Source organism: Saccoglossus kowalevskii, chromosome 6 (genome assembly GCF_978046115.1).
Source record: "Saccoglossus kowalevskii chromosome 6, keSacKowa6.1, whole genome shotgun sequence".
NCBI lineage: Eukaryota > Metazoa > Hemichordata > Enteropneusta > Harrimaniidae > Saccoglossus > Saccoglossus kowalevskii.
The window spans coordinates 7,047,759-7,168,289 of record NC_140646.1 but is presented as its reverse complement, the minus strand read 5'-3'; the positions used below and the strand labels follow the sequence as shown (position 1 = coordinate 7,168,289).

General features: G+C 39.3%; 2 protein-coding genes across 2 annotated transcripts; one reads left to right on the top strand and one right to left on the bottom strand.

Annotated features, from left to right (window-relative positions):
• Positions 1-6,031: 6,031 nt before the first annotated feature.
• LOC102803002 (conserved oligomeric Golgi complex subunit 7-like) lies at positions 6,032-79,225 on the top strand (the record flags this gene model as incomplete). The annotated part of the gene is made up of 24 exons (XM_085499993.1): positions 6,032-6,076; positions 9,587-9,679; positions 11,035-11,079; positions 14,108-14,248; positions 22,453-22,542; positions 22,643-22,711; positions 23,344-23,379; positions 23,740-23,860; positions 30,729-30,811; positions 33,491-33,601; positions 33,991-34,143; positions 45,775-45,826; positions 45,923-46,059; positions 46,199-46,273; positions 46,556-46,621; positions 48,974-49,133; positions 59,728-59,848; positions 66,019-66,125; positions 66,755-66,885; positions 70,952-71,035; positions 72,987-73,101; positions 74,874-75,011; positions 75,123-75,213; positions 76,671-79,225. Coding segments are annotated over 24 exons (2,337 nt in total), but the record flags the coding sequence as incomplete, so codon positions are not given.
• Positions 79,226-85,825: 6,600 nt separating this feature from the next.
• On the bottom strand, positions 85,826-87,698 carry LOC144353337 (uncharacterized). The gene is made up of 3 exons (XM_085499907.1): positions 87,266-87,698; positions 86,683-86,826; positions 85,826-86,232 (listed from the first exon to the last, which is right to left on the bottom strand). Exons 1-3 carry the CDS (start codon positions 87,696-87,698, stop codon positions 85,826-85,828), a joined length of 984 nt encoding a protein of 327 aa, XP_085356033.1.
• Between the last annotated feature and the right edge of the window lie 32,833 nt (positions 87,699-120,531).

Genomic DNA, 120,531 nt, shown 5'->3' with positions numbered 1-120,531 from the left:
TTTTTTTCGTGTGTGTGTTAAAAAATCGTGTGCATTAGCCTATTCACGCCTGTGGAGGCGTTGTCTCAAGTGGTAGCCATTTTCGTTTGTAGATTTCTATAACATCAATGAGGTATGTAGAAAGAAACGTGTCCAGCTATAAATTTACCGACACTGTCAGAGGCCTGTCAATTTATTACTGATAGACCAGTATTCGGCTCCGTACTCCACGTATTGTCTTCTGCAACCAACCACATGAATAAATCGACAGGCCTCTGACAATGTTGGTAAATTTATAGGACCGAATGAATAAAACGTTCGTGCTGGACACGCTCCTTTATACCACAGTCGGCTGGCGCACACGTGATAATAAAATAAATACGATATTTACTATATGGGGGCCGCCATCTTGAATGCAGCATAAAACTAAATAAGAGACAAGTTGTGAAATGCGTTTTTCAGACTCTCACAAATCAGGACAAAAATACCAATCTTTCACAGAAATACGTTCCATTGGGATAATATTAACCCAGCCGATAACAAAATTCGGTCGAATTTGTCGTTATTCTGTGGAAAAATCCCTTAAATATAAACACCTAATTACACGAAGAAAATTTTTGGGGTATTTGAAACCAAAAATTGTCATTCCAGCTCAGCAGCCAATCAGCGACGACCTTATAGTCGGGTGACAATTTTTGTTTCAAATACCCCAAAAATGTTCTTCGTGTAATTAGGTGTGTGTTTGTCTATATGCAAGGGAATTTCCCACACAAAATTCGGCCGAATTTTGTTATCGCCTGGCTTAATATAACCCCAACGGATCGCATTTTTGTGAAAGATTGGTATTTTTGTCCTGATTTGTAAGAATCTGAAGAACGCGTTTCTCAACTTGTCTCTTATTTAGTTTTATGTTGCATTCAAAATGGCGGCCCCCATATAGTAAATATCGTATTTATTTTATTATCACGTGTGCGCCAGCTGACTGTGGTATAAAGGAGCGCGTCCAGCTCGAACGTTTTATTCATTCGGTCCTATAAATTTACCAACATGTCGAAAATGCAGCGTTATTGCAAAGTAAAGCGAATTGTACATGTTAGAGCATTCACAGCTGTAGAATTGAGATGATTTATTGGTTATTTTGGCATAAAAATGGATCGATCATGTACAGAGATTTCAAATTTTCCAGGCAGCTCCCAGTTATGTTTTCCATGCATACTTCTTTTCTAAATTGCCAAAAAAAGCTGTATATTATGTTAATAATATGCATGACCTCATTGTTTGGGACTATGCATGCGTTGAGTGGTTATGATGTTTTCCCCCTGCTGGAGGCGGCCATATTGTTTTAGTTAACGGAAACGTGAGTAGACACTTCTAGTTACGGATCAGTAAATTCACATGGTAGCAGAGCAATGGCTTCAAATACTAATTATAAAAATCCCCCGGTGTTGAGAAAGGATACGGTCTATGAAGACTGGAAAGCGGAACTTGAGATGTGGCGTTTGATGACGGACATAAAGAAATAAAAACAGGCACTTGCAGTGGCGCTAACTTTGAACGGGCAAGCAAAGGCGAAAGCCCTAGAGATTTCCAGCACACTACATGACGAAAACGGCATGACTATATTGATTAATGCATTGGATGAGGTATTTTCGAAGAGCAATATGGATCTAACATATGAAGCACATCTTAACTTTGAAGGATTTATTAAATCGCCAGACATGTCCATCTCGGACTTTGTCGCAGAATTTGAACGGAGATATCAAGTTTGCAAGAAATACAATATGACTTATCCAGATACCGTATTATCACTCAAATTAATGGGAGCAGCAGACTTGGAACGAAGAGAAAGACAGATGGTGATGACAGCAGCCGGTGAGCTGACTTATGCCAACATGAAAAAGGCACTGAAACGTATATGTGGTGACGATGTAGGGAGTCAACTTGGCAAGATGGAGGAAGGCATCAAAATCAAACAAGAATCAGCATTTATGACCCAAAACTATCAGAGATCCACAACAAGAAAAGGACATGTACAAGATTTTCAAGGTCAGAAATTTAAAAACAATCCCCAGAGAGGCACTAATCCTCTAGATAAATTTGGAAGACGTAGCAGATGTGTTATATGTCAATCAACATACCACTGGGCAAGGGACTGTCAACACAAAGATCATGTAGCTAAAGTTAATTACACTCAAGCTGAGGGAAGTGACAAATACACAAGAGAACCGGAGAATACAGAGACATGTGATCTGACCTATTTAACCAAAGAAAATGTGACAACGAGTGATATACTGATAACTGAAGCTTATGGGTGCGCAGTTATCAATACTGCATGCACTCGTACAGTTTGTGGTAGGAAGTGGTTTGAAAATTACTTAGAAAAATTGGATGAAACGCAAATAAATTCAGTTGAGCAACGAAAGAGTGAAAAATCTTTCAAATTTGGAGATGGGGTTTGCATAAGTGCCATAATGAATGCAAAGATACCAGCAAAAATTTGCAACACAGCATGTAATATTAATACCGAAGTGGTAGGAGTAGACATTCCATTATTACTAAGTAAGTCGTCATTAAAAAAAGCAGAAACAAAGTTAGATATGATGAATGATAAAGCAGAGATGTTAGGTAAACCAGTGGAATTACAGTTAACAACCAGCGGACATTACTGCATCAGTTTACAACCCAATAATACATGTACCAGTAATAATCAAGAGAGTCATACACTGATTACAGAAGAAGAGAGGTGTAATAACAGACATACTGATAACACAGTAGAGGAAGATGAAGCATTAATAATAGATGTGAATACAAGTAAAGAAGACAGAGAAAAGATATTGATAAAATTACACAGACAATTTGGCCATGCTTCGGCTAGTTGTTTATACAAATTAATTGAAAGTGCTGAAACACAAGACCCTGATATTAAGAAATCATTGGAACGTATAATTGATAGTTGTGAGACTTGCTTCAAGTATTCCAAGCAGACACCAAGACCAGTTGTGGGGTTTCCACTAGCGTCAGATTTCAATGAAACTGTTGCTGTTGATTTACATGAAATAGAGAAATCCCTATGGTACTTACACATAATTGACGAGTTTACCAGGTTTAGTGCTGGAGTAATCATCACCAGTAAGAAGCCAGAAGTGTTTGTTCAGAAATTTATTCAGGTATGGATTGGATTATATGGAGCACCTAAGAGACTCTTTAGCGATAATGGTGGGGAGTTCAATAATGGAGAAGTGAGAGACATGTGCGAAAACTTTAACATTGAGTTTAAAACCACACCGGCATATAGTCCTTGGAGTAACGGGTTGTTAGAAAGACACAACCAGTCCCTTACAGACATCCTAACAAAACTGAAGGGTGACAGAAACCAAGACTGGAACACAACACTTAGCTGGGCACTGATGGCGAAAAACAGCCTATGTAATATACATGGGTACAGTGCGTATCAATTAGTTTACGGGAAAAACCCAAATCTGCCCTCAATATTAGTGGATGAACCACCAGCACTAGAAGGCACAACATCCAGTAAAACAGTTGCTAAACATATACTGTCAATGTATGCAGCTAGGAGGGCTTTTACCGAGTCGGAATGTTCGGAAAGATTACGAAGAGCCTTGAGGAAAAATATCAGGCCTACAACAGAAGACTGCACAATAGGGGACAAAGTGTACTACAAGAGACCCGACAGTAAAGAATTGAAGGGACCCGCCACAGTAATTGGCCAAGATGGTAAGGTTATATTTGTACGACATGGAGGAATTGTAATAAGAGTACACCAATGTAGACTGAAGAAAGGAAAACACATGATATTACAATGTGTTGCACAATCAGACAAATCTAAACAGAAGTTCTCTGACATACATGAAGAACAGAAGAGACATGAAGAAAATACAAAACAGATAGAGTCTAGCACTCATGAAGATACCAGTTATGAACATATAGACAGTGGCATGCATGAAGAACAGAAGAAACATGAAGAAAATACAAATCAGATAGAAAATAGCACTCATGAAGATACCAGTGAACATGCTAGTGACATACAGGCTGAAAAGAAACGAGAAATAAACTACTGTGAATCAGCTAACAGTCATGGTATGATTAATCTAAGACCTGGAAACAGAATAAGTTACAAGCATAAGGACACCAGTGAACAGATTTATGCAAAAATAATAAGTAGAGCTGGTAAAGCTACAGGCGGTAATAAGAATTGGTATAATTTAGAATATACAGAGCCTACACAGTTGCAAGGGATACAACAGTCAGTAGATTTGAGTAAAACAGAAAACTTGCAGCTGCTTGAAGATGATATTATTCCACAACAGGGTATTGACAATGGGGACGAAGTACTGGTGATGGATAATATTTCATTTGAATCAGCCAAAATTGTAGAATTGGATAACTGGAGAGATAATGGAGTATATAAGGAAGTACCTAACATGGGTCAGAAGTGTGTGTCAACTAGATGGGTGTGTACTGTCAAGGAGACAGAAAATGGTTTAAAGACCAAAGCAAGATTGGTTGCACGAGGATTTGAAGAAGCACAAGTCAATGAGATACAAAAAGATTCTCCTACTTGTGCAAAGGAATCTCTGAGATTAATACTAGCTATTTCTGCACAAAAGGGATGGAAGCCAAGATCCATGGACATCAAAACTGCCTTTTTGCAAGGCCAGAAGATAGAAAGGGATGTTTTTATAAAACCTCCCAAAGAAGCTAACTGTGAAGGGACAGTGTGGCACTTACAGAAGTGTGTATATGGTCTCAGTGACGCATCACTTCACTGGTACTACAAAGTTAAGGAGGTGATGATGGAAACTGGTGCTATGTTGTCCAAGGTTGATCCTGCAGTATTTTTCTGGAATGACAATGAAGGCACATTAATTGGAGTTCTAGCTTGCCACGTAGATGACTTTATATGGAGTGGTACAGACAAGTTGGAAACTGATGTTATTGACATAATTAGGGCCAAATTTAACATTGGAACAGAAAATTCTGATGCTTTCCAATACCTGGGAATAGGACTTAGAACAGATGAAAATCATATTTACCTGCAACAAGCAGAATATGTTAATAGCTTGATGTCAATAGAGATCTCCAAAATGCGATCAAGTCAGAAAGAATCAGAATTAACTGACAATGAAAGAGATAGTCTTAGAACAAAGCTTGGTCAAATACAATGGGTGGCACATCAGAGTCGGCCAGATTTATTATTTGATGCCTGTAGATTGGCCAGCAACATGAAGAGGAGTACGGTGAGAAATCTTACAGAGATAAATAAACTGATACTGCGAGCAAAAAGTGACAACATCACATTGAAATTTCAGCCAATAGGAGAACAACTTAAGTTAGCGGTATTCAGCGATGCCTCCTTGGGAAATTTACCTGATGGAGGAAGTCAGGGTGGCCATATCATTTTCCTGGTAGGGGAAGATGGTATGTGTTCGCCAATAAGTTGGAGTTCAAAGAAGATAAGAAGGGTAGTGAGAAGCACATTAGCAGGAGAAACACTCTCGATGGCAGATGGCATAGACAATGCTATATATATTGCAACATTGTATGAAGAGATGGAGAGTACCAAATTACCCATCATATGTATAACTGATTGCAAATCATTGTTTGATGCTTTAAAATCAGTAAAACTAGTCAAGGAAAAACGACTGAGAATGGAAATAAGCAGTATCAAAGAATTGATCGAAAACAAACAGATTCAAGAAGTCATATGGCAAGATGGACAGAAACAACTAGCTGACTGCCTAACAAAGAAAGGTGCTTCGCCACAAATGCTATTGGAAACTCTAGAAAGGGGAGCCTTGCATCTATAACTTTAATTGTTGTTGCTGTTGATTAATAGACTCTTACAGTTATTTGGTGTTGTTGACTTTCGTGTTAAAGTTTTTGGTTGAACATTTTATTTGAACATTATTCCTGTATTAATATTTTACTGGACTCTTCCACACAAACTTTTATTTAGAGAAAAGGGGAGTTTGTTAATAATATGCATGACCTCATTGTTTGGGACTACGCATGCGTTGAGTGGTTATGATGTTTTCCCCCTGCTGGAGGCGGCCATATTGTTTTAGTTAACGGAAACGTGAGTAGACACTTCTAGTTACAGATCAGTAAATTCACAATTATGCTGTAATGTTATATCTTAGATTTGTTTATTCGTGTCAATGCTTTTTGTTTCATAAGTATTATTATAGCGTAAAAATAAGCAAAGCTTGGTAGAACGCATAGCCGGTCGATGAGGGCGTTTTCAATGCATTTGTATAGGAATAAAAACGAAGGCAACATAAACGAAAATAAAACTTGTTTATCTTTATTGACATTGACAGATGATTTAAAATGAAATTTGAATATGGCCTGTTTCCATGGTAACAAATGGTCTGTTGTTGCCCTCTAATGACATTAGATAAACATTGATATAAAGTTCATTTGTTAAAAATTTGGTGAACATTGGATAAAAAAGGGGAAAGATATGGCAGTTTAAGTTCAGCTCCAATTAAATAATTAGTGCTTATTCATCCAAAATGGTGCCGTTGTCTTTACTATTCAGTAGTGCTTTGTTGTGTCATCCTTTGTCCAAAATTAAGAGATGCTAATTGAAGCTACAAAGTACCTTATCTCGAGAACGGTTACCCTAATTTTCATCAAATAAAGTGCATTGTATTGCTCTAGTAGAGATCTGTCCAATGCCACCAAACTACTCTATGGTATGTGTATAATTTTCCCCTGAAATCCCTATTGATATGATAAAATTCTATGTCACAGAAAATGGATGAAAGGGACTTAAGAAAATAGCTTTAGCTAGTCTAGTCTGAGCCCAGCCTTTGTAAACCAAACTAAGTATGTTTGGTTTATGAGGGACTTGGAGTATTTTAGGTAGTAAGTGAATAAATGAATGAAGGAATGAAGGAATAAAATAAATAATTAAATAAATAATGGCTAAATAATTTCAATTATTTTCATGCAATAAATGTTTTCTAAATTTTGATACATTTGGTATTAATCGTATACTGTTCCAGATTTTTGCTCCTGTAAAGTAAGTACCGGTAGCAAACTGTCCCGAGTGTGCATTAGCTCTGTCAAGATAGAAATGTTGCTGACGTTGCTATCTGGTGTCAGGATGATGTTCAAGTGGTTTAAAGTTATCACACAATGAATGGGGTGAATCTTGATAAGTGAGATTATGAATGAATGTAGCGACTAAGAGTTTATAAAGTTCAAATATATCAAGAATATGTATTTGTGAAAAAAGATTAGCTGAATTTTCTTTGTGTGGCTTAAACAACATTGTACAGACTATATACTTGTGGGCACCCAATAAACAATTTCAATGCGTTGAATAGGTACTACCCCAAACCTCTATCCCTAGAATAATGTATTTACATGCAATCCTATGTTTTCTTGAAAATACATTTTTCTTTTTCCATGGAAACTTTAAATATGAATGACTTGCATGTATGTGACTCATCACATCATTTTTTGAACGACTTACTGTGATAAATTTGTTCTAGGTTTCAACACTGTTACTAGAAGAACGGTTAGGAAACTCTCTCAATTCTTTTGGGATGCGTGTCTTGGTAAACATTAAAAACAAAGGGAATTAGCATTCTGCCAACATTGCGGCAATTATAATTACATATTTATTCGAAGGCGATTCCATCGATTGGGGTTTTTTGTAATGTGTTTTTTATTCATAACCAATTTTTTTGATTTATACAGCATTTCCAAGATTTAGTATGAACACTGAAAAAAATATATATTCAGATTAAAACTACATCATAAAACCATACAACTTCCTGTGTCACTTACACTGCCACTGGCAGGGGTCAGGAAAAAAAACCCAAGTTGGCCGACATTTATATCTGGGAGTTAAATGTCTGCAAACTATGATAAAATAAACTATCATAGTGTTCTCTTAAAAGACTCAAACATTATAATTCAATGTACAAAATAAACTTATGAAACGTTCAGAGATGCATATTTCGGGTACAAATCTTCGTCGCGATGTTGGACATCACCAGACGCAGACTTACGATTGCCATATTCTTTGTTAACAGAGTGCATATGCTGCCATATTCTTTGTTAACAGAGTGGGTATTGTCCTACTTCTGCATATGCTGCCATATTCTTTGTTAACAGAGTGGGTATTGTTCTACTTCTGCATATGCTGCCATATTCTTTGTTAACAGAGTGGGTATTGTTCTACTTCTGCATATGCTGCCATATTCTTTGTTAACAGAGTGGGTATTGTCCTACTTCTGCATATGCTGCTGTTAACAGAGTGGGTATTGTTCTACTTCTGCATATGCTGCCATATTCTTTGTTAACAGAGTGGGTATTGTTCTACTTCTGCATATGCTGCCATATTCTTTGTTAACAGAGTGGGTATTGTTCTACTTCTGCATATGCTGCCATATTCTTTGTTAACAAAGTGGGTATTGTTCTACTTCTGCATATGCTGCCATATTCTTTGTTAACAGAGTGGGTATTGTTCTACTTCTGCATATGCTGCCATATTCTTTGTTAACAGAGTGGGTATTGTTCTACTTCTGCATATGCTGCCATATTCTTTGTTAACAGAGTGGGTATTGTCCTACTTCTGCATATGCTGCCATATTCTTTGTTAACAAAGTGGGTATTGTTCTACTTCTGCATATGCTGCCATATTCTTTGTTAACAGAGTGGGTATTGTTCTACTTCTGCATATGCTGCCATATTCTTTGTTAACAGAGTGGGTATTGTTCTACTTCTGCATATGCTGCCATATTCTTTGTTAACAGAGTGGGTATTGTTCTACTTCTGCATATGCTGCCATATTCTTTGTTAACAGAGTGGGTATTTTTCTACTTCTGCATATGCTGCCATATTCTTTGTTAACAAAGTGGGTATTGTTCTACTTCTGCATATGCTGCCATATTCTTTGTTAACAGAGTGGGTATTGTTCTACTTCTGCATATGCTGCCATATTCTTTGTTAACAGAGTGGGTATTGTTCTACTTCTGCATATGCTGCCATATTCTTTGTTAACAGAGTGGGTATTGTCCTACTTCTGCATATGCTGCCATATTCTTTGTTAACAGAGTGGGTATTGTTCTACTTCTGCATATGCTGCCATATTCTTTGTTAACAGAGTGGGTATTGTCCTACTTCTGCATATGCTGCCATATTCTTTGTTAACAGTGTGGGTATTGTCCTACTTCTGCATATGCTGCCATATTCTTTGTTAACAGAGTGGGTATTGTCCTACTTCTGCATATGCTGCCATATTCTTTGTTAACAGAGTGGGTATTGTCCTACTTCTGCATATGCTGCCATATTCATTGTTAACAGAGTGGGTATTGTCCTACTTCTGCATACATGTACATGTATGCTGCCATATTCATTGTTAACAGAGTGGGTATTGTCCTACTTCTGCATACATGTATGCTGCCATATTCTTTTTTATTTGTAAGATTTGTTTGCAAAATTTAATATTTACTTTTCCAAATGTAGCTTAACTTCTCTTATTTCCAGACATTTTGAAATTCTGATTATTGTATTGATGCAAATGCAATGATTAAATCACATTATGTACATTACATGTATCAATTCACAGGATTTTTCCAAGTTCCTTGATGACAATTTTGATGTCAAAGAGTGGGTGAATGCTGCATTTCGAACTCAAAGAGACACACCCCAACAGAAAGATGTAAGTAAGCAATGTTTCAGTGACATACTTACATTGTATGTGACCAGAGCAAATGTATTCTAGTTGTTTCTCCTTGTCTCCTGGACATAAACCATGAATAAGGAAATGATTTTGCATTGACTATCAAAATAATTTATATTATTGAAGCCTGATTCCAAAGCAATCACATGCAAATAAAATATAAAAACTTATGATTTGTCTTTAACTAACTTTGGTAATTCAGCTGGAATAGGTCAGTGATCTGGAATAGTGTGAAATGAAATCCTTGTGTTAGTTGACATGCTAGTATGAAACTGATCAGTGACATAATGAAGCTATTTCCTGCATACATTTTGTGTGTGTGAATGCATCTTAAAACCTGTTATGTATGAACTTTATAATGTGATTCATCAATTTGATTTTGTGTGTGAATGCATCCTAAAATCTGTTTTGCATGAAGTTAATGTGATGCATCCTAAAACATATTATGCATCAAGTTTGTGTGATGCATCAATGTGATTTTGTGTGAATGCATCCTAAAATCTGTTTCGCATGAAGTTAATGTGATGCATCTAAAACGTATTATGTATCAAGTTTGTGTGATGCATCAATGTGATTTTGTGTGTGAATGCACCCTAAAATCTGTTTTGCATGAAATTAATGTGATGCATCCTAAAACGTATTATGTATCAAGTTTGTGTGATGCATCAATGTGAATTTGTGTGTGAATGCATCCTAAAATCTGTTTTGAATGAAGTTAATGTGATGCATTCTAAAACGTGTTATGCATCAAGTTTGTGTGATGCATCAATGTGATTTTGTGTGTGAATGCATCCTAAAATCTCTTTTGCATGAAGTTAATGTGATGCATCGTGAAACATGTTATGCATCAAATTTGTGTGATGCATGAATGTGATTTTGTGTGTGAATGCATCCTAAAATCTGTTTTTCTTGAAGTTAATGTGATGCATTCTAAAACGTGTTATGCATCAAGTTTGTGTGATGCATCAATGTGATTTTGTGTGTGAATGCATCCTAAAATCTGTTTTTCTTGAAGTTAATGTGATGCATCCTAAAACATGTTATGCATGGAGATAGTGTGATGCATCAATTTGATTTTGTGTGTGAATGCATCCTAAAATCTGTTTTGCATGAAGTTAATGTGATGCATCCTAAAACATGTTATGCATGGAGATAGTGTGATGCATCAATATAAATTTGTCGAAGTTTTAAGAATGCAATGTAAAATTCATTTGCATAAATCCAATCGTTCTTACATCTAGAATGCTTAATGTGACACTAATTCCCAGACTTCATGGTTGTTATTTTAATACTGGACTATTGTCTGAAATAACTGTCTTATTTTCACCCTACAGGCGTTGGCATCAACTCTTGTCACAAAGCTACAACTATTCATACAGGTAAGGGCTATACTATATCTACACTATATCTACTGGTAGTATTTGCATCTAACAGTGTAGTAAAGTGTTTATTAATTCCACTTGCACGATTTGGTAATCATTGACCTACCTGTAGTAAACACAAATCGACTATATTAGTTACATTATACTAGCCTGACATATCAGTTACCATTATACTAGCCTGACATATCAATTACCATTATACTAGCATGACATATCAGTTACCATTATACTAGCCTGACATATCAGTTACCATTATACATGTACCAGCATGACATATCAGTTACCATTATACTAGCCTGACATATCAGTTACCATTATACTAGCATGACATATCAGTTACCATTATACATGTACCAGCATGACATATCAGTTACCATTATACTAGCCTGACATATCAGTTACCATTATACTAGCACGACATATCAGTTACCATTATACTAGCACGACATATCAGTTACTATTATACTAGCCTGACATATCAGTTACTATTATACTAGCATGACATATCAGTTACCATTATACTAGCCTGACATATCAGTTACCATTATACTAGCATGACATATCAGTTACTATTATACTAGCCTGACATATCAGTTACCATTATACTAGCCTGACATATCAATTACCATTATACCAGCATGACATATCAGTTACCATTATACTAGCACGACATATCAGTTACCATTATACTAGCCTGACATATCAGTTACCATTATACTAGCACAACATATCAGTTACTATTATACTAGCCTGACATATCAGTTACTATTATACTAGCATGACATATCAGTTACCATTATACTAGCCTGACATATCAGTTACCATTATACTAGCATGACATATCAGTTACCATTATACATGTACCAGCATGACATATCAGTTACCATTATACTAGCCTGACATATCAGTTACTATTATACTAGCCTGACATATCAGTTACCATTATACTAGCCTGACATATCAGTTACCATTATACTAGCCTGACATATCAGTTACTATTATACTAGCCTGACATATCAGTTACCATTATACTAGCCTGACATATCAGTTACTATTATACTAGCATGACATATCAGTTACCATTATACTAGCCTGACATATCAGTTACCATTATACTAGCCTGACATATCAGTTACCATTATACTAGCCTGACATATCAGTTACCATTATACTAGCATGACATATCAGTTACCATTATACTAGCACGACATATCAGTTACCATTATACTAGCACGACATATCAGTTACTATTATACTAGCCTGACATATCAGTTACCATTATACTAGCCTGACATATCAGTTACCATTATACTAGCATGACATATCAGTTACCATTATACTAGCCTGACATATCAGTTACCATTATACTAGCCTGACATATCAGTTACCATTATACTAGCATGACATATCAGTTACCATTATACATGTACCAGCATGACATATCAGTTACCATTATACTAGCATGACATATCAGTTACCATTATACTAGCCTGACATATCAGTTACCATTATACTAGCCTGACATATCAGTTACCATTATACTAGCATGACATATCAGTTACCATTATACATGTACCAGCATGACATATCAGTTACCATTATACTAGCCTGACATATCAGTTACCATTATACTAGCACGACATATCAGTTACCATTATACTAGCACGACATATCAGTTACTATTATACTAGCCTGACATATCAGTTACTATTATACTAGCATGACATATCAGTTACCATTATACTAGCATGACATATCAGTTACTATTATACTAGCCTGACATATCAGTTACCATTATACTAGCCTGACATATCAGTTACCATTATACTAGCCTGACATATCAGTTACCATTATACTAGCCTGACATATCAGTTACCATTATACTAGCACGACATATCAGTTACCATTATACTAGCCTGACATATCAGTTACCATTATACTAGCACGACATATCAGTTACCATTATACTAGCCTGACATATCAGTTACCATTATACTAGCCTGACATATCAGTTACCATTATACTAGCATGACATATCATTTACTATTATACTAGCCTGACATATCAGTTACCATTATACTAGCCTGACATATCAGTTACCATTATACTAGCCTGACATATCAGTTACCATTATACTAGCATGACATATCAGTTACCATTATACTAGCCTGACATATCAGTTACCATTATACTAGCCTGACATATCAGTTACCATTATACTAGCATGACATATCATTTACTATTATACCAGCCTGACATATCAGTTACCATTATACTAGCATGACATATCAGTTACCATTATACTAGCCTGACATATCAGTTACCATTATACTAGCCTGACATATCAGTTACCATTATACTAGTATGACATATCAGTAACCATTATACTAGCATGACATATCAGTTACCATTATACTAGCCTGACATATCAGTTACCATTATACTAGCCTGACATATCAGTTACCATTATACTAGCATGACATATCAGTAACCATTATACTAGCATGACATATCAGTTACCATTATACTAGCATGACATATCAGTTACTATTATACTAGCATGACATATCAGTTACTATTATACTAGCCTGACATATCAGTTACTATTATACTAGCCTGACATATCAGTTACCATTATACTAGCCTGACATATCAGTTACCATTATACTAGCATGACATATCAGTAACCATTATACTAGCATGACATATCAGTTACTATTATACTAGCATGACATATCAGTTACTATTATACTAGCCTGACATATCAGTTACCATTATACTAGCATGACATATCAGTTACTATTATACTAGCATGACATATCAGTTACTATTATACTAGCCTGACATATCAGTTACCATTATACTAGCCTGACACATCAGTTACCATTATACTAGCCTGACATATCAGTTACGCTACCATTACATTACAGTTTGTACAAAATAACTTATAATGTGGTAAATAATAGTATCAGAAAAATGTGATCTAATATATTACTAGGAATATATTTTGTTCACTGCTGTTTAGGAAGTCAATAATTCTCTTGAAGAAACCAGTCAGCAAGCGCTTCAGAACTTTCCACGTGTATTAAGAGATGTGGAAGCTGTCAGACAGGAAGCAGCTTTCCTCCAAGAACAGATGCAGATGGTGAAAGAAGATATTAAAAAGGTCAATATTACAGTTCTGTGGTCCTTGTTTATATCTATCAGCCCATAACAATCACATATATTTTGGTCACTGCATGAATTGAACGTAAAATCAGTCTTAGTGGCATCAAAACATTGCATGGTATTCAAAAAAGCAAAACTATTTTGTTGGTATTTCCACATTTAAAAATATAGACATTTAATGATGGTCTATTTTGATGAAGATGAAGTAACTCAATGCCATATTCCTTTCTGAAATGCACGTGTAGTCATTTCGACATATACTGTGGAATACTTTATTTAAGCTGGAATAAATTTTCGCTGAAAAGGCTTTTTGGGCGTTTTGTATGGAATTTATTTTCACTGACATTGATGAGTTTAATGTGAAATATAGAAAAAAAAGTATATTCGCTGGATTTTATTTTCACCGAAATAGCGAAAATAAATTCCAAGCGAAAATAAAGTATTCTACAGTACGTGTAGTCATTTCGACATACACAATGTATACGTGTATTCATTTCGACATATACATGTAGTCATTTCGACATATACGTGTAGTCATTTCGACATATACATGTAGTCAGTTCGACATACACAATGTATACGTGTAGTCATTTCGACATATACGTGTAGTCATTTCGACATATACATGTAGTCATTTCGACATATACGTGTAGTCATTTCGACATACACAATGTACAGTACTCATTCCGCCCAACCTCCCGCTTTTATTGGTTTTTTTACGACCGCTTATCGCTTAATTTCCGACCGCTCGCTGCTTTCCGACCGTTTTTTTTTCCGCTCACTTTTGTTCGCTCGCTCGCATTTGTTCGCTCGCTCTTGCTATGCTGGCTTGAGAAACATCATCCGCTTGCCAACTGACCACTGGAGTAACGATGATCGTACATTGTATCTATAAACTTGTGTTTTTATTCGTAATAAATTTAGGTTTTAATGACGATTCAAAATACAATGCGTATTGCTTCTCTGTATTGGGAAGGGGGACAAGGACTCTTTCAAATCACTTGACACATTGTAACATTTGCTACGCAAGTCGAACTGTGACCTGTATTTACATATTTACGTCTTTGTGTGTGTAGTTCAAGCAGCTATATAACTGGTCAATCAATCGTGATATGTATTGAGTACTAGTATTTGTGTGTTGTGTGTGTGTTTCTGCGTGTGATTTTGACTAAATTTATTCCGAACAGCGCTCAAAATAATTTGACACTTTGTTATTTGCGAACACAACTCACACTATGACCCTTACTCAATTTGCATAAGTAATACGAATGCTGTAGTTCAGAAAATCTATCGGGTTAACTTTTGCTTGTGTCTAGGTGCGCAAAACAAAACTGCACATATAATCATCGCATAGCTGAATTTCTGCAAATCAATTGGACTTAAACTACTAGTATAATGACTGTGACGATTAATCGCTTGTCTGAGTACATGCGGCAACGAATTATTGGATTGGCAGCAGCCGGACGAAAAATGAAAGAGAGGAAAACATAAAACAAAACAAACTCAGCCAGTGATACATTTCGCAAAAATAAAAATACAATCAGAGGAGCCGACCACGCGCGTTGGAAATAAATAAAACATGTTGTGACACACTGGCAGCTTCATCAGACTCTTCACTTTCACGCAATATAATTATGCTATTTCCCAAAGCACTTATATTTAATACATTGACGAAAAACACCACAAGAAAAAACGTAAATCAGGCTTGTACCGTATTACCCCAGGCACGCGCCCAGGGGCCTGAACATACAAAATCGGGAAAAATTGGGGGTGGGCGCTTACCCGAGGACCACCCCAAAAAAGATTTTAAAAAGTTGTTTTTGTGATCGTATGATAAGGTCAAATAAAGAAATGCTTTCGTACACTTTGTACACAAACTTATTTCTTGATTTATGCGAGGTTTCAATAAACGTGAGCACTCGGTCAAGAACTGTGGGAACACTAAGACAAGATTAAAACTTGTTTTATGTCAGCAAATGAAGTTGTATGGCTACAAAGTATGGTAAGTATTGTAATCAATGCACGATTACCTTTTTAGTAACCGTGAACAGTGCAAGTCGAAACGGCCAGGAAAAACTACCGCTTGTAATCCATGATGGCGATGACCTCATTAGCATAATTTTGTTCACGCACGTATTGATACATCGCATCGTAATTCCTGAAGAATAGCAGACAGGGTTATGAAACAAATAAACCTTTTATTACTGATGTGAAATGTTTATTGTGAATACATAAACATATCCAAATGGCGATACATAAAAAACAGACTGAAAATAAACTCTGGTTGACCTCATTAACATGATTTATTCACGCACCCACAATGATGCAACAAGTTCCCATCGTCGGCTATCCTCATTATGGTTATCGTAATGGACTTGAGGTCGGCAAAATGTTTTTTCTTCAATGACAGAAAAATAATCCACATGACCGTAATGCCATAGCTGTGATGAAGGATGGAAAGAAAGTAGCAAGTTTACGACGTGATGTCACAAAAGTGCTAGCTCCTGTTATGGATTCACAGTTAGCGAAATGCTACGTTTTGAAACCAAAGCTAATTGCTTCAAACCAATCACCAAGGTATGGATTATTGCGATATTGCAATATTGGATTCATCGTGAATGAAGAGAAGCAGAACATGTGCGCTGCATGGTTCGTCTTACGTTCCAATGAGTTTTTACGTAAAAACACAAACAAAACGGCCCTTTTCAGGGCCACCACACACACCAACAAGAGAACTACCGTAACAAACACACTATTTAAATAAATCAAGCGCGTTCGTTTTTGACAAAACTTTATTGTTGACCCCGTTCTTGGCTAAAAATCACCCTGGGCGTTTAACCGAGGATGTCCCCAACATGTAACTTTTGTGAAAACAGGGAGGGGGGCGTGCCCGGGGTTAATACGGTAATTACTCGAACGCAATATTGATCACTGTAAAAGTGGATAAATTCGATTCGTCATCAAATTCAAAATTCAAACGATCTCGTTGAATTCAATCAAAAATAAACTTGATGTTTAGAAAGACAAAAACAACAACATATTAGAGTGCAAAAAAAGTTAGCATCAAAGAACGAGAAATGCATGTGGGAAAGCAATGAGTGAACTCAAGGAAAATTATGCTGAGTGAGAACAAGCCATATACCCGCGGAGTACCCGCTAAAACATCAAGAAAATGTGCCATTTCAATGGGCACCCTTACAAATAATGTCTGCGATTGTGTGAACATGATAACGTGCAAACAAGGAACAGAGCTCGTGATCCACCCAGGAAACTTAGCGATGACACAGTTAGATGTATCCGGCTATTGAAAACAGAGACTCCTTCGACCTCATATGAGCAGGTTCATGTGGATGTTTCATTTTCAACTATTACCAACAACACTATGGTAATAAAGACTTTCCGTTTTCGACATTGTGAAATTCTTTTGTTTTTATGTAGAAAAATACAATATTTTTACCAAGTAAAATCATATTTATTAATGTTATTGTTCATACATGAGTTGTCGAACACACTACATAGTTTGTAATTTCATCCAGCTCTTTTCAGTAACAATTCAAAACAAATAAAAGACACAAATATATATAATATAGCAAATTATTTTTTTCTGTAATATTCGTGTGTAATCAGTAATTATGAAAATAATTTATGGGTACATATGTAATACAGTTCGTTATGAATTGTTCTTAATATAAATTTCTGATCAGTTTTTTTTTCAGGGTTTTCCTCCCAGAAAAGACAAAAGAATTTCATAATGTCGGGAACGGGAAGTCTTTTTTTTTATTATTATTTATTGGGAACGGAAAGTCTTTATCGTAGTGCTTCGCCTCGGTTGACAATGAGCTCTTCGGTCGATAAAACTGTATGTCCACCTCTGTTCGGTGAACATGTGTATTATTATACCGAATAAATCTTAAAACAGAAATTGTGGCACTCAATCATGGCAATCTTCCAGGTCATCGTTAGAAAGATTTTCGAAGGCAAATTCAATCTCCACTCAAGGCTATCCTGAAGGATTGCAGGAAATTGACCCTTACCGATTCATATTTATGAATTAATCGGGATTCAGGTACCATAGTGTTTGTAACAGGAAAAAAAACGCTTTCGCGTGGGTTTTTTCATGCAAACATTGTGAATGGTTCCCCGACACTGATTCCTTTTTAACTTTCAATTTTTCCTCCAAGACGTGCCAAACCCTGCTCAAGACCGGAGACGTCGTCGAGATGCAGGTGCGATTCCTCTTCGCAACGCGTTCTATTTATTTCCAACGCGTGTGGTCGGCGCCTTTGATTGCGTTTATTTTGTTCTTTTATTCACGTAATCTATCACTGGTAGCGTTTGTTTTGTCGTGTCTCACAATTTAATGTACAAGCTGACTTTGTTTTAGCTGTAAATGAACTACGTTTAGCTCATGGAAGTATTTCGCCCAGAGTTTCGCAAAACGGAATAGCCTGCAAAATTTGAATCCTTTATTATATAACGAGCCGCCTAGTTAAAAAACCCAATCTCCATTGACAGTGCCAACCAAAATGAGTACTGGTCTGTGCTGAAAAGCCTACGTAATCAAAAGACCAAAAATCAAGACACAACAATATCCGGAAAAAATTGGATTGATCATTTTTCAAAACTCTATAATAAAACAAACATTAAAAATCATGAGTTACAAAATAATCTTATAGAAAAAGAAATGCGACAAATTCCCAACCAATATCTAAACTCAAATATCACATACAAAGAAATTCTTAGCGCTGTTAGCAAACTAAAAAACAATAAATCAGCTGCTGATGACAGCATTGCCAATGAAATGTTGAAAACCAAAAATAAGTTAATGATAAGATGTTTACAGAAACTTTTCAACTGTATTCTAGATAGTGGAAAATTTCCTGCAACCTGGAAATCTACGATTCTTGTTCCACTACACAAATCAGGCGACAAATTAAATCTTGGTAATTATAGAGCTATTGCATTAACAAGTTGTCTCTCAAAACTATTTACTGGCATAATGAATCAAAGATTGACCACATACTTGGAAGAAAATAAATTATTTACCGACATGCAGTTTGGCTTTAGGAAAGACAGGAGAACGACAGACGCAATTTTCCTGTTAAAAACAGCAGTTGAAAAAACAATTTATAATAAAAATAAAAGCAGCAGTTCTGGAAGACGGTTATACACATGTTTTGTTGACTTTAGAAAGGCTTTCGACAGCATCTGGAGGGATGCACTCTTTCTGAAGTTACAAAACAGTGGTATCACGGGGAACTTTTATGAAATAATAAAATCTATGTATAAGGATATTAAATATAAAATTAAATTGTCAGAGGGTATAACTGATGGATTTCAGTCTACCTGTGGAGTTAAGCAAGGCTGCAATTTATCACCAACTTTATTTAACATTTTTCTGAACGATCTGCCAGAATTATTTGGGGATCAAATTGATAAACCAGTTCTAATGGGCGAGAAACCTATAAATTGCATCCAATATGCAGATGACCTTGCACTTATTTCAGAAACGGAAGACGGCCTACAAAGCTGTCTGAACAAATTAAATGACTATTGTATAAATTGGAATTTAGAAGTAAACGTAAAGAAAACTAAAGTCATGGTATTTAATTGCAGCAACAGACTGATTAAAAACATGAATTTTAAAATCAACAACCAAGACATAACAGCTGTTAGCGAGTTATGCTATTTAGGGGCAATATTTACTTCAAATGGAAAATTTAAAACAAACTTATCTATGTTAAAAAATAAATCAATGAAGGCTCTTTTCAGCATCAGACAAACAGTCTTAAACCACAAAATAATCTCACCAGCACTTAGTTTGAAAATTTTCGACCAATTAATTTCACCTATACTCATGTATGGTGCAGAAATCTGGGCCAATGAAATCACAACTGACAGTAACAGTTTAGAGCAAGTTTGCAGTCATTTTTACAGGTTTATCCTAGGAGTGAGTAAAATGACGCCAATTAGTGGTTTGAAAGCAGAACTTGGTAGGTTACCAGTAAAATTAAAAATTAATTTGGCTCAAATTAAATACTGCCATAGACTATATAGTCTGCCAGATAATCACATTTTAAAATTAGCCCTGGATGAAATGATAAAAATTAATTCAAACTGGGTAAGGACTATTAATGCTACACTGGGACATGATCTAATTAAAATAAAAAATGATCACAATATAGAAAATTGGAATCAAATACTAAAAAAAGTAAAACTCAGACTATCTGAGTTTTATATTCAAAGATGGAGAGAAAAACTAAATTTCAGTGAAACCAATGAAAATAGGGGAACAAAACTGAGAACATACAAACTATTCAAAGTAAGCTATAATATGGAAAATTATTTGCAAAACATTTCAAATTTCAGCCTCAGGAAAATGCTTTCAAAATTCCGTCTGAGTGACCACAACTTAGAAATAGAATTAGGTAGAAGAACAAAGCCCAAAATAGAATTAGAAAATAGACACTGTAATAAATGTAACACTAAAGCATTAGGAGATGAAAAACATTTCCTGCTATTTTGTACTGGCTATATAGAACAAAGAAAAAAACTGTTTGATGAGTGTTCAATAAATATTTACACAATGGATGTGAATTCCATATTTAAAAAGATTATGGAGAATAATATAGCTTTAGCAAAATACTTAAAGAGCACAATTTTTAAAACCACAGAAAGTAATTAATTTATTTCTTTTATTTTATTTTACTAACATTTTATTTTTATCTCTTATGTATTGTATGTATTTATGTTCCTTACCATACAAAAACCCTCTGAAGGTTTTTTAGTAGTGTAATAAAGTTATTATTATTGATGTCGGCTTTGATAACTTCGGACAAGTAAGATGGGTGCCGGCCGACATTACATTAGCAATTATTGTATTTGTTTGACAAATTGTACAGTACGGCCATTCTATAACAATCAATTGGTCGTTTTTTTCACAGTCTTACTATTCCTGCAGATATTCTTCAATATTGTTATAAGTGCCATGGATTTACATAACTACAACTTGACCCACGTTAAACCCAAACCATGCGTGCAAGGCAACCGTCATTCTACACACGGTTACTCGACGAATACCGTACTCTACAGTAGACATTTTTCATTCTCCACCAAAAATAGATAGTTTTATTTTTTATATTAGTTGTGTCTGTGTCAGTGTCGTATTTGATTTCACATGTTTGTTATGTATGTTACCAATTTTATATGGCAGTGTGATCCACCGTATTTTTTCAACGGCCGTTCTATAAATTTCCGATTGTATTTATTCTTCTTTTAACATCATAAAAACAAAAATGACACACTTGTACATGAAACAATAGGTAATGAACTGTAAAAGCGGAAATTGTCCGGTCAAATTGAACAAAGCAAGCGAAAAAAAAGCAATCGAAACTCGGAAGCGGGCAGGAGGTTGGGCGAAATGAGTACTGTATACGTGTAGTCATTTCAACATACACAATGTATACGTGTAGTCATTTCGACATATTCATGTAGTCATTTCGACATATACATGTATTCATTTCGTCATATACGTGTAGTCATTTCGTCATATGCGTGTAGTCATTTCGACATATACATGTAGTCATTTCAACATACACAATGTATACGTGTAGTCATTTCAACATATACGTGTAGTCATTTCGACATATCCGGTAGTCATTTCGACATATACATGTTGTCATTTCGACATATACATGTAGTCATTTCGACATATACATGTAGTCATTTCGACATATACATGTAGTCATTTCAACATACACAATGTATATGTGTAGTCATTTCGTCATATACAGGTAGTCATTTTGACATATACGTGTAGTCAGTTCGACATATACGTGTAGTCAGTTCGACATTTATGTGTAGTCATTTTGTCATATACATGTATTCATTTTGTCATATACGTGTAGTCATTTCGACATATACGTGTAGTCATTTCGGCATATACGTGTAGTCATTTCGGCATATACATGTATGTGTAGTCATTTTGTCATATACGTGTAGTCATTTCGACATATACGTGTAGTCATTTCGACATATACGTGTAGTCATTTCGACATAACAAAAAAACTATAAAAACATTTTTTTTATCCCAGACTTTCGCGCATTACACGAGATCTTGCAGTCAACATGGTTAACTGAAACAATGATATGAAATAATTACTTAAAACATATCAAGACTTTGTTGAATAATTTTGTTATTAGGTTGAACAAGACACTGCTCAGTCTATGCAGATGTTATTAGAATTGGATGTAATCAAATCTAGAATGCAGTCAGCTTCAAGTGCACTCAAGGTATGTATAGTATATAGTATTCCAATTTATATAATTTACAAAGTTATTATTTTGAACCTACAGTAATTTATAATTTTCTATGATTTTTGTTTTTCTGCAGGAAGCAGATAACTGGACTACATTGATGGCTGATATTGATGACTTGTTCCAATCACAGGATGTCCATGCTGTGAGTTATTATCTGATGTCACATAATATGCACTATAGTTAGCTTTTAACAAAACGATAATACATTTAAATTTGGAACAGTTACAGCCATTTTAATGATGAGCATGAGCAAACTTCTTACTGAATGAATTGTTATGCAAATTAGCAATTATCTCAGCTTCTTTTCAGTGCACATCCCAGAACTTTGAAAAAAAATAGCTCCTAGACGCTTTGACCCTAAGCTAATTTTTTTTAAATCACTTTTGACCAAAAAAGCACATTTTTGTGCATATTTCAAACTACAGTGTGTCCATAAAAGAAAAATAATAACAACATTTTAAAATTCATACAATAAGCTTTCCGAAAATATATAGTTTTGTGGACAATGGAGGTCATCTTGGTTTCCTAATCAACTAATTAAAATACCTGTCAGGTAAACTGCATCTCTACCTTAAGTTGTGAAAGTGTTTTCTCTATGTATTAACACATGTCATTTGATAAAGTCCTGAAGTCATGTTGTGATGACCATAACACATACTGTTCTAGTATAGTACAGTGATAGACATCATTCACTTTGTCATTTTGCAAATAAATCTTCAAAACTCTTGTCATACATTACTTATTTTTTATTATCTGTTTGTATATTTTTTTTAGATTGCCAAAAAGTTACTAGCAATGCAGCACAGCCTGGTAAGAACTGAAGTATAACTTATGTTACTATTTGGTCGTCTTGGTTACTATGTTGAATTTGTTAATAACATATGTATACAGTGGGCTGGCTGTCATGTTTGACATTGACTATTCATGTCATATTCAACTGTGAAATGTTTCTCATGAATGTTGTTTGCATATTTGAAATACTTTTACTAGCTATTTTTTTATTTTCTCCTTCTCAAGCATACAACTACTTGTGTATATGCATATTAAATAAATAGATCTCAGATGATGTTTGTTTAAATAATCAGCTCACCTTTGTAATGCAATATTCAGCACATATGTTGATATAATTGATGTTTTTTCTGAAAATTAGTATATAATTGTGTTTATTAGAGTTTATTGGCTCACTGTGGGGACTATGAAGAGAGGGCTCAGTATCTTGAGACTTTAAAGAACCGACTTGAAACGCTTGTCAGCCCCCAGCTGATCACTGCGTTCAACAAACATTCACTAGGTAAGTAAACTTTATTCTTGTTTCTAACTTTTCAACTAAAATCTCCAAAAGTGACCAATTAACCTGTAATTCAAGTTAATGCAGTTACAGCCATCACACTACCATTATGATAGTATTCTAATTTTGGCGTCAGGCTAGAGTGAAAGATTTGGATCAAACAGAGACGTGTGATAACAAAATATACTCACTTGATGTGTACAGCCCATCATAGTGTGATATACAAGTAAATTCACTACGTTCAATTACCCACCATAGACTCCGGTCAGTCAAAATGACTATTTTGAACTGTAGGCATTAATCAGCGATTCTGCCAGTGACGGAGAGATAGAATCTAGGTCAGGGGAAGCCCCATAACCCCAAGATTCTTTTACCCCTTACATCACAAACCCACGTGACCGAGGCCACATGGCAGCGCCATAGGCAGCCGTACAATCACTCTTCTTTCGTCTCCGTCTCGTCGGGAATGATTCTGAGCGACTCTGCCTGGCTCTGTTGCTTTTTCCTGTCCGGGTTTCTAGCGTGGGTTGTTGCCGCTGCATGGCATCTGGCATTGTAGCTGGTAGGATATGTTTTTCTTGTCAATTTTACACTCATGTTGTTTTCCCCTTTGTGTGTAGTATTTTTCACAACAAAGAGATTAAAACCCGGCGCCACTATGTAACCACTTGCTGGTTTCGCGGCGGCACCTTTTACAACTGTATTTCGTTTTTCCCTCATGCATGTCGTCTTTTATTTACAATGTATTTAGCAATTTATAGATGTAATGACAGCACCAGGGCTCGCTGCCGTTTTCTTTTCGGTCTCCTCGTGTTTCGAGTCGATTGTGCAGTGGTTATATTCAGAATTTACCTGCATAGAACCCGTATCCGAGATACTTTGTCGTAGCTGCGCTCGGGGTTCGGGGTTTTTGCATAAAGGTGTGTGTTTTTTTCACTGGAGTTCTGAGGCCTGAGATTTTCTTTCAGAGCCATCAAAATCGCTGAGACTGATCGCGTCAAAGCAAGGTCGCGCGTCCAGTAAACAAATCGGTTAAAGTGAGTTGCGTGTTTTGCATGAGTGGAAAGTTCTCACACTCGACTACCGGTGCTTTGTGTACCGGGACGTCGAGTAGGAGGCCCAATGGTGGAGGTACCGATATTTTTCTCGGTCTTCCCCACTGATCGGAGGGCATCCTCACAGTCTGTTTTTTCAGGCGATGGTTTACCCCATTTTACTGGCTGCAGCGAGGCTGTGCCCTGGAGGCTTTCCTCCTATGGGGCCCGTTACTGGTCCCTCTGTGAACCCTTTCTAGCACGGCGCCGGGTTTGCCTCCAAGTTGAGGGCTTTGGTCGAAGGACTGTCGGGGCAATTGCGTCCCTGGCAGGCCAGGTAGATCAGACGCAGTCGGAGCAAGCTGTCTCCACTGTGTCCCTTCGGTGGGCAAACAGGAAGAAACACAAAAGCATGTTTGCATTACTCTTCCGGGGAACCCCCTTTCACAGCCGCGGCTCTCCCATTATTTTTGGGGGAGACTGAGGCTCAGGCTAATTGCACCGGGCCTCCTCTGGAGCCTCGGGCACTGAATGCCAAAGGGGTGCTGGCAGCCAAGCCTCCGATCTCGTTCCCATAGGGAACCGATCCTGTCATGAGACGCACAGTCAAACACGGTCCCTCTCACATATTTAAAGTGAAGGAGAACGCAGTTCGCTCGCGTCAGATACAGCCGGTATTCCGGGCGGTACCTCAGAGTCTTCCATTCGTATGACTTGGTGAGCCACGCTTTTGGGGTGATGCGGAGTATCATCAATTCCAGTGATACGATGTAGATATCCCACCCTTGATCCTAAGGCGACTACCTAAGGTTGCTTCAACGCTTATGGGGTCACGGGCGTCGGGATCCAAAGCAACCCCGTCAGCACGTCTCTCTCTGTCCGTCCGAGTGCGGAGTGGGGCGCAGAGCACGCAAACGGTGTTGATGGGCGACATTGGTCAGCCACGAAGGATATAACGCTTAAGCTCCCCCAAGTGGGGATAAGATTAGGCAACACTTCCAAACCAACCAAACGCTACCCGGTCGGTGTGGTTTCGGGATCAGACCCCATAGCGTGGGATGAGACCAAAACGCCCCCAACCGGATTCCAAGGCTCCTTCCCCAGACCCCGGTACCACGAATTTGGCAAACCGGGCAAAGGGGGACAGCCACATTCCATGGGCGTCCTTGCCAATCGAGTACGACCCATCCAGCCCTGAGGGCAGAGTTGCTTGAGCACATTGTGCGTGCCCAGGACTCTGGAGACCTTTGAGGCAGAACGCGCCAGCCTCCTAGACCAGGCGACATTTTTACTGGTGGGCCACCGCACATCTACCTGCGACACCCCCTAGTGTCACCTGCCTCTCTTGGCCGGGGCCACTACTGTGCTACGAGACGCGGCCTTAGACGCACATGTTTTCGCCGACAAGCTGAGTCGGGGTACGTCCCCACCTCAGTGATGCAGACTGGACATCCTCCATCCTCTTTGTGCAGGGAATGGTGGGTACAGTCTCGGAGCTTCGGAGTGCAATTAACCAGAGGGTTCAGATCGAATCCGCTAGTCAGTTGGCCCTGCCAAGGGCACCCCAAGCACAGAAAACACAATGCCCTCGGGCGTCGTCCGCTAGCCAGAGTCAGCCAGGAGGTAAGCGCTCATACCCTTCCATGGGAAGGAAGAGTAGTGGCGCGCCCCCAGGGAGGAAAGAGCCAGGTGGTGGCTTCTCGCCCTCCCTGGGCGGACATCTACCCGGCAGCAGGGGAAGCGTGTTTGATGCTCATCTCTGCAACCAGGGGAACAGACTTGTGCTCGGCGAGTGGCCAGGTCACAACTTAGCGACTACTTCAGGCCTTGGGGAACTCACCTCATGGGAGAAGGGAGCAAACCCCCCTCCCTCCTCGCAACTGCCGAACCCATGGCCACATATTCCTGATGTACACAGATTGCGCCGGTGTAGTCCAGTTTGGAGACAGCGAGTGACCGATCCCTGGACCTTTCCAGGTGGTGACACCCTGTTACGGGATACTGCTGAAATCTCCAGGAGCCTGGGCCAGGGTCGCTTTGCTAACCCCGTGGATCCACTTAGTTGTGTACGCATTTCCTCCCTTCCCGCTAGTTCACCGGGCAACGGAGAAAACTTCGACAGGTGCACACCCGCATATTATCATGGGTCGCACCCATTTGGCCAAGCAAGGCCTAGTTTCCACTTCTGTTGGAAATGCCAGTCGAAACACCAGCAGTGCTTCCGGACTTACCGGACCTGTCATCCCAACCAGACGGCGCACTACCAACGAGCCCAGCAGGTATGCATAGCATGCATAGAGGGTCTCAGTAGACCCGCACATACGAAAGCCTTATCTGACCAGGCTGCCAACATCCTGGCCAGGGTGAACAGGGATTCCACCAATGCTGCCTACATTTCTAGGCTGCAAGCATACACTGATAGGTGTAGCGGAAGGGAGACTAATCCATACCATTCCTCTATTGGCCAGGTAGCAGGCTCCTTCGTCCACCTGTTTGATGAAGTGGGTTTGACCTACTCAGCGATCCTTGGCTACAGGTCGGTCTTGTCCCCCACCACTTAAAACGTACAGGAACAAGACTAGCCGATTGTCCTATTATTAGGAGACTATTTACTGTTTCCCAGACGCCAAGACCCCATACAAGGGAGCCACCCACCTGGGAGTCGTCGGCTGTGTTGTCTGCTCTAAGCAGACCACCCTTTGAGCCTCTCCAATCAGCACCACTCAAATTTTTGACGTGGAAAATAGTCTTCCTACTGGCCCTCGCCTCAGGTAGGCGTTGACCAGAGCTGGGGGCATTGTCCTTCTCGGATGATGTACTGTCGTTATAGACAATCAAGTTGTGCTAAACACATGAATCGGGTTTCTCGCCTTGAACCAAATCCTAGGACACGATCCTCACCCGATCGTCATCCCCCGGCTGTCAAATTTTGTCTGCCCGGAGGGTCAGGAGGAATTGCTTCTCTACCTGGTTCGAGCACGGAGTTACAACCAAATTGTACTAAGGATTTGGAACGGGGTGCCAGGCACATATCTTTGTGTTATGGCCCAGGCAGGCAGGATACTGCAACTTTTATAATACTTTAACTTCCTCGGCACAGAGCTTGCAGAGACACCAAGTACGAGCGCATGAGGTCTGTGCGATAGCTAACTCGCTAGTGCTAGCGTCAGCCCCCCCCCCCTCGAGCACACATGGAGGGCAGGCTTCTGGAGAACGCAGAACGTCTTCATCAACTACCACCTAAAAGACACCAAATCCATTGAAAGAGGTCTCTCTAGGTTGGGTCCCGTCGTAGCGCATCAGTCTTGGTTTGCTGACCCAGCCCGAGGCAAGGTAAGACACCACCCTTTTTTAGCTCTGCTGTCGACTTTGTCGAGCGGAGCTTATCATATGAGTGATTGTCTGTCGTCGTCGTCCGTGTCAATGTTTTACTTTTTAGCTCCGCTGTCGACTTTGTCGAGCGGAGCTTATCATATGATTGATTGTCTGTCGTCGTCGTCCGTGTCAATGTTTTACTTTTTCGACTTCTTCTTGAAAACTACAAGCCTGAATGCTTTGATACTTGGTGAATATGTACCTTGGGTAGACCTCTCTTAGGTTTGTTCATTTCATGTTGATATCTTCAATTCTCTAATTTTGGTGAATATTTTTGTAATTTTTGGTAAAAAGTGATATTTTCGACTTCTTGTAAAAAACCAATAGTCTGATTGCTTTGATATTACATATATAGATACTACATGTAGACCTTTCTCAGATTTGTTCATTTTGTGATGATATCTTCAATTCTCTAATTTTGGTGAATATTTTTGTCATTTTTGGTAAAAAGTGATATTTTCGATTTCTTGTTAAAAACCGCAATTGCTTTGATATTACATATATAGGTACTACATGTGTATCTCTCTCAGATTTGTTCATTTTGTAATGATATCTTCAATTCTCTAATTTTGGTGAATATTTTTGTCATTTTTGGTAAAAAGTGATATTTTCTTCTTGTTAAAAACCACAATCATTTATGGTGAAAAATTATATTTTTGAATTCTTGTTGAAAACAACAAGTCCAATTGCATTGATACTATACGTATTGTTCATTTTCTAATGATATCTTCTGTTCTATAATTGAAATGTGCATTGCTAACAGCGGAGCTATCTCAGCTGAGAGGCTGCTTGTTGGTAAAAAGTGATATTTTCGACTTCTTGTTAAAAACCAAAACTTCAATTGCTTTGATATTACATATATAGATACTACATTTAGACCTTTCTCAGTTTTGTTCATTTCGTGATGATATCTTCAATTCTCTAATTTTGGTGAATATTTTTGTCATTTTTGGTAAAAAGTGATATTTTCGACTTCTTGTTAAAAACTGTAAGTCCGATTGCTTTGATATTACATATATAGGTACTACATGTGGACCTCTCTCAGATTTGTTCATTTCGTGATGATATCTTCAATTCTCTAATTTTGGTGAATATTTTTGTCATTTTTGGTAAAAAGTGATATTTTCTTCTTGTTAAAAACCGCAATTGCTTTGATATTACATATATAGGTACTACATGTGTATCTCTCTCAGATTTGTTCATTTTGTAATGATATCTTCAATTCTCTAATTTTGGTGAATATTTTTGTCATTTTTGGTAAAAAGTGATATTTTCGACTTCTCGTTAAAAACCAAAACTTCAATTGCTTTGATATTACATATATAGATACTACATTTAGACCTTTCTCAGTTTTGTTCATTTCGTGATGATATCTTCAATTCTCTAATTTTGGTGAATATTTTTGTCATTTTTGGTAAAAAGTGATATTTTCGACTTCTCGTTAAAAACCAAAACTTCAATTGCTTTGATATTACATAATTATATAGATACTACATTTAGACCTTTCTCAGTTTTGTTCATTTCGTGATGATATCTTCAATTCTCTAATTTTGGTGAATATTTTTGTCATTTTTGGTAAAAAGTGATATTTTTGACTTCTTGTTGAAAACTGTAAGTCCGATTGCTTTGATATTACATATATAGGTACTACATGTGGACCTCTCTCAGATTTGTTCATTTTGTAATGATATCTTTAATTCTCTAATTTTGGTGAAGATTTTTGTCGTTTTTGGTAAAAAGTGATATTTTCGACTTCTTGTTAAAAACGACAAGTCCAATTGCTTTGATATTATTACATATATAGGCACTACATGTGGACCTCTCTCATATTTGTTCATTTTGTAATGATATCTTCTGTTCTTTAATTGCCATGTGCATTGCTAACAGCGGAGCTATCTCAGCCGACAGGCTGCTTGTTGGGTCTTAACTAGGGTGTTGAGTTTGTTTTCATCCCGGACTGGGAAAAGACTTTCATCATTTTTTCTGTTTGCTCGGAAAAACTTGCCACCTATCAGTGTCTGACTCTGCCTACAGTTCAAAATAGTCATTTTGACTGACCGGAGTCTATGGTGGTTAATTGAACGTAGTGAATTTAGGCGAACCCGCCTATTCACATAGTTCATACCCACCATAGACTCTGCCCCCCCCACAACCACCTACTCTTTCCATAGCGTTGGTCTAAGTCCTCGAGGCAGAGAGAAAAGAACCAGAGTGATTGTACGGCTGCCTATAGCGCTGCCATGTGGCCTCGGTCACTTGGGTTCGTGAATCGTGACGTAAGGGGTAATAGAATCTCGGGGTCATGGGGCTTCCCCTGACCTAGATTCTATCTCTCCGTCACCGTCAGAATCGCTAATTAATGCCTACAGTTCAAAATAGTCTATGGTTGGTATGAACTATGTGAATAGGCGGGTTTGGAGAACCCTCGCCTAAATTATGGATATTATTTGTTTACAATGCAGAGTCTGCCAAGGAGTATGTGAAGATATTCAGTGCAATAAACAGATTACCACAACTTAATAATTATTACTATAAATGTCATAAGGTAGGAAGTATTCTTTTATCTAACATTGGACTTGTTTTCTGCAATCTTATCCTATACACAATGAGGATGATGGCACAATGACAATGTGATTATGACAATGATAATGATGACAGAATGATAACACAATGATGTGATGATGACATGATGACACAATGATAGCACAATGACACAATGATAACATAATGACAGAATGATAACATAACGATTTGATGACACAATGATAACATAATGACACAATGATAACTCAATGACATGACACAATGATAACACAATGATGACATGATGACAGAATGATAACATGACTTGATGACACAATGACAATGTGATTATGACAATGATAATGATGACAGAATGATAACACAATTACGTGATGATGACACAATGACATAACACAATGAGACAATGATAATATAATGACTTGATGACATAATGATAACATAATGACTTGATGACATGACAACATAATGACATGACACATTGATAACATAATGACATGATGACAATGATAACATAATGATAACATAATGACTTGATGACACAATGATAACATAATGACATGATGACACAATGATAACATAATGCCATGACACAATGATACCATAATGACTTGATGATGACACAATGATAACACCAATGACTTGATGACACAATGATAACATAATGACTTGATGACACAATGATAACATAATGCCATGGTGACACAATGATAACATAATGACTTGATGACACAATGATAATATAATGACTTGATGACATAATGATAACATAATGACATGATGACACATTGATAACATAATGACATGATGACAATGATAACATAATGACTTGATGGCACAATGATAACACAATGACATGATGACACAATGATAACACAATGACATGATGACACAATGATAACATAATGACATGATCACACAATGATAACATAATGACATGATGACAATGATAACATAATGACTTCATGACACAATGATAACATAATGACGTGATGATGACAATGATAACGACAATGATAACTTAATGACTTGATGACACAATGACAATGTGATTATGATAATGATGACAGAATGATAACACAATGACTTGATGACACAATGATAACCTAATGACTTGATGACACAATTATAACATAATGCCATGGTGACACAATGATAACATAATGACTTGATGACACAATGATAACATAATGACTTGATGACACAGTGATAATATAATGACTTGATGACACAATGATAACATAATGACTTGATGACACAATGATAACATAATGACACGATAATAACATAATGACTCAATGATGACACAATGATAACATAATGACTTGATGACACAATGATAACATAATGACTTGATGACACAATGATAATATAATGCCATGGTGACACAATGATAACATAATGACTTGATGACACAATGATAACATAATGACTTGATGACACAGTGATAATATAATGACTTGATGACACAATGATAACATAATGACTTGATGACACAATGATAACATAATGACTTGATGACACAATGATAACATAATGACTTGAATACACAATGATAACATAATGACACGATAATAACATAAGGACTCAATGATGACACAATGATAACATAATGACTTGATGACACAATGATAACATAATGACTTGATGACACAATGATAATATAATGCCATGGTGACACAATGATAACATAATGACTTGATGACACAATGATAATGTAATGACTTGATGACACAATGATAACATAATAACATAATGACACAATGATAACATAATGACTTGATGACACAATGATAATATAATGACTTGGTAACACAATGATAACATAATGACTTGATAACACAATGATAACATAATGACTCAATGATGACACAATGATAATATAATGACTTGATGACACGATAACATAATGACTTGATGACACAATGATAACATAATGACTTGATGACACAATGACATGATGACACATTGATAACATAATGACATGACACAATGATAACATAATGACACGATAATAACATAATGACTCAATGATGACACAATGATAACATAATGACTTGATGACACAATGATAACATAATGATTTGATGACACAATGATAACATAATGCCATGGTGATACAATGAAAACATAATGACTTGATAACACAATAATAACATAATGACTTGATGACACAATGATAATATAATGACTTGATAACACAATGATAACATAATGACTTGATAACACAATGATAACATAATGACATGACACATTGATAACATAATGACTTGATGACACAATAATAATATAATGACTTGATAACACAATGATAACATAATGACTCAATGATGACACAATAACATAATGACTTGATAACACAATGATAACATAATGACTTGATAACACAATAACATAATGACTTGATGACACAATGATAACATAATGACTTGATGACACAATGATACCATAATGCCATGGTGACACAATGATAACACAATGACATGATGACACAGTGATAATATAATGACTTGATGACACAATGATAACATAATAACATAATGACACAATGATAACATAATGACTTGACGGTAACAGAATGACATGACGATGACAATGATGATGACATACTATTTGATAATTTTCGATTGATGTTCCAAACAATGTATCCTCACAGAAAACTATTTTTTTTATTCATTGACAGGCATCTTTAGTTCACAATTGGAAATTACAATATGAAGCTAACTCTGAACAGTCTTTGGTGGACTGGTTACCAACATTCTATGATCAACTCATGTCAACTTTTCACATTGAGGTAATTATAAAACAATTGTCGGGGTCATTTTGCAAATGTGTTACTGTGTTTGTACTTTAAAACATTTATCATGCTTTTTAAAGCATGTCTATATATCTGGCATTATGCCTACTAAGTGACTTGTAATTCCTTGCCTACTAAGTGACTTGCAATCCCATTTTCTACTATGCCATTGATTCCTTTGCCTACTGAGTAATAAGTACTGTGCAAGGTTGAAATATTTTCATTTACTTCCTTATTTATCATATATCTTTTCACCATGCTAGATACAATGAATTGTTATCTTAATATGATACAAAAGAACAATAAATATACATGCATTGACTGTATACTAGAATGCTTTGATAGGAATTCTATATTATATCATCATATGTTGTTTGTTATTCTAGCTGCAATGGTGTGAACAGGTCTTTGACAAGGCCCTGAAAATAGTTTGTGATATGCTGTCCCAGACGTTGGTTGGATTAGACCCGCCATTACCGATGGTGATGTCAGAAGCTATGCAAGAAACACCACTTATTACATTAATTGATGTGAGACAGGTCAGTCAGCAAACACTGTCCAGTGAGACAGGTCAGTCAGCAAATACTGTTCAGTGAGACAGGTCAGTCAGCAAACACTGTCCAGTGAGACAGGTTAGTCAGAATAGTGTCCAGTGAAACAGGTCAGTCAGCAAACACTGTCCAGTGAGACAGGTTAGTCAGCAAACACTGTCCAGTGAGACAGGTCAGTCAGCAAACACTGTCCAGTGAGACAGGTCAGTCAGCAAACACTGTCCAGTGAGACAGGTCAGTCAGCAAACACTGTCCAGTGAGACAAGTCAGTCAGCAAACACTGTCCAGTGAGACAGATCAGTCAGCAAACACTAACCAGTGAGACAGGTCAGTCAGCAAACACTGTCCAGTGAGACAGATCAGTCAGCAAACACTGTCCAGTGAGACAGGTCAGTCAGCAAACACTGTCCAGTGAGACAGGTCAGTCAGAATAGTGTCCAGTGAGACAGGTCAGTCAGCAAACACTGTCCAGTGAGACAGGTCAGTCAGCAAACACTGTCCAGTGAGACAGGTCAGTCAGCAAACACTGTTCAGTGAGACAGGTTAGTCAGCAAACACTGTCCAGTGAGACAGGTTAGTCAGCAAACACTGTCCAGTGAGACAGGTCAGTCAGCAAGCACTGTCCAGTGAGACAGGTCAGTCAGCAAACACTGTCCAGTGAGACAGGTCAGTCAGCAAACACTGTCCAGTGAAACCGTTCAGTCAGCAAACACTGTCCAGTGAGACAGGTCAGTCAGAATAGTGTCCAGTGAGACAGGTCAGTCAGCAAACACTGTCCAGTGAGACAGATCAGTCAGCAAACACTGTCCAGTGAGACAGGTCAGTCAGCAAACACTGTCCAGTGAGACAGGTCAGTCAGCAAGCACTGTCCAGTGAGACAGGTTAGTCAGCAAACACTGTCCAGTGAGACAGGTCAGTCAGCAAACACTGTCCAGTGAAACCGTTCAGTCAGCAAACACTGTCCAGTGAGACAGGTCAGTCAGCAAACACTGTCCAGTGAGACAGGTCAGTCAGCAAACACTGTCCAGTGAGACAGGTCAGTCAGCAAACACTGTCCAGTGAGACAAGTCAGTCAGCAAACACTGTCCAGTGAGACAGATCAGTCAGCAAACACTAACCAGTGAGACAGGTCAGTCAGCAAACACTGTCCAGTGAGACAGATCAGTCAGCAAACACTGTCCAGTGAGACAGGTCAGTCAGCAAACACTGTCCAGTGAGACAGGTCAGTCAGCAAACACTGTCCAGTGAGACAGGTCAGTCAGCAAACACTGTCCAGTGAGACAGGTCAGTCAGCAAACACTGTCCAGTGAGACAGGTCAGTCAGCAAACACTGTCCAGTGAGACAGGTCAGTCAGCAAACACTGTCCAGTGAGACAGGTCAGTCAGCAAACACTGTTCAGTGAGACAGGTTAGTCAGCAAACACTGTCCAGTGAGACAGGTCAGTCATCAAACACTGTCCAGTGAGACAGGTCAGTCAGAATAGTGTCCAGTGAGACAGGTCAGTCAGCAAACACTGTCCAGTGAGACAGATCAGTCAGCAAACACTGTCCAGTGAGACAGATCAGTCAGCAAACACTGTCCAGTGAGACAGGTCAGTCAGCAAAGACTGTCCAGTGAGACAGGTCAGTCAGCAAGCACTGTCCAGTGAGACAGGTTAGTCAGCAAACACTGTCCAGTGAGACAGGTCAGTCAGCAAACACTGTCCAGTGAAACCGTTCAGTCAGCAAACACTGTCCAGTGAGACAGGTCAGTCAGAATAGTGTCCAGTGAGACAGGTCAGTCAGCAAACACTGTCCAGTGAGACAGGTTAGTCAGCAAACACTGTCCAGTGAGACAGATCAGTCAGCAAACACTGTCCAGTGAGACAGGTCAGTCAGCAAACACTGTCCAGTGAGACAGGTCAGTCAGCAAACACTGTCCAGTGAGACAGGTCAGTCAGCAAACACTGTCCAGTGAGACAGGTCAGTCAGAATAGTGTCCAGTGAGACAGGTCAGTCAGCAAACACTGTCCAGTGAGACAGGTCAGTCAACAAACACTGTCCAGTGAGACAGATCAGTCAGCAAACACTGTCCAGTGAGACAGGTCAGTCAGAATAGTGTCCAGTGAGACAGGTCAGTCAGCAAACACTGTCCAGTGAGACAGATCAGTCAGCAAACACTGTCCAGTGAGACAGGTCAGTCAGCAAACACTGTCCAGTGAGACAGGTCAGTCAGCAAACACTGTCCAGTGAGACAGGTCAGTCAGCAAACACTGTCCAGTGAGACAGGTCAGTCAGAAAACACTGTCCATGGAGACAGGTCAGTCAGCAAACACTGTCCAGTGAGACAGGTCAGTCAGCAAACACTGTCCAGTGAGACAGGTCAGTCAGCAAACACTGTCCAGTGAGACAGGTCAGTCAGCAAACATTGTCCAGTGAGACAGGTTAGTCAGCAAACACTGTCCAGTGAGACAGGTCAGTCAGCAAACAGTGTCCTGTGAGACAGGTCGCTCAGCAAACACTGTCCAGTGAGACAGGTCAGTCAGAATAGTGTCCAGTGAGACAGGTCAGTCAGCAAACACTGTCCAGTGAGACAGATCAGTCAGCAAACACTGTCCAGTGAGACAGGTTAGTCAGCAAACACTGTCCAGTGAGACAGGTCAGTCAGCAAACACTGTCCAGTGAGACAGGTTAGTCAGCAAACACTGTCCAGTGAGACAGGTCAGTCAGCAAACACTGTCCAGTGAAACAGGTCAGTCAGCAAACACTGTCCAGTGAAACAGGTCAGTCAGCAAACACTGTCCAGTGAGACAGGTTAGTCAGCAAACACTGTCCAGTGAGACAGATCAGTCAGCAAACACTGTCCATGGAGTCAGGTCAGTCAGCAAACACTGTCCAGTGAGACAGGTCAGTCAGAATAGTGTCTAGTGAGACAGGTCAGTCAGCAAACACTGTCCAGTGAGACAGATCAGTCAGCAAACACTGTCCAGTGAGACAGGTCAGTCAGCAAACACTGTCCAGTGAGACAGGTCAGTCAGCAAACACTGTCCAGTGAGACAGGTCAGTCAGCAAACACTGTCCAGTGAGACAGGTCAGTCAGCAAACACTGTCCAGTGAGACAGGTCAGTCAGCAAACACTGTCCAGTGAGACAGGTCAGTCAGCAAACACTGTCCAGTGAGACAGGTCAGTCAGCAAACACTGTCCAGTGAGACAGGTCAGTCAGCAAACACTGTCCAGTGAGACAGGTCAGTCAGCAAACACTGTCCGTGGAGACAGGTCAGTAAGCAAACACTGTCCAGTGAGACAGGTCAGTCAGCAAACACTGTCCAGTGAGACAGGTCAGTCAGCAAACACTGTCCGTGGAGACAGGTCAGTAAGCAAACACTGTCCAGTGAGACAGGTCAGTCAGCAAGCACTGTCCAGTGAGACAGGTTAGTCAGCAAACACTGTCCAGTGAGACAGGTCAGTCAGCAAACACTGTCCAGTGAAACCGTTCAGTCAGCAAACACTGTCCAGTGAGACAGGTCAGTCAGAATAGTGTCCAGTGAGACAGGTCAGTCAGCAAACACTGTCCAGTGAGACAGGTTAGTCAGCAAACACTGTCCAGTGAGACAGGTCAGTCAGCAAACACTGTCCATGGAGACAGGTCAGTCAGCAAACACTGTCCAGTGAAACAGGTCAGTCAGCAAACACTGTCCAGTGAGACAGGCTAGTCAGCAAACACTGTCCAGTGAGACAGATCAGTCAGCAAACACTGTCCATGGAGACAGGTCAGTCAGCAAACACTGTCCAGTGAGACAGGTCAGTCAGAATAGTGTCCAGTGAGACAGGTCAGTCAGCAAACACTGTCCAGTGAGACAGGTCAGTCAGCAAACACTGTCCAGTGAGACAGATCAGTCAGCAAACACTGTCCATGGAGACAGGTCAGTCAGCAAACACTGTCCAGTGAGACAGATCAGTCAGCAAACACTGTCCAGTGAGACAGGTCAGTCAGCAAACACTGTCCAGTGAGACAGGTCAGTCAGCAAACACTGTCCAGTGAGACAGGTCAGTCAGCAAACACTGTCCAGTGAGACAGGTCAGTCAGCAAACACTGTCCAGTGAGACAGATCAGTCAGCAAACACTGTCCAGTGAGACAGGTCAGTCAGCAAACACTGTCCATGGAGACAGGTCAGTCAGCAAACACTGTCCAGTGAGACAGGTCAGTCAGCAAACACTGTCCAGTGAGACAAGTCAGTCAGCAAACACTGTCCAGTGAGACAGATCAGTCAGCAAACACTGTCCAGTGAGACAGGTCAGTCAGCAAACACTGTCCATGGAGACAGGTCAGTCAGCAAACACTGTCCAGTGAGACAGGTCAGTCAGCAAACACTGTCCAGTGAGACAGGTCAGTCAGAATAGTGTCCAGTGAGACAGGTCAGTCAGCAAACACTGTCCAGTGAGACAGGTCAGTCAGCAAACAGTGTCCTGTGAGACAGGTCACTCAGCAAACACTGTCCAGTGAGACAGGTCAGTCAGAATAGTGTCCAGTGAGACAGGTCAGTCAGCAAACACTGTCCAGTGAGACAGATCAGTCAGCAAACACTGTCCAGTGAGACAGATCAGTCAGCAAACACTGTCCAGTGAGACAGGTTAGTCAGCAAACACTGTCCAGTGAGACAGGTCAGTCAGCAAACACTGTCCAGTGAGACAGGTTAGTCAGCAAACACTGTCCAGTGAGACAGGTCAGTCAGCAAACACTGTCCAGTGAAACAGGTCAGTCAGCAAACACTGTCCAGTGAGACAGGTCAGTCAGCAAACACTGTCCAGTGAGACAGGTTAGTCAGCAAACACTGTCCAGTGAGACAGATCAGTCAGCAAACACTGTCCAGTGAGACAGAACAGTCAGCAAACACTGTCCAGTGAGACAGGTCAGTCAGCAAACACTGTCCAGTGAGACAGGTCAGTCAGCAAACACTGTCCAGTGAGACAGGTCAGTCATCAAACACTGTCCAGTGAGACAGGTCAGTCAGCAAACAATGTCCAGTGAGACAGGTCAGTCAGCAAACACTGTCCAGTGAGACAGGTCAGTCAGCAAACACTGTCCAGTGAGACAGGTCAGTCAGCAAACACTGTCCAGTGAGACAGGTCAGTCAGCAAACACTGTCCGTGGAGACAGGTCAGTAAGCAAACACTGTCCAGTGAGACAGGTCAGTCAGCAAGCACTGTCCAGTGAGACAGGTTAGTCAGCAAACACTGTCCAGTGAGACAGGTCAGTCAGCAAACACTGTCCAGTGAAACTGTTCAGTCAGCAAACACTGTCCAGTGAGACAGGTCAGTCAGAATAGTGTCCAGTGAGACAGGTCAGTCAGCAAACACTGTCCAGTGAGACAGGTTAGTCAGCAAACACTGTCCATGGAGACAGGTCAGTCAGCAAACACTGTGCAGTGAGACAGGTCAGTCAGCAAACACTGTCCAGTGAGACAGGTCAGTAAGCAAACACTGTCCGTGGAGACAGGTCAGTAAGCAAACACTGTCCAGTGAGACAGGTCAGTCAGCAAGCACTGTCCAGTGAGACAGGTCAGTCAGCAAACACTGTCCAGTGAGACAGGTCAGTCAGCAAACACTGTCCGTGGAGACAGGTCAGTAAACAAACACTGTCCAGTGAGACAGGTCAGTCAGCAAGCACTGTCCAGTGAGACAGGTTAGTCAGCAAACACTGTCCAGTGAGACAGGTCAGTCAGCAAACACTGTCCAGTGAAACCGTTCAGTCAGCAAACACTGTCCAGTGAGACAGGTCAGTCAGAATAGTGTCCAGTGAGACAGATCAGTCAGCAAACACTGTCCAGTGAGACAGGTTAGTCAGCAAACACTGTCCATGGAGACAGGTCAGTCAGCAAACACTGTTCATGGAGACAGGTCAGTCAGCAAACACTGTCCAGTGAAACAGGTCAGTCAGCAAACACTGTCCAGTGAGACAGGTTAGTCAGCAAACACTGTCCAGTGAGACAGATCAGTCAGCAAACACTGTCCAGTGAGACAGGTTAGTCAGCAAACACTGTCCAGTGAGACAGGTCAGTCAGCAAACACTGTGCAGTGAGACAGGTCAGTCAGCAAACACTGTCCAGTGAGACAGGTCAGTCAGCAAACACTGTCCAGTGAGACAGTTCAGTCACCAAACACTGTCCAGTGAGACAGGTCAGTCAGCAAACACTGTCCAGTGAGACAGGTCAGTCAGCAAACACTGTCCAGTGAGACAAGTCAGTCAGAAAACACTGTCCATGGAGACAGGTCAGTCAGCAAACACTGTCCAGTGAGACAGGTCAGTCAGCAAACACTGTCCAGTGAGACAGGTCAGTCAGCAAACACTGTCCAGTGAGACAGGTCAGTCAGCAAACACTGTCCAGTGAGACAGGTCAGTCAGCAAACACTGTCCAGTGAGACAGGTCAGTCAGAATAGTGTCCAGTGAGACAGGTCAGTCAGCAAACACTGTCCAGTGAGACAGGTCAGTCAGCAAACAGTGTCCTGTGAGACAGGTCACTCAGCAAACACTGTCCAGTGAGACAGGTCAGTCAGAATAGTGTCCAGTGAGACAGGTCAGTCAGCAAACACTGTCCAGTGAGACAGATCAGTCAGCAAACACTGTCCAGTGAGACAGATCAGTCAGCAAACACTGTCCAGTGAGACAGGTTAGTCAGCAAACACTGTCCAGTGAGACAGGTCAGTCAGCAAACACTGTCCAGTGAGACAGGTTAGTCAGCAAACACTGTCCAGTGAGACAGGTCAGTCAGCAAACACTGTCCAGTGAAACAGGTCAGTCAGCAAACACTGTCCAGTGAGACAGGTCAGTCAGCAAACACTGTCCAGTGAGACAGGTTAGTCAGCAAACACTGTCCAGTGAGACAGATCAGTCAGCAAACACTGTCCAGTGAGACAGATCAGTCAGCAAACACTGTCCAGTGAGACAGGTCAGTCAGCAAACACTGTCCAGTGAGACAGGTCAGTCAGCAAACACTGTCCAGTGAGACAGGTCAGTCATCAAACACTGTCCAGTGAGACAGGTCAGTCAGCAAACAATGTCCAGTGAGACAGGTCAGTCAGCAAACACTGTCCAGTGAGACAGGTCAGTCAGCAAACACTGTCCAGTGAGACAGGTCAGTCAGCAAACACTGTCCGTGGAGACAGGTCAGTAAGCAAACACTGTCCAGTGAGACAGGTCAGTCAGCAAGCACTGTCCAGTGAGACAGGTTAGTCAGCAAACACTGTCTAGTGAGACAGGTCAGTCAGCAAACACTGTCCAGTGAAACTGTTCAGTCAGCAAACACTGTCCAGTGAGACAGGTCAGTCAGAATAGTGTCCAGTGAGACAGGTCAGTCAGCAAACACTGTCCAGTGAGACAGGTTAGTCAGCAAACACTGTCCATGGAGACAGGTCAGTCAGCAAACACTGTGCAGTGAGACAGGTCAGTCAGCAAACACTGTCCAGTGAGACAGGTCAGTCAGCAAACACTGTCCGTGGAGACAGGTCAGTAAGCAAACACTGTCCAGTGAGACAGGTCAGTCAGCAAGCACTGTCCAGTGAGACAGGTCAGTCATCAAACACTGTCCAGTGAGACAGGTCAGTCAGCAAACAATGTCCAGTGAGACAGGTCAGTCAGCAAACACTGTCCAGTGAGACAGGTCAGTCAGCAAACACTGTCCAGTGAGACAGGTCAGTCAGCAAACACTGTCCAGTGAGACAGGTCAGTCAGCAAACACTGTCCGTGGAGACAGGTCAGTAAGCAAACACTGTCCAGTGAGACAGGTCAGTCAGCAAGCACTGTCCAGTGAGACAGGTTAGTCAGCAAACACTGTCCAGTGAGACAGGTCAGTCAGCAAACACTGTCCAGTGAAACTGTTCAGTCAGCAAACACTGTCCAGTGAGACAGGTCAGTCAGAATAGTGTCCAGTGAGACAGGTCAGTCAGCAAACACTGTCCAGTGAGACAGGTTAGTCAGCAAACACTGTCCATGGAGACAGGTCAGTCAGCAAACACTGTGCAGTGAGACAGGTCAGTCAGCAAACACTGTCCAGTGAGACAGGTCAGTAAGCAAACACTGTCCGTGGAGACAGGTCAGTAAGCAAACACTGTCCAGTGAGACAGGTCAGTCAGCAAGCACTGTCCAGTGAGACAGGTCAGTCAGCAAACACTGTCCAGTGAGACAGGTCAGTCAGCAAACACTGTCCGTGGAGACAGGTCAGTAAACAAACACTGTCCAGTGAGACAGGTCAGTCAGCAAGCACTGTCCAGTGAGACAGGTTAGTCAGCAAACACTGTCCAGTGAGACAGGTCAGTCAGCAAACACTGTCCAGTGAAACCGTTCAGTCAGCAAACACTGTCCAGTGAGACAGGTCAGTCAGAATAGTGTCCAGTGAGACAGATCAGTCAGCAAACACTGTCCAGTGAGACAGGTTAGTCAGCAAACACTGTCCATGGAGACAGGTCAGTCAGCAAACACTGTTCATGGAGACAGGTCAGTCAGCAAACACTGTCCAGTGAAACAGGTCAGTCAGCAAACACTGTCCAGTGAGACAGGTTAGTCAGCAAACACTGTCCAGTGAGACAGATCAGTCAGCAAACACTGTCCAGTGAGACAGGTTAGTCAGCAAACACTGTCCAGTGAGACAGGTCAGTCAGCAAACACTGTCCAGTGAGACAGGTCAGTCAGCAAACACTGTCCAGTGAGACAGGTCAGTCAGCAAACACTGTCCAGTGAGACAGTTCAGTCACCAAACACTGTCCAGTGAGACAGGTCAGTCAGCAAACACTGTCCAGTGAGACAGGTCAGTCAGCAAACACTGTCCAGTGAGACAGGTCAGTCAGAATAGTGTCCAGTGAGACAGGTCAGTCAGCAAACACTGTCCAGTGAGACAGGTCAGTCAGCAAACAGTGTCCTGTGAGACAGGTCACTCAGCAAACACTGTCCAGTGAGACAGGTCAGTCAGAATAGTGTCCAGTGAGACAGGTCAGTCAGCAAACACTGTCCAGTGAGACAGATCAGTCAGCAAACACTGTCCAGTGAGACAGATCAGTCAGCAAACACTGTCCAGTGAGACAGGTTAGTCAGCAAACACTGTCCAGTGAGACAGGTCAGTCAGCAAACACTGTCCAGTGAGACAGGTTAGTCAGCAAACACTGTCCAGTGAGACAGGTCAGTCAGCAAACACTGTCCAGTGAAACAGGTCAGTCAGCAAACACTGTCCAGTGAGACAGGTCAGTCAGCAAACACTGTCCAGTGAGACAGGTTAGTCAGCAAACACTGTCCAGTGAGACAGATCAGTCAGCAAACACTGTCCAGTGAGACAGATCAGTCAGCAAACACTGTCCAGTGAGACAGGTCAGTCAGCAAACACTGTCCAGTGAGACAGGTCAGTCAGCAAACACTGTCCAGTGAGACAGGTCAGTCATCAAACACTGTCCAGTGAGACAGGTCAGTCAGCAAACAATGTCCAGTGAGACAGGTCAGTCAGCAAACACTGTCCAGTGAGACAGGTCAGTCAGCAAACACTGTCCAGTGAGACAGGTCAGTCAGCAAACACTGTCCGTGGAGACAGGTCAGTAAGCAAACACTGTCCAGTGAGACAGGTCAGTCAGCAAGCACTGTCCAGTGAGACAGGTTAGTCAGCAAACACTGTCCAGTGAGACAGGTCAGTCAGCAAACACTGTCCAGTGAAACTGTTCAGTCAGCAAACACTGTCCAGTGAGACAGGTCAGTCAGAATAGTGTCCAGTGAGACAGGTCAGTCAGCAAACACTGTCCAGTGAGACAGGTTAGTCAGCAAACACTGTCCATGGAGACAGGTCAGTCAGCAAACACTGTGCAGTGAGACAGGTCAGTCAGCAAACACTGTCCAGTGAGACAGGTCAGTCAGCAAACACTGTCCGTGGAGACAGGTCAGTAAGCAAACACTGTCCAGTGAGACAGGTCAGTCAGCAAGCACTGTCCAGTGAGACAGGTCAGTCAGCAAACACTGTCCAGTGAGACAGGTCAGTCAGCAAACACTGTCCGTGGAGACAGGTCAGTAAACAAACACTGTCCAGTGAGACAGGTCAGTCAGCAAGCACTGTCCAGTGAGACAGGTTAGTCAGCAAACACTGTCCAGTGAGACAGGTCAGTCAGCAAACACTGTCCAGTGAAACCGTTCAGTCAGCAAACACTGTCCAGTGAGACAGGTCAGTCAGAATAGTGTCCAGTGAGACAGATCAGTCAGCAAACACTGTCCAGTGAGACAGGTTAGTCAGCAAACACTGTCCATGGAGACAGGTCAGTCAGCAAACACTGTTCATGGAGACAGGTCAGTCAGCAAACACTGTCCAGTGAAACAGGTCAGTCAGCAAACACTGTCCAGTGAGACAGGTTAGTCAGCAAACACTGTCCAGTGAGACAGATCAGTCAGCAAACACTGTCCATGGAGACAGGTCAGTCAGCAAACACTGTCCAGTGAGACAGGTCAGTCAGAATAGTGTCCAGTGAGACAGGTCAGTCAGCAAACACTGTCCAGTGAGACAGGTCAGTCAGCAAACACTGTCCACTGAGACAGATCAGTCAGCAAACACTGTCCAGTGAGACAGGTCAGTCAGCAAACACTGTCCAGTGAGACAGGTCAGTCAGCAAACACTGTCCAGTGAGACAGGTCAGTCATCAAACACTGTCCAGTGAGACAGGTCAGTCAGCAAACACTGTCCAGTGAGACAGTTCAGTCACCAAACACTGTCCAGTGAGACAGGTCAGTCAGCAAACACTGTCCAGTGAGACAGGTCAGTCATCAAACACTGTCCAGTGAGACAGGTCAGTCAGCAAACACTGTCCAGTGAGACAGTTCAGTCACCAAACACTGTCCAGTGAGACAGGTCAGTCAGCAAACACTGTCCAGTGAGACAGGTCAGTCAGCAAACACTGTCCAGTGAGACAGGTCAGTCAGCAAACACTGTCCGTGGAGACAGGTCAGTAAGCAAACACTGTCCAGTGAGACAGGTCAGTCAGCAAACACTGTCCAGTGAGACAGGTCAGTCAGCAAACACTGTCCAGTGAGACAGGTAAGTCAGCAAACACTGTCCAGTGAGACAGATCAGTCAGCAAACACTGTCCAGTGAGACAGGTCAGTCAGACTGTCCAGTGAGACAGGTCAGTCAGCAAACACTGTCCAGTGAGACAGGTCAGTCAGCAAACACTGTCCAGTGAGACTGGTCAGTCAGCAAACACTGTCCATGGAGACAGGTCAGTCAGCAAACACTGTCCAGTGAGACAGGTCAGTCAGAATAGTGTCCAGTGAGACAGGTTAGTCAGCAAACACTGTCCAGTGAGACAGGTTAGTCAGCAAACACTGTCCAGTGAGACAGGTCAGTCAGAATAGTGTCCAGTGAGACAGGTCAGTCAGCAAACACTGTCCAGTGAGACAGGTTAGTCAGCAAACACTGTCCATGGAGACAGGTCAGTCAGCAAACACTGTCCATGGAGACAGGTCAGTCAGCAAACACTGTCAGTGAGACAGGTCAGTCAGCAAACACTGTCCAGTGAGACAGGTCAGTCAGAATAGTCTCCAGTTTAGATCAGATTCATATTACTATGAATTCTACAAACTTCGCTCTGAGTTCACATTTAGTGTTTATTTATTGACAGGTAACTCTAAGATTTGCCAAGAATTTACAAGGTGCATTACAGATGCAGTTAGGCAAGTATTATCCAGACATAAAGTAATTGAACCATGTATAAATTGTTCATGCAGAGATAAACAACTACTTTACTGACATTTTGTTTCCCTTTTCAGAAGGAGAAAATTATGATGATTGTGGTTATGTTTATGATTTAGTCAGTGCAATCCATTCTCCATATGTGCCATATTTACTGCAATACGGTGAACTAGAAGAACGTAACCTTCTGCTTTTGTTTGACGATATTCCAATGGTGAGTTGCAAGATAAATACATGTATTAGGACCAGATGGATTAATACAGTTGATATTTAAACCAATGATTGCTGTCATTTCTAATTAAAGTTAATCATCAGAGTAATATTGTTTAATTAATATGTATTTTTTTCTGCAGGATCGAGATGAACTGATTGATAATGCTGAAATTTTGTCAGATTCTGTCACTAAAATTTTCAATCTTGTACAAGAAGTAAGTTTCCGTAAATAATTATTTTTGTCTCCTCACTTTTTGCAAATTAGCAAATTATGGTTCTGGTCATATTGTGTATAGTTGCCATTATGTTTCTGACATTGAACAAAAATATTAAAAAATTCAATTCTAGGGTCAGAAAGGATCAGAACACTAGATCAGAAGATTGAACCCTACATGTATTTAAAAAATTGCTGTGGAACTCAGAAATCATTAAATGTTCAGGTTTGTTAGATTTGTGTTAGATCACTAAAATATCCATTAACATATTTTATTTTGCAGGCAGTTGACAGGTGTATGAGTTTAACTGATGGATGTGGGTCATGTGGTCTAATAAAAGCCATCAAGGTATATTATATTTCTTTTTATGATTGTGATTGATTTAATTAATGTGGGTCATTATACACCTGCTGTTGTCTGATGTCTTCTAACTTTATACCTGTATTGACCCTTGCACTGTAATATAAACCCTCTATTCTATGCTGGACTTCCTTCAAGTATCAAGACCATCAATATTGAAGTTACTAATTCAAAGCTCTCTAGTTTCTCTCATATTCAGATACCGAAGCCCCCTAACTCCATTTAGATTCTGACACACACATACATACCCCACCCCAAAATCTTCAGAAGATGAATGCTCATGTATGACACCTCTTTTCCACCTCCACCACATACCCCACCTTTCCATACACCCCACCACATACCCCACCCTTCCATACACCCAACCAAATACCCCACCTCCACCACAAACCCACCCTTCCATACACCCCAACACAAACCCCACCCTTCCATACACCCCACCTCCACCACAAACCCCACCCTTCCATACACACCACAACAAACCCATCCTCACCACAAATCCCACCCTTCCATTCACCCCACCACAAACCCCACCCTTCCATACACCCCACCACATACCCCATCCCCACCACAAACCCCACCTTTCCATACACCCCACCACATACCCCATCCCCCACCACATACTACACCCCCACCACAAACTCCTTCCCCCACAAACCCCACCCTTCCATACACTTCCACAAAAACCCCACCCTTCCATATATCCCACTACATACCCCATCTCCACCACAAACCCCACCCTTCCATACACCCCACCACATACCAACCCTTCCCCACCACAAATCCCACCCTTCCATACAATTCACCACATACCTCATTCCCATCACAAACCCCACCCTTCCATACACCCCACCACATACCAACCCTTCCCCACCACAAACCCCACCCTTCCATACACCCCACCTCCACCACAAACCCCACCCTTCTATACACACCACAACAAACCCATCTTCACCACAAATCCCACCCTTCCATTCACCCCACCACAAACCCCACCCTTCCATACACCCCACCACATACCCCATCCCCACCACAAACCCCACCTTTCCATACACCCCACCACATACCCCATCCCCCACCACATACCACACCCCCACCACAAACTCCTTCCCCCACAAACCCCACCCTTCCATACACTTCCACAAAAACCCCACCCTTCCATACACCCCAACACAAACCCCACCCTTCCATATATCCCACTACATACCCCACCCCAACACAAACCCCACCCTTCCAAACACCCCACCACATACCCCATCCCCACCACAAACCCCACCCTTCCATACACCCCACCACATACCCCATCCCCACCATAAACCCCACCACACCCCCCACCACCAACCCCCACCCCCACCCCTTCCGTACTCCCCCCACAACCCTTCCCTTTTCATACTCCACCACATACCCCATCCCCACCACAAACCCCACCCTTCCATACACCCCACCACATACCCCACCCCTCCCATACACCCCACCACATACCCCATCCCTACCACACACCCCCACCACCAACCCCCACCCCCACCCCTTCCGTACTCCCCCCACAACCCTTCCCTTTTCATACTCCACCACATACCCCATCCCCACCACAAACCCCACCCCTCCCATACACCCCACCACATACCCCACCCCTCCCATACACCCCACCACATACCCCATCCCCACCACATACCCCACTCTCCCATACACCCCACCACATACCCATCCCCACCACATACCCCACCCCTCCCATACACCCCACCACATACCCATCCCCACCACATACCCCACCACATACCCATCCCCACCACATACCCCACCCCTCCCATACACCCCACCACATACCCCATCCCCACCACATACCCCACTCTCCCATACACCCCACCACATACCCATCCCCACCACATACCCCACCCCTCCCATACACCCCACCACATACCCATCCCCACCACATACCCCACCCCTCCCATACACCCCACCACATACCCATCCCCACCACATACCCCACCCCTCCCATACACCCCAGCACATACCCATCCCCACCACATACCCCACCACATACCCATCCCCACCACATACCCCACCCCTCCCATACACCCCACCACATACCCCACCCCTCCCATACACCCCACCACATACCCCATCCCCACCACATACCCCACTCTCCCATACACCCCACCACATACCCATCCCCACCACATACCCCACCCCTCCCATACACCCCACCACATACCCATCCCCACCACATACCCCACCTCTTCCATATACCCCACCACCAATTTCTAAATTCTCCAAATCACTGCTACTGGTAACTCGATAACATTGTGCTGACCTTTATTTATTATTCTTTCCATGATTCAGGCTTTTTTTGGTAGTTACTGTTTTGAGTTCAATCGAGTGCTTGGTAACCTGAGAGCCAAAGCAGGGTTAGATTCACCAGTACACCAATCACTTACTTATGATGAGATGTCTGAAGACTGGGCACAATTTCAACATGCACTCAGAATCATACAAACATGTGGTAAGAAACATTGTCTTATATTTGTTTGATGTTATTAGTTATTAATTATATTAATTAGCATGATTATGCTGGAAAACAACAACATGATGGTAAAGAGTCGAAACTACTGAAATACTCTTTATTAGCTCCGCTGTTGACTTCGTCGTGCGGAGCTTATCATATGTGTGATTGTATGCCGGAGTCCGTTGACATCATCCGTGTCAACTTTTCACATTTTCAACTTCTTGAAAACTACAAATTCACCACGTTCAATTACCCACCATAGACTCCGGTCAGTCAAAATGACTATTTTGAACTGTAGGCATTAATCAGCGATTCTGCCGGTGACGGAGAGATAGAATCCAGGTCAGGGGAAGCCCCATGACCTCAAGATTCTTTTACTCCTTACGTCACGAACCCACGTGACCGAGGCCACCTGGCAGCGCCACAGGTAGCCGTCCATCACTCTTAATTTTTCTCCGCCTCGACGGGGAATGATTCTGAGCGGCTCTGCCTGGCTCTGTTGCTTTTTCCTGTCTGGTTTTCTAGCGTGGGTCGTCGCCGCAGCCGCGGCATCCGACATTCTAGCTGGTAGGATAAGTTTTTCTTGTCTTTTTACCCTTGTGTCGTTTTCTCCTTTGTGTGTTATGCTTTCCACAACAAAGAAATTAAAACCCGGCGCCACTACGTAATCACATGTAATTCGTTTTTCCTTCATGCATGTCGTCTTTTATTTTTAATGTATTTAGAAATAGATAGATGCACTGGCAACGCCAGAGACTCGCCGCCGGTATTATCTCCTCAGTTTACGAGGTGGATTTGTACTCAGGAATGGAACCCGCATACAAAGTGCTATCGTTGTTTCACGTGCGTTCGGGGTTCGGGTGTCTGCCCAGAGAATATTTGTAATCGCTGGGGTTCGGAAGCCTGGGAGTCATTTCAGCAGTAGTATGTCAAAATAGCCGAGAGTGACCGCGTCGCTTGTTCGCGAAAAGGTCGCGCGGCAAGTGCTACCGACATGGGTGTGAGTGAGTTGTGCGTTGGCATGAATGGTAAGTCCTCGCGCTCGGCTACTGGTTCTCATACTGGAATACCAAGCAAAGGGCCCGATAGTGGGGGTGCCGATATTTTTCAGTTCCCCCGGCTGATCGGAGGGCATCTACACAGTCTGTTTTTTCAGGCAGTGGGTTACCCAACTTTACCGGCAACAGCGAGGCTGTGCCCCTAGAGGTCTTTCCTCTTATGGGGCCCGTGCTGGGTCCCGTTGTGGACCCATCCTCGCGCGGAGCCGGTTTTGCCGCTGAAATGAGGGCATTGGTCGAAGGACTGTCAGGGCAAATTTCGTCCCTGGCAGGCAGAGTAGATCACCTGCAGGCAGAGCGAGCTGTCTCCACTGTGGCCTTTCAGCCGACAAGTAGGAAGAAACACAGAAAGCACCGTTCGCATTCTAAACACGTCTCTTCCGGGGAACCCCCCGTTCCCAGCCGTGACCCCCCTGCTGATTCGGGGGAGGCCGAGGCTCAGGCTAGTGGCAACAGGTCTCGGGAACCTCAGACACGTAACACCAAGGGGTATGCTGGTAGCCAAGACTCCGTTTTCGGGGCAGGGCGTTCTGGTCAGGACATACATTGTGCCCCCCCGGGCTTTCAACTAGCCAGGGTTCACCGCGCGGTACCGGACTGATTAATTTACCCGTCCGAGCTCCGCTGTGGGTTTCGACTCCCTTCTCGCCGACCCACAGGCGTTCCCAGAGGGAACCGACCCTGTCATGAGACACACTCTCGAACATGCTCTCGCTCACATATTTAGGCTGAGAGCTGGCAGTTCATTCACGTCGAACACCTCGGGCGGTCCCTCAGAGTCCACATTGCGTAATTACTCTGTGAGCTGCGCCATTGGGGTGATGCGGAATATTATCAGTCCAGGTGACGCTATGTATATTCCCCCACCCTCGATCCTAAAGCAGCCGCTTTCGGTCACTTCGACACTGATGAGATCACAGGCGCCGGGATACAGATCGACCCCATTTGCACGTCTCCCCTGGTCCAGCCTAGCGCTGAGCGCGGGGGACGACACGCAGACGGTGTTGAAGGGCAGCCGTTGGTCAGCCGCGGAGGAGGTAACACCGAAAGCCCTGGGCTGGGGTAATTTTTTGCATAACCCCTTCCGCTGGACTAAACGCTACCCCATCGGGGCAATCTCGAATTCAGACCCCAATTCGTGGGACAAAGCCAGAAGACCCCGACTGGACCCCAAGGCTCCTTCCCCGGACCCCGGTACCACAAACTTCTGTTTCGCTAGTCAGGTGAAGGAAGACGGCCGGGTTCCATGGTCATTCTCATCGACCTATTCTGAGACTATCTAACATGCCCTGAGGGCAGAGTTACGACCCATCAATTTCCTTGAATTCGTGGGCGCCACACTGGAGCGCATTCTTGTGCGCGCCCAGGACTCTGAGACCTCAGATGCAGAACGCACTCGCCTCCTAGACCAGGCGACACAGCTAATGGTAGGCCACCGCACGACCATGTGCGATATCCTCCAGTGTCATATGGCTCTCTTGGCCGGGGCTACTACTGTGCAGCGGGACGCGATTTTAGACCGGCGAGTCATGGGGTACGCCACTGCCTCAGTTACGCAGACTGGAGATCCTCCACCCTCTTTGATGGGGAGATAGTGGGGGCAGTCGCAAAGCTTTGGGGTGTAACAAACCAAATGGTTCAAGTCAAATCCGCTAGCCGGTTGGCCGCTGCCAAGGGGAAGCGGAGGACGCCCCAAGCACAGAAAGCACAACGCCCTAGGACTAGCTCCGCAAAACAGAGTCAGCCAGGAGACAAGCGCTCACACCCATCCGTGGGAGGGAAGGGTAGCGGCATGCCCCGGGGAAAGGGAGGACCAGGTGGTGGCTTCTCCTCCTTCTCACGGCAGCGGGGTAAGCATGTTTGACGCTTACCTCTGTGACAGGGGAGATGGGCTTGCGTTTGGCAAGAGATCAGGCTACAGCTTAGTAACCTCAGTGATCTCCGGGGAGGCTCACCTCACGGTAGAGGAGAACCCCCTCCCTCTTGCAACTGGCGAACCCATGGCCACAGATCCCTGTCGCACACAGATTCCGCCGATGCATTCTGGCTCGGAGGCAGCGGGTAACCGTTCCCTGGACGCTTCATCTTCTCCGCCCCTGTCAGTGCCCCCCCGGCACTGCCAGGGGACCCCCCCCCCCGGCACTGCCAGGGGACCCCCACAAGGCAGAAGCAATCAGACAGGAAGTAGACAGTTCGCTAAGAAAGGGCGCCATACACAGAATATTTCAGCCGGCACTAAGTCCGGGCTTCTACTCAAATGTATTCGTAGTACCAAAATCTACAGGCAACTGGCATTCGGTTCTGGACCTAAGCCAACTAAACCAGTATGTGCTTCTCAATCGGTTCCGCATGGAGACACCATCCAGTGTCCTACTCTCCATCCACCGTCTCGACGGGCTATCTTTAGACTTATGCGACGCTTACCTGCACATACAGATGCACCCAGTGAGTTGCCCTCTCCTTTGATTCGCCCATCTGGGCCAAGTATTCAAATTTCGGGTGCTCCACTTCTGGTTATCCACAGCGCCTTACGTGTTCACCAGAGTGATGAATCAGGTAGTTCTGCTGCTCCACCAAATGTCGGTACACGTCAATCCGTACCTAGACGACTGGTTGCTACACAACCCAGACAAGGGGTTATTAGCCAGACATGTAAGGCTTACACAGGATTTACTTCACCAGTTAGGTTTCCTAGTAAATCACAAAAAGTCCCATCCCAACTCGATTCAACAGTTGGTGTTCCTGGGCATGGAGTTCAACACCGAAGTAGGCCTGGTTCGCCCATCTCAAGCGCGTTGCTTAGCACTAAGCAACCTAGCAGAACGCCTAGTCAGCGTTCCTTCAGTGTCTCTCCGTGAACTAATGCGGCTCATCGGAATGATGACCTCTGTTCGAAGGGTAGTTCCTCAGGCCGCACTACGCAGCCGCCCGGTCCAACGCTTGTTATTGGAACACTGAGCTCACTTACGGGAACTAAACAGGCAAGTATCAATCCCGGACCAAGTAAAGGAAACCCTGTACTGGTGGTCGTCACTGACCAACCTCAGACAAGGGTGGGGAGCGCATCTATTGAACTAACAAGCCCAAGGAATATGCCCCCGCAGTGGGTTCGGGACCACCATATCAACTGGCTCGAGCTGAAAGCAGTGCACCTGGCACTTTCACGCTTTCGACCCGAAGTTCAAGACCACAGAGTCCTGCTCCGCACAGACAACACAGCGGTGGTCTCCTACATCAACAAGGAGGGGGGGGCAAGTTCCCCATCGTTGTCGGTCCTAGTAGAGCAAATTCTCCTTTGGTGCCTGGAATACAATGTGGAGCTAACCGCACACCACCTTCCAGGGGTGAGAAACAGCCTGGCAGACACCCTTTCGAGGTGCCTTCGTCTCCAGAACATGGAGTGGCATATCCCCCAGTGGGTTGCCTCCAGGCTGTTTCGGCTGTGGGACGGTCCAAAGATAGACCTGTTTGCCGCACCCCGGAACGCCAAGCTTCCGACGTACGTAACACTCCTGTCGACACCAGGAGCCTGGGCCGTGGACGCCCAATCGATCCCCTGGTCCCACATGGATGCATACGCCTTTCCTCCCTTCCCGCTAATTCACCGGGTACTGGAGAAACTTCGACAGGAGCCCACCTGCATACTAACTCTGGTGGCGCCCAATTGGCCGACCAAGGCCTGGTTTCCACTCCTGCTGGAAATGATAGTTGAAACACCGGTAGTACTGCAGGACATACCGAACGTCCTGGCCAGGGCGAACAGGGATTCCACCAACGCTGCCTACGACTCGATATGGCGAGCATACACCAGTTGGTGTAGTGGAAGGAAGATTGATTCATGCCATCCCTCTATCGGCCAGGTAGCAGACTTCTTTGTCCACTTGTTTGACAAAGTGTGTCTGTCCCATACAGCGATCGTTGGCTACAGGTCAGCCTTGTCCCCCGCCATAGAAAACTCTTCGGGGTCAAGTCTAACCGATTGTCCCATTATTAGGAGACTGTTTACTGCTTTCCATAATCAGAGGCCCAGGGCCCGTTCAAAGGAACCCCCCAATTGGGACCTGTCAGTTGTTTTATCAAACCTAAGCAGACCTCCCTTTGAGCCCCTCGTTTCAGCACCACTCAAGTTTTTGATGTGGAAAACAGTCTTCCTACAGGCCCTCGCCTCAGGTAGGCGCCGGTCAGAGCTAGGCGCACTGTCCTACGTGGACAGTTGTGCCGCCTTTATGGACGATCAAGTTGTACTAAAGACACTAATCGGGTTTCTCGCCAAGAACCAAATCCCAGGACACGATCCTCATCCGATCGTCATCCCTCGGCTGTCAAATATTGTCGGCCCGGAGGATCAGGAGGGATTGCTTCTCTGCCCGGTCCGAGCGCTGAGTTGCTACAAGAACCATACCGGGTTTTCCAGACGGGGAACCAAACACATGTTTTTGTGTTACGGCCCTGGCAAACAGGATAAGCCGGCTTCCCTGACTTCCATCTCCAGGTGGATTACTGCGACTGTACTGGAGGTCTATAATACACTATCCTCCTCAACACAGTCCTTGCAGAGACACCAAGTATGAGTGCATGAGGTTCGTGCGATTGCTAACTCACTAGCGCTGGCGTCAGGCGCCCCCTTGAACACATCCTGAAGACAGGCTTCTGGAGAACGCAGAACGTCTTCATCAACTACTACCTAACAGACACCCAATCTATTGAGCAGGGTCTCTTCAGGTTAGTCCCCATCGTAGTGGGACAGGCTTTGTTTACTGACCCAGCCCGAACGACCGCAGGGGACCGAGCATGCACATAGGCGATAAGTCAGTCTCGGTATTCTTGCGGGCAGATTGTCTGTTCCACTAGCACTTCCTGGAAGCTCCCAGGTTTTGCTTCTTTCGACCTACGCCCTTATGCGAACTGTTTCGGTCCTACTTCACGCTTATCACCCCCGAATTTGGCTTGGGTCTAGCTTTCTCGGGCGCACCAAACTCTGTCACCACAGCAGCATTGGTTTCATGCTTCGGGGACAGCACAGGCAAGGTAAGACACCACCCTTCTTGGGTTTTAACTTAGGTTTTTGAGTTTTTCATCCCGGACTGGGAAAAGACTTTCATCATTCCTATTTTTCTGTTTGCTCAGAAAAACCCGCCACCTATCGGTGTCTGACTCTGCCTACAGTTCAAAATAGTCATTTTGACTGACCGGAGTCTATGGTGGGTAATTGAACGTAGTGAATTTAGGTGAGGGTTTTCCGAACCCGCTTATTCACATAGTTCATACCCACCATAGACTCCGGGTCCCCCCTCCCAACCTCCCCACTCTTTCCGTCGTGTTGGTCTAAGTCCTTGAGGCGGAGAGAAAGGAACCCAAGTGATGGACGGCTGCCTATGGTGCTGCCAGGTGGCCTCGGTCACGTGGGTTCGTGACGTAAGAGGTAAAAGAATCTTGAGGTCATGGGGCTTCCCCTGACCTGGATTCCATCTCTCCGTCACCCGCAGATACTGATTAATGCCTACAGTTCAAAATACTCATTTTGACTGACCGGAGTCTATGGTGGGTATGAACTATGTGAATAGGCGGGTTCGGAAAACCCTCGCCTAATTCTTATTGTTTTGATACTTGGTGTATACAGTACTCATTTCGCCCAACCTCCCGCCCGCTTCTGATCGCTTTTTTTTTCGCTCGCTTTGTTCAATTCGACCGGACAATTTCCACTTTTTTTTTTGACCGCGCAAATCCAGAAGTATCCGCTCGCTTGCCTGACAGCGGAATCGGCCGCATTTACAGTTCATTACCTATCTATTGTTTCATGTACAAGTGTATCATTTTCGTTTTTATGATGTTAAAAGAAGAATAAATACAATCAGAAATTTATAGAACGACCGTTGAAAAAATACGGTGGATCACACTGCCATATAAAAATGGTAATAATACATATGCGTAGAAATAATGTCCACCATAAACAAGATCGAACCAAACATGTGAAATCAAATACGACACTGACACGGACACAACTAATATGAAATAAAACTATTTATTTTTGGTGGAGAACGAAAAATGTTTACTGTAGAGTACGGTATTCGTCGAGTAACCGTGTGTAGAATGACGGTTGCCTTGCACACTTGGTTTGGGTTTAACACGGGTCAAGTTGTAGTTATGTAAACCCGTGGCACCTATAACAATTGAAGAATATCTGCAGGAATAGTAAGACTGAAAAAAAACGACCAATGGATTGTTATAGAATGACCGTACTGTACAATTTGTCAAATAAATACAATACTTGCAAATGTAATGTTGGCTGGCGCCCATCTTACTTGTCCGAAGTTATGGAAGCCGACATCAATGGAGATCGCGTTTTTTAACTAGGCGGCTGGCAAGCGGACTAACACGTTACATAAACTTGTTGAATTACAATTATGGTTTTTATTTTGTCTCGTTATAAAATAAAGGATTCAAATTTTGCAGGGTATTCCATTTCGCAAACTCTGGGCGAAATACTTCCATGAGCTGTACGTAGTTCACTTACAGCCAAAACAAAGTCAGTGATAGATTTTGTGAATAAAAGAACAAAATAAACTCAATCAAAGGCGCCGACCACACGCGTTAGAAATAAATAGAACGCGTTGCTAAGAGGAATCGCACCTGCATCTCAACGACGTCTTGGAAAAATTGAAAGACAAAAAGGAATCAGTGTCGGGGAACCATTGACAATGTTTGCATGAAAAATCCCACGCGAAAGTTCATGTTTTTTTGCGTATCTTTAGGAATACTCGGTTATAAACACTATGGTACCTGAATCCCGATTAATTCATAAATATGAATCGGTAAGGGTCAATTCCCTGCAATCCTTCAAGATAGCCTTGAGAGGAGATTGAATTTGCCTCCGAAAATCTTTCTAACGATGACCTGGAAAATTGCCATGATTGAGTGCCACAATTTCTGTTTTAAGATTTATTCGGTATAATAATACACATGTTCACCCAACAGAGGTGGACATACAGTTTTAGCGACCCGAAGAGCTCATTGTCAACCGAGGCGAAGCACAACGATAAAGACTTTCCGCCTGAAAAAAAAACTGATTAGAAATTTATATTAAGAACAATTCATAACGAACTGTATTACATATGTACCCATAAATTATTTTCATAATTACTGATTACACACTAATTTTACAGAAAAAAATAATTTGCTATATTATCTATATTTGTGCCTTTTATTTGTCTTGAATTGTGACTGAAAGGAGCTGGATGAAATTACAAACTATGTAGTGTGTTCAACAAATCATGTATGAACAATAACTTTAATAAATATGATTTTAATTGGTAAAAATATTGTATTTTTCTACATAAAAACAAAAGAATTTCACAATGTCAAAAACGGAAAGTCTTTAATATTACCATAGTGTTGTTGGTATTAATTGAAAATGAAACATCCACGTGAACCTGCTCATATGAGGTCGAAGGAGTCTCTGTTTTCAACAGCCGTATACATCTAACTGCGTCATCGCTAAGTTTCCTTGTGGACCACGAGCTCTGTTCCTTGTTTGCACGTTATCATGTTCACACAATCGCAGACATTATTTGTAAGGGTGCCCTTTGAAATGGCACATTTTCTCGATGTTTTAGTGAGTACTCCGCAGGTATATGGCTTGTTCTCACATTAGTATAATTTTCCTCAAGTTCACTCATTGCTTTCCCACATGCATTTCTCGTACTTTGCTGCTAACTTTTTTTCACTCTAATATGTTGTTGTTTTTGTCTTTCTAAACATCAAGTTTATTATTGATTGAAATTCAACGAGATCGTTTGAATTTTGAATTTGATGACGATTCGAATTTATCCACTTTTACAGTGATCAATATTGCGTTCGAGTTGAGTTACTAGTAATTACAAGCCTGATTTACATTTTTCTTGTGGTGTTTTTCCTCAATGTATTAAATATAAGTGCTTTGGGAAATAACATAATTATATTGCGTGAAGTGATGAAGCTGCCAGTGTGTCACAACACGTTTTATTTATTTCCAACGCGCGTGGTCGGTTCCTCTGATTGCGTTTATTTTGTATTTTTATTTTCGAAATGTATCACTGGCTGCGTTTGTTTTGTTTTTTGTTTTCCTCATTTTCATTTTTCGTCCGACTGCTGCCAATCCAATAATTCGTCGTCGCATGTACTCAGACAAGCGATTAATCGTCACAGTCATTATACTAGTAGTTTAAGTCCAATTGATTTGCAGAAATTCAGCTCTGCGATGATTATATGTGCAGTTTTGTTTTGCGCACCCAGACACTAGCAAGAGTTAACCCGATAGATTTTGGAACTACAGCATTCGTATTACTTATGCAAATTGAGTAAGGGTCATAGTGTGAGTTGCGTTCGCAAATAACAAAGTGTCAAATTATTTTGAGCGCCGTTCGGAATAAATTTAGTCAAAATCACACACAGAAACACACACACAAATACTAGTGCTCAATACATATCACGATTGATTGACCAGTTATATAGCTGCTTGAACTACGCACACAAGGACGTAAATATGTAAATACAGGTCACAGTTCGACTTGCGTAGCAAACGTTACAATGTGTCAAGTGATTTGAAGGCGTCTTTGTCCCCCTTCCCAATACAGAGAAGCAATATGCGTTGTATTTTGAATCGTCATTAAAACCTAAATTTATTACGAATAAAAACATAAGTTTATAGATACAATGTACGGCCATCGTTACTCCAGTGGTCAGTTGCCAAGCGGGCGGTGTTTCTGAAGCCAGCCATAGCAAGAGCGAGCGAACAAATGCGAGTGAGTGAGCAAACAAAAGCGAGCGAAAAAAAAGCGATCTGTTTCCGATCGGAAAGCAGCGAATGGTCAGAAACTAATCGATAAGCGGTCGGAAAAAAGCGATAAAAACAGGAATGTTGGGCGGAATGAGTACTGTATGTACCTTACCTTGGGCAGACCTCTCTTAGATTTGTTCATTTTATGATGATATTTTTTATTCTTTAATTTTGATTTCTATTTTTGTTAAAAAGTGATATTTTTGACTTCTTGTTGAAAACCGCAAGTCTGATTGCTTTGATACTATACATATTGTTCATTTACTAATGATATCTTTAGTTCTTTAACTGAAATGTGCATTGCTAACAGCGGAGCTATCTCAGCCAACAGACTGCTTGTTGTAATGTGCATTGCTAACAGTGGAGCTATCTCAGCCAACAGACTGCTTGTTGTAATGTGCATTGCTAACAGTGGAGCTATCTCAGCCAACAGACTGCTTGTTGTAATGTGCATTGCTAACAGCGGAGCTATCTCAGCCAACAGACTGCTTGTTGTAATGTGCATTGCTAACAGTGGAGCTATCTCAGCCAACAGACTGCTTGTTGTAATGTGCATTGCTAACAGTGGAGCTATCTCAGCCAACAGACTGCTTGTTGTAATGTGCATTGCTAACAGTGGAGCTATCTCGGCCAACAGACTGCTTGTTGATATTGTTGAGAAATATGACAACAGTGCAAGGTTTAATGAGATTAATGAAATGTATGTTTTGTATCCCAGGTGAGATTCTACTGCAGACTGATACATTTCAAAATGAATTATGTGATGATATAATGAAGCATGGTGGAAGGTTTTTAACAGAGGCATACTCACCAAGTAGTATCACAACTATGAGTGACAGGTATGTGTTCAGTTTATACAGAAGTCTATGGTGAAACAAATGAAAATTGGTGTCTGGTTTACAGGTTACACTGGTTTGGTTTGCATAGGTTTACAGATTACACTGATTTGGTTTGGTTTGCATAGGTTTACAGGTTACACAGATTTGGTTTACTTAAATAGGTTTACAGGTTACACTGATTTGGTTTGCATAGGTTTACAGGTTACATTGATTTGGTTTGCATAGGTTTACAGGTTACACTGATTTGGTTTACATAGGTTTTCAGGTTACACTGATTTGGTTTACATAGGTTTACAGGTTACACTGATTTGGTTTACATAGGTTTACAGGTTACACTGATTTGGTTTGCATGTACATAGGTTTACACGTTACACTGCTTTGGTTTGCATAGGTTTACAGGTTACACTGATTTAGTTTGCATAGGTTTACAGGTTACACTGATTTGGTTTGCATAGGTTTACAGGTTACACTGATTTGGTTTACATAGGTTTACAGGTTACACTGATTTGGTTTACATAGGTTTACAGGTTACACTGATTTGGTTTACATAGGTTTACAGGTTACACTGATTTGGTTTACATAGGTTTACAGGTTACATTGATTTGGTTTGCATAGGTTTACAGGTTACACTGATTTGGTTTACATAGGTTTTCAGGTTACACTGATTTGGTTTACATAGGTTTACAGGTTACACTGATTTGGTTTACATAGGTTTACAGGTTACACTGATTTGGTTTGCATGTACATAGGTTTACACGTTACACTGCTTTGGTTTGCATAGGTTTACAGGTTACACTGATTTAGTTTGCATAGGTTTACAGGTTACACTGATTTGGTTTGCATAGGTTTACAGGTTACACTGATTTGGTTTACATAGGTTTACAGGTTACACTGATTTGGTTTACATAGGTTTACAGGTTACACTGATTTGGTTTACATAGGTTTACAGGTTACACTGATTTGGTTTACATAGGTTTACAGGTTACACTGATTTGGTTTACATAGGTTTACAGGTTACACTGATTTGGTTTACATAGGTTTACAGGTTACACTGATTTGGTTTACATAGGTTTACAGGTTACATTGATTTGGTTTGCATGTACATAGGTTTACACGTTACACTGCTTTGGTTTGCATAGATTTACAGGTTACACTGATTTGGTTTACATGTACATAGGTTTACAGGTTACACTGCTTTGGTTTGCATAGGTTTACAGGTTACACTAATTTAGTTTGCATAGGTTTGCAGGTTACACTGATTTAGTTTGCATAGGTTTACAGGTTACACTGATTTGGTTTGCATAGGTTTACAGGTTACACTGATTTGGTTTACATAGGTTTTCAGGTTACACTGATTTGGTTAACTTAGGTTTACAGGTTACACTGCTTTGGTTTACATGGGTTTACAGGTTACACTGCGTTGGTTTACATAGGCTTACAGGTTACACTGCTTTGGTTTACATAGGTTTACAGGTTACACTGTTTTGGTTTACATAGGTTTACAGGTTACACTGCTTTGGTTTACATAGGTTTACAGGTTACACTAGTTTGGTTTACATAGGTTTACAGGTTACACTGATTTGGTTTGCATAGGTTTACAGGTTACACTGATTTGGTTAACATAGGTTTACAGGTTACACTGCTTTGGTTTACATAGGTTTACAGGTTACACTGTTTTGGTTTACATAGGTTTACAGGTTACACTGCTTTGGTTTACATAGGTTTACAGGTTACACTGTTTTGGTTTACATAGGTTTACAGGTTACACTGATTTGGTTTGCATAGGTTTACAGGTTACACTGATTTGGTTAACATAGGTTTACAGGTTACACTGCTTTGGTTTACATAGGTTTACAGGTTACACTGCTTTGGTTTACATAGGTTTACAGGTTACACTGCTTTGGTTTACATAGGTTTACAGGTTACACTGCCTTGGTTTACATAGGTTTACAGGTTACACTGCTTTGGTTTACATAGGTTTACAGGTTACACTGCTTTGGTTTACATAGGTTTTCAGGTTACAATGCTTTGGTTTACATACATGTAGGTTAACCATTTAAGCACTATTGGCACCATCTACAATTATTTTATACAGTCTGTTTCTCTTCACATGAAATGTTTATAAAAATTGTTAACCTTTTGATCAAAAATATGAAACAGTCTGTATGGTCCAAATGATGATGAAAAGATATTCATGCTTATTAGTCCCCGTTCGGATGAAGTCCAAAAACGGGGACTTGTAATTCGGTCTATGTCCATCTGTCCGCCGGAGTCATATCTCAGAATCCCTTGGACCGATTCCGTTCATTCTTTGCATGTGCCTAGTACTATATGTGGGACATATGCACATGCAGTGGTTTAGCGATTCGATTCAAAATGGCCGACTGGCAGCCATCATGTTTTTTTAAAAATGTTGTATTTTGGACATGTTTTGTCAGTTTTCATTCAAATTTAGTACATAGATTATACATGTTAGGATACATGTCCATGACAATTTCTTTTGCAATTGGATCAAAGATGGCCGACTGGCAGGCAGGCATCTTGTGTTTTTTTTTAAATGTGGTATCTTGGAAATGCTTTCATTCAAATTTGGCACATACTTTATACATGTTAGGATACATGTCCATGATAATTTGTTTCAAAATCGGATCAAGGATGGCCGATTGACAGCCATCTGACTTTTTGGCCTTACTACTACCGGCTGATACCCCGTCCATCCTAAACCCCGCCCATGGGCGATGTTTCAAATAGTGGGCGATGTTTTGGTCCCCATATTGCCTGACTGAACCAACAAACATTTTTACAGACCCCAATTTTCCCGTCCGACATCTTGCATCGAGCACGCTATTTCAAATATGACACTAAAAATAATTCACTGTGAAGTCGAAATGCGTAAAAACTCAATAAATCCAATGCTGTAGACGAATTGTTGTTACGTGAAATGGTATATGCAAGTATTTATCACCAATTTCAAGAATAAGAGTCGTAATTTTTCACTTACATTTATTACACTCGAATAAAGTCTACGCTTGAAAAGAATGATATTTACGAAGTTTAAAATAGCCAAGCCTTCCTGATTCAAGCCTCTTGGTTGATTTGACAATGGTAGGTATCATTAATGTTTAATTTTTGTATCACATTCCAGACAAAAAGTTCAATATCGGTAAACAAGAAATGGATGAAATAAATGTCTCCTGTGTTTCACATGCGACATGAGATTATTAAAACAACACAGAGTTAAGCGGTCGTGTACGTTCTTGCACACATAATCTGGTATTGACGTGTTTTTTGTCCAAAAAAGACAGGTTTCAGTTAAGGTCGCGGGACTATTATTTGCATACTTGTTTTCATCTTTTAATTGGGACCAAACGACTACAAATAGACCCAGGAAAGTATATATTTTGGAATCGTCAGACTTCAAGCTTTTCAAAGGTGTGTTTGTCATGCCCGCATTCTACGATGCGTTACTTAATCAAAAGTGAAAAATTACTTTTTTGGTAAAAAAAATAATTACGCATTTATGCTGGTGATAAGAAGTTTTGTTTTCACTTTTCCTAGTTCTTCAATAGTCTGGTAAATTGAATGTGTCTGATCAGTTTTATTTAAGCAATGCGTTTTGAAAAATAGTGTTCTGAATTTTAATTTCTGTTTTAGTCGCATTGATCCCAACTCAAACCACAACACATTGGTAAATAATCCATGAAATAGTTTGTCTGGACACGTTCAAGTTCCTCTCATTGTCACCTTAAAGCTGTGAAAATTTGGTGTTAATCCGACGACAATAAGTATACGTTATTTTTTGTTTAAAGACCTTGTATTTTGAAAAACATAAACTCCTAGAAAACGTTGAAGTCACAGCAAAGATTTTCAAGCTTGTTTTTCTGCACAAGCGATTTGTTTTCCGATCAAGGTCTGTTTTAACATGTGTAGGGGCATCCAAATGTGTAAGGCTATTGGAAACCAAAAAATAAAGGAATAGGATAGCTATAGTTCGATAAAAAATCGGCAGATGAAAATACTAAAATCAATGATTTTTTTCAGTGGCTGTGTGACCTTGTGTCTGACACATTTATATGCAAATGACTAATCTGTGAAATAAACAGGGGCGGAGACAACCCACTCAAATGTTTGGAAACACTCATTGTGTGTCAGATAGCTACTAATAACACATCCTAACATTGCTTTGTCTTGAGTTAATCTTTGAAACTTATAGGCACACAGATTAAACCTGTGTTGTTGATTTTAGAAAACACTACTGAAGCTGCCTTGCTTCCCTTCAGAAAATCTATATTTTAACCAACTTACATGACATTCTAGGTTACGTTGACTTTGTCAGATGAAAGTTTATAGTGCATTTCAACTATTAATAAATAAATGTTTAACACAAATAATAGTTTCGCTACCTTAACTCTTCGCTTTCATGGTATTTGTGAGAGTTAAACAATTTTTTGAACAAATGATAAGTAATTATATTGATTTGCGCCAAGCTGGGAGGCCCGAATTTAAATATCAGTGCGTGAACTCTGGAGGTCATTACTCAATGCCGCGCGTAATTCAAACACGTGGTTAGTAGAGTTCAGTCAAAATGTACGTGAATAATGCGATCGAAGTGCGCTGCCCAGAGTTTATTATATTATAGTAAAATTTAACATGACGCATGGTATGGTTTATATTACATATTCACTTCATTTTGAATAAAATAATTCACCATTGGAACCACGATGAATCACAAGTATAAACTATTTTCTCGACTTTCCGTAGACACTCGACTACTATTCTTTTCAGTGCCCTAACAATAGTAAAAAATAATTTGAATTTTTGTAGTTATCATGAAAGCAATACATTACAAAGTTTAAATATTCAGAGCTGGTACAATATTGTAAACAAATTTGCGTAATTAGAAAAAGCAGTGCACTAAGTAAACAACGTTGATATATTCAAAGTTAGTACTCAGTTGCATACAAGTTGTGTAATTACAGTACCCCTGGATATAATAACAATTTTAGTAGATTGACATGCAGAGCACAAAAGAAAAAGGTTGCTAAGTAATGCGCCAGTTCAGTGTGTGACTTGGGGTCAAACTTCGGCCAACACACACTTGATGTCAGCATCACCGCGCAGCAAGTTTCGCAAAGAAGTACTTGAAGTTCTCCAAAATGATGTCGCTGATCACTCAGTTGTCGCAGCATGTGCTGTGTCATGTCCATGATGCACCCCGTTTCGACTTTGGTTTGCTTTTCCATCTTAGTGTTCATGTTCTTGTTCACGTAAAATGCGACCTCTCACCAATGTATTAAAACACTTTTAATTTATACTTTGCGTGATTATATTTGATCAACACGAAACATTATTTTTTACTAAACATTTCCTGAGACCATTTGTATTAGCGCAAGGTTATTTTTTCAGACAAGATGGGCTTCATAATATCTGCCATAACATCGCTCGGGCGATCTTTTGGTCCACATTTTTCTAAAAAAAATCGAATCCTCCATAAGAATGCCCAGGGCGGGGTATCAGCCGAATCCGGTATATTTCCAAGATTTATGTACCATTTTCATTTGTATTTGGCACATACATCATACATGTCACTTTGTTTCATAATCAGATCAAAGATGGCAGAATAACGGCTGTTTTTATTTGTGGCCATATTACTATATCTCTGTCACCCATGTATCATTTTCATTGATATTTAGCATGTCATAAATGGATACATGTACATGTCAATTCAATTTGCAATTTGATCAAATTTGGCTGACTGGCGGCCATCTTGTTTGTTTAAAATGTGATAACTTTGACATGCTTTCACTTGTGATCTATGTTTTTCTTTGCTATGTCTCAAACCGGAGGGATCGTCACGCAACACATGTTCGAAATTGATGTAAATAAACAATCTGTTGTATACGCCACTTGGGACTCAAGTTTCAAGGACATGCTCGAGACAACCCCTCCACTTTAATATGATGAGCACAAAGAGAAATTTAACAGGGACTGTGTCATTTTCAATGACTTGTTATTTTGTTGTTTTAATTTAAAATGACCGACTGGCTACCATGCTAGTGCTAGCCTTGTTGGATTTCATTGAAAGTTGCTGAACAAAATATGTAATCTCAAATTCATTTCAATTACAAAATGATTGATAGTGACTTTTATTCACATTTTGTTTGCTATAGTTTATCACAACATGCCACCAATCCATTCAGAGACTACAATTATCTCGCTAAATCAGATCCTATCCAGCATGCTGAGTTTGTAGAACTACTCACTGTAATCAAACTAGGTATGTATAAGATTTGGCAAGAAATCACAGAATAAATTGCAGCTGTGGACAACTTTCATAGCTAATTTGAAACCAACAGAAGATAAATGGGTTCTTGCAAAAAATATTATTGTATTTATTCTGGATTCTTATTCTAAAATTCGAGATGCAAAAAAAGGTTTGTGCAGTATTAATTTGTCTGCATCCCTCCATTTGTTATTTAATCTAGATTCTCAATGGGCAAGGTTGAATATTTGTACTATGTTTTTTAATTATTAATTAGAGTTCATATTTTCCACAACATGTTCACAACTGTCAGTAGTGTGAAGTAAGTGTACACATAACAAAGTATTGTACAAATTGGTCATACACACAACTACTGGTATACTTGAGTTGTAGCTGAGTGTATGCATACATTGTAACTGCTACAGTAACACAAAGAGAGATGCTCAATTCTGTATGCACAACTACCACACACTAATTTATATACTTGATATTCTTCATTCTATGTATTAGCTTACATCACAGACAGATCAGATCAGATCAGATCAGATCAGATCAGATCAGATATTATTATATTCATTATGCATTCCGGTCTTTCAATTCAAGTTACATTTATAAATTCTGGTAATTCTATGTTATTTTTATAGATGGTAAAACAGACATACTGGTCGAGGTCACAAAGGAAGTTGAAAAAGTCAACGAAGAAGCTCACAAGTTTGCATTTGATATTGTCTTCTGTCCTCTCAAAGTGCAGTTAGCTGACCTTTCAACCATGGAGGTAAACATGAAAACCGCTTCATGCACACATGCACAACCATGCATCCTTTGGAAGAATGTTAGTTATTTGCCGGTCTCTATTTCTAAGCAGTCTGAGAACAGAGACTCATTTAAGATTAATTTCTATCCATCCACACTGATATCATTGACATGCCTTAGAATAAAACTTGACAAACACATTGTTTTGAAAAGAGGTATAAATGTATGTGTAACTGTACCTGCATATTGTCTGCTAAAGATCCTTGTGTACATACTTACAAACATTTCTGTCAAGGAAAGTGAATGTACTAATAAGAAGATTCTTATTTTGCTAATAACAGATTCTTCGTATAAATACTAACTCTAGTTACGAACAGCGCCCTCATATTATTATTTTTTCTGAATTATGTGCAGAGCTGTACACTGTATGTTCATCCATCATTGTGCACTCACTTGCTTAGTATTTGCTGCAAACACTGCTTCCTGCAATGACGTGAATGGATGAATAATGTTATCATACATTTGCTGCAAACACTGCTTCCTGCAATGACGTGAATGGATGAATAATGTTATCATACATTTGCTGCAAACACTGCTTCCTGCAATGACGTGAATGGATGAATAATGTTATCATACATTTGCTGCAAACACTGCTTCCTGCAATGACGTGAATGGATGAATAATGTTATCATACATTTGCTGCAAACACTGCTTCCTGCAATGACGTGAATGGATGAATAATGTTATCATACATTTGCTGCAAACACTGCTTCCTGCAATGACGTGAATGGATGAATAATGTTATCATACATTTGCTGCAAACACTGCTTCCTGCAATGACGTGAATGGATGAATAATGTTATCATACATTTGCTGCAAACACTGCTTCCTGCAATGACGTGAATGGATGAATAATGTTATCATACATTTGCTGCAAACACTGCTTCCTGCAATGACGTGAATGGATGAATAATGTTATCATACATTTGCTGCAAACACTGCTTCCTGCAATGACGTGAATGGATGAATAATGTTATCATACATTTGCTGCAAACACTGCTTCCTGCAATGACGTGAATGGATGAATAATGTTATCATACATTTGCTGCAAACACTGCTTCCTGCAATGACGTGAATGGATGAATAATGTTATCATACATTTGCTGCAAACACTGCTTCCTGCAATGACGTGAATGGATGAATAATGTTATCATACATTTGCTGCAAACACTGCTTCCTGCAATGACGTGAATGGATGAATAATGTTATCATACATTTGCTGCAAACACTGCTTCCTGCAATGACGTGAATGGATGAATAATGTTATCATACATTTGCTGCAAACACTGCTTCCTGCAATGACGTGAATGGATGAATAATGTTATCATACATTTGCTGCAAACACTGCTTCCTGCAATGACGTGAATGGATGAATAATGTTATCATACATTTGCTGCAAACACTGCTTCCTGCAATGACGTGAATGGATGAATAATGTTATCATACATTTGCTGCAAACACTGCTTCCTGCAATGACGTGAATGGATGAATAATGTTATCATACATTTGCTGCAAACACTGCTTCCTGCAATGACGTGAATGGATGAATAATGTTATCATACATTTGCTGCAAACACTGCTTCCTGCAATGACGTGAATGGATGAATAATGTTATCATACATTTGCTGCAAACACTGCTTCCTGCAATGACGTGAATGGATGAATAATGTTATCATACATTTGCTGCAAACACTGCTTCCTGCAATGACGTGAATGGATGAATAATGTTATCATACATTTGCTGCAAACACTGCTTCCTGCAATGACGTGAATGGATGAATAATGTTATCATACATTTGCTGCAAACACTGCTTCCTGCAATGACGTGAATGGATGAATAATGTTATCATACATTTGCTGCAAACACTGCTTCCTGCAATGACGTGAATGGATGAATAATGTTATCATACATTTGCTGCAAACACTGCTTCCTGCAATGACGTGAATGGATGAATAATGTTATCATACATTTGCTGCAAACACTGCTTCCTGCAATGACGTGAATGGATGAATAATGTTATCATACATTTGCTGCAAACACTGCTTCCTGCAATGACGTGAATGGATGAATAATGTTATCATACATTTGCTGCAAACACTGCTTCCTGCAATGACGTGAATGGATGAATAATGTTATCATACATTTGCTGCAAACACTGCTTCCTGCAATGACGTGAATGGATGAATAATGTTATCATACATTTGCTGCAAACACTGCTTCCTGCAATGACGTGAATGGATGAATAATGTTATCATACATTTGCTGCAAACACTGCTTCCTGCAATGACGTGAATGGATGAATAATGTTATCATACATTTGCTGCAAACACTGCTTCCTGCAATGACGTGAATGGATGAATAATGTTATCATACATTTGCTGCAAACACTGCTTCCTGCAATGACGTGAATGGATGAATAATGTTATCATACATTTGCTGCAAACACTGCTTCCTGCAATGACGTGAATGGATGAATAATGTTATCATACATTTGCTGCAAACACTGCTTCCTGCAATGACGTGAATGGATGAATAATGTTATCATACATTTGCTGCAAACACTGCTTCCTGCAATGACGTGAATGGATGAATAATGTTATCATACATTTGCTGCAAACACTGCTTCCTGCAATGACGTGAATGGATGAATAATGTTATCATACATTTGCTGCAAACACTGCTTCCTGCAATGACGTGAATGGATGAATAATGTTATCATACATTTGCTGCAAACACTGCTTCCTGCAATGACGTGAATGGATGAATAATGTTATCATACATTTGCTGCAAACACTGCTTCCTGCAATGACGTGAATGGACGAATAATGTTATCATACATTTGCTGCAAACACTGCTTCCTGCAATGACGTGAATGGATGAATAATGTTATCATACATTTGCTGCAAACACTGCTTCCTGCAATGACGTGAATGGATGAATAATGTTATCATACATTTGCTGCAAACACTGCTTCCTGCAATGACGTGAATGGATGAATAATGTTATCATACATTTGCTGCAAACACTGCTTCCTGCAATGACGTGAATGGATGAATAATGTTATCATACATTTGCTGCAAACACTGCTTCCTGCAATGACGTGAATGGATGAATAATGTTATCATACATTTGCTGCAAACACTGCTTCCTGCAATGACGTGAATGGATGAATAATGTTATCATACATTTGCTGCAAACACTGCTTCCTGCAATGACGTGAATGGATGAATAATGTTATCATACATTTGCTGCAAACACTGCTTCCTGCAATGACGTGAATGGATGAATAATGTTATCATACATTTGCTGCAAACACTGCTTCCTGCAATGACGTGAATGGATGAATAATGTTATCATACATTTGCTGCAAACACTGCTTCCTGCAATGACGTGAATGGATGAATAATGTTATCATACATTTGCTGCAAACACTGCTTCCTGCAATGACGTGAATGGATGAATAATGTTATCATACATTTGCTGCAAACACTGCTTCCTGCAATGACGTGAATGGATGAATAATGTTATCATACATTTGCTGCAAACACTGCTTCCTGCAATGACGTGAATGGATGAATAATGTTATCATACATTTGCTGCAAACACTGCTTCCTGCAATGACGTGAATGGATGAATAATGTTATCATACATTTGCTGCAAACACTGCTTCCTGCAATGACGTGAATGGATGAATAATGTTATCATACATTTGCTGCAAACACTGCTTCCTGCAATGACGTGAATGGATGAATAATGTTATCATACATTTGCTGCAAACACTGCTTCCTGCAATGACGTGAATGGATGAATAATGTTATCATACATTTGCTGCAAACACTGCTTCCTGCAATGACGTGAATGGATGAATAATGTTTCACCAATCTCAGAGAATTTTAAAGCACATTATTCTTTTTAAACAAAATAATGAATTATAAACTATTTATTTGGTCTGCAGGGTTTTGCCTTCTTCAATTTACTCCATATTAAGTATTCACACTGTTATGCATGTACTGAATATTTTCACTAGGTGTGGTCATCTGTGGGCAGTGGTGCAGTACTAAGTGTTGATTTGCCATCTTTCAGTCTGTCTCCAATGGAATATATTACTAAGGTAACAGTAATTTTGTTACTTTATTTTTGATTAATAACACAGTTATGAATGAACACATGCTCATAAAAAACTTGAAGTGTTGTAGACAGGTGCCACAACAGATTATTAAGTTTTCTCCTGAAAAAGAGTTCCGATAGAAAACAATGAAGCAATTTAAGGGGTTAGCATACGTTTAATGTGTTTTTTTTCAATATTTTTTTTTATTTGAAATTATCGATGGTTATGACAGTATCTATGACTGTGCTTTTATTCTAAACAAAAACTCCATTTTATATCGCTTATTTCGACGTTTTTTCTATTTCAAAACATTGCCACGTGTGATTGTTTATAAACACCACCAACACAAGCACAACACTCGCATGAAAGTAATCCTAATTGACACTTGATGAAAGATCCGATTTGCATATCAATACTACAAAGTTTATGTAATTATGGTACTCATTTCGCCCAGCCTTCCGCTTTTATACCCACAGCTTATTGCTTGATTTCCGACCGCGCGGTCTTGTCCGACCGGAAACCGACAGCATTTTAATCGCTCTTTTTTTCGCTCGCTCATTGAAAACATTGACTGCTCGCCAAAACACTGATCACACATGAGTAGTCGAAATGGTGGTTTTTCAAATCTAATAGTTGCATGACAACCAACTTAACTTTACAACTTAACCAACTTCGTGGTGCGAACGTTAGCGCGTAACAAAGTTGTGATAAAAGAAAGAGTGGTATAAACAAGAATCAGTGATAACTTGAAATCGATACCAGGAAGGGGGGGTAAAGAAAAGTTATATAACAATTTATTATTTAATAATTTATTAAAATACATAAGTTTGTCCAACTCCCTGTGGTTTTACAGTGAACAGTAATCAAAACAAACTTGAAGATATCTTGTGCACATGGCTTAAACCATTTTCTTTATTTGGAATAACTCCGCCGCCACACCATATTAGTAATATGCAAATCACTACGTCACTTTCGCAGGAAGTCATCTCGTTGTCGGTTGACACGACAGGGCCGTTCTGAGATTTCAAAACACATTTCATCCTGTCTTTAACGCGTATAACATTTAGCCCCGACATTAGAAGGCATTATTTAGTAGTTGGTCGCTAGGCAGACATGTTTCAATAATTATAACTTCATATTTTTCAAAATGTTTAGGCCTAGCTTGAGATTTATTGACCTTGGACGTTTTTTGCGTTTATCTTGAAATTGATTTCTATGTAGTTCTACAGATTCAGTACGCAATTTCTAACAAACGAAAGGTCAGATCGTCGAAATTTTTGGTCAACTTTACCGCTATATAAAGTACTGGAGGAATGTTCCTGGATTTTTTTCTGTCTTCCTTCGTTTAGATTTTTTGCTTATTTTTATATAGAGACATGTTGTTTTTACTCAGGTATTAACGTCCAAACATTTGAAATAAGGCTACATAAAAACAAATTATAGTTGCAAAAAAACGAAGAACATTGTACATGAAGCACCCCTCTATAATATTTACATAAAAAAATATATTCAGTCGTGCTGCAAATTAATTATTAATTGCGTCATTAACTGTTTTACTCCATTTTCGCGTATTCTTGTGATCATGTGACTTGGTATTTGCATAATTTAAAAAAAATTGCCATATTTTCAAAGTTTGAAACAAGATCTTTATTATGGTATATAACATGTATGGGTAAAATGTATGTTTCAATCTGTAAATTTAGGCCAAAAAATTGAACCAGCGAACGTATGCTAACCCCTTAAATATAGTTACATTGCCAATATGTTTATGAATATCAAGTTCACTTTGCTACAGTGCCATAAGTAACAAGAATTCTGGAAATCATGGAATAAATGCAAGCCTCACTAGAAGCTAATCTACAAGCAGATTACATGTACCTATGGAACAGTTAGGTGTTTAACGAACCCTTCAGTTTATAAGTTTTTAAATTCTCTTTATTCATATTTGACATAGATTGGACAGTACTTAATGACGTTACCACAGCAACTAGAATCTTTTACCACTCAAGATAATACAGCCCTAGAGAAGGCATTACAGATGGGAAAGTTGCCATTCCCTGATACTCAAGGTATGAATAAATGTCACAATATTCATGTGTTAAATGTCTTCATTGTATGCATGTTTGAGATGTACTCATCAAAAACAAATCGTGTCACGGTTCAGTTTTTATTGAAGTGATACAATCAATCTGGACTATATAACAATAACTACTCAAATAGTGCAATGACATTGACCTATCACATTCAAACTACGCTAAGATGGCTAATGAATGGTCCAATTTTAAAGATGAAATCAAGTATTTCTGCCATTCTAGACTGATTGGGTTCTTACTTGAGACATACATTGAATTAATATAGAACCTTGCACATCATTTAGTTTTTCAAAATGGCTGATGGTAGCCATTTTTTTAAGAATGCTGTTCTAAAGTTCTTTGATGCACCTGACTGACTGCAATAAGACTTTACACATATTTACATGTATTCATATCAAGTTGTGATTCAATGTGTATGAAACAACAAGTTTTCTATTGCACCTTCTTTCTATTATATAGGTCAATTTGATTATGGTATTTCAAACTGCTGAACTGCATGAGCTGACAGGATGCTAGTTGAAAACAAAAGTTGGCGTTCAAAGGGTTTAATAAAAATGAATTTAATATGAATAATTAGTCCCCGTTCGGACGCAGTCCGAAAACGGGGACTTATGTTTTGACCTTGGTGTGTCCGTGCGTACGTACATGTGTGTGTGTGTGTGCATGCGTGCATGCGTCTGTGCGTGCGTCTGGACCTGTATCTTAGAAATGCCTGGACCAATCACAATCAAACTTCACACATACATCATACATGATATTATACATATGCACGTCAATTTGTTTCACGATCTGATTCAAGATGGCCGAATGGCGGCCATTTTTGTGCTAAAAATCATCAAAGTCAAGCATTTCTCGGCTGTTTACAGATGGATTTTGTTCAAACTTGGTATATACATTAGACATTATAGGACCTTGATGCACATCATTTTGTTTTACGATCTGATTCAAGATGGCGGAATGGCGGCCATTTTTGTGCCAGAAAATCCTAAAAATCAAGTATTTCTCGGCTGTTTACAGATGGATTTTGTTCAAACTGGGTATATACATTAGATATTATGGGACCTTGATGCAATTAATTTTGTTTTTCAGATAAGATTCAAAATGGCTGACTGGCGGCCATTTTGTTTTAATGAATGTGGTTCTCGTGCCATATCTCTGACTTGCTTTCACTTATGTTCAAATTTTAAATATTCATTATACATCATGTCATAGATAAACAGATATATTGGTTTGACAATCCTATTCAAAATGGCCAAATGATAGCCATTATTGTGCTAAAAAATCATCAAATATCAAGCATTTCTGGCATTTATGGATGGATTTCGTTCAAACTTGGTACATACATTAGACATTACAGGTTCCTGATGCACGTCATTTTATTTTTCAGATTGGATTCAAAATGGCTGACTGGCGACCATTTTGTTTTAATGATTGGGCTTCTAGAGTCATATCTCTTAAATGCTTTGACTGATTATATTCAAATTTTAGATATTCATTGTACATCATGTTATAGATATACATGTATTCAAAATGGCTGATTTTGAATGCTGTTCCAGAGCAATATCTCTCAATATGGACAAGTACTTGTTTGATGATCAGATGCAAATGTCAATCATTTTAATGTTAAAAAATCATATTCCTGACATGGTTATATTCCAGCTATATTACTATAAACAAAACTATATATCTTAAATTTGATAACTAACGGGGACTGTGACATTCATGGCTTGTTTCTTTATCTATTGTAGGTGAACATGAAGAAGATACAGTAGTGGATCAGTGGATAGGATCTATCGCCAGGGCAACCATGCATCATTATGTAGAACAGATACTGATGGTACCACAGCTCACAACGCAGGGCACTAAGCAATTGTCAGCAGATATTGGTGACTAACAATTATAATTAAAGTGAGATCTATTGTTGGAACACCAACTGATAATACAGTTCTATAATGAGGAAACTAAGCTTTACTTGACTTGATTTCCTCTGTTTACAGATTACCTGTGTAATGTACTAGATGCACTTGGTATACCAGCTTCAACATCACTGTCTTCAGTTGATACCTTACTTAAAACACCCATAGCTCAGTGAGTATAGGTTTATTACATTAGTTATTTTGTCACATAGGGAAAAAAATGATTTTATCGATACATTTATTAGTCCCTGTTCGGACATAGTCTGAAAACAAGGACTTATAAATTGACCTTCATGGTGTGCATTCGTCCGTCCAGGCTTGCCCACCATTATCTCTGACATGTCTTGGCTGATCAAATTCAAACTTAATACATACATCATATACATTTATATATATATTTTATGCACGTCCATTTAACAATCTGATTTAAGATGGCTGAATGGCAACCATTTTTATGTTTAAATTTTATTTCTCCTCTTTTGGAGATTGATCTGGTCATGTATAGATGGATTTTGTTTAACCTTGATACATACCTTGGTCATACAAAGACTTTGATGTTCTTCATTTTGCTTTTCAGATCAGATTCATAATGGCAAACTGGCGGCCATTTTCGTCAAAAAATGCTGTTTCAGAGCCATATGACATACCTCATACATACAATCAAGTTAAAACTTTTTAGCTCCGCTGTCGATTTTGTCAAGCGGAGCTTATCATATGAGAGATTGACTGTTGGCATCCGGCATCCGTCGTTGTCCATGTCAATGTTTTACTTTTTCGACTTCTTCTTAAAAACTACAAGCCTGAATGCTTTGATACTTTGTGTGTATGTACCTGGGGTAGACCCCTCTTAGATTTGTTCATTTCATGATGATATCTTCAATTCTCTAATTTTGGTGAATATTTTTGTCATTTTTGGTAAATTGTGATAATTTTGACTTCTTGTTAAAAACCTCAAATCCAATTGCTTTGATATTACATTTATAGATACTACATGTGGACCTTTCCGAGATTTGTTCATTTTGTGATGATATCTTAAATTCCCTAATTTTGGTGAATATTTTTGTCATTTTTGGTAAAAAGTGATATTTTTGACTTCTTGTTAAAAACCGCAAATCCAATTGCTTTGATATTACATTTATAGATACTACATGTGGACCTTTCTGAGATTTGTTCATTTTGTGATGATATCTTAAATTCCCTAATTTTGGTGAATATTTTTGTCATTTTTGGTAAATAGTAATATTTTTGACTTGTTAAAAACCGCAAATCCAATTGCTTTGATATTACATTTATAGATACTACGTGTGGTCCTCTCTCAAATTTGTTCATTTCGTGATGATATCTTAAATTATCTAATTTTGATGAATATTTATGTCATTTTTGGTAAATACTTTTTGGTATACATGTACATACTATACATATTGTTCATTTTCTAATGATATCTTCTGATCTTTAATTGAAATGTGCATATATTTGTTTGATTATCACATTCAAGATGGCCAAATAGAGGCCATTCTAATGTTGAAATTCATCATAATCGAGCGCTTCTGTAATTACCTTAAATAGCCAATAAGTATGAGAATGTGGTTTTGATATCATATTCACATTTCTCTTATGTTTATCTCTTAGGTATGAAGAGATTGGTGATGACATTGAGGCTAGACTGATAAATGCTGTTGTTGGAATGCGATCCATAGAATAATCAGTGAATGTCATGGTTTTCAACGATGTCAGTTCTCTTTCTAAGATAACAAACTGTAGCTATTGTAACCACTAGACTGTGTGCAATGAATTGCATTGCTAGATGGTGATAGTGTCAAAAAAGACATGGACAGCATGAATAGGATATAATGTTATATAAACATGGTGAAGGTGTTGCATGAAGTGTGCATGCTGAAATAGACATGGCAATTCATGTCAGGGCAGGTTATGTTTTCATGGTAATTATCAACATTGGTCCTGGAACAGATCTGACAACATTGAAATGAACAACATATATATATATCAATGAATTCGTAATCACTGTAGAAACCTCCAAATACAAGCTGCATTAATCTAAGAGCTAACAAGTGTGTTTTGTCAATAATGACTTCGTTAGTATTTTCATATATTGCAGTATTTAAGAAAGTGTACATCAGGAAATTGATTGACAGCGTAAGTTGCTATTAGCATTACAGCTGGTATATTTATGGCATGTTATATCTGAGTGGGTGCATAACAACATTATCGACCAATAAGATTATGCTTATACACAATCTGATTAAAATCTGATGTAGTGTACGGGCTTTAATTATTTTGGCTATAAACTTGTTTTAATTTTATTTTTTTTACTTTTGTTATTAATGCCCTTTTATTTTATTATTTTACTTTGATTTTGATTTTTTTAATTCCGCCCTACCTACATCTGATCCGACGCCTATGTAAGTCCCGTTCAAATCTCGCGTAAGTAACAGCCAATCACAGTCCCCCTTTTATACAGGCTGTCGGTTGCTTACTTTTCAGTGTATACGGGCAATTCTTCTGTACATTTATATTTTGCCCACTTGAATAAACCATTAATAGAAAATTGCTAGTATATTTTTATTTGCAAAAGAAATTCCACAGCATTTTACAATTTTTGTCATTTCATTGAATATTTTTTTCACTTCCAACAAATGTGTACACTTCCAGATACATCTTCGCCAGCCAAGGTTCGTTCATTCAGTCATCGCTTCAATTTTACATCACTGAGCATAATTATCTAGAATGGAAGCAAAAAAAAAGTAAATCGTAATGATTAGAACACTGTAAACAGCTATAGTAAACAATGCAAACTGATTTTAAATTGTATAGCGGTCACCGGCCCACGGCATCGACGCAGAAAATTGGAGCAAAACAATATTTCCTGATCAATTGCGATGTGTTCCAAATAAAAAATATATTATTCCAGTCCAAATCAGCTCATTTACTTTAATAAAGTGTTATTGTATAATGTACAAAATGTTGATACAATTTGATGAATATTTACGGCTTCAATATCGTAGACGATTTTGGCCCGATCGTCAACAAAACATCACCCGTCTCCAGGGCAGGCGACTGGAAAAAGACACTGGTGTTCGGTCGAACCGGTGGAAACAAAATCGTCACTCCCAGAATAACTATGCAAAATAACGATCTAAAATCGAACCATTCGAGCCACAATATTAACATAAAAATGACTTTCGTTGCATTTGACAATGATAAACTTACCGAAAAGCCGTGTTTTTCTCGGTCGGTATAATCCGCCATTTTATTTGAGTGTGTTTGCCATCAGACTCTGCCCGGTGACGCCATCATGTGCGCTATAGAAGGAGGTCTGTGATTCGTTGACTAAAATCGTCGATAGTGGGTCTCGTTGAAATCTCGTTACATAGGCATCGGTTCAGATGTAGGTAGGGCGGAATTAAAAAAAATCACAAAATCAAAATCAAAGTAAAATAATAAAATAAAAGGGCATTAATAACAAAAGTAATAAAAAATAAAATTAAAATAAGTTTATAGCCAAAATAATTAAAGCCCGTACACTACATCAGATTTTAATCAGATTGGCTTATACATTATGCCTTGAAATTTCAAGGTGAGAAAAGAGGGGATAAAATATTTAAAGATGTCATTTTGGTAAAAATACTAGTAGTTTATTCATAAGGAAACAAATAAGTTTATTCCATCCACTAATGATGTTTTTATAGTGCATGTAGTTGTCTCCTAGCAACAACTGTGATTTAGCATAAAATGCTTACATTTTGTGCACATTTTCCCAAAAATACATCATTGACAAGCTGATATGGTGATTTGAAGCAAGTCATGGCTGAGGGCTAAGACAAAAAATATATTCATGAATAAATGTATAAATTAATATAAAAAGGGAAATAAAATAAACTGGAATGGGAACAATGGAGTTTTGTTTTATATGTTTCTTGATTTTTGAACCCGCACAGCAAATATGAAGACATACACTGGTCATTTTATAAATCTGATATTTCGGGTATAAGATTGCACTTCATGAAAAAAGATGCAATATACCAGTCTCTTCCCAGATCTAATATTACATTATATTATATTTGTTGACATGTACAATGGCACTTAAAATGGTGAAATCAGTTGAGTAAAAAAAAAAGAATATAAAGACAAATATTAGACATGAATAAAATGAGCCTATAACCAAATCTGAGTTTGTGATTGTTGTATTCCAAAGTAGTAAGGATGCATCTTGTCATAAATTCATTCATGTCTTGTTCACTGCTATATCACACTACAATTGTAGTTGCTGCTTAAATTATTTGTAAAACTGAGTAACATAATATTCATGTAATTATGTTAACCCGAAAAAGTGCATTATTATTTCAGCTTTTACTAATTAAATTAGTCATTTTTAATTCGGATAAAACAAGGCCATGTAAATTAGACAATCTCAGAAGTATGTAATTGAGAAAATCACAAAACATCAGTTTTAAAATGTGTCCAAGTCATATTTTTCACATTTTCTGTGGTACTGCATAGAACAGATATGCTATGAGTTGTAATACACATTACAGTGATTCTGTAGAAAAAGAAGTAATAAACAATTCATTCAATTGTATGCGCGACTATTTTGGTTTGAGTATCGTTGATGATTACATCATATCTTTGGCTAATCAGTCTTCTTGTACAGTGATCTCACTCATTGGATGTTAATTTCTAAACTAATTCATAAATTAATACTATACACTGTATTACAATACATGCTTTTTCCTTTCCTATTCAAGTTCAAAATGCTTACGTTTAGTCTTACGTAATACATAATAGGCACATAGTTTCATCAAATACATTAAAACACTGAACAGCAGCACCATACTGTGAAATACAAAACTATCTACAAGTATTTCTTATTTTATGAAAAAAAACAATCAGCCTATTGTTAATATATGGAGGTCACGAAGTCACCCTCTTGTGTACTACAACTAATCTAATCAAATTTACATCTCAAATCATCCCTGTGAGCGCCCTCAACACAAGGAATACAGTTATGTTTTGTATTTCGGTTTTTTTTTAGTTCTTCAGGTATTTTTTCCATTGTAACAAATTACCTCCATTGCCAGCCAAGCATTATATTGTTTGGCACTCACGAATACCCGTGTTATGTTCTAACATTATGTAATCTATACATTGCGTGTCAAAACACTCTGTCATTCCACTTCCAGCATTTTTCAGACCTAGTGGTCGGTCTGAAAAGAACAAAAACATTATGAGAAACAAACTAAAACAAACAATCGTGTCTTTTCTCAACATGCGATAATTCTCACTTTTATAGATTCATAGTATTATACCAATGGCCACACACTCTTACTCGTTATAGATTCATAGTATTATACCAATTACCACACACTCTTACTCGTTATAGATTCATAGTATTCTACCAATGACCACAAACTCTTACTCGTTATAGATTCATAGTATTATACCAATGGCCACACACTCTTACACGTTATAGATTCATACTATTATACCAATGACCACACACTCTTACTCGTTATAGATTCATAGTATTATACCAATTACCACACACTCTTACTCGTTATAGATTCATAGTATTATACCAATGGCCACACACTCTTACACGTTATAGATTCATACTATTATACCAATGACCACACACTCTTACTCGTTATAGATTCATAGTATTCTACCAATGACCACACACTCTTACACATTATAGATTCATAGTATTATACCAATGACCACACACTCTTACTCGTTATAGATTCATAGTATTCTACCAATGACCACACACTCTTACACGTTATAGATTCATACTATTATACCAATGACCACACACTCTTACTCGTTATAGATTCATAGTATTATACCAATTACCACACACTCTTACTCGTTATAGATTCATAGTATTATACCAATGGCCACACACTCTTACACGTTATAGATTCATACTATTATACCAATGACCACACACTCTTACTCGTTATAGATTCATAGTATTCTACCAATGACCACACACTCTTACACATTATAGATTCATAGTATTATACCAATGACCACACACTCTTACTCGTTATAGATTCATAGTATTCTACCAATGACCACACACTCTTACACGTTATAGATTCATAGTATTATACCAATGACCACACACTCTTACTCATTATATATTCATAGTATTCTACCAATGACCACACACTCTTACACGTTATAGATTCATAGTATTATACCAATGACCACACACTCTTACTCGTTATAGATTCATAGTATTCACCCAATGACCACACACTCTTACACGTTATAGATTCATAGTATTCTACCAATGACCACACACTCTTACTCATTATAGATTCATAGTATTATACCAATGACCACACACTCTTACTCGTTATAGATACATAGTATTATACCAATTACCACACACTCTTACACGTTATAGATTCATAGTATTATACCAATTACCACACACTCTTACTCGTTATAGATTCATAGTATTATACCAATTACCACACACTCTTACTCGTTATAGATTCATAGTATTATACCAATTACCACACACTCTTACTCGTTATAGATTCATAGTATTATACCAATGACCACACACTCTTACTCGTTATAGATACATAGTATTCTACCAATGACCACACACTCTTACTCGTTATAGATTCATTGTATTCTACCAATGACCACAGACTCTTACACGTTATAAATTCATTGTATTCTACCAATGACCACACACTCTTACTCGTTATAGATTCATAGAATTATACCAATTACCACACACTCTTACACGTTATAGATTCATAGTATTATACCAATGACCACACACTCTTACTCGTTATAGATTCATAGTATTATACCAATGACCACACACTCTTACTCGTTATAGATTCATAGTATTCTACCAATGACCACACACTCTTACACGTTATAGATTCATAGTATTATACCAATGACCACACACTCTTACTCGTTATAGATTCATAGTATTCTACCAATGACCACACACTCTTACACGTTATAGATTCATAGTATTATACCAATGACCACACACTCTTACTCGTTATAGATTCATAGTATTATACCAATGACCACACACTCTTACTCGTTATAGATTCATAGAATTATAGCAATTACCACACACTCTTACACGTTATAGATTCATAGTATTATACCAATGACCACACACTCTTACTCGTTATAGATTCATAGTATTATACCAATGACCACACACTCTTACTCGTTATAGATTCATAGTATTATACCAATTACCACACACTCTTACTCGTTATAGATTCATAGTATTATACCAATTACCACACACTCTTACTCGTTATAGATTCATAGTATTCTACCAATGACCACACACTCTTACTCGTTATAGATTCATAGTATTCTACCAATGACCACAGACTCTTACTCGTTATAGATACATAGTATTATACCAATTACCACACACTCTTACTCGTTATAGATTCATAGTATTATACCAATGACCACACACTCTTACTCGTTATAGATTCATAGTATTCTACCAATGACCACACACTCTTACTCGTTATAGATACGTCGTATTATACCAATTACCACACACTCTTACTCGTTATAGATTCATAGTATTATACCAATGACCACACACTCTTACTCGTTATAGATTCATAGTATTATACCAATTACCACACACTCTTACTCGTTATAGATTCATAGTATTATACCAATTACCACACACTCTTACTCGTTATAGATTCATAGTATTATACCAATGACCACACACTCTTACTCGTTATAGATTCATAGTATTATACCAATGACCACACACTCTTACTCGTTATAGATTCATAGTATTCTACCAATTACCACACACTCTTACTCATTATAGATTCATAGTATTCTACCAATTACCACACACTCTTACTCGTTATAGATTCATAGTATTATACCAATTACCACACACTCTTACTCGTAATAGATTCATAGTATTCTACCACTGACCACACACTCTTACTCATTATAGATTCATAGTATTCTACCAATGACCACACACTCTTACTCGTTATAGATTCATAGTATTCTACCAATGACCACACACTCTTACACGTTATAGATTCATAGTATTATACCAATGACCACACACTCTTACTCGTTATAGATTCATAGAATTATAGCAATTACCACACACTCTTACACGTTATAGATTCATAGTATTCTACCAATGACCACACACTCTTACTCGTTATAGATTCATAGTATTCTACCAATGACCACACACTCTTACACGTTATAGATTCATAGTATTATACCAATGACCACACACTCTTACTCGTTATAGATTCATAGTATTCTACCACTGACCACACACTCTTACTCATTATAGATTCATAGTATTCTACCAATGACCACACACTCTTACTCGTTATAGATTCATAGTATTCTACCAATGACCACACACTCTTACACGTTATAGATTCATAGTATTATACCAATGACCACACACTCTTACTCGTTATAGATTCATAGAATTATAGCAATTACCACACACTCTTACACGTTATAGATTCATAGTATTATACCAATGACCACACACTCTTACTCGTTATAGATTCATAGTATTATACCAATGACCACACACTCTTACTCGTTATAGATTCATAGAATTATAGCAATTACCACACACTCTTACACGTTATAGATTCATAGTATTATACCAATTACCACACACTCTTACTCGTTATAGATTCATAGTATTATACCAATGACCACACACTCTTACTCGTTATAGATTCATAGTATTATACCAATGACCACACACTCTTACTCGTTATAGATTCATAGTATTCTACCAATTACCACACACTCTTACTCGTTATAGATTCATAGTATTCTACCAATGACCACACACTCTTACTCGTTATAGATTCATAGTATTATACCAATTACCACACACTCTTACTCGTAATAGATTCATAGTATTCTACCACTGACCACACACTCTTACTCATTATAGATTCATAGTATTCTACCAATGACCACACACTCTTACTCGTTATAGATTCATAGTATTCTACCAATGACCACACACTCTTACACGTTATAGATTCATAGTATTATACCAATGACCACACACTCTTACTCGTTATAGATTCATAGAATTATAGCAATTACCACACACTCTTACACGTTATAGATTCATAGTATTATACCAATGACCACACACTCTTACTCGTTATAGATTCATAGTATTATACCAATGACCACACACTCTTACTCGTTAATGATTCATAGAATTATAGCAATTACCACACATTCTTACACGTTATAGATTCATAGTATTATACCAATGACCACACACTCTTACTCGTTATAGATTCATAGTATTATACCAATGACCACACACTCTTACTCGTTATAGATTCATAGTATTCTACCAATGACCACACACTCTTACTCGTTATAGATTCATAGTATTATACCAATGACCACACACTCTTACTCGTTATAGATTCATAGTATTCTACCAATGACCACACACTCTTACTCGTTATAGATACGTAGTATTATACCAATTACCACACACTCTTACTCGTTATAGATTCATAGTATTATACCAATGACCACACACTCTTACTCGTTATAGATTCATAGTATTATACCAATTACCACACACTCTTACTCGTTATAGATTCATAGTATTATACCAATTACCACACACTCTTACTCGTTATAGATTCATAGTATTATACCAATGACCACACACTCTTACTCGTTATAGATTCATAGTATTATACCAATTACCACACACTCTTACTCATTATAGATTCATAGTATTCTACCAATTACCACACACTCTTACTCGTTATAGATTCATAGTATTCTACCACTGACCACACACTCTTACTCATTATAGATTCATAGTATTATACCAATTACCACACACTCTTACTCGTTATAGATTCATAGTATTCTACCAATGACCACACACTCTTACTCGTTATAGATTCATAGTATTATACCAATGACCACACACTCTTACTCGTTATAGATTCATAGTATTATACCAATGACCACACACTCTTACTCGTTATAGATTCATAGTATTATACCAATTACCACACACTCTTACTCATTATAGATTCATAGTATTCTACCAATTACCACACACTCTTACTCGTTATAGATTCATAGTATTCTACCACTGACCACACACTCTTACTCATTATAGATTCATAGTATTATACCAATTACCACACACTCTTACTCGTTATAGATTCATAGTATTCTACCAATGACCACACACTCTTACTCGTTATAGATTCATAGTATTATACCAATGACCACACACTCTTACTCGTTATAGATTCATAGTATTATACCAATGACCACACACTCTTACTCGTTATAGATTCATAGTATTATACCAATGACCACACACTCTTACTCGTTATAGATTCATAGTATTCTACCAATTACCACACACTCTTACTCATTATAGATTCATAGTATTATACCAATTACCACACACTCTTACACGTTATAGATTCATAGTATTATACCAATTACCACACACTCTTACTCGTTATAGATTCATAGTATTATACCAATGACCACACACTCTTACTCGTTATAGATTCATAGTATTCTACCAATGACCACACACTCTTACTCGTTATAGATTCATAGTATTATACCAATTACCACACTCTTACTCATTATAGATTCATAGTATTATACCAATGACCACAATAGCTATAAACAATGAGGGAAAATATGTGCATATTGAAGTACTGTTTTACTCAACATGATTGCGTTCTATAATGGGGCGGCGATCGGCATATCCTTGCCTGTGATACAGTAGTGAGAGCTGGGTTGAAGGCGTGTCTATATTTCCGGTGTTCAAGAAGATAAGGTTTTGGTTGTTGATAAGTCCACACATTAGTATCCGGCGTGGCTGCCAATTGTGTTATTGACTGTGCAGTGGCGGACGTCGATGGACACTGTCTAGTAGGCACAGGTGTAGAGGATGTTGCTGATCTAGTGCCACACACCTGTGTTGGAAGCGGGGCATTGGTGTTGCTTGATGCATTGACTCGACAACAACACGTGACTATCATTATGAAGACAAGTAGAAATATTACGACTCCGACTGTGATGCCAATAATGTTAGCTATTCTCATGCCTAGTAAATAATTACTTGAATCTTCTGATGGCAAATCTGTGAACAAAATATGACATTACATATTATTTATACTTTTGCCACCCACTAATTCAACATTGATGAAATGCTATTCATCCTGATGTTGATGAGGTATAAGTACTCTGAAGTCGAAGCTATGAAAATGTATTCATTGAGATCGTTCTTTCTAGCTCGGTTTCCTGAAAATAGCCAACTGGTGTGCCACCTTTCACACCACATTTTACCAGTATATTTGTCTATAACATAACCTCTCGATGGTTATCATTTATAAATATATATAATTAAACATAAACATATTTCCAGAGGTATATTTTTACACTAGAGTGACCCAGTCTTTCTATATGTGTACATTAGTAGAAACAAACTCTCACATTGTATGGAAACGGTGTATTTATGTGTCTATTCCGTATATGGCGCGAAAATGTAACCTCTTCTGTAATGTAACAATTGTAATATTAGCGAATTCCTCACCAGTATATTTACATATCCGCAGATCTTCATCACTGCCATCAGGACAATGTTCTGTATTGTGATCACATAGCAACGACTCGTCTATACAAATGTCCACACTACTATCTTCGCATTTAAAGCAACTATCGTCTGGAAAACGAAATGGCAATATTCAAGAAATATAGGTGTACTGAGTCAATACGTGTATGCTAAGCAAAATGCACTGGGAGAAATATAGGTGTACTGGGTCAATAAGTGTATATTATAGAATAAATATATACCAACATGCACCTTGCTATGGCTATTTTATATTTTTTAATTCCCTCTTAGAATGAATTTATGGTTATGATAAAATTTGAATGATAATTTCGCCTAGAAACAATAAATGTCGCAGCTAATGTACTGCATTAATGATACAAATTTAGCGAAATACACCGGGAATAAACATTGGAAAATGCAGATGTGACTCGTCAGTCGATATCAAACATTAACCTTCGCCACAGATCAATTATCGATCCATTCCCATTGATCAACATGAGACTAAAGAACGTAGCACCTGTTTGCACATCGAATGAAATCATAGTCTTACCAGAATATGTTTTGAAGGCCATGAAGTAAATTCTGAAATCCATGGCGCTGCGACTCTGTTTTGTCGTTCTGCTCAACCATATAGTCAGAGAGTTCTCTGTTGTGTATATTTTGGTGGGTAGTCGCGATCCACCACTGTCATCTCCACACAATCCCGGTGCCAAAACCAATTCTCTCCCACCTTTAGCTTCGATTCCGTCGTACAACATTAGCCACGTGTCATCACAAATCGACGTATCCGTGGCGTCCAAGTAAAACTCTTCAAACTGCAATAAGACGTTCATTTTCGGTGGCACTTCAAGTGTAGCTACGCAGTGTATTCGCTCTCCTCTGTCCAGATGAAATCGTATTTCTCCTTCGACGCTGTTTAATAGTCTTGTAGAATAGTCACATTCTTCTTCTAAATTCACTGAAATAATATGAAATACAAACATTGTGGTACAATGCCACAAACTCTCCTTAACACATATAATGTCTATATTAGTTTATCGCACTGTTTTTTTCTAAAAAAAAACAGCTATCAAACGTGACACATTTTGCTTAATAAGGTATTTTAATTCAGCCCAACACAGCAAATATACTCGCCGTTTTCCGAGTTATAAATGTTCGCCGTATACGTGAATTTAAATTTAGAGTTATACCATGTGACCTGTCGGAAAATGAGTGTGCCTATGGCCATTCTTTACCCAAAACCGTTTTCTAAATAATTTGAATAATATTACTTGAAGTGCGATAGAATTTTGTTCAACGACAAACATACAAAGATAACGTGAATGCTGGTTGTAGTGCAATGCAGTGAATCTGCATTGCACATAAGAATATCACACATTGGATGAATTGTCAATAATATGACAGAATTATTTAATTATGCCTCACGTAAATTATGTCCGGATTTTTATTCACCTAATCGGTGACGCGTTCAAAACCGAGTGACAAGTGTACTGCACTGTGCCTCGATGAGATCAGGAAATTGCAACCATGTCCGAGTTCATCCTGTAATTCTCACGACATTTCTGTCGCAATGTATCTTTCCATATGTGCTCACGGCATATGCATGTCTTATAAGGAACTAGTAATTCGTTTTCGCGTAAGATTTAATCTCAATCATATATTTAGTACATACCACTATCTCAATCATATATTTAGTACGTACTACTATCTCAATCATATATTTAGTACGTACTACTATCTCAATCATATATTTAGTACGTACGACTATCTCAATCATATATTTAGTACGTACTACTATCTCAATCATATATTTAGTACGTACTACTATCTCAATCATATATTTAGTACGTATGACTATCTCAATCATATATTTAGTACGTACTACTATCTCAATCATATATTTAGTACGTACTGCAATCTCAATCATATATTTAGTACGTACTAATATCTTAATCATATATTTAGTACGTACTAATATCTCAATCATATAATTAGCATGTTCTACTACTATCTCTATCATATATTTAGTGCGTACTAATATCTCAATCATATATTTAGTATGTACTACTATCTCAATCATATATTTAGTGCGTACTACTATCTCTATCATATATTTAGTACGTACTAATATCTCAATCATATATTTATTACGTACTAATATCTCAATCATATATTTAGTACGTACTTCTATCTCAATCATATATTTAGTACGTACTACTATCTCAATCATATATTTTGTACACACTACTATCTCAATCATATATTTAGTACGTACTGCTATCTCAATCATATATTTAGTACGTACTGCTATCTCAATCATATATTTAGTACGTACTACTATCTCAATCATATATTTTGTACACACTACTATCTCAATCATATATTTATTACGTACTAATATCTCAATCATATATTTAGTATGTACTACTATCTCAATCAAATATTTAGTACGTACTACTATCTCAATCATATATTTAATATGTACTTCTATCTCAATCATATATTTAGTACGTACTACTATCTCAATAATATATTTAGTACGTACTGCTATCTCTATCATATATTTAGTACGTACTAATATCTCAATCATATATTTAGTACGTACTACTATCTCAATCATATATTTAGTACGTACGACTATCTCAATCATATATTTAGTACGTACTACTATCTCAATCATATATTTAGTACGTACTATAAAACACGGCAGGATAAATGCGTGTGTTAGACACATACAACCAACATAGTTTATTTCGGAATACAGTTGCAAACATCCACTGCACTAAATCGCGCTTTGAGCCTTTCTTACGATGACGTAGTCGTTGGTGGCCATATTGTGTCACGTGATGTTACAGGTTTCAGCAGTGGAATAATACTAACATTCAAAATTGCGGTTTGTCGATTCACAGATCTGGTGTCAATAAAAATAATACAGCTAAAATAAAAAAGCAATTTACGCTTAGAATGTGCTTGTTAACGACAACAATTGTATATTAGTAGCCGTTAAATACACAATATTTTTTCCTTAATTGCATTTTACGGGACATGAAAAATGGAGAATAGAATGCCATTAACCTTGCTCTTTGTACTGCATTTCCTTTTAGTGTCGTGAACTATTTATGAAAGCACTCAAGGGATATTTACATTCATTTCTTTAATTTGGCTTGCAGTATTCTCCGGGTTCTCAACAATTTGACTTGCTCATTTCGGTGCCAGGCGTACAGTACAAGTACAATTCCAGGTACAAATCTAGGTGTAACGTGTTTGTACTGATCATGACGGCAATACGTCGTGCATACTGCACACTACCCCAGGTCCATTCCATCTTAGTTATGCGTCAGTAGAAAGGTGGATGGATGGTGTGAGAAGAGGCACATCAAGCCAACGATGAAAGGAATCAATGACAAATACATGAAGAGAGGAAATAGTAATATTTCGGATATTACCAACTGAACCCAGTAATGTATGCCAAATTAATCATTGACGTAATAATTTGTTATTTTTATAGTATTTATTTATGACTTCATAAACGATGAAGGTTAACTGTCTGGGATTCGGTGTAGATGATCTACTGATAACAACATTTATTTCAAAAATGAAAATTGTGTTTCTATAATTGGCACTCAGACATATTACATTTGAATGATTCGTGGAAATTGAGTCATACTGGCAATATGCGCAGTTAGTCATTATTGGCAATATGCGCATGTAATTTTTAAACAATAACACATGCTTGTGAGGGTAATATCACGATTTGTTACCTGCCCAAGGGATGGTGGTCATGACCACAATATTGATGATGCCAGAGCCGAAGATGCCGAATGTAATATGCACTTGGCGGACAATATACCATGTCATGTGATCGAGCCTCAACCAATCACAGCGTGCGTAACAACAGTGAGATGTGATAAACAGCTATATCCCGTCGATGTTGTCATTTTGCCAGTTCGTTTGTCACGTTATACTATTGTGGGAGTACACGTAGAGAACTAAATCACATTTCAGGATAACCGTAACTACATATAGCTGAGAAAGAACCACTATAGGTTTATTTCGGGGTCTATTAAATCCACACGTTGATATCCCTGAGATCGGAAGTTTTCTGCGTATCCTCCATTTCAGGCTTTGATAACACGTACATGGGAATTTTGATTTGCAGACGGTGGTAAATCACATGGTATTGACCCTGCTAGTAGCCACTACGTTAACCAATCAACATTTGACTGATGTTTCAAGCCGCTGCCCACAAAGTCACACCAACGTTGCAAATCATTGGGTTATTTCATCCCAACACACAATGTACAACATGTGTTATTTGTAATACCGCATGTACGTACAAATGGTTACATTGTGCTTAATTGCTTCACTTCATTTCACTTCAGTTCACCTGGACACAATCTCACGTGTGTCCAGCTCGAAGCGGAATTGATACTACCTATTGTCAATAAAGTATTATTTATCAAACACCCACAAAATACTAATATTAGTAATTGGGCAATAGTGGCAATTTAACTCGGTTGCGACTATCTTGTGTATATGTCTCATTTTATGGTTGTTTGCAAAGAGATACGGCATAACAACATATATGTACCCAGGGCTAATTGGGCATACTCTAAGAACGAATTAGTATGCTTGGGAGCGTGCTACGTATGCATTATGAGTGTGTTCATCATGAATCTACAGCTGAACTGCCCGAGTAATCTTAGTATCCGTCATCATAAACTAAACCCAGGTAATTAGACTGACTCCGTCATTTGTTAAAATTATGCCCGTGTTCAATGAAATCGTTACCAATGTACCGAATACTAGTAGATGAATGTGGAATGGTGCTGATCGTATCGTGATGGCCACTGCGTTTCGACTTAACCGGCTGTTTCGGATCTGTACTAGTATCTGCCATAGATAAAATCTCATTGGGCACAAAGCATAATCAGCCTGATCCCTTTTTACGTTTAATAATATTATTGTATTCATGTTATCGAATAGGAGGTTGAATAATTACGACGACACCGTACCTGCATGTGTTTACATAGCTTTAAGTTGTTTGCAGAGAATCGCGACGTGACGAAAATGTAAATCCAACCAGAGATTTGAAAAATGATGCCCCTGTTGCAATAAAGGGTCTATGTCTGACTTAATAATGTCTACTCAGTATTTAATACGCCCATAGATTCCCTTACAAAACCCTGTCCATATAAAGCAAACTGACATCAATGCACGCACTACTTAGTGTAAATACAATACACAGCTTGAGATCTGAGTGTTTGGCTGACGAATCATGCCGTCATCATCAACGCAAGCGTAATAGAAACACTACTATTATGTGCGATTGATATATTCATGGCGCGAAATATTGATTAATAAAGGTGATGGTGGAAATTGCATTACGAAAACCCATTAACTAAAGATATTATAATAACAATGTAAGTCTAGCTTGGGTGCATTGTCTGTCGTATCATCGCGACATGCTACACCGTATATAATGTGACACTGTGAAACCCAACACGATTTGAATTAGTCAGACGTCAATTATCATTCGACTAATACACATAAAGTTCACTAGAATAGTTGCCAGCATGTAATTGACGTGCGTGACAGGCAGCTACAAGCTTCGTCGTATGCACGTGTGTAAATCATGCGATAATTTTAGTTGTTAATTTCCTTATAAATCACCTACACTGTGTTACGTCGTTCATGAAACTATAATGACGCCGTATTTTTCATTATAGATAGAAATAACCCTTACATACAATTTTGCTTGATCTAGGATTATGGGGGCATTAATGTCTAGGGTGACGGGGAGCATCATGGTCTAGGGTGATGGGGAGCATCGTGGTGTAGGGTAATGGAAGAACATTTTGGTCTAGGGTGATGGGAAGCATCATGGTCTAGGGTGGTGGGGAGCATCATGGTGTAGGGTAATGGAAGAGCATTGTAGTCTAGGGTGATGGGGAGCATCATGGTCTAGGGTGGTGGGGAGCATCATGGTGTAGGGTAATGGAAGAGCATCATGGTCTAAGGTGGTGGGGAGTATCATGGTGCAGGGTAATGGAAGAGCATCATGGTCTAGGGTGGTGGGGAGCATCGTGGGTAGGGTAATAATGAAAGAGCATCATGCTTTAGGGTGATGGGGAGCATTGTGGTTGAGTTTGTTGAGAAGCATCGTGGTCTAGGGTGATGGGAGCATTGTGGTCTAGGGTGGTGGGGAGCATTGTGATCAAGGGTTGTGGGAAGCATCATGTTGCAGGGTAATGGAAGATCATCATGCTTTAGGGTGATGGGGAGCATTGTGGTCTAGTACAATGAGAAGCATGATGGTCTAGGCAGACAGGAAGCATCATGGCGTGGGGTAATGGAAGAGCATCATGGTATATAGTGATGGGAGCATTGTGGTTTAGGGTGGTGGGGAGCATTGTGGTCTAGGATGGTGATTGTGTAGCATCATGGTCGAGTATGATCAGAAGCACAAAGCCTCATACTCATGGGCAATGTTATGATCTAGCGTGATAGACAACATTATGTTCAAGAGTAATCGGCAATGTTGGGTTCTAGGATCATATCCAGGGTTATGGGCATTGCTGTGATCAAGGGTTATGGGCAACGTTGTGATCAAAGGTTATGGACAATGCTGTGATCAAGGGTTATGGGCACCGTTGTGACCTAGGGTTATTGACATCGTTGTGATCAAGGGTAATGGACAACATTGTGATCAAGGGTGATGGACATCGTTGTGAACAAGGGTTAGGGACAACATTGTGATCAAGGGTAATGGACAACATTGTGATCAAGGGTGATGGACATCGTTGTGAACTAGGGTTAGGGACAACGTTGTGATCAAGGGTGATAGACAACATTGTGATCAAGGGTGATGGACAACATTGTGATCAAGGGTGATGGACAACATTGTGATCAAGGGTGATGGACAACATTGTGATCAAGGGTGATGGACATCGTTGTGAACTAGGGTTAGGGACAACGTTGGGACCTAGGGTTATGGGCAACGTTGTGATCCAGGGTGATGGACAATGTTCTGATCTAGAGTGATGGGCAATGTCGTGATCAAGGGTGGTGGACATTGTTGTGATCCAGGGTGATGGACAATGTTCTGATCTAGGGTTATGGACAACTTGTCATCCAGGGTGATGGACAATGTTGTGATCAAGGGTTATGAACATCGTTGTGATCTAGGGTGATGGGCAACGTTATTATCTAGTGTGATGGGTAACATTGGGATCCAGGGTTATGGGCAACGTTATGATCTAGGGATATCGGCAACGTCGTGATCCAGGGTGATGGAAAATGTTATGATCTAGGGTGATGGACAATGTTCTGACCTAGTGTGATGGGCAATGTTGTGATCAAGGGTGATGAACATCGTTGTGAACTAGGGTTAGGGACAACGTTGGGACCTAGGGTTATGGGCAACGTTGTGATCCAGGGTGATGGACAATGTTCTGATCTAGAGTGATGGGCAATGTTGTGATCAAGGGTGGTGGACATTGTTGTGATCCAGGGTGATGGACAATGTTCTGATCCAGGGTGATGGACAACTTGTCATCCAGGGTGATGGACAATGATGTGATCAAGGGTTATGAACATCGTTGTGATCTAGGGTGATGGGTAACATTGTGATCTAGGGATATCGGCAACGTCGTGATCCAGGGTGATGGAAAATGTTCTGATCTAGGGTGATGGACAATGTTCTGACATAGTGTGATGGGCAATATTGTGATTTTGGGTTATGGACATCTTTGTGATCATTGTTATGGACAACGTTGTGACCTATGGTTATGGACAACGTTGTGATCCAGGAGTATGGGAAACGTTGTGATCCAGGGTGATGGGAAATGTTTTGATCTAGGGTGATGGACAGTGTTCTGACCTAGGGTGATGGACAACGTTGTGATCCAGGGTGATGGACAACGTTGTGACCTAGGGTGATGGACAACATTGTGATCAAGAGTGATGGACATCGTTGTGATCTAGGGATATGGGCAATGTTCTGATCTAGGGATATCGGCAACGTTGTGATCAAGGGTTATGGACATCTTTGTGATCAAGGGTTATGGACATCTTTGTGATCAAGAGTTATGAACAACGTTGTGACCTAGGGTTATGGACATCTTTGTGATCATTGGTTATGGACAACGTTGTGACCTATGGTTATGGACAACGTTGTGATCCAGGAGTATGGGAAACGTTGTGATCCAGGGTGATGGGAAATGTTTTGATCTAGGGTGATGGACAGTGTTCTGACCTAGGGTGATGGACAACGTTGTGATCCAGGGTGATGGACAACGTTGTGATCCAGGGTGATGGACAACGTTGTGATCAAGGGTGATATACATCGTTGTGATCAAGGGTGATGGACATCGTTGTGACCTAGGGTTATGGACAACATTGTGATCAAGGGTGATGGACAATGTTGTGATCAAGGGTGATGGACATCGTTGTGACCTAGGGTTATGGACAACATTGTGATCTAGGGATATGGACATCGTTGTGATCAATGGTTATGGACAACGTTGTGACTTATGGTTATGAACAACATTGTGATCAAGGGTTACGGACAACGTTATTATCTAGTGTGATGGACAACATTGTGATCCAGGAGTATGGGCAACATTGTGATCTAGGGATTTGGGAAATGTTGTGATCCAGGTTGATGGAAAATGTTCTGATCCAAGGTTGTGGACAACGTTGTGATCCAAGGTTGTGGACAACGTTATTATCTAGTGTGATGGGCATTGCTGTGATCAAGGGTTATGTGTGTTATGTGATGACTGTTTCAGATGCGTTAATAAAATGGATGAGAAATAATCAAGTCAGGAAAAAGAGAAGCTTGTGTTCAGAAGATGACATCGGCGCATCGCTTTTAATTCATGGAATGGCACCTCACCCAATTAATTCAAAGTAAGAGTACGTCCATCTGTATTGGAATATATTGTGAATTATCTACAGAAACCGGCAACATTGTCACATAAACGTCGATGCGCGGCTATAAAACACCACGTTTATTCAGTGTATCGCTGCCTGTTAATCTATTTTGTATGTATTTGGTTAGTGCTGCTAAAATATCCATATCATTTACAATTGCTAACATTTTTCAAAACAGTAATCAGTCTGTTTATGCTCAGACTAGTAATATTGTATTACTAGTCTGAGGTTTATGTGAGAGTTGTCACCACGTTATTATAAGTGCACTGGGTGAATGATTATGCAAATAAACCATTGTTTTAACTTGAGTTTTAGAATCGGACACCAAAGTTTCTAGAGTACTTTCACATGACGTTGATGTGTTTTTCGCATCTCTTTACGTCACCGAAGAGAAAAACAGATGTGAACACGTAACACCGACGTAAGAGGTTTTTAATATGTTGGAGTTTAAACCCCACTTGATGGGGGTTATCAGCATCGGCGTAAATGACACGTAATAGTTACGTCGGCGTAAAAAGGTTTAACTATGGCGGAAGCAACACAGGCGACCATTCGAGTGTTGTGAGTGTAAATTGTAGTGCTCTCTTCACAATATGAATTTATTTTTCAGAACAAAACACTATATATATATATATATATATATATATATATATATATATATATATATATATATATATATATATATATATATATATATATATATATATATATATATATATATATATATATATATATATATATACATAAACATATTTTTTTTTAAACACACCTCTACTTAGTGTGAAAATGTGAAATCTAAATAGAACTTTTTAAAATCGTTTTTATCATGTTCTATTTATACAATTTTCATACACAGACAAAACATAATTTTAGCGCTTTGAGCATTTACAAACCTGCGTCGCAAGGCGACATTTACAGAAAACGTGGATTCTTATTTAATTAAATTAAACCACAACGTGTCCATTTTGAATTTTACTTTGTGAAACGTGAGACTTTTGTAAATGTATTCGTTATAAGGATACATTACAACTAACGAATCTGGGTCATTAAGAATGGTATCGAATGGCTATCAGTATATTTCAGTTCAATCAATATCATATTTCTCGTTTCGTTCTTTAAACGTAAGATTCACCGTCAGGCATATATAAGTACCGTAATATTTGTAGTCGTCAAATCCACAACGAATATATCATATATATCGAATCTATGATGTCGCTAATAATGATAACGACTCAAGAATCATTGTTAAAGCGTGTTAAAGTCTGTCCAGTACTTGTGAAAGAACAGATAGGGACATAGTTTGTTTACTTATAGTGAACAGACGCGCCGCGATATCAGTTGTGTGAACATTACCTAATTTCTATAGGGTTCGACACCGTTTGGCTATATCATCACAGATGTACCTTATCAAATCTAATTGCCGTGTTTTGTTTAGTTTACCATATTTTCTTCCGCTCTAATTCGCCTCAAATTAATTTTAGGACGATCACTTTGGTGAAAAAATTAGGTAATTTTCTCCTACTTTAAAATCACTTTTGTTCTGGGGTCAATAATTTTGGACTTATATGTAAGCCTTGCTTTACACTTATTTCCAGTGCCGTACCAGTACACTGTGACATTCATGTAATTCAGTGCGAGCACACTCTCAGGGGAATGCATGTGTAGATTAAAGCTAATGGCGCGACCTTGTCTATCACTCGCTTTTTCTGTGTCTGAATCGTGCACAAGGTTCCAGTCGAACATTGTGTAATGTGGTTTTATGCTCAACACTTTGCGTTTTGGTTTTTGGTCAATTTTTATAGATTCAGATGGGATATCTCTGTAATTGTGTTATACGAGCAACCAGCAGAAGCGAGTTTCATGAATATCATTTTCATTTCGTTGGCCAATTAGTTCAATCTTGCACAACGTCTTTACTGTTATCGTAATCCATTCATGAATTTGTCTCATTATTCTCTTGTTACAATCAATATAATTATGCATTAGTATATCGTCATAGTTGTATTTTGTAGGCAGTTCAAAATTGTTAATTATTCATTTGCATACTTTTCATTTGCATAAGCTTCGGTTGTTTGTTTCATTTCTCCACTGCGCATGATTCTTGTAGCCAATTCGCTTCGTTCTGTTTACATGCACTGTTTACATCGCACGCTGTTCGTGCCCAGTCATTTCTGTTACTAGTATTCAATGGCAAAGAAAGAACCCGACTCAAGCGAATTGGCGGCAAAATAAAATAAAAAGTTAGTTTTATTCTGTTGAATCTAAAATTACATTTCTGGCATACAGCGAAATATCCCCCGGGGAATACAGCGTATAACAGCGCACCAGCCTCGCCGCAAGTTGCCTATCACACCGAATATCCTTCTTCGAATTCATCGTCTCTTGGACTTTACAAGCCCGCTGCACGTTACGCTGTGGTCCGCTTTCCTCATCGCATTTTTTCGTTCCTGCGTAAGTCCAACCTGGTGCCCCCTTCAGATACAGCTTTTGACGCCCGCATTCATCTCCCGCGGGGCAGCGTCGGATACAACACCACAGGTTTGATCATTCGTATCACATGGTCCAAAACCATACAGTTCGGTGAACGGGTACTGCACATTCCCATCCTGGCTGTCTCTGGCTCCGCCCTCTGCCCAGTATCAGCCTACAAGCAGATGGTGGACATGTTGCCAGCACCCTCAGAAGCTCCCCTGTTTCTTGCACCGTCATCTACCGGCAGCCTGCATCCTTTGACCTACCAGTCTGTTGTTCGACATCTGCGATCATTGCTCAGCTCCACAGGGCTGGACCCAAACAGCTACTCCGGTCACAGCTTTCGTCGTGGAGGTGCCTCCTTCGCATTTCAGCCGGGTGCAGACCCTGAAGCAATTAAAGCGCAAGGCGACTGGCGCTCACAAGCTTACCTGCTCTACATGGAATCTTCATTCGGTCGTCGCCTCAGGACGGCATCAATCATTCGTGCTGCTATCATGTCTGGCCAAGTCGATCTACCAGTGACACTTTGAACATTTGCTTTTGGCGGCTTTCATTTTTGGCCTTTTAATGCTGTATTTCGCTGTATGCCAGAAATGTAATTTTAGATTCAACAGAATAAAACTAACTTTTTATTTTCTTTTGCCGCCAATTTGCTTGAGTCAAATGAGATGTATTCATGTTCGTATGGAAGTTCAAATGATCAAATGGTTGATTCAAGAGACATTCCAGTACTTATAAGTGTCGCCTTTTGAAGCGGCAATAGCTGTAACCAGCTGTTCTTTTCTTCGATTTTTATTTTTAATAAAACATTTCGCGTGTGGACACTGAAAGCATAGCATATACGCTATTTATCGACGTTGTACATTAAATCCCTTGCAAATGAAAAAAAGATGGCCGCGATATTGCGTCCAGGTCTCATGAGGCCGCCATCTATCGAAATCTAGTTTTGTCAAGCGAACCTGAGGAATTACGGTACGGATGGGGGCTCTTTGGCAAAATTTCAAAATGCGTCGCCAGTTTGAGATGCTACGGCTTTCTCTGTCGGCCTTTTACTGGGGATTTTATGTCTAAAACAATATTTCGGTAAGATGTGGTCAATTTCATGTAGTTATATTATTAAATCACTAAAAATGGCAATTCGCAGTAAAGATATGCCGTTATCTGGTATTGTGTCGGCCTTTTTTGGGGGGGTGACATCATGCCATTGTGCAGATTCAAGTGTATGGAACCGAAATCAATTAAACATTTTGTTTAGATTTTAAATCCAGGTTCAACTTTAAAAAATACATTTAACTGACAGACTAACTAAACAAAGCTTTGCGATTTTTAAACTCGAGATAATGGAGCAGTGTGTTTGCAAATGCTCTTTGAAAAAAACCTACAAACTGAGGAATATGGACCTATTGTGGCATTAGAACGCGTTCTCACGCGAAAACTTCGCGATCACGTTGACCAACCTTAAAAAAATACTGAGAAAGGTTTAGACGTTTTTTGTGTTGTAGATTTTATAATAGTTATTGCGTCCCGGAATAGGGATAATAATGGCTTTAACTTATGGACCAAAAATAGACAGTGACTTCACCTTAAGTAAGATTTAATAAAAAGTTATTTTTAGTGAATTGATAGAAGCAGGATTTATCTGCTTAGCTGCATGGCGTTTTCACAATGCCGAGTAGCCTGTTTGCCAAGCTTAGTTGATTACACAATCCCTAAAACTGAATTCGAAAACCGTTCATTGAAAGTACATTATGCTGACAGTAATTTTATAAGCCCTTGCGTTTTTCAATTACTAGTTCAAACATATAAAATGGGAGAATTTTCCCATTGGGTAGCTTTCACACTTCGTTATGTTCTGTTTTTATTACACGTTCATTTGCACATTTCAAAACCTGAAATAGCATGTTTTGCCGTTCAGACATTGAACCAGCGTTTTGGTATTTTATTATTATTCATAAAAACTGCATGTTTTCATCTCGTATCCACAGCATGAGTCCATTTTGTAAATGTAATCTGTCCTGCTCAAATGAAAACCTAATAAATTGTTCCCTGCGTACAAAGGCGTAGAAATAAGAACCAATCAAACAATTATCCTATTGGAATTTGGGCGTGGTTTGAAGTCAACATTAATTGCAAAATTATGTTCAAAACATCAGGAAAGACTAACGGATTGTTACAAATTATACAAATCAAATCGTTATATCGAGTAGGCTGTCAATCAATCAGCGCCTGAACCGAAACGTCTTGATACATTTTTTAACTTTCATGTTGCGTCAATTGATTATTATTTTATACTGATTTTGTTGTCCTTATCGACGCTGCTGTCTTTCTTGTGTGTTGTATAATGCTCCGTTCTACGTAGTCCACTGATGGTGGGTTCGCTGAAGTATCCATGCCGAACTCTAAACAGTTGAAGTTGAAGTTTGATACACGCTTTCAATCCAAAGATCTATAGGTCCGATCTGATTCTTTTCCATTTTCATTTTCTATTTGTGATGTTTGTTTGTTCGTTTCTTGGCTTTTTCTTGCATAGTTTCATGACGAATACAAAAACTAGTAGGTAACATTTTCCCGCATTCAATCATGTTCTCACTTTTGTAGCAATTTCTATACGCAGGTCTTATGCTTATAATAAGACGAACAAAATGGAACTTGTTACACCTATAGTACTGCTAGATCATTATAACTCACACAAATGGTACATCTAGATCTACTCAGTCTCAAACATTTTACTATTATTTCCTAGTATCTTTTCTCTGTCACGTGACGGTTACGATGTAACCAATTACGTTTGAACGAGTTCGCTGTTATTAATTACAAGATTATGGAAATATTATCATGATTAAATGCATGAAATATCAGACACCTGACATAATCTGAAGAAAAAAAATCCGATAAATACAGACTGGCTTGAATCAAAACCGATTATAAATTGAAAAAAAAGATTCGGTTATGTGACCGATAAACTCATTAAACCCTCGCCTATTAGCAACGAACACTAGCGTAAGTACACGTCAATAATTAGCTCTTTCCTTCTCCTTTTCCACTCTCTCGTTAAGACTATAAGAAGCTTAACTAAATCTAGGCTTAATAAAATGAAATAAAAATGACACTCTTTACAGTTATTTGACTCGATACATATGAAGCGAATTTGACGTTAATTACTGCCAGGATTTGGCGCCTAGCTACTCGTACAACAAATCATACTCGCCCACTCAAGAACAACGTCATCGGTAATTACTGTATGTATGTCAGCAGATTACTATATCAGTCGCACGCCAATTCAGAGGTAATGTCAAAAGGCCAGGCTGCCCACTTCAGGCAATCAAATCACGTGGAAAACATAAGGTCAAAAGTCAGGAGTTTAGTGTCATTAAATGTAATTGAAATACATTTAATTATAGCATAGTGCACGTGGTCAAATCTACAATTGAATATTCATTTAGTTTCCGCGCATGCGCGTGTTGAGATTTTACTACGGAATATTACATAATTTCACACATAAAAATCGATGAAAGTTGTTGAATAATTCTACCATGATAAAATATATTCATTATATATTTAATTTATCAATATACATCATCAAAACTAGTTAGTATTTGTCATCTTGGGGCTTAGTGTGAATTCCCATATAAGCTGAACTGGTGGTATAGAACCACAGCATACATGGAAACATGTTCTTCATTATAGGAGTAAAATTCAGTTTCGGATTACAAGTCAAATTTGCATTACAAGCTCTGTTCTGACACTGAATTGTCTGCAACCACGGTGATTCAATTTTACTCATCCCGAAAACTAAAAGAAGATTCCAATAAATTGGCCAACGCTTGTTTCGAGAATGTTAAGATATACGAAGAGTGATCAATAGGTTCTCGGCCTTCCTCATAAATCGTTACAGAAGAAAGATTTTTCTTACACTATTTTTCAACCTAGTCCCCACTAGGTTCAATGCACTTTGTCCATCGATGTTCAAGTTTTCTTATTCCCTGCTGAAAGAAGGTTTCATATTGATCCTTTAGATAGGCCTCAACAGCTTGGATCGTCATCAGTATGAAATCAGTCCGACGCTACCAGGTCAGGTGAGTAGGGTGAGGTATAAGTTCAAAGCCACATTCGGTTGCTGCTGCCACTGCCACCTGTGCTGTGCGGACAGAAGCACACCAACTCGAAGCTTTCCTCTCCTTTTCTCTTTGATTGCTGCTCTTAACTGTCACAGCTCTGAATCATAGTACTCTCCATTGATTGTTTGGCCCTTTTGCAAGTAGTCAATCATGATGTTCCCCTTGCCGACTGATGACACTTGCTTGAACTTTTTAGGCGGCTGTGAACCCTTGTGTGTCAATTGTTTGCTCTGCTCTTTTGATTCTGGATCAATGCGGTGAACCCATGTCTCATCCTGGGTCACAAATCTCTTGAGTAGGTTGCTAGGGTTTGACTGGAAACGGACCAAAAGCGTCCTTGAAACTTCCAACCTGTTTAACTTCTGATGTGTAGTCAACTTTCGGGGCACCCATCTTGCTCATCCCCAAGATGTTTGACAAAAAAATTGAACTGCGCCATAACTGATGCCTGATATATCGGATAGTGACACGTCTGTAATTCATCACCATGCGATGGATGGCCCTCAACCTGATTGTCCGTGATGGCAGATTTTAAGCGTCCTGACCTTGGGTCATCTTTTGTGCTCTCCTTGTCTCGCTTAAAGTTAGCAACACACTTCTTCACTGTGGAATAAGAAGGGGAGTTCTCTCCAAGTATCGTGACCCTGTCATTTTTATAGAGACACTTGTTCACAGCACGAGCTTCTGTCTGGTTCATTTTGTGATTTTCGTCTCACCTGCTGATTTTAAATGGGCACCATGTGCTAATTAAACCTAAGACATAGTATAAAGTTATACCCCAGAATAGGAGTTCCGCCCCTTGTTTCATGGTGAGACCGAGAAAATGTGTGACGTCATGGGCGAAATTCTTGACATAGATATTTGTCTTACTAATCCCAGGAACAAGTATTGAAGGGTAAACTTCAGTTAAAACCAAAGCGAGGCACCGATATTGGATTATTAATATAATAAAACTTAAACTAAGAACATAATCCTAAGCTTCTATTTACATTTAAAACACCATTAATATAAAAACAATTAAGTTTACTTTGCATATTGTACATATTAAAAGCATTGTTTTCATGACCGATATTTGTTTCAGGGGTTGATACCTTCTAACGAAAATCAGTTGAAACCCAGTAAACCTGCTGCAGGACTAGGAATATAATTAATACCTATGATACAGCTGATTGATGTACTTACTGAAATACACATTCATAGGGTGAGAACCTATAAAATAATGTCTCATAGATACGTTTACCTGACCGATGGTACACGACAGTTATGGTGAACGTGTAAATACAAATAATTCGACAATTTTGATACTTTACTTTGAAAGGAAATTGTTTACATTGAAATGTCAAGTTCGTCGCAGGGTTATGTTTAACAATGAGCCGTTTTCTGAGGCCACACCAAGCGAACGAAACTGTTTTCTGCCTTGTTTTTTTAATCTTTCGTGTCAAGTATCTCTCGCGTATTCACAGGCACACCATGCAATAGAAAGGTCAATTTATTCATGTTATGTTGACACATATAGCTCTTAGGTATCTCATACAGCGACATTTCGGGGTAGATTCCGTGACTTTAATTTATTTAAACAATAAACGTTAATGTGAAAAACGAGATGTACTGCTCATAAATTGCTCTCCAATCAAAATCAGAATATAAAACCTAGAATATTTTAGTGTATCGAATGTAGTATTATTCGCCATATAGCTTACTATCTTGTATCTGTTCCATGCAATTATCATATATTATATTATACCAGTGTATCACTGCCATCAATGCATCATTGTGATTGGTTAGAAGACTGTTTTAATTTATGCAAGCCATGGTTAAATAGAGCATAATGCACAGTTATGGTGTTCCAAATAAGGCCCCAGAATATGAATACAAGTTCAATTGGTAAACAAATAAAGGGAAGGGCATTTAAATTTTAGGGAATTTTTTGGGTAATATTGATATCATGAAGATATTATATACATATTTTATTTTGGAAGTGGTTAAATAAAACAATTGTACAACCTACAATTTTTGCATGCTATGCTTTGCGACATGTTTTCGTTGTCTGCAACATAGACGTGGCCGAGTATCATGTTCGGGAGCTGTCAAAGCAAGATTTTCTTGCAGAAACCGGAGAAATCGTCCAGACGGAGAGAAAGAAACGCTTTGCCAATTTTAATGAAATTTAACTTGACAATTTCAAAACACAGGCTAAAATGTATGCTACCGGCGGCGAAAATTGTCCCGTTGCAGCCGCATTTCAAAATGTTTTTGTCCAAATTGCAAAATGCGTTGTTTCAGGGGTCCCGTGTAAATGTAACACCCACTGACACAGTCTGGTATTCGTGAACATAAATTGGGATCTATGATGAAAGAGATTTCGATAGCAGCAAATTTGTTGACAATTCATACAAATCATTATGGTTAGGGCAACTGCGTACGCTGTGTTAGATTAGGTAGGAGTTGAACCCAGACACATTTTGTATTTCACGGCACATAAAAACGAAGCTAGTCTTCGGTCTTACACCAACAAACTCACAAATAATCAAAGTCAAGGAATGTCCAGTATCCTGTCTCTCAGTTTTGGGTATAAAAACTAATCCTCTGATAGAGAAGTGACCGTAGCGATCGAAGCGGGTGTTTCCGACAATGTTATCCGTACCCCAGAAAACACCGGCATAGTAGCGTCTGGACGAACTCCTGCAGAATCTGGCACCGCTACTATTTCTAATACCCACAATCAAAGTACACATGCAGCATCTGCTTTGTTCCATAACTGCACCTTTAGAGGACCAGTGGCTACCGTTAATGTTCTGCTGATGATAATTTATTCACAGCTATTCATATGTAAATTAAGCGTTGAGCTTGTTCAGTTTATTAAATTTTTAATTATTTGCTAGTTTCTTGCGTTGTAGAAAAAACTTCTTTTGATTGTGATCATATCTAAACTTGATGTTCTGTGCGTTTCTGTGTACTGAGCAGTGGCGGATCCAGCAAAATGTATGGGGGGGGGGGGGCAAGCTTCGCTTAATATTACGGAGCGTAAATCGCAGAGAAACTATGCGTAATCCAGATGACATGAATTGTCATGCATGGCGAAAATGCTACAGAAATGAAGTTGGTATAATATTGGTTGGTTTATTGCTTAAGTGGACTTTTAATGGCGTTGTATTAGTACGATGTAAAGTTACAACATACTTTTATCATTAATGAAGTTATTGCGAATACTAATTTCATAGGATCACTATTCCAGCAATTATAATTAAAATAAGCTGTACTGTGAATAATTAATTCGAGTGTTATTAACCTTCACGTCAGAGGTACTAAGTTCGGGGAATTCTCCACCTTTCTATCGAACAATGACACACAGAGAATCGAATCGTGTCATATTTGGTCTCGGCTGCGTTGTTACTCTCCCACGGCCTATCAAGACTGGGCATGGTGGAGAGCTTGCCACAACTAACTGAGATCGATTTTATTCACATTCCGACTGTTAACCAATTACAGAGAAGTTATAAGACTCTAAGGCGTGGCCTTCACACATATAGCCAATCACGCAAAGTACTCAACACGCCATAATGTCAGATTAATTGCCCCCGATGTCGGGACATAACTCTCAAACTTATCGGTGCCTCGTTGACTTAATCAACTTCCATAGTCGACCATTATATCAGCCAGTTGTTCCAATCACTAATTCCATAACATACGAATGAACCTGATCATGACAAGTTACGAGCAGGTGTGGATTATCCAGGGGTCACCGTTGGAAGTCGCTCATAACTGCAAAAAGCGGCCTCACCGAAATACATGAAAATATAAATCATGACTACTGTGATGAATTGTTTTAATTTGCGTGTCTGTTGATCGACTTAATTAGTTGATTACGAGTGAATGGATGTGTTATGTCTGGCATCGTTTAGACCTATTTGAGGTTTTGGACGGAACTCGACTCAGTGATTTGGAACTAATTACGAGATAACCGTCGCTATTCGGACTACTATTTCTGACAGTTTAGTATTCGTAATTATTAATGTAGTGAACGATTAATCAAAAGATATGGGTAAATCAAGGAAATACTCGCTGTTACGGCACGCCTGATTGGCTGAAAATGAGTAAGCGCACTTGATTTACCCAGAACTCTGTGCGAATCCCCCTTGATTCTGGCTGCTGGCCATTTTCGATCATGAAATTGTCGGATATCACCAGAAAACTAGCGATTTGTGCAGTTTTGAATAAAACCAAGTTAGCGATTATGAACAATGGTTATTAACATAACACCTGACCCCTTCTGCACTTTTTGTTTCGCATTTTAAGGTAAGAAATCGAAATTTGAAACCGACAGGGTGTCGATTTACTAGGTGCCATGTTTCACAACTTGTTTATTTATATACGTATAGCGGATGATTTTTTATTAAAATTAGTATTTATTGATTTTCAGCCCCCAAGTGACTGTGTAAATGATGGCCTAAAGTTGCAAACTTCTGCGCCCGGTTAAGACGATCCGCTACGTGAAAATATGCCAATAAAAGACCAATAAAAATACTAAAACTCGAGTAAATACATGGAAAGTGGAAAAACATGCCCCATTCTAGACCAGGCGAACTGATATTGGACCAAAAGGCAAGCAAATCTATACCCCCATTCTAGACCCAAACAGCAAAAAATTAAAACCCCAAAGGGCGGCACGTCCCTATAATACGATTTGAATTAAGTGCCCCCCGGGGTCTTGACACAGTCTTGGGCGAGTCTTGGGTTAGCTTTGCGATAGTCTTGGGGACTTTTCCCCAGGGCGCTGTGTCTCATAGAGTGCTCGACTGACCGACTAAGACGAGAGCTGAAACGTATTTCGTTGTGTGTGTCTTATTTGACTGTAAAGTTTAAGTGACGTTCCCCGCTCCCGTACCTCAAGGGGACGCGATGGAGAGACGAGAAGAGATTTCCCCCTGACAAGTGTGGAGAACCCTAGAGGAGGAGATTTACCCCTGATAGTACCACCAACAATGAACAAATAGTTACCGAAGTCGAGGTTACATTTCAGTTTTAATGACCTCAAGAAGTAAATATTGTCTCATGTCAGTTACCCTCGTATGCCGTTTATACCGAGTCTATGCCATAATGTAGCTGTTATGTGAGAATTTCTATAATATAGATCTATATAAATTGGAGGTCGTATTTTTGTAAATATCGTATACATATTCCAAGAAATGAACAAAATTTGCAACAATTCTAGTATACTTCAACTCACTTGCACTAAAACCGACGATAAAATGGACACAAACAAAGCAAAAGAAGTACAAAAATATAATTTTAGTTGTGATTTAAGAATCACACGACAGGTCTCACAAGTAGCAACGAAGGACGCGTTGATGACGTTACTTGATTGATTTCTACGCTATAAGGCAATAATGATTGGTATTATTGCTTGTACTAGGTGTCAATGTTCTGACCAGTTGATGTTACTCGAGCGAACTCTATAAACAATGCCCACAGTTGTATGATCTCGATTCATTTAGATATTTAAATCCTCTTCATATATTACGCTGAAGAAAAAGTCTAGTAATATTGAATAATTGTCACATATTATGATAATCTATTTTCTTTATTTTTTGTTTGCACAATATTTCAACTAAATATAATTTTTAACTTAGCCGTAGAGAGCATCTGAGTTACTTTGACAAGATGCAAATGTTATGTCATCGTATTTGAATGTCCCCAATAATTAGAACAAGACATACATAATAGAAAGTATACATTTATCTCTCCACTACACTTAACGTGGAACATTGATGTGATTACAGATTCACTCACAACATTTGAATCTCAAGAGAAATGACTAACGACTAAAGTAGTGGTACCATTAATGTGTAACAACTTTGAGTCCATCAAGGCAAAACGTAATCAGATGTTATTTAAAATGAAGTATGGCTGTCATCGCAGCACCATGTATACGAGGCACCAGGGGCATAAATATACGTATGACATGTGCACATCAATATGGGTCATGCTTTTGTACAAATGTTGCAGTATCTAGAGAAACGTGTAAATACAAACACTGTACATATTGAGTACATTTGCAATAACTGGAGAATATTCACTTGATGTTATCGTAAACAGTAAAACCCAACCATTTTAATAGTAGGGAGACAAACACAGTAAAACCTAGGTACTGAAATAGTAGAAAGTCAAACATAGTAAAATCTGGGCACTGTAATAGTAGAGAATCAAACATAGTAAAACCTAGGTACTGTAATAGTAGAAAGCCTCAAAACACAGTGAAACCTGGGCACTGTAATAGTAGAGAGTCAAACACAGTAAAACCTAAGCACTGTAACAGAAGAGAGTAAAACACAGTGAAACCTAGGCACTGTAATAGTAGAAAGTCAAACATAGTAAAACCTAGGCACTGTAATAGTAGAGAGTCAAACACCGTAAAACTTCGGCACTGTAATAGTAGAGAGTCAAACACAGTAAAACCTAGGCACTGTATTAGTATAGTGTCAAACACAGTGAAACCTAGGTACTGTAATAGTAGAGAGTCAAACACAGTGAAACCTAGGCACCGTAATAGTAGAGAGTCGAACACAGTGAAACCAAGGCACAGTAATAGTACAGAGTCAAACATTGTGAAACCTAGGCACTGTAATAGTACGGAGTCAAACACAGTAAAACCTAAGTAATGAGATAGTAGAGGGTCAAACACAGTGAAACCTAGGCACTGTAATAGTAGAGAGTTAAACACAGTAAAACCTAGGCACGGTGATAGAAGAGAGTCAAACACAGTGAAACCAAGGCACAGTAAAAGTAGAGTCAAACACAGTGAAACCTAGGCACTGTAATAGAAGAGAGTCAAACACAGTAATACCTAGGCACTGTAATAGTAGAAAGTCAAACACAGTGAAACCTAGGCACTGTAATAAAATAGAGTCAAACACAGTAAAACCTAGGCACTGTAATAGAAGAGAGTCAAACACAGTGAAACCAAGGCACAGTAATAGTACAGAGTCAAGCATTGTGAAACCTAGGCACTGTAATAGTAAAGAGTCAAACACAGTAAAACCTAGGCACTGTAATAATAGTAAGTCACGCACAGTAAAACCTAAGCACTGTAATAGTAGAGAGTTAAACACAGTACAACCAAAGCACTGCTATATTAGAGAGTCAAACGCAGTAAAACCTGCGCACTGTTATAGTGGAGAGTTAAACACAGTGAAACCTAGGCACTGTAATAGTAGAGAGTCAAACACAGTAAAACCTAGGCAAGAAAGAGTAGAGAGTCAAACTCAGTAAAACCTGGGCACTGTAATAGTAGAGAGTCAAACACAGTGAAACCTAGGCACAGTAATAGTAGAGAGTCAAACACAGTAAAACCTAAGAATAGTAAGAGCAGAGAGCCAAACACAGTAAAACCTAGGCACTGTAATAGTAGAGAATAAAACACAGTAAAACCTGAGCACTGTAATAGTAGAGAGTCAAACACAGTAAAACCTAGGGACTGTATTAGTATAGTGTCAAACACAGTGAAACCTAGGTACTGTAATAGTAGAGAGTCAAACACAGTGAAACCTAGGCACCATAATAGTAGAGAGTCGAACACAGTGAAACCAAGGCACAGTAATAGTACAGAGTCAAACATTGTGAAACCTAGGCACTGTAATAGTACGGAGTCAAACACAGTAAAACCTAGGCACGGTGATAGAAGAGAGTCAAACACAGTGAAACCAAGGCACAGTATAAGTAGAGAGTCAAACACAGTGAAACCTAGGCACTGTAATAGAAGAGAGTCAAACACAGTAATACCTAGGCACTCTAATAGTAGAGAGCCAAATACAGTGAAACCTAGGCACTGTAATAGAATAGAGTCAAACACAGTAAAACCTAGGCACTGTAATAGAAGAGAGTCAAACACAGTGAAACCAAGCCACAGAAATAGTACAGAGTCAAACATTGTGAAACCTAGGCACTGTAATAGTAAAGAGTCAAACACAGTAAAACTAAGCAATGTAATAGTAGAGAGTCAAACACAGAAAAACCTAGGCACTGTAATAATAGTAAGTCACGCACAGTAAAACCTAAGCACTGTAATAGTAGAGAGTTAAACACAATACAACCTAAGCACTGCTATATTAGAGAGTCAAACACAGTGAAACGTAGGCACTGTAATAGTAGATAGTCAAACACAGTAAAACCTAGGCACTGTAATAGTAGAGAGTCAAACACAGTAAAACCTAGGCACAGTAAGCGTAGAGAGTCAAACTCAGTAAAACCTGGGTATTGTAATTGTAGAGAGTCAAACACAGTGAAACCTGTGGACTGTTATAGTGGAGAGTCAAACACAGTGAAACCTAGGCACTGTAATAGTAGAAAGTCAAACACAGTAAAACCTGGGTATTGTAATAGTAGAGAGTCAAACACAGTAAAACCTGTGGACTGTTATAGTGGAGAGTCAAACACAGTGAAACCTAGGCACTGTAATAGTAGAGAGTCAAACACAGTAAAACCTAGGCACTGTTATAGTAGAGAGTCAAACACAGTAAAACCTAGGCACAGTAAGAGCAGAGAGTCAAACTCAGTAAAACCTGGGTATTGTAATAGTAGAGAGTCAAACATAGGGAAACCTAGGCACTGTAATAGTAGAAAGTCAAACACAGTGAAACATAGGCACTGTAATAGTAGAGAGTCAAACACAGTAAAACCTAGGCACAGTAAGATTAGAGAGTCAAACTCAGTAAAACCTGGGTATTGTAATAGTAGAGAGTCAAACACAGTGAAACCTGTGGACTGTTATAGTGGAGAGTCAAACACAGTTAAACCTAGGCACTGTAATAGTAGAGAGACAAACACAGTAAAACCTGGGTATTGTAATAGTAGAGAGTCAAACACAGTAAAACCTGTGGACTGTTATAGTGGAGAGTCAAACACAGTGAAACCTAGGCACTGTAATAGTAGAGAGTCAAACACAGTAAAACCTAGGCACTGTAATAGTAGAGAGTCAAACACAGTAAAACCTAGGCACAGTAAGAGCAGAGAGTCAAACTCAGTAAAACCTGGGTATTGTAATAGTAGAGAGTCAAACACAGTGAAACCTAGGCACTGTAATAGTAGAAAGTCAAACACAGTGAAACATAGGCACTGTAATAGTAGAGAGTCAAACATAGTAAAACCTAGGCACTGTAATAGTAGTGAGTCAAACATAGTGAAACGTAGGCACTGTAGTAGTAGGGAGACAAACACAGTGAAACCTAAGCACTGTAATAGGAGAGAGTCAAACACAGTGAAACCTAAGCACTGTAATATTAGAAAGTCAAACACAGTGAAACCTAAGCACTGTAATAGTAAAGAGTCAAACACGGTAGAACTTAGGCACAGTAAGAGCAGAAAGTCAAACACAGTAAAACCTCGGCACTGAAATAGTAGAGAGTCAAACATAGTGAAACCTAGGCACTGTAATAGTAGAGAGTCAAACACAGTAAAACCTAAGCACTGTAATAGTAGAGAGTCAAACATAGTGAAACCTAGGCACTGTAATAGTAGAAAGTCAAACACAGTGAAACCCAGGCACTGTAATAAAATAGAGTCAAACACAGTAAACCCTTGGCACTGTAATAGAAGAGAATTAAACACAGTGAAACCTAAGCACTGTAATAGTAGAAAGTCAAACACAGTAAAACCTAGACACAGTAAGAGTAGAGAGTCAAACACGGTAGAACGTAGGCAATGTAATAGCAGAGAGTCAAACACGGTAAAACCTAAGAATAGTAAGAGCAGAGAGCCAAACACAGTAAAACCTAGGCACTGTAATAGTAGAGAATAAAACACAGTAAAACCTGAGCACTGTAATAATAGAGAATCAAACACCGTAAAACCTCGGCACTGTAATAGTAGAGAGTCAAACACAGTAAAACCTAGGCACTGTATTAGTATAGTGTCAAACACAGTGAAACCTAGGTACTGTAATAGTAGAGAGTCAAACACAGTGAAACCTAGGCACCGTAATAGTAAAGAGTCGTACACAGTGAAACCAAGGCACAGTAATAGTACAGAGTCAAACATTGTGAAACCTAGGCACTGTAATAGTACGGAGTCAAACACAGTAAAACCTAAGTAATGAGATAGTAGAGGTTCATACACAGTGAAACCTAGGCACGGTATAAGTAGAGAGTCAAACACAGTGAAACCTAGGCACTGTAATAGAAGAGAGTCAAACACAGTAATACCTAGGCACTGAAATAGTAGAGAGCCAAATACAGTGAAACCTAGGCACTGTAATAGAATAGAGTCAAACACAGTAAAACCTAGGCACTGTAATAGAAGAGAGTCAAACACAATGAAACCAAGCCACAGTAATAGTACAGAGTCAAACATTGTGAAACCTAGGCACTGTAATAGTAAAGAGTCAAACACAGAACAACCTAAGCACTGCTATATCAGAGAGTCAAACACAGTAAAACCTGTGGACTGAAATAGTAGAGAGTCAAACATAGTGAAACCTAGGCACTGTAATAGTAGAGAGTCAAACACAGTAAAACCTAAGCACTGTAATAGTAGAGAGTCAAACATAGTGAAACCTAGGCACTGTAATAGTAGAAAGTCAAACACAGTGAAACCCAGGCACTGTAATAAAATAGAGTCAAACACAGTAAACCCTTGGCACTGTAATAGAAGAGAATTAAACACAGTGAAACCTAAGCACTGTAATAGTAGAAAGTCAAACACAGTAAAACCTAGACACAGTAAGAGTAGAGAGTCAAACACGGTAGAACGTAGGCAATGTAATAGCAGAGAGTCAAACACGGTAAAACCTAAGAATAGTAAGAGCAGAGAGCCAAACACAGTAAAACCTAGGCACTGTAATAGTAGAGAATAAAACACAGTAAAACCTGAGCACTGTAATAATAGAGAATCAAACACCGTAAAACCTCGGCACTGTAATAGTAGAGAGTCAAACACAGTAAAACCTAGGCACTGTATTAGTATAGTGTCAAACACAGTGAAACCTAGGTACTGTAATAGTAGAGAGTCAAACACAGTGAAACCTAGGCACCGTAATAGTAAAGAGTCGTACACAGTGAAACCAAGGCACAGTAATAGTACAGAGTCAAACATTGTGAAACCTAGGCACTGTAATAGTACGGAGTCAAACACAGTAAAACCTAAGTAATGAGATAGTAGAGGTTCATACACAGTGAAACCTAGGCACGGTATAAGTAGAGAGTCAAACACAGTGAAACCTAGGCACTGTAATAGAAGAGAGTCAAACACAGTAATACCTAGGCACTGAAATAGTAGAGAGCCAAATACAGTGAAACCTAGGCACTGTAATAGAATAGAGTCAAACACAGTAAAACCTAGGCACTGTAATAGAAGAGAGTCAAACACAATGAAACCAAGCCACAGTAATAGTACAGAGTCAAACATTGTGAAACCTAGGCACTGTAATAGTAAAGAGTCAAACACAGAACAACCTAAGCACTGCTATATCAGAGAGTCAAACACAGTAAAACCTGTGGACTGTTATAGTGGAGAGTCAAACACAGTGAAACGTAGGCACTGCAATAGTAGAGAGTCAAACACAGTAAAACCTAGGCACTGTAATAATAGAGAGTCAAACACAGTAAAACATAGGCACAGTAAGAGTAGAGAGTTAAACTCAGTAAAACCTGGGTATTGTAATAGTAGAGAGTCAAACACAGTGAAACCTGTGGACTGTTATAGTGGAGAGTCAAACACAGTGAAACCTAGGCACTGTAATAGTAGAGAGTCAAACACAGTAAAACCTGGGTATTGTAATAGTAGAGAGTCAAACACAGTAAAACCTGTGGGCTGTTATAGTGGAGAGTCAAACACAGTGAAACCTAGGCACTGTAATAGTAGAGAGTCAAACACAGTAAAACATAGGCACTGTAATAGTAGAGAGTCAAACACAGTAAAACCTAGGCACAGTAAGAGCAGAGAGTCAAACTCAGTAAAACCTGGGTATTGTAATAGTAGAGAATCAAACATAGTGAAACCTAGGCACTGTAATAGTAGAAAGTCAAACACAGTGAAACATAGGCACTGTAATAGTAGAGAGTCAAACATAGTAAAACCTAGGCACTGTAATAGTGGAGAGTCAAACATAGTAAAACGTAGGCACTGTAGTAGTAGGGAGACAGACACAGTGAAACCTAAGCACTGTAGTAGGCGAGAGTCAAACACAGTGAAACCTAAGCACTGTGATATTAGAAAGTCAAACACAGTTAAACCTACGCACTGTAATAGTAGAGAGTCAAACACAGTAAAACCTAAGCACTGTAATAGTAGAGAGTCAAACATAGTGAAACCTAGGCACTGTAATAGTAGAAAGTCAAACACAGTGAAACCTAAGTAGTGTAATATTAGTGAGTCAAAGACAGTGAAACCTAGGCACTGTAAGAAAATAGAGTCAAACACAGTAAAACCTAGGCACTGTAATATAAGAGAGTCAAACACCGTAATACCTAGGCACTGTAATAGAAGAGAGTCAAACACAGTGAAACGAAGGCACAGTAATAGCACAGAGTCAAGCATTGTGAAACCTAGGCACTGTAATAGTAAAGAGTCAAACACAGTAAAACCTAGGCACTGTAATAATAGTAAGTCACGCACAGTAAAACCTAAGCACTGTAATAGTAGAGAGTCAAACACAGTAAAACCTAGGCACAGTAAGAGTAGAGAGTCAAACTCAGTAAAACCTGGGTATTGTAATAGTAGAGAGTCAAACACAGTGAAACCTGTGGACTGTTATAGTGGAGAGTCAAACACAGTGAAACCTAGGCACTGTAATAGTAGAAAGTCAAACACAGTAAAACCTGGGTATTGTAATAGTAGAGAGTCAAACATAGTAAAACCTGTGGACTGTTATAGTGGAGAGTCAAACACAGTGAAACCTAGGCACTGTAATAGTAGAGAGTCAAACACAGTAAAACCTAGGCACTGTAATAGTAGAGAGTCAAACACAGTAAAACCTAGGCACAGTAAGAGCAGAGAGTCAAACTCAGTAAAACCTGGGTATTGTAATAGTAGAGAGTCAAACATAGTGAAACCTAGGCACTGTAATAGTAGAAAGTCAAACACAGTGAAACATAGGCACTGTAATAGTAGAGAGTCAAACATAGTAAAACCTAGGAACTGTAATAGTAGAGAGTCAAACACAGTAAAACCTAGGCACAGTAAGATTAGAGAGTCAAACTCAGTAAAACCTGGGTATTGTAATAGTAGAGAGTCAAACACAGTGAAACCTGTGGACTGTTATAGTGGAGAGTCAAAAACAGTGAAACCTAGGCACTGTAATAGTAGAGAGACAAACACAGTAAAACCTGGGTATTGTAATAGTAGAGAGTCAAACACAGTAAAACCTGTGGACTGTTATAGTGGAGAGTCAAACACAGTGAAACCTAGGCACTGTAATAGTAGAGAGTCAAACACAGTAAAACCTAGGCACTGTAATAGTAGAGAGTCAAACACAGTAAAACCTAGGCACAGTAAGAGTAGAGAGTCAAACTCAGTGAAACCTGGGTATTGTAATAGTAGAGAGTCAAACACAGTGAAACCTAGGCACTGTAATAGTAGAAAGTCAAACACAGTGAAACATAGGCACTGTAATAGTAGAGAGTCAAACATAGTAAAACCTAGGCACTGTAATAGTAGTGAGTCAAACATAGTGAAACGTAGGCACTGTAGTAGTAGGGAGACAAACACAGTGAAACCTAAGCACTGTAATAGGAGAGAGTCAAACACAGTGAAACCTAAGCACTGTAATATTAGAAAGTCAAACACAGTGAAACCTAAGCACTGTAATAGTAAAGAGTCAAACACGGTAGAACTTAGGCACAGTAAGAGCAGAAAGTCAAACACAGTAAAACCTCGGCACTGTAATAGTAGAGAGTCAAACATAGTGAAACCTAGGCACTGTAATAGTAGAGAGTCAAACACAGTAAAACCTAAGCACTGTAATAGTAGAGAGTCAAACATAGTGAAACCTAGGCACTGTAATAGTAGAAAGTCAAACACAGTGAAACACAGGCACTGTAATAAAATAGAGTCAAACACAGTAAACCCTTGGCACTGTAATAGAAGAGAGTTAAACACAGTGAAACCTAAGCACTGTAATAGTAGAAATTCAAACACAGTAAAACCTAGACACAGTAAGAGTAGAGAGTCAAACACGGTAGAACGTAGGCAATGTAATAGCAGAGAGTCAAACACGGTAAAACCTAAGAATAGTAAGAGCAGAGAGCCAAACACAGTAAAACCTAGGCACTGTAATAGTAGAGAATAAAACACAGTAAAACCTGAGCACTGTAATAATAGAGAATCAAACACCGTAAAACCTCGGCACTGTAATAGTAGAGAGTCAAACACAGTAAAACCTAGGCACTGTATTAGTATAGTGTCAAACACAGTGAAACCTAGGTACTGTAATAGTAGAGAGTCAAACACAGTGAAACCTAGGCACCGTAATAGCAGAGAGTCGTACACAGTGAAACCAAGGCACAGTAATAGTACAGAGTCAAACATTGTGAAACCTAGGCACTGTAATAGTACGGAGTCAAACACAGTAAAACCTAAGTAATGAGATAGTAGAGGTTCAAACACGGTGAAACCTAGGCACGGTATAAGTAGAGAGTCAAACACAGTGAAACCTAGGCACTGTAATAGAAGAGAGTCAAACACAGTAATACCTAGGCACTGAAATAGTAGAGAGCCAAATACAGTGAAACCTAGGCACTGTAATAGAGTAGAGTCAAACACAGTAAAACCTAGGCACTGTAATAGAAGAGAGTCAAACACAGTGAAACCAAGCCACAGTAATAGTACAGAGTCAAACATTGTGAAACCTAGGCACTGTAATAGTAAAGAGTCAAACACAGTAAAACTAAGCAATGTAATAGTAGAGAGTCAAACACAGAACAACCTAAGCACTGCTATATTAGAGAGTCAAACACAGTAAAACCTGTGGACTGTTATAGTGGAGAGTCAAACACAGTGAAACGTAGGCACTGTAATAGTAGAGAGTCAAACACAGTAAAACCTAGGCACTGTAATAATAGAGAGTCAAACACAGTAAAACATAGGCACAGTAAGAGTAGAGAGTCAAACTCAGTAAAACCTGGGTATTGTAATAGTAGAGAGTCAAACACAGTGAAACCTGTGAACTGTTATAGTGGAGAGTCAAACACAGTGAAACCTAGGCACTGTAATAGTAGAGAGTCAAACACAGTAAAACCTGGGTATTGTAATAGTAGAGAGTCAAACACAGTAAAACCTGTGGGCTGTTATAGTGGAGAGTCAAACACAGTGAAACCTAGGCACTGTAATAGTAGAGAGTCAAACACAGTAAAACATAGGCACTGTAATAGTAGAGAGTCAAACACAGTAAAACCTAGGCACAGTAAGAGCAGAGAGTCAAACTCAGTAAAACCTGGGTATTGTAATAGTAGAGAATCAAACATAGTGAAACCTAGGCACTGTAATAGTAGAAAGTCAAACACAGTGAAACATAGGCACTGTAATAGTAGAGAGTCAAACATAGTAAAACCTAGGCACTGTAATAGTGGAGAGTCAAACATAGTAAAACGTAGGCACTGTAGTAGTAGGGAGACAAACACAGTGAAACCTAAGCACTGTAATAGGCGAGAGTCAAACACAGTGAAACCTAAGCACTGTGATATTAGAAAGTCAAACACAGTTAAACCTAAGTAGTGTAATATTAGTGAGTCAAAGACAGTGAAACCTAGGCACTGTAATAAAATAGAGTCAAACACAGTAAAACCTAGGCACTGTAATAGTAGAGAGTCAAACACAGTAAAACCTAGGCACAGTAAGAGCAGAGAGTCAAACTCAGTAAAACCAGGGTATTGTAATAGTAGAGAGTCAAACATAGTGAAACCTAGGCACTGTAATAGTAGAAAGTCAAACACAGTGAAACATAGGCACTGTAATAGTAGAGAGTCAAACATAGTAAAACCTAGGCACTGTAATAGTAGAGAGTCAAACACAGTAAAACCTAGGCACAGTAAGATTAGAGAGTCAAACTCAGTAAAACCTGGGTATTGTAATAGTAGAGAGTCAAACACAGTAAAACCTAGGCACTGTAATAGTAGAGAGTCAAACACAGTAAAACCTAGGCACAGTAAGAGCAGAGAATCAAACTCAGTAAAACCTGGGTATTGTAATAGTAGAGAGTCAAACACAGTGAAACCTGTGGACTGTTATAGTGGAGAGTCAAAAACAGTGAAACCTAGGCACTGTAATAGTAGAGAGACAAACACAGTAAAACCTGGGTATTGTAATAGTAGAGAGTCAAACACAGTAAAACCTGTGGACTTTTATAGTGGAGAGTCAAACACAGTGAAACCTAGGCACTGTAATAGTAGAGAGTCAAACACAGTAAAACCTAGGCACTGTAATAGTAGAGAGTCAAACACAGTAAAACCTAGGCACAGTAAGAGCAGAGAGTCAAACTCAGTGAAACCTGGGTATTGTAATAGTAGAGAGTCAAACACAGTGAAACCTAGGCACTGTAATAGTAGAAAGTCAAACACAGTGAAACATAGGCACTGTAATAGTAGAGAGTCAAACATAGTAAAACCTAGGCACTGTAATAGTAGTGAGTCAAACATAGTGAAACGTAGGCACTGTAGTAGTAGGGAGACAAACACAGTGAAACCTAAGCACTGTAATAGGAGAGAGTCAAACACAGTGAAACCTAAGCACTGTAATATTAGAAAGTCAAACACAGTGAAACCTAAGCACTGTAATAGTAAAGAGTCAAACACGGTAGAACTTAGGCACAGTAAGAGCAGAAAGTCAAACACAGTAAAACCTCGGCACTGTAATAGTAGAGAGTCAAACATAGTGAAACCTAGGCACTGTAATAGTAGAGAGTCAAACACAGTAAAACCTAAGCACTGTAATAGTAGAGAGTCAAACATAGTGAAACCTAGGCACTGTAATAGTAGAAAGTCAAACACAGTGAAACACAGGCACTGTAATAAAATAGAGTCAAACACAGTAAACCCTTGGCACAGTAATAGAAGAGAGTCAAACACAGTGAAACCAAGCCACAGTAATAGTACAGAGTCAAACATTGTGAAACCTAGGCACTGTAATAGTAAAGAGTCAAACACAGTAAAACTAAGCAATGTAATAGTAGAGAGTCAAACACAGAACAACCTAAGCACTGCTATATTAGAGAGTCAAACACAGTAAAACCTGTGGACTGTTATAGTGGAGAGTCAAACACAGTGAAACGTAGGCACTGTAATAGTAGAGAGTCAAGCACAGTAAAACCTAGGCACTGTAATAATAGAGAGTCAAACACAGTAAAACATAGGCACAGTAAGAGTAGAGAGTCAAACTCAGTAAAACCTGGGTATTGTAATAGTAGAGAGTCAAACACAGTGAAACCTGTGGACTGTTATAGTGGAGAGTCAAACACAGTGAAACCTAGGCACTGTAATAGTAGAGAGTCAAACACAGTAAAACCTGGGTATTGTAATAGTAGAGAGTCAAACACAGTAAAACCTGTGGGCTGTTATAGTGGAGAGTCAAACACAGTGAAACCTAGGCACTGTAATAGTAGAGAGTCAAACACAGTAAAACATAGGCACTGTAATAGTAGAGAGTCAAACACAGTAAAACCTAGGCACAGTAAGAGCAGAGAGTCAAACTCAGTAAAACCTGGGTATTGTAATAGTAGAGAATCAAACATAGTGAAACCTAGGCACTGTAATAGTAGAAAGTCAAACACAGTGAAACATAGGCACTGTAATAGTAGAGAGTCAAACATAGTAAAACCTAGGCACTGTAATAGTGGAGAGTCAAACATAGTAAAACGTAGGCACTGTAGTAGTAGGGAGACAAACACAGTGAAACCTAAGCACTGTAGTAGGCGAGAGTCAAACACAGTGAAACCTAAGCACTGTGATATTAGAAAGTCAAACACAGTTAAACCTACGCACTGTAATAGTAGAGAGTCAAACACAGTAAAACCTAAGCACTGTAATAGTAGAGAGTCAAACATAGTGAAACCTAGGCACTGTAATAGTAGAAAGTCAAACACAGTGAAACCTAAGTAGTGTAATATTAGTGAGTCAAAGACAGTGAAACCTAGGCACTGTAAGAAAATAGAGTCAAACACAGTAAAACCTAGGCACTGTAATATAAGAGAGTCAAACACCGTAATACCTAGGCACTGTAATAGAAGAGAGTCAAACACAGTGAAACGAAGGCACAGTAATAGCACAGAGTCAAGCATTGTGAAACCTAGGCACTGTAATAGTAA

What these genes read in the sequence shown, in the direction of transcription:
- LOC144353337 (XM_085499907.1), bottom strand. Translation starts at nt 87,698, where the DNA reads ATGTTTGTATTTCATATTATTTCAGTGAATTTAGAAGAAGAATGTGAC. An exon ending in GGCCTTCAAAACATATTCTG is followed by an intron (nt 86,827 to 87,265) that starts GTAAGACTATGA and finishes TTCGTTTTCCAG; the next exon opens with ACGATAGTTGCTTTAAATGC. An exon ending in TACTGGTGAGGAATTCGCTA is followed by an intron (nt 86,233 to 86,682) that starts ATATTACAATTG and finishes ATTTGCCATCAG; the next exon opens with AAGATTCAAGTAATTATTTA.